This window comes from Drosophila rhopaloa, unplaced genomic scaffold (genome assembly GCF_018152115.1).
Source record: "Drosophila rhopaloa isolate 14029-0021.01 unplaced genomic scaffold, ASM1815211v1 contig_2, whole genome shotgun sequence".
Taxonomy (NCBI): domain Eukaryota; kingdom Metazoa; phylum Arthropoda; class Insecta; order Diptera; family Drosophilidae; genus Drosophila; species Drosophila rhopaloa.
In genome coordinates, this window is record NW_025335083.1 from 19,808,492 (window position 1) to 19,948,583 (window position 140,092).

General features: G+C 38.9%; 17 protein-coding genes across 34 annotated transcripts in view; 4 read left to right on the forward strand and 13 right to left on the reverse strand.

The window, feature by feature from the left end:
* Positions 1-376: 376 nt before the first annotated feature.
* On the reverse strand, positions 377-5,606 carry LOC108048113 (cytosolic 10-formyltetrahydrofolate dehydrogenase). The gene is made up of 3 exons (XM_017128598.2): positions 5,479-5,606; positions 1,615-3,720; positions 377-1,159 (listed from the first exon to the last, which is right to left on the reverse strand). The coding sequence occupies exons 1-3, from the start codon at positions 5,482-5,484 to the stop codon at positions 530-532; spliced, it is 2,742 nt and encodes a 913-aa protein (XP_016984087.2). The 5' UTR covers positions 5,485-5,606; the 3' UTR covers positions 377-529.
* A 690-nt stretch (positions 5,607-6,296) lies between these two features.
* Positions 6,297-7,616, forward strand: LOC108048092 (putative gustatory receptor 39b). Its single transcript, XM_017128568.2, has 3 exons — positions 6,297-7,181; positions 7,332-7,499; positions 7,560-7,616. Exons 1-3 carry the CDS (start codon positions 6,297-6,299, stop codon positions 7,614-7,616), a joined length of 1,110 nt encoding a protein of 369 aa, XP_016984057.2.
* A 903-nt stretch (positions 7,617-8,519) lies between these two features.
* On the reverse strand, positions 8,520-13,809 carry LOC108048107 (dynein axonemal assembly factor 1 homolog). Its single transcript, XM_017128589.2, has 5 exons — positions 13,520-13,809; positions 12,994-13,463; positions 12,870-12,934; positions 12,552-12,637; positions 8,520-12,496 (listed from the first exon to the last, which is right to left on the reverse strand). The coding sequence occupies exons 1-5, from the start codon at positions 13,653-13,655 to the stop codon at positions 8,604-8,606; spliced, it is 4,650 nt and encodes a 1,549-aa protein (XP_016984078.2). The 5' UTR covers positions 13,656-13,809; the 3' UTR covers positions 8,520-8,603.
* Positions 13,810-13,909: 100 nt separating this feature from the next.
* Positions 13,910-18,737, reverse strand: LOC108048108 (CD63 antigen). 2 transcript variants are annotated; one of them, XM_017128590.2, is made up of 4 exons: positions 18,640-18,737; positions 16,224-16,335; positions 15,189-15,767; positions 13,910-15,130 (listed from the first exon to the last, which is right to left on the reverse strand). In XM_017128590.2, the coding sequence occupies exons 2-4, from the start codon at positions 16,284-16,286 to the stop codon at positions 15,065-15,067; spliced, it is 708 nt and encodes a 235-aa protein (XP_016984079.1). In that variant the 5' UTR covers positions 16,287-16,335; positions 18,640-18,737; the 3' UTR covers positions 13,910-15,064. The 2 variants fall into 2 exon arrangements, with proteins under 2 accessions (XP_016984079.1, XP_016984080.1); XM_017128591.2 differs by having other exon boundaries at positions 18,595-18,705.
* Positions 18,738-20,343: 1,606 nt separating this feature from the next.
* LOC108048098 (protein dimmed) lies at positions 20,344-25,983 on the reverse strand. The gene is given in 4 exon segments (XM_017128573.2): positions 20,344-22,896; positions 22,899-23,030; positions 23,106-23,324; positions 25,721-25,983. Coding segments are annotated over 3 exon segments (1,212 nt in total). The 5' UTR covers positions 23,280-23,324; positions 25,721-25,983; the 3' UTR covers positions 20,344-21,990.
* Positions 25,984-36,479: 10,496 nt separating this feature from the next.
* On the reverse strand, positions 36,480-45,250 carry LOC108037049 (activating transcription factor of chaperone). 3 transcript variants are annotated; one of them, XM_017113485.2, is made up of 5 exons: positions 45,074-45,250; positions 43,696-43,986; positions 43,529-43,639; positions 37,653-37,939; positions 36,480-37,585 (listed from the first exon to the last, which is right to left on the reverse strand). In XM_017113485.2, exons 2-5 carry the CDS (start codon positions 43,862-43,864, stop codon positions 37,004-37,006), a joined length of 1,149 nt encoding a protein of 382 aa, XP_016968974.2. In that variant the 5' UTR covers positions 43,865-43,986; positions 45,074-45,250; the 3' UTR covers positions 36,480-37,003. The 3 variants fall into 3 exon arrangements, with proteins under 3 accessions (XP_016968974.2, XP_016968973.2, XP_016968975.1); XM_017113484.2 differs by having other exon boundaries at positions 37,650-37,939; XM_017113486.2 differs by lacking the exons at positions 43,529-43,639; positions 43,696-43,986; positions 45,074-45,250 and adding an exon at positions 39,838-41,000 and having other exon boundaries at positions 37,650-37,939.
* A 278-nt stretch (positions 45,251-45,528) lies between these two features.
* LOC108041251 (protein WBSCR14 homolog) lies at positions 45,529-63,671 on the forward strand. Of its 6 annotated transcripts, none has more exons than XM_044459451.1 (12): positions 45,529-45,586; positions 46,491-47,168; positions 49,119-49,225; positions 51,544-51,617; positions 53,205-53,321; positions 60,265-60,394; positions 60,453-60,539; positions 60,599-62,023; positions 62,087-62,690; positions 62,750-62,873; positions 63,116-63,245; positions 63,310-63,671. In XM_044459451.1, exons 2-12 carry the CDS (start codon positions 46,663-46,665, stop codon positions 63,441-63,443), a joined length of 3,438 nt encoding a protein of 1,145 aa, XP_044315386.1. In that variant the 5' UTR covers positions 45,529-45,586; positions 46,491-46,662; the 3' UTR covers positions 63,444-63,671. The 6 variants fall into 6 exon arrangements, with proteins under 6 accessions (XP_044315386.1, XP_044315383.1, XP_044315384.1 ...); XM_044459448.1 differs by having other exon boundaries at positions 45,537-45,929; XM_044459449.1 differs by having other exon boundaries at positions 45,537-45,757.
* Positions 53,330-54,706, reverse strand: LOC108041252 (gustatory and pheromone receptor 39a). Its single transcript, XM_017119128.2, has 4 exons — positions 53,774-54,706; positions 53,627-53,689; positions 53,481-53,570; positions 53,330-53,416 (listed from the first exon to the last, which is right to left on the reverse strand). The coding sequence occupies exons 1-4, from the start codon at positions 54,647-54,649 to the stop codon at positions 53,330-53,332; spliced, it is 1,116 nt and encodes a 371-aa protein (XP_016974617.2). The 5' UTR covers positions 54,650-54,706.
* LOC108037050 (gustatory and pheromone receptor 39a-like) lies at positions 55,010-55,942 on the reverse strand. Its single transcript, XM_017113487.2, has one exon. The coding sequence runs from the start codon at positions 55,940-55,942 to the stop codon at positions 55,010-55,012; it is 933 nt and encodes a 310-aa protein (XP_016968976.2).
* A 611-nt stretch (positions 63,672-64,282) lies between the features above and the next one.
* LOC108041253 (probable cytochrome P450 6t1) lies at positions 64,283-65,956 on the forward strand. Its single transcript, XM_017119131.2, has 2 exons — positions 64,283-65,594; positions 65,652-65,956. Exons 1-2 carry the CDS (start codon positions 64,299-64,301, stop codon positions 65,931-65,933), a joined length of 1,578 nt encoding a protein of 525 aa, XP_016974620.2. The 5' UTR covers positions 64,283-64,298; the 3' UTR covers positions 65,934-65,956.
* A 1,116-nt stretch (positions 65,957-67,072) lies between these two features.
* LOC108041249 (probable cytochrome P450 6t1) lies at positions 67,073-68,890 on the reverse strand. Its single transcript, XM_017119120.2, has 2 exons — positions 67,412-68,890; positions 67,073-67,354 (listed from the first exon to the last, which is right to left on the reverse strand). The coding sequence occupies exons 1-2, from the start codon at positions 68,783-68,785 to the stop codon at positions 67,073-67,075; spliced, it is 1,656 nt and encodes a 551-aa protein (XP_016974609.2). The 5' UTR covers positions 68,786-68,890.
* Positions 68,891-70,182: 1,292 nt separating this feature from the next.
* Positions 70,183-98,828, reverse strand: LOC108041250 (protein FAM102A). 7 transcript variants are annotated; one of them, XM_044459547.1, is made up of 12 exons: positions 98,650-98,828; positions 97,993-98,063; positions 79,357-79,535; positions 79,031-79,299; positions 78,658-78,969; positions 78,370-78,599; positions 77,651-77,937; positions 77,500-77,582; positions 74,581-75,789; positions 72,870-73,436; positions 71,918-72,123; positions 70,183-71,842 (listed from the first exon to the last, which is right to left on the reverse strand). In XM_044459547.1, exons 4-12 carry the CDS (start codon positions 79,204-79,206, stop codon positions 71,724-71,726), a joined length of 3,189 nt encoding a protein of 1,062 aa, XP_044315482.1. In that variant the 5' UTR covers positions 79,207-79,299; positions 79,357-79,535; positions 97,993-98,063; positions 98,650-98,828; the 3' UTR covers positions 70,183-71,723. The 7 variants fall into 7 exon arrangements, with proteins under 7 accessions (XP_044315482.1, XP_044315480.1, XP_044315479.1 ...); XM_044459545.1 differs by lacking the exon at positions 74,581-75,789; XM_044459544.1 differs by lacking the exon at positions 72,870-73,436 and having other exon boundaries at positions 74,581-75,756.
* A 1,029-nt stretch (positions 98,829-99,857) lies between these two features.
* On the forward strand, positions 99,858-103,430 carry LOC108053126 (calcium uptake protein 1 homolog, mitochondrial). 2 transcript variants are annotated; one of them, XM_017135711.2, is made up of 8 exons: positions 99,858-100,243; positions 100,318-100,510; positions 101,320-101,482; positions 101,587-101,624; positions 101,741-101,855; positions 101,913-102,073; positions 102,485-102,944; positions 103,027-103,430. In XM_017135711.2, exons 1-8 carry the CDS (start codon positions 99,951-99,953, stop codon positions 103,179-103,181), a joined length of 1,578 nt encoding a protein of 525 aa, XP_016991200.2. In that variant the 5' UTR covers positions 99,858-99,950; the 3' UTR covers positions 103,182-103,430. The 2 variants fall into 2 exon arrangements, with proteins under 2 accessions (XP_016991200.2, XP_016991201.2); XM_017135712.2 differs by lacking the exon at positions 101,320-101,482 and adding an exon at positions 100,991-101,150 and having other exon boundaries at positions 103,027-103,426.
* Positions 103,431-103,654: 224 nt separating this feature from the next.
* Positions 103,655-105,703, reverse strand: LOC108053125 (zinc finger protein 271). Its single transcript, XM_017135710.2, has 2 exons — positions 104,902-105,703; positions 103,655-104,834 (listed from the first exon to the last, which is right to left on the reverse strand). Exons 1-2 carry the CDS (start codon positions 105,701-105,703, stop codon positions 103,897-103,899), a joined length of 1,740 nt encoding a protein of 579 aa, XP_016991199.2. The 3' UTR covers positions 103,655-103,896.
* A 3,388-nt stretch (positions 105,704-109,091) lies between these two features.
* LOC108053124 lies at positions 109,092-113,452 on the reverse strand. Of its 2 annotated transcripts, none has more exons than XM_017135708.2 (3): positions 113,363-113,452; positions 111,353-112,234; positions 109,092-110,822 (listed from the first exon to the last, which is right to left on the reverse strand). In XM_017135708.2, exons 2-3 carry the CDS (start codon positions 112,222-112,224, stop codon positions 110,171-110,173), a joined length of 1,524 nt encoding a protein of 507 aa, XP_016991197.1. In that variant the 5' UTR covers positions 112,225-112,234; positions 113,363-113,452; the 3' UTR covers positions 109,092-110,170. The 2 variants fall into 2 exon arrangements, with proteins under 2 accessions (XP_016991197.1, XP_016991198.1); XM_017135709.2 differs by having other exon boundaries at positions 111,353-112,230; positions 113,363-113,411.
* Positions 113,453-114,039: 587 nt separating this feature from the next.
* LOC108053127 (ubiquitin-conjugating enzyme E2Q-like protein CG4502) lies at positions 114,040-124,964 on the reverse strand. Of its 2 annotated transcripts, XR_006417605.1 has the most exons (6): positions 124,687-124,964; positions 115,580-116,080; positions 115,366-115,489; positions 114,907-115,256; positions 114,332-114,846; positions 114,040-114,055 (listed from the first exon to the last, which is right to left on the reverse strand). XR_006417605.1 is itself a non-coding variant. In XM_044459540.1 (5 exons), exons 2-5 carry the CDS (start codon positions 115,906-115,908, stop codon positions 114,762-114,764), a joined length of 888 nt encoding a protein of 295 aa, XP_044315475.1. In that variant the 5' UTR covers positions 115,909-116,080; positions 124,687-124,964; the 3' UTR covers positions 114,139-114,761. The 2 variants fall into 2 exon arrangements, 1 of the variants encoding a protein (XP_044315475.1); XM_044459540.1 differs by lacking the exon at positions 114,040-114,055 and having other exon boundaries at positions 114,139-114,846.
* Positions 124,965-126,203: 1,239 nt separating this feature from the next.
* The window catches only part of LOC108050326, an 18,482-nt gene continuing 4,593 nt past the window's right edge, over positions 126,204-140,092 (reverse strand). The window contains 5 exon segments of the mRNA XM_017131956.2: positions 126,204-129,027; positions 129,104-129,258; positions 129,318-129,482; positions 130,433-130,546; positions 130,621-130,751. Coding sequence (XP_016987445.1) covers positions 126,898-129,027; positions 129,104-129,258; positions 129,318-129,482; positions 130,433-130,546; positions 130,621-130,751 — 2,695 coding nt within the window. The 3' untranslated portion in view covers positions 126,204-126,897.

The following is a 140,092-nucleotide window of genomic DNA, read 5'->3' on the forward strand; positions in this document are numbered from 1 at the left end:
GGTTGTTGTCCCAAGTTGGGGGTGCAAGTAGTTGTTGTTGTTTCAGTGCTGTTCACTTGTCTGTCTGCTTGCGAATTTTCGAACAAATGCCAAAGTTTAAGTGCTTGACAAGTATAAGTTTATCAGGGGTTCAAAATTGTTAGGCAAATGCGAAAGCAGGAAACTCTACTAATAATATTTAAGTTGAAAAGTCGCTATACCAATATGACTATCTCAGAAGTGTCAAATTTTCAAAGTTTTCTTAAAGGCAATGCAATTAAAAATATAGTAAAACATATATGATTATGTTAAATTCGAATGAAGCTGCTGATGTTGTTCCAAACTTCCTAAAGTGTCCTTGCCCCATCGATTGCCCGCCCAAATAAAAAGCATAAAGTTTACGGACAATTCAGGTTTATTTATTAGATATATTAAAGCTTATCACAAACATATAACTATGAGCTAGGCAAAACATAAAGTCTTTTCATTCTTGGGCTTGGCCCTTCTCCGATTCAGTTTCAGTATCTCCTCCCACTTCGCTTCTCCCATTTCAGTACTCCACAGTGACGCACTTGGTCTTCAAGTACTCATTGAGCGCCTCCTGACCCAGGTCCTTGCCATAGCCGCTCTGCTTGAATCCCCCGAAGGGAGCGGCCACATCCGTCTTGTTGTACACGTTGATGAACACAGTGCCGGCCTCAATGCGATCCGCAAAGCTGAGGGCCTTGCCAATGTCCTTGGTGAAGACGCCACTGGCCAGGCCGTACTCCGTTCGATTGGCCCGCTGCATCAGGGAGTCCACGTCGCTGCCATTGAACTTGGAGATGATCATGATGGGCCCGAAGGACTCCTCCTGCGCAATGTACATGTCATCCGTAACGTTCGTGAATACCGTGGGTGTGAAGAAGTAGCCCTTGAGATTCGGCACCCGGCCTCCTCCGTAGACCAGTGTGGCGCCCTCGGCCACGCCCCTTTGGCAGAAGTCCAGCAGCTTGTCGAAGTGCGCCTTGTGGTTCTGGGGTCCATGGGCAGTCGATCGGTTGAGCGGATCGCCAATGGTCATCGTGCGCAGATCCTTGAGCACTCGTCGCACGAACTCGTCATGGATCCGATCCTCAACGAACAGACGGCCTGCAGCGATGCAGTTCTCTCCCTTGTTGAAGAACACCGAAGACATGCCCTGTATCGAAAAGGAAAATAATTAGTATACGAATAATAAGTAGTTGTAAAGGATTAAAAGATATATTAACAACAATGTATTATACTTGATACAATAAAAGACATTTTAAAATACAAATTTCAACTATCGGTTATTGTTAATCCCTGGGAAATTGGGTTTCTACATTTTTTAGGGAAATCACAAAAATATACTAGAAATTCGGTAAGAAAAGAAAAGTACAACGAAAAGTGTACAAAATTAAAGAAATCGCGAATAAAAATTTATGAGTGAAATATTTATGAATTTATTAAAGGGCTTGTATTAGACAAAATGCTCTTTCATTCCGAAATTAAATTTATGAAAATAAATAAAAGGTTAATACAATTCGCTTATGGTTATTACCACTTTGAAGAATTTTCATTTTGCGATTTTTGGTTTACACATACTATACCTATTCAAAATAAATGATCACTTACATGTTTTACTGCCTTATCCATATCGCAATCGGCGAAGACGATCAGCGGACTCTTGCCGCCCAACTCCAAGGAACACTTCTTGAGATTGGAGTCGGCGCAGGACTTCATGATGTGCTTGCCAATGGGTGTGGAGCCGGTGAAGCCCAGCTTCCGCACCAGGGGATGGTCGGCCACCGCCTGACCCGCATCCGATCCCTTGCCGGGCAGGACATTGATCACGCCCGGGGGAAATCCAGCCAGGACAGTGAGCTCGGCGAACTTAAGGGCGGTCAGGGGGCAGGTCTGGGCGGGCTTGATCAGGCAGGTATTTCCGGCAGCGATGCAGGCGGCCATTTTCCAGGACAGCATCATCAGGGGGTAGTTCCAGGGCGTGATCAGACCGCAGACGCCGATGGGCTCCTTGCGGGTGAAGGTCAGCACGTTGTTGGGCCTCGCCGGATTGACGGGAATGGTGCTGCCCTGGATCTTGTCGCACCAGCCGGCGAAGTACCTCCACGCATCGATGGACATGCCGACGTGGGTTTTAAGTGCCAGCGTGTAGACTGCTCCCGAGTCCACCGACTCAATGGTGGCCAGCTCCTCCTTGTGCTGCTCCATCAGATCGGCCAGGTTGAGCATCAGCTGGCCACGCTGTCTGGCCGAGATCTGCTTCCAAGATCCATAGAAAGCTGAATGCGCAGCCTGGACAGCCCTATCCACATCGCCGGAGGAGGCGCAGGCCACCTGGCAGAGCACCTCCTCGTCGGTGGGATTGACAATGTCCAGAGTGCGTTGTCCTTCGGCGTCCACAAACTCGCCGTTGATGAACAGCTGGGTGGGCACTCGGATCTCCCGTTTGTTGGCCTTCAGGGTGAAGCCCTCGAAGTCCAATTGCTGGCCAGCAGCACCACCGCTTCCCTGGCGGAGAATCCTCACCAGCTGCCCAAAGAACTCCTCGAATACGGGCGCCATGAAGACTTGCTCGTTTTCCAGCGGGACATCGAAGGCTTCCTTGACCTCCTCCACCAGACGCACTACGTCCATGGAACCTGCGCCTGCTGCAAAGAAATCCGTCGAGGCTTCGATCTGATCCTTCAGAATGGCTTGCCAGATCCCGGCCAGCAGCGTTCGCTTGGCCAACTCATCTTCGCTGAAATCGGTAATGGGCTGCTGATCCGCCTGCTTGAACCAGTCGCTGGCACTGATCACCTTGGATCCCCGCTTGATGCGACGAATGTTGACGAAGGCGCCATCGGTGCCCTCGATGAGCAGGCCACCGGCGTGGATCCAGGCCGGCTTGGTCAGACCCTTCAGACGCAGTGGCTGGCCATTAGAGACGGGTCCAGCCGAGTACAAGTGAGCTCCGAACAGACGCACTTGCTCCTCCGTGCCATCCGCCTCAATAACGGTGGCCACGGCTCCAGGCACTGAGTCCAGACCGCGGACAAAGTTCCAGATTCTCTCCGCCGACTGCTGCAGATTGATCACCTGGTTCTCCACCTTGAACATGGCCGGGTCGTAGGTGGCTCCCACCTCCGTTTGGGTTATTTTGGGTGCCGTGCCACTGGCCACCATGTCCACGGCCACGCCCATGGCCTTAACGCCCTCGGGATAGAGGAAGCGCTTGTAGATGGTGTCCAGCGTGTCCGTGGGCTCCAGGTTCGTCTGGCGGGTGAGGAGCAGGGGACCGGTGTCCAGGCCGTCGTCCGCCCAGAAGATACTGAAGCCAGCCACCTCGTCGCCCTCGATGAGGGTCCAGGATATGGCACTGGCTCCGCGGTGACGTGGCAGGATCGAGGGGTGGTAGCAGATGCTGCCCAGTGGCGCCCCGTCAATCACCTCCATGGGAATGAATTGGGAGCAGAATGGCAGCACGTTCAGGGTGGCGCCCACCGACTTGTACTGTTCCAGGACCTCGGGCAGAGCCACGCCCTTACGTCGCCAACTGGAGAATTTGAAGACAGGTATCTTGTATGTGGCGGCAGTGGTGGCCAGGATGTCCTCGCGACTGCCCTTGTCCGGAATGGTGAAGACGCCAACAATCTGGATGTTCGAGCGCTCCAACAACAGCTCCAAAACATCTGCAGCAAAGTTGCTCTGTCCGATAATTGCTATTTTTAGTTTTAGCTGAAGAATAAATAAAAAAGATCTTGTCAGTGAAATTTTTAAAAGCAAAAAAAAAAGTTTAAGAAAAGCGCTTTATAAACTTTTGAACATTTTCGATCCATTGTTTTGGTTAAACAAACCGAAAATTGGGTTATATTTGTTTGGGTTTTTAGCCCAAACTTTGCCAAAATAAGACTCACAGCCAAAAGAATGACTGTTTTGTGAAGCTGAGGACATATACAATCAATTCCATGTGGATTTGGAAAAATTTATTTTTTCATCGATTTTTGCATTTTTTATAAGGGGTAACACTTGATTTTTTTTGAAAATTGGACAAAAATTAAATTTTTTAGCTGAGAATACAAAAAGATTGGAAATTTTAAAACGAATCCAACGAGGTATGATATTCAAAAAGCTGATTATTATTTCCAATGGTTTTGATCATCAAAAACATATACTTAAGCACACATTTTTATAGTTTTTTTGTTGTAACTTTACCAAAATAAGACGTTCAGCCAAAAGAATGACTGTTTTGTGAAGCTGAGAACATATACAATCAAGTCCAGGTGGATTTGGTAAAATTTATTTTTTCATCGATTTTCGCATTTTTTATAAGGGGTAACACTTGATTTTTTTTGAAAATTGGACAAAAATTAAATTTTTTTAGCTGAGAATACAAAAAGATTGGAAATTTTATAACGAATCCAACGAGGTATGACATTCCAAGATCCGATAATTATATTCAATAGTTTTGATCTAAAAACCGAAAAATTAAGCTGTTTTTTTCGGATTTTAGTCATTAAAAACATTTATTTAAGCACACATTATTAAAGTTTTTTTGTTGTAACTTTGCCAAAATAAGACTCACAGCCAAAAGAATGACTGTTTTGTGAAGCTGAGGACCTATACAATCAATTCCATGTGGACTTGGAAAAAATTAGTTTTTCATCGATTTTCGCATTTTTTATAAGGGGTAACACTTGATTTTTTTTTGAAAATTGGACCAAAATAATTTTTTTTAGCTGAGAATACAAAAAGATTGGAAATTTTATAACGAATCCAACGAGGTATGACATTCCGATATCTGATTATTATTTCCAATAGTTTTGATCTAAAAACCGAAAAATTAAGCTGTTTTTTTCCGGATTTTGGCCATTAAAAACATATATTTAAGCACACATTTTTAAAGTTTTTTTGTTGTAACTTTGCCAAAATAAGACGCACAGCTAAAAGAATGGCTGTTTTGTGAAGCTGAGAACGCATACAATCAAGTCCAGGTGGATTTGGTAAATTTTATTTTTTCATCGATTTTTGCATTTTCTATAAGGGGTAACACTTGATATTTTTTGAAAATTTGACCAAAATAAAATTTTTTAGCTGAGAATGCAAAAAGATTGGAAATTTTATAACGATCTGACCATTATTTCCAAGGGTTTTTATCAAAAAAACAGTTTATAAATTTTTGATTTTATTTTTACCATTTATAATTATTCATTAAAATTGCATGCTACTACACAGCTTTGTGTCCAGGCCAACACGTATTTTTCCATTGATTTATTTTGAATATTGATAAGAGCAGGGTGTAAAAATCGAATTGGTGCTTGTAACTCTCAGAAAAAGTCTTTATATTATATTTTATAAAATTATTCAAAAACGAAATATTGCATTTATATTTAAAAGTGTTAGTAAGAAGGTGTTAATAAAAAAGAAGATACCGAATTTAACATCCGGTTCGCCTTAATTTGCAATGAAATACACTTCATTGAAACGCATACTAACAGCCATGGTTGTTGACACTTATTCAGCACTTTTAAAATCAACACTGCTCGTTGCTTGAAGCTTTTAAAAGATTCACTGACAAAGTTAATGTGTTTTCACAGTTTTTTTTCTTGATTTCCTTTCGCTGGGCCGGCAAACTATCAACTGAAATCGTGTGAACAAACCGGGTCGTATTTATACCTTGGCAGCACACGAGCAGTCCATTATCGTTATCAACTGATTATAAACAAAAACACAAATAGAACAAATCCGTAGCATAGTCGTGCGTTGATGGTGCCTCTGTTGTTGGATCACTTTACATATATATCATAATTAAATTATGGAAACATCAGATTTCTTATCAAGCTAAGTTTAGAAAAAATCGGAGAATAAACCTGGTGTGCATGTCGATTTTTCATGATCAGAGGGCCGGACCATATTTTTTCTACAAATTAAACGTTTCCAGGTGTGGAACAACACATTTCGAAATGTTAAGCTTAGAATTTAAGCCGATAGCCACAGCATGATTGTAATTCACATGAAAATATTGTAGAGGGGGGTTTTCAGGGGGGATTTCCATTACTAGACACGTTTTCCGGTGATCTACTGAAATAATCTAACACCTAGATGACCCACTGATTGCTAGGAGGGGCGACTAAACACTTTGCTCGAAAAACACTTAAATAACTTGTATTTTCAACAGCACGAACGTTACTGCGCAAAGATATAAATTGATATGTAAAATAATCTGATTAATTAGCAAATTGTCTGCTCTAATTCCGAACTATTTGTAGGAAGACTGCAATTCTTTTTAACCAGTTTATTTTGAACCCACTAGCATGCTGTATTCCCTACAATCGTACCTCAAGTACTTTGCTTTGTTGGGCATTGTGCCTTGGTCGGAGAATTGTGCTTACTCGCGGTTTATTCAAAGAGTTTACTCGCTTTTCTTGATTGTTTTTAATGTTACCACCTTCGCGTTTTCAATGTACTTGCCTCCGGGAAAAGAACTGTTCCTCTCTCTAATGGTCAACGTGATTGTTTTTGTGGCTAAAATTGTGTGCTTCACTGTCATCTTGTTGCAAGTTATGATTCAGTATGATGACTACTACAGATTCTGCATGGAAATCAAATGCTTGGGATTGCGATTTCAGTGCGAGCTGAATATGGATATTGGGGGATTAGGCTGGAAGTCGTATGCCAAAATTCTGGGACTTGGTATTGGGCTTTTGGTAACAATTTTGCCGTCCATCTATGTTGCTGTGAGCGGAAGTCTCCTCTATTTCTGGTCCTCATTCTTGTCAGTCCTTACCATTCGGATGCAAAGCGTTTTGATGATGCTCTATGTGGACCTGTTGGGTCACCACGTATGTCTTCTGGGCAAACGACTTCAGGACGTACTCAACTGTCATGTGAAAGGTGGCAACTGCATTCTGGATGGCAATTGCAAACAGCTTTGCTCCCTGGAATTTTTATTGGCCCTCAAGCAGAGCCATATGGAGCTCTATCATCTGTTCACCCACTTCAACGACCTTTTTGGCTGGACCATAGTCAGTATTTATGTGGTTCTGATTGTGGACAGTACGGTCAACATTTACTGGACCCAGCAAGTTCTGGCGGAGGTCTATGAGTACAAGTACCTCTATGCTACATTTTCGGTTTTTATACCCGCACTCATCATGATTTTCGTTTTTTGCCGTTGCGGGGAGTTTTGTAAGAGGCAGGTAACTACAAAAATATAGGTACAAATATTGACTTGGTAGTTAATACTTATATGGAATTTATACTTCAATTATTTATTTAAATACCTACAAAAATAAATTAACTATACTATATAAAAATCATGTATTTAATCTATTTATATTTATATGTAGAACGTGCTTATTGGCAGCTATTTGAGGAACATGGCTTGCCATCCTGACCACGCAAAGGAACCGGCATATAATGAAGTACTCTCAGAGTTCATTATGCAAGTGGAACAAAATTCGTTTGTTATCAATGCCGAGGGCTTCATGGACATCAATAATTCGCTGCTAATGTCGGTCGGTAATGCTAATGAAATTCCTATAAAAATAATATTTTTATTATGTTTACGATTTCAGATATTGGCTGCAAAAGTTACCTATCTGATCGTGCTCATGCAATTTAGTAGTTATTAGTTGTTTTCGTTTTATTTGTATGTCCAAATATCTAGTTAAATGTATGTATGTTTAGTATATTAAGTGCATTTAAGCTTTTATCCATGGGAGCTTCGGCTATATAAAATGGTTTATAACAGCTAAGCATTAGATAAGATTGTGTACAAATAGACCAAATTTGGGAAATCGCTAGAACAACGAATGTTTAAAGCTTCACCCCGCAATCCAATTAAAGTCGGTTTTCGACATGATTAGCCAAAAATTCAACAGTTCATCGGTGCAATGGAAATTTTATGGTTGAACTGATATGATAAGGAAGAAAGTACCTGCCTTCCAACAATATAACATCTGACCAGCGACAGAAAGCTAATTCAATTTTGAGTTCTTATCAGTTTCTTGCAGGGGGTCCGAAATAAGCCAACTGATAAGAATAGATTTCGAAACCTTATGCAATCCAGTTCATGTTAATGTTGCACACATAAATAAACAATACAGTAAATCACATTGAGCACGCATTTAGAAGCTGTTCGGTGTTGAATTTTCGGGGCCTGTCAATAAAAAATATTTCGCTTGGTAATACTGATAGCCACAGGAAAGTGAGCCACAATCAGTGGTAGCCAAGTGATAACCCGAACGATTGCCCTCCGCTAGGAATCGGCAAACAAACAACAAAGCAAACCGGTTTCCATGATGCACCACTTAGCTGCGATCCGGTTCCAAGTGGTTCAAGATGTGCCAATTTTGATAGGCACTCGGGGCAAACGTTATAGCCGAAGTCTAATCGCTTTGCAAGTGTTTTTTACTTTTTATTAATTTCCTTAGATGAACGCCACTTATGCGGCTCGAACTGGATTTCAAATTGAACTTTCAACGCCTTATCATTGTGGGGCAATAAATAAAATAACGTGATTTCTGCTTTTGGAATGCTCATCAATTTACTTACACAAAGTGGGAAACAAATTAAATTAAAAAAAATAATAAATACTCTACATAAATTTCATAGTTGGCCTACTTGAAGGTCACCTGAGCACTGACTTTGACCTCTTTAACCACAACGTCTCCATCATCGTTTAGTATCTCAAGGTTACACTGAATTTGTTCTGTTTTATAAGTTTCCGAGTCCCCAAAAGTTTCAGATTCATTTGGTTCTGTTGCCTCAAAGTAGTCAATCGTAAAGGGCTTAGTTGTGGGAACTTCTTGAGGTTGCTTTTCATTTTCATTGGGCTTTTCAGTTCCCTCAATTGAATTATCTTCAAATTCGGTTGATTTCTCCATAATTGTATCTTGTGCTGAAGTAGTTCCAATGTGATCGCCTTCGCCTTGATTACTTCCTAAATTTTGATCTTGGTTTTCCATGTAAATGTTTTCTTTAACTTTAGAAGGACATGGATTTCCATCGCCAATATTTTGATCAATATTATCATCATCTTTCTTTCCAATCAATGCTGAGTCCCCTGAGGCGCATTTTAACTCTGAAAGAAAGTTTTCATCCTCTTCGTCTTCACATTCATCGCTCTCAGCAAACTCTTGTTTATCTAACATTGCGATCGTTTCAGGATCAAGAAACTCGTGTAATCTATCAGCTATTTTGGCCCATTTGGCCTTAGCGGCTGCAGATTGTTCAGAATTAGGTTTTTTGTCCTTTTGGTTTTCTTGTACATTTTTCTCAGGCAAGGAACCATCATTCGTTGTTGATCTAAGCAATTGTTTTGCCTGAAGGCTGTAAAGGTTTCGACGAGTGGCTTCCTCAAGTTCATTAACCATTTTTAATTCTGCCTCAAAACCTTCAGAGAAGAAGGATTTAAGCACTGCCTCGGGGAGTTTTGGCGGCTCTACCACAACTATCTCTTCGCCAGACTCATAATCGGTTGAAGGATCCGACTGAATATCGTCGTCAATACTGACATTTTTCGGACTTTCTTGATCCTTGACCAATGGATGAACGCTTTCCTTAATCCGAGATGAGTTTTCTTGATCTACTTTAGTTTTACCTTCTTCAACTCCAGTTTCCATGTTCCGATCAGCAATAATTTCCGAGCTTACTATCTCCGCCTCTGAAATTTCGAATAGCTTAGACCCACCCTGGGACAAGTTGATGGGATCCAGCTCCTTGGGAAGTTCCTCCGGTACAAGTTGAAGCTGACGCTCCCGTTCCTCGAACTCTTTCATGCGTTGAACCATTTTCTTCAGCAGGTCATTCTCCTCATCCAATTGAGGATTGCTCTGCTTGGACTTGCTTACTTCGGATTCCTCCTTGGAGAGCATTTCCTGCAACATCTCGTTCTCCTCTCTGGTCAACTGGTGCTCCGTCGAACCGGTCTTCATGCATGCCTTAAGTTCGTTGTAGCTTCGCATGCACTCGATGGCCGATTCTGCATCATCGCTTCCAGTGACTTTCTCAAGATTCAGCTTTTGAAAGAACTCGGAGTCAAGGTTCCCGAAGGTTGTCATAGCTTCCAGTGAATAGAATTCGTCCTCGACCGGATCGTTCTCCTTACCCTCGTCTGGGAAACCTTGAGATGCGGACTCCACGCGACATTGCTGCATGGCCTCGGTGACTAGATGTTCCTCAGATCTCCGAGGTTTCGGCTTGTAGGGAGTTGTCCACGGACGTCGAATATCCCCCTTGCCAGGTGTATAGTCCTCCTCGGCTGTGTCGTAGTCCTCGGACTCTGTGTCACTGATCAGGGCTGGTGGAGGTGGCAGTTCTTCCAGCTCCCCAGAGTCCTTCTTGACCACCATCAACCTGTTCTCCACCACCTCTAAAGTGTCCTCATATTTCTCTCGTTGATCAAAACACCGGGTAGCGGAGGCTGCCACGCGCCTCTTGACCCTCTCAGCTTCCTTGGCTATTTGGGCGTCCAGGCTTTCAGCCGTATCCTTATTAAGCTCCGCCAGATTCTTTGACTTCAGCAACTCCTGGGCGGCCCGAATTTTCTCCACACCCGAGGTCGGATTGCGACCCAGCATACATGGCAACTTGGGATCAGCCATGGAAGTGACAAAGTCTGAAAAGACGTCCAGGCATTCGCGAAGGCTTTTACCACGGGCCGGGTCCTCCAATTCGGGGGGCACCAACTTCTCCAGCTTCGGTTCAGTAGAGTAACTGAACTCCTCGTCAGATTCGATTGGTCCAAACTCAAAACTCTTCGGTTTCTGGGCCCGCAATATCTCGTTGAAGGTCAGCTCAAAAATAATATCATCTAGCAGGGAAGTGCATATACCAACAACATCGGTTTCTGGAGTCGTGATGATTTCCTCCTCGTACTCCACCTTTGTCTCAATATCATAAGCTACGTCGGCCTCATCCTCCAAGTCCTGCAGCAACTTACGTAGTGCCTGCTCGTCGGCAGCCAGTTTTTGGTCCATTCGAATGCAAATTTCCTCAGCCTCCTCGGCACTTGTGTTCTTCGTTATGGGTTTGGTAAAGACATCCTCTTCCTTAAGGATTTCGGTCACCTCGGAGAGAGTCAACTGACGCATGCACTCTTCCTGTGACCACCCCTGACTGGGTGCATCACAGCCAGAGCCAAAGATGCGCTTGGGAACATTATCCGTAGCGTCGTCTAATATCTTGGCAAACAATTGGTCCTGCTCGTCGTCTTCGACCGTCTCTTGTAGGATTGTATCTGTATTACTTGTATCTTTCCGTAAAGATTCTCTTTCCTTGGCTTTGGCCTCTTGTCTTAACAGCATTTGCTTACGACGCTCTTCGAATTGCTGCGTAATAATCGGAGACTTGGGATCCTGCTGCGTTGTCAGGACCTCCTCATCCGCTTCAGAGTCGGTTTGTTCAGTCTCGTTATTCAGAGGCCCGACTAAATGCTCAGTGGACTGTCTGAGTTCCGCCAGATCCTCCTCCAATTGGCTACCCATTTCCTCCAAATCATGAGCACACTTATCATTGGCAATGGCACAGTCCTGCTCAAATTCTAGTTGTTCTTTAGTTTTCGGTGTAAAGCATGGATCCTCATCATTTTGATAAAAGTCCCTCGGTGTCTTGTTCTCCTCACAGCAAAGTATGTCTTCTGGGCGGTAATTGGTTGTGCCTGCAGACAAAATCATTTCGAGAGGTTCGTTTAGTTCGTCATAGATTTCGTCACCAAAACTTTTGTACATTTCATCAATCAGTTTTTCTTTAATCTCTTTGCTGGTTGGATCAACGCCTAGTTCGTTATTTTGAGATACAATTGTCAGGGTCTTACAAGTGTGCTCCAGATCTTCAGTGTTATCCAGCTCCGAACTACTGTCGCATTGGACAGTATGTACCTCATTTGGTTTTATTGAAATGTCTTCTTCTGTGTTTTGAGTATCAGTGACCTTAAATAACTTTACTTCTATCTCGGCCGTTTCCTCAGGATTATCTATTTTGGAATCTTCTATTGAATCAGTTTTATCATCGTCTTCTCGATTTTCTTTTCTAATATTTAGTTCTTCTAGTTTGGCCTCTTCAATTGGAACACGAACGAAATTTCCTTTTTCTTTACTATCAACAAGTTCATTTTTATTAGCGTCCTCAGAGCCGTTGGATTTTGTGCTTTCGGGGTTTCCTTCCTTCACCTTTTCCTCGATTTCCTCTACATTGTCCAAGTCAGGTTCATACAGACACTTTGGACGACCCTCAGGCGGCCTTCGGTTGCGATTACTTATATTCTCAGCTATGTCATCGTCCTGAGAGCCTGCACCCCCATTGTCATCCGCCGAACTGGAACTGGTGGTGCTGTGCTCCGAGCTTGGCTGTTCACCCGACACCTCATCCCACAAATCATCGACTCCACCGTTCTCCAGCTCGACCTTCTTGCGGGTCTTTTCGGCAGTTGTGTCGTCCTCGGAATCACTGGATTTCAACAGGGGATCCTGCTGATCAGGTGGACGGTGACGATTGCGCATGCGTATGGTACCTGTGGGGAATAAAGGCTTAGAGAACCGGTTTTGTTTCCTTTGCCAATGGCTTACAATTAACGCTCTCGCGGGTTTTTCTGCGTTCAGCACGGTTCCAACGATTGTTTTCCTTGCGCTCTCCTTCGTAGCCATCTTGCTTCCTATAAAACATAATAAGAATATAATTAACAATTATTCCATTATCAACTCCTTAATGCTCTGTGTTTGAGAAAATATTTTGGTATCGTAATAACCACTAAATAAATTAATAAACCGCTTCAAAAATTTGACTCCTTAAAATTATTGAAATGTAAGATCTAAGATCCACACACCAAATATATGGTGCCAATATTTCATAAATTGTGGCCAAGAATGTAATTCTTGGATTCTTACCAAGCCTCAGCACACGCTCGATCACGGGGAAACACCGGGCGACTATCCAGATAAGTTAATTCTTTCTGATCGGAAAAGAAAATGTTATATCAACAGTTTTTAAAGTCAGATCATAAAAACTTACACAGGCCAGTATCAATGTCTTACGATACTGTGGCAATCGGGACACTACTGGGTTTCCTTGCAACACCAAAACTTTCAAGCTGGGCATCTGCTCAAATACTTTCACAATCAAAATATCGTCTATTCTGTTATTTGATAAATCCAAAACAGACAGTGTTTTGCATTGAACCAAGTCTGATAGGCTCTCACAGTCCTTTAGATAGTTCGATGATATATTTAGGGTATTCAGAACTGGCAAAATATCAGTGCCAATGTTTTGAATTTTGCGAATATGATTTGAGCTTAGATTTAAGGTATCTAGTTCGCGACAGGGTTCCAAATTCTCAATCGTTGTGATCAGATTGTTCTGCAGGAAGAGACACTTTAATTTGGTTAGTTTTTCCAATCCCTGAATTTCAGAAATTGCATTGCACTCCAGCCACAAACACTTCAGCTCCGTATACTCTTCCAAGCACTCGATGGACTGATAGCCTGAAATGAATACTTAATTGTTATTACTTCTATTAAAGGCACTTTGTGGCACTCACCCTGATAGTGCAAATAGAGTACATCATTTAAACGCGGCGTCTGATATAATTTGTCCCTTTTGCACAGGTCCTTTAATCCCTTTTGCGTCATGCGATTGAGTCCGGTTATCTCTTTGCGTGCAGTTCCTTGCGACATTTTCTTTTCTTTCAGATAATCTTTAATCAATATACTAAACAAAAAATATTTTATTTCTTTTTTAATAGAAGTAAAGATTTATTGACACTGCTCCAGAATAGCACACTTCTACTCTATTTTGTTTCCTTTTTGTTATTGAACAAACAAACAGGGAATGGTCTCCCACGTTGTTAATAGCAACGAATATCATTCGAAAAATCCTTATATGTTCCCAATACGCCTATCTTTATTAAATTCATCCCTTATTTTACATATTGAATTAAAATTGTTCATTTATTTAAGGATTCTCAGTGCTGCACAGTTCTTTAAACACAGTTTCAAATACGAATACAAATACATATTACAAATATTACGTAATTATTAATATTCAGCTGTAGACCTGTAGACAAATATGTATAGTATGTATTGCTAATATGTTGCTGTGTGATACGTTTAACATCGATTCAATTAACTTATCTGTGATCGTCTATTTTTAAAGCCTCAAGATTCTGATGCAAGTTTCGCTTTAGAATTATACCATGTAATGTAATTCGATATCAAAATTGTAAATTCGATTTTATAATTTTTCATTTTGAGTATGCTTTGTGTTGACATCTTTTTTAAGGTATAAGTGTATACTAGAGTTTTTTCCATTTTTAGGGACGCAAAAAAACTGTTACATCTCAGGGGAAAAGGTTATAAATTGTGTTTTAGGCGAAAATATCATGTTAGCAAGCACAAAAATACTGCAACATTTAATTTCCGCTTCTTATATTCCAATATGCAAAATTATGGGATGAGGAAAAAAGTTCAAATTTTAAATACCCTTTCCTTAAAGGATTATACATCGCTACAAGGGCACTTTGTTAAAAGATGAATGAAAAAAATTGATAATGTTCCAAATATTTAACTGCAAACGAATTTTTTTTGATAATGTTCCAAATATTTAACTGCAAACGAATTATTTTTTGATATGTTGGCATTTTGGGGACGACTATTTTCTTTTAGAAAAATTCATAATTATAAATTCAGGAGTACAAGAAAGTCTTGGTCTTTACAACATGTTTTGGAAAAAATTTCCCAAAGTAAACAAAAAAAAAAGGACAATATATGGAAAAACCAAAACTCTAACAAGATTTAATATATTCTGGCAAGAAATTTCGTTTGCTTAGACACGCGTACTTTTCAGATAATGTAATTAGAAAACTGAGTATGCCCAGTATATGCCCTAGTTATAGATAAACTAATCAGCCTTCAATGGGCAAGTGAAACAGATGATTTCTTTGTGATTTGTTTTCTGTTTGAGTGCTGGTGATTGTGTTTAATATAGACACGCCAACGTGAAAACTTCGCATGTGTATGACAACTACAAACTACGAAAATCGGTGTTCCCGTTTTAAAGGCGACATACGGGATCCTCGCTGCGCAATCTAAACATGGTCGTAGCTCCTGCGAAACGAACGATAGAGGCAGCAGGCAAACAGTATAGTGAGCATCTGTAAAAACATTTTGGTTTTCAATAAAAATAAGATTAAGAATACTGTATGGACTTACCTGAATACCAGCCACTGCCAAAACCACGGAGGCCAAGATCAAAGTCTTCGAGTCTAGGATTTCCAAGAGTTTCTGCAAGCATCCTTGCTTGTTTGCATGGGTATCAGTGCACACCACGGCCTCGTTCAAATTAATCACAGAGCAGCACGCCGGTGGCAATGTCTTGTTGGGGAAGATGCCGTCCCAGTCGTTGGTCCCATAGGTGCCACAGCAGTCCAGCTCGGTCTGCAGCAGGGTCCAAGCATCCCGGTAGTCGTCCCGCTCCTTGTAGTGCTTCATTGTCGTGTTGAACTGACCCTCCATTAGCTGCTGCAGCCCGGTATGCTTTATATAACCGGCGGCTCCCAGTCCGATCTCGAACAGAAATATCACCACGGCCAGAATGGCGAAGCTCAGTATCATGCAACTGCTCTCCTTTAGAGCCCCGCAACATCCTAAAAAGCAGATGACAGCAACGGCGGCTCCGACAATCATCAGTATAATGGGGGCGGTCCAGATGTGATCGCTAACGAAGTTCGAGTAGTGAGCATAGTTCAGTTGTACCATGCCACCCACCAGGAAGATGAGCAGACCGGTAAGCTGAGTTGTAGAAAAGGGAGGTCAATTAATATATTGTCTAATATTCTTAATGGATTTATAAAAGTTTTTTACTTCTATTACATTATAACCTTACTTAAGGGTCAGTTATCAAGCTACCAAAATCTCTCACAAAAAATATGTATAAAAAGAGTTTGTGGCTCAACATTTTTTTTTAAAGCCATTTGGTTAGCTTGAATACAAAATTAGTACTTATTGTACTTAACATTTTTACTAAAATTTTCCTAGCCCAAAACAGCATAGATTCTTGAAAACTAAATCGTCTTTACAAATTTACGACAAGCTGTAGAAAGTTAAAACTGAATTGAAATTGAAATCATCGCATCCAGATTGATAACTTTCACTCATTTAATTAAGTGTTTAATATATTTTAATTGCTACCTACATCTTTATTTTAATTGATAGGTATAGATTACGAAAATTACGCTGGCAACTTACCGCAAAAAGAAGATTGCAAAAGAATGTCAAGTATTTGACACATGTCAAGCCGCCGGATGCCATTATGCTTCAAAAAGTGTTACCTCTTCTCAAGCTGGGTGCTTTGTTCGAACTGCAAAGGCAAAAGGGGTTGAAGTAAAATAATAATCAGTTGAACAGGACAACGGCGACCGTAAATCAATAAAATGGTTAGCCTCAGACACACACATTTTTGAAAAGTACCAGTACGAGGTGGTTTCCGACGAGTGCTCTGGCCAAGCCAACCACCAAATCAGAGCACACTTAACCGACGCGGACTGTCTCTCAATGCCTCCAGTACGTATACGCCCCGTCAGCCCGTCTGTCTGCGGATTAACTCTACCTTCCTTCCTGCCACCCACTTCGCTGCGTCAAAGAGAATTGGATGCAACGCTCGGAGGCAAGGCCCATTTTCATTCGTTGGGAGAATTTTGCCATTTTCATTTCGTTTGGCTGCATTGTGTTCGTGTGGCCTAGTTCTAGGCGCATTATTATTTGTTATTACATTTTCTTCTAATGGGGTAACTGCAAAGGGAATGCGGGGGTGCCCAACACATTCGTTACAAGGACGGCCTGCATTGTAAGCCACAAATCGATATTGACATGAACGTGAAGTTAAGAATTGGAATAGATCTAGTCTCGATAACATTGACCACTATCTAAACTGCAAGTTCTTCATTTTTTTCTTCAGTAAATCTTTTAAATTTGGACCGTTACATTAAGACCGTTTGGTCTCATGAATTACCCTTTGATAAAGCTTATCTGATTAATCCTTTTCCTCTTATAACCATTTAGTTGCTTGAATTTATATTTTAAGCCAACAATTTAACATATAATAGTTTTGTACAGGCTTCAAAAATTCAACATACTCACTAATAAATCAAAGGCGTAAACCTGCTGCTCAGAAAATTATGTGCTAACCGATCAGATTGAACTCTTCAATTGGAAAAGGTCGCTTTCAATTGGTGGAGTAACACTAGCATTCCCCCTCTGTAGGCATACTAATAATATGTACCCTAGGCAAGGCACCAAGAATAAAGTGCCACGACAAAATCGATCGTTTTGAAATTGTGCCAACGCTGGAAAAGGTGGAAAAAGCCACTGGTCAGTAGGGCGATGTGATTAAGCAAGCTCTATAAAAGAAGTCCAGTGAAAAGTTTCCCATGTGCACCTGTCGCACGGACGCGAATGAGGACTAATCAAATATATTTTCACCCACCCTAATAAAGGACGATAAAAGCGCCTTGTCAATAAACCTTTTGTCAAAGCTGATGGGCAGCAGGGGTATAAAACCCTTGATGGATAATTTTAGATAATAGGTACTTGTAGAAGGGACGGTGTGTGAAAACGTTACCAAATGAAATAAAATAACCTGTATTTTAATTGACTTTTACTTTTACCTTCTGGTAGTTATCAGACAAACACCATCGATTCAAATACCTGGGCTGTGGAAAAAACCACCTTTAAATCCGGGTTTTCCATACAACAAAAGAATATTTTTAATAACTCCACTTTGTAGCTTCGTATTTCTTCTCCAGAAATTTATATTTTTCCCCTTCCTACTTCTTATATTTTTGATCATCCTCAGCTTGTTAAAATAACCAAAAAAGATTAAAAAATAAAAATTTCATACATTTTTGATTCTACGTTGATAATTCCATACATTTTGTATGTTTTTTTTATTAACTTTTCATAACAATTTAAACCAAAAGTAAACCAACTTCTTGGTGCATTTTGCCCACTGTGCCGAACCCGGCTGTTCTCGCTCCCACCTCCATATATAGACTTTTTTTTAAACCTAGCGGTTTGAAAAGGGGGAATACCGCACTTTTCGGAAGGAGTAACAGGATGGGGTCAGTGGGGCTGCACGTCAATTTGTCGCTGGTGTCCGGATGCATGTGTGCATTATGATACACCTGGTTGCGTGCCAGTGGCTAACTCCGGACTCCCACCCATAAACCTTTTACCTACCATTTGTGCTATTTCCGAAATCGAAACGTAAAAGAAGAAAATTTAAATGCGAATTGGAGCACCGTGGGGTTAACAAACTGCAGCGAACTCAAGCGTCAAAGCCCACACCACCACTACAGGCACAAAACAAAACTAAAGCCGCCCAGCACTCACTCCACTTAATATATCTATGTATACAGTCAGGCTCCGAGTTCTAGATCTCAGGTAAGACTCGAATCGAAAAAAGCAAAACAAAGGCCAGCAAAGTGGAGCGGAAGCCGTGAACCTGAAAAGATGAAATAACTGCACATCGCCCCCCTCCCCGAACGCTTTCAGTTTTTATCTCTCCACCTGGAATACACATCCTAAGAAATTGGCACCATTCTAATCATTTTTAATTCACCTTTAAGTTTTCACTTCTTTTTTATGCTTTTGTGTTTATGTATACCTGCTTAAAATCCCGGTACTAATGTTTTGTTTGATTCCGCACTCGCGCTCTTATTGGAATGTGTTGTTGTTCGATGGTAGAGGTGGAGAAGCCTGGATGCTGACATCGATGTCGTCGATGTTTTCAAAACATAGGTATTATCGATGTATGGCTCCCCTTCATCGATGTTTTTCTATCCCATAGTGCTGGACAAATGGTCACACTACACTGTAAAAAATGGGGAAATATACAAATTTAAAATTCATTTGTTTTTTGATTATCTGGGATTATATTTATTTATTTAACTTAACTCTACAAGAATTGCATATTTGCCCTTATTTCAGTTACGCCTTATTCAATCGGAGGTTTACCTCACCAATAACTCACTTTTGTTATTTTAAAAGTTTATGTTTTCCGCACATGTTGTTTATCTTATTCTTTAAAATTTGTGCATGTTGTTTTTATTTTTTAATTATAATTACAATTATATTGTAGACAACAACAAATAATATTTAAATTAAATGTAATTATTCCTATAGGCAATTTGTAGAAAACTTTAATAAAAAGTTAGCTCTGTCTCAAACCAAAAATAGGAACAGTAATGGAAGTTTAGCGGTGACTCAAACCATTTAGCATGGCTATAGGTTTCCGGACGTGAAACGGCGGCATGTGGAACAAAGGTGCTTTTATTATACCCTTGCAGAAGGTATTATAATTTTCATCAAAAGTTTCACACGCAGTGAAGGGCAGATTTTTGACCCCAAGGAATATATATTCTTGATCAGCATCAGCAGCCGACTCGATCTAGCAATGTCCGTCTTTCCGTTTCTACACAAACTAGTCCCTCTGTCTTAAAGCTTTTTCAAAAAACGTTTTTTTAATCAGGCAAAATAAAATGCAGAAATAAGGATCGATGATAATGTGCTTATAACGTTAATCATTAATCACATATCAATAGCAAATACAGTTCTGTAAGAATTTACAATATTTTTGTATATTCCCAATATAAAAGGGAAACACGTATTTAACGTTTGTATGTACTCTTTACTTTATTCAATAATCTTTGCTTTGCACCTAAGAATGTATACAGTTAGTCAATAGATAGCATAATTTTTACATTGAATTCATAAATATGTATTAATATACCTTCCTTTAATTGTACCCAACAAATGCTCATCAAAATAGTCCCTTCTTAATTTTATTTACAGTACGAGTAATATGTTTTAATTAGTATTTTGTTACATTAATATTTGCTCATTTGGGGTTTATTTTTATAACATTAAATATATTGTAATAGACTGTTTCTTTTGGAAAACATTTACATTACACACCTAAGGAGTTGCTAAACATCTATATTGCAATTTCCATTAATTACGATTATCTTTGGGTTTAATTTGCGCAACAGATTTTGACTAGAGTAACTCGTGACTTTACCGATTTTATTCCGTTCGATGTAAAAAACCATCGGAATACGAATATTGCTCTATGGACCCCACCCAGCACTACTTTCGATGTCTTTTCCTAATTGCAGATTCCCCACCATTTCCCTCTAGAGTTTTCACCTAGCGTTGTAAACACCTACATATGTACATATTTAAGACGAAATCTTCTAAAAGGTGGCTGCAATTTTTAAACAAAATCAAGTTAAATACACCATGAATTTATGGATATAATATTTTAATTCACTCGATTTTAATTTTTATGATAAAAAACACAGTGGCAAATTATAAATTTAAAACAGATAAAATACTGATAAAATCATTAAAATAACTAGTCTGGATTATAATATTTGTATAAAAATCTATGTGAAACTATATCAAAAATGCGTTGTGGTTTTGTTCTGAACCAAAAAAAATATCCCTTTAAAATTAGTTGGCCTGTGTTTATGTTCGTGTTCAAGCTAAATAATCAAACATAATCAACAAGCTTAACTCGACACCCGAGAGGAAAGAGCCACCCCAACTACTATTTTTCACTTAATTATTGCTAAGACCCCAGAATTCCCATTCACCCCTGACTAACACACTCACACACACAACTACGCACTCTGACTCTATCCCCCGAGTTCGACACCCACTGAGCACCGTTATTTTATTACTGTTTACCGTCCGAGCGTTAGTATCCTTGATATCGGTGTCCTTTTTCCGCCCACCGTGTTTTCGGTATGGCGCGCCATAACGGAAGTGTGCCAATTTCAGTGAGCCATTCAACGTTTCGGTGTGTTAATTGTTTTGTGTGTTAATTCTTCACCATCACCCTTACCCTCCCCCTTGTATCCCCTCCCATTTCCCTATACAAACATACATATATCCTTGGTAAGTTTCAAGTGCATTAAAAAGATCATGGGTGGTAAATTAACTTATCGGGGGCGACACTTTGTAGACCGTCATTCCTTAGAGTCAGACGCCAGGACTGCTAGTTAACGGTAATTGATTCCTTGTTGTTGTTGCTATTGCTGACAATTATACATATATATATATAGGGTGTATGTGAGTGGGCACAATGAATGTGGAACCTCTCTGAAAAACAAAATTAAGTTGTGGGCAACCATTTTTCTTATAATCGACTTACTAACGTATTTAACCTAAAATATTTTAAATTTAATTTTTATGTCCTCAAAAGGTTATTATTTTTAAAAAATTTAAAATATAAATAATAACTGAAAAATTGGCTTCGGAATTAAACTCCTTAAACTCTTTAAAATGTGTAATAAAAAAATTTCAAATGAGAAACAAAATGGTAAAGATATAAAGCAAGACATTAAAGATCTTGTATACCTTTAGCTTACATAAAACGTTTCTTCTCTCTGTTATAATATAATTATGTTTATATAAATGAAATGTATATATTACAATGCATTTGACTTGGATGTTAGAACGGAGAATAGTAGTGTATATATATGTGTTTTGACTAATTTACTTACTTAATTAAATCTTATTTGTGTTCGGTAACCCTAAGTTTGCCAACATCTTTTTTTCCATATTTGTTGTAGTGTTTTATCTCCTAATTAAAGTATACGTATATTTGCTGATATTTCAAGATTAGTTACAGATTTGTTAAAACGTTATTTTGTCAACCAAACTATTTCAAAATTTTCGATTAACGACACACAAAAATTAAAAAGTATTCTTTCGATTTAAATTATTTTCAAGTAGTTATTAAGGGCATTATTATTTAAAATGAAAATGTTAAGTGGGAGTAGTCCCTGGTTCTATTATTTACAAAGCTTTATTGCAAAAATGTTTATCATTTAAAAAATGTTAATAACTCATAAATATCGTTCTCGCGAAAATCATCTAAAGGTAATATAAATTTGAGCTTTCTATTGTTTTTATACAAGTGTGACTATCGTTGGGATCACGCAAAACCCATTTAAAGAAACTCCCGAAACGGCTCGTCGAAGTTATCGTTGATATCGGCAAAACTGGTGGCATTGTTGACCACTCCCACCCCCACTCCCACGCCCACTCCCACCCCAATTCCAACGCCCACGCCCACTGAGGTACTGCCATTGAGTATGAGCGTGGGCGGCTGTTGCTGTTGCTGCTGCTGCTGTTGTGACTGCATCATGGTGGCTCCCATGTGGCCCCCATGGCCATGGATCGCCTGCTGCTGGTGGTGGGGCAGGTGACTGGACTGCTGCTGCTGCTGTTGCTGCTGCTGCTGCTCCAGCGGCGTCTGCATGTGCATCGCCTGGGGCTGCTGGAGGCTCTGCATCGCGGGACTGGCGGTCACGGCGGCGGCGTTCAGGAGACTGCCATCGGTGGCCGCCAGGAGGGCACAGTCGAAGGCACTTCCGTTGGCCAGGGCATCCTCGAAGCAGAGCGTCGTGGCACTAGTAGTTCCCGTTCCTCCGCCTTCAGCCGTGAGATTCGAGAGCAGCACTCCGCCCACGGCTCCCGAGTTGAGCTCCAGGGCAGCCGCCTCCTCGTTCCGCTTGGAGAGTATTATGTGCGTCAGATTGATGATGTAGTTCTTGGCCAGCGTCAGTGTTTCGATCTTCGACAGCCGCCGCTCCATCTCCACGTGCGGGATGACCTCGCGCAGCGACTGAAAGGCATCGTTGAGGCTGTGCATCCGCATTCGCTCCCTTTCGTTGGACTCCAGTCGCCGCATATTCCGCTCCTTGGCATTCAGAGCGCCCTTCCTCCGTCGATTTGCATTGGCGTTGGCATTGGAGGAGCTGGAGTTGGCACTGTTGGGGGTGAGGGTCGAGGGGCAGGCACCGGAGCTTGTCTGCTGGCCCCGCCCGCGACCCAGGCTGCCCCCTGACCCAGCACCCCCGATCCCCCTGATCCCTGGCCAGTGTTGGTGGCACTGCCTCCTCCATTGCTGCTGCCGCCCCCACCGCTCGTGTCGTCGCTCTGCGAACTGGAGTCCGTCATCTCCAGGTCGTAGGTGTTATTGCTTAACTGGAGGCGCAGGAGAAAAGAGTGCAGGATTTATAGGACATCTGTGCCTAACAGTTGGTTACGATTGCGACCTACCTGTGAGGTGCGTCTGGTGGCACGTCGCACTGGCCGCGAACTACCCTCCGCCGATTCCGAAGATAGTCCATTGTGTCCGTCTGTGTTGTAGTTGTTGTTGTTGTGATGCAACTGATGTTGCAACTGCATGAAATCATGACTGCTCATCAGTTCCGTTAGCTGCGAGGCATCCATGTTGACTCAAACTTCCCAAATAGACCGGAACACGAGAAGTCTTTACTATAAAAATAGTTTATTGGTTAGGTTTAGTAATAAAAGTCCTCAAAAAAACGGGCTTGACCGAGTATATATATATTGCATCATAGTTTTATAGAAGTAAGTAAATTTTGTCACAGGTGTTTGTCCTATGTTTGTAAAATCTCTTAGATTATCTAATAGAATAAAATATTAATATTAAGAAAATGAGACATCTCAAATTATAACTTCACTAGTTTTCTTCCTTGTTAAAGCTATGTAAACATGCGACAATTTTTATCTAATGATCTGCAACTGAATTTTCCCAGCGAGTATTTCATTGTGGCACTGAAATATTGCATTCTTTATTGTTATGGTGTTATCGCAAAGCTAGATAATTTTTGAATGAATAATATTAGATATTTGTCACCAAATCTAATTAATGTGTTAAATAGACACCTACTACAGTTCAACGCATATAACAAATTTTGATCAAAGATAAAGGCCATGGAAGAATCAAAGATAAAGCCATTCAAGAATAACAAAAACTAATTAATTCGTTTGCATACCAATTGGATATGAAAGTGTGAAATCTAGTGCGTATACTTATTTGACCAGTTCCCTTTTCGGCTATACGATATGTTTTCCTATAGTAGCCATATGATTTTTGGTCGTCCGATTTTATAAAACTATAAACGTTTTACTTAAATCATATTTGAAGGCATTATGTCTATTTATTTTAATATATATGGCGATTTGTCCTAATCCTTTTTTTGATTCTTAGCTGTTAGAAATATTCAACTAATCCTGTCCTTTTCAACTTAAAGTCTTCATCGCTCCGTTCATATATGACCATGTTTGAGATTTATGGGATCTAAATATTTAAACTAGTGAATTGAGATTGGTTTTGTAGACTATTGTGGGTCTGGTTGTGAGTGTCACGTTTTTAAAGCACATATGGATTCCGGCCTTTTTAAAATGTATTAATTCGTCCTTCTCCTTTCTGCACACTATTCAAGAATTTAATACACCCTTCTACTCAACGAGTGATGGGTATTAAGAAAGAACTGAGAGCAAAACATTTACCGATGAAACGCTTTTGCGGCGTTGTCGTTGTTATGGTTATGCCCTTCGGCTCACCAGCATTTGACCCGGAACCGTGTTGCAGCATTTAAAGTGTGGCACCGACCAAAGGAAAGGACACGCGGAATACATCGACTTTGTTGTAATAGAAAACGCGCACTTTGCAGTGCATTTCTTTCGCGGTCGGCGCTGAGTGAAACAAAAGTGTCGCTATTATTTAACGACAACAGCTCCTTGGACCCTAGACTCTTTGGAGCCTTTTAAAGAAATGTTAAGAGAAATGACAGAGCTCAACACAGCGGGGGTCTGCATCCAGAGGCCGGCATTTAAGATTAAATTTCATGGTTTGTTTAAACTTTGATTTTAACAAAACTAGTCAATAGATTTTCACTCAATAGTTCATTCTGAAAGATTTCATAACACAGAACAGCGATTTGTTGCAGGACTGTGGTCTACAAATTGTGATGATTATTTAAACTTTAAGTAAGACTTCAAATAAGTTAAATTAATGTAGCAATATCCTTCTTAAAATAAATATGTTTAAAATTCCTGTTTAAAACCCGAAATAAGGATAGAACATTTTTTTATTAAAATGCTTATCAAATGGATTTCCGAAACTCACCAAACTCTATTTACTTTTTTTAAAGGGTTATAAAGGACTATTAAAACTGAACTTAACTTAATGGTACTCAAAGATTTTTCAAGAAAAGAATATAGGTGTCCAAATAAGTCGCTTATTTTTCCCCCGAAGCCTTTTAATGCTGATCCTAGCAACAAGTTGGATTCCTTAGTCCTTTCTCCAGGTGGGTAAACTGAAATTTCAACTCCTTTGTCTGGCGATGGACGGGGGTTTGAGGATCTTAGCTATGTACCCAGCATTCAGCACCTGGTCTTGTGTAATATTTATTACGCTTTCTACTAAATAAAGCATACTATTGTGAGCTTTTGTTTGCCTTTTCTGTGTCGACGCAAGGTTGAAATAACGCTGCACTGCATTTGACAAGTGTATTGGGGATTTTGTTCAGGCATTAAATGAACTTAAGTAATGTCAATTGAGAAGTTCGGATTTGTAATTGTATATTTCGTTCGATATAAATTTCTATGATTCAATAAGACTTGAGTCACATTGTATTTGTAATTCTCAGAAAATCAATTTCAATTTAAGCTCCTGCAAATACTTTTAATATATAATATAATGTCTGATTCTCAGTTCTTAATTTAGATGTAATGGGCATATCTTAGATATAAATATTTAATTACGTCCTCACATTATTATATATTTCTTTTTTTAATATATTTAAAATTTCGCTCAATTTCGGAATGTTCTGAAATAACACACTACTTTTGCAACAACTTACGTAATTTCAGGATTTTTTACAACACTCAAAAACACTTTTCTCACACTTTTTGGGTTATATTGGGTATTATTTAAATTTATTCCCACTTGGTTTATAACCCTTAATCTTTGTCTCAATAAACACAATAACTTTTGGTCATTCTTGGCTTTTCTAAACAATTTTGGAACATTTCCGCACCGCTGGAAATTATTATTTTATATTCGCGAAGTGAACCAAGTAACGAAACGGAGCGCACTACGAGTACCGGAAACGCGGAAGCGCTGAGGATGACGGCCACTTGTGGAATGGCTGCAGGAACGAAGCGGCGCCATCGGGCTGCCCGAGTCCGGGCCAAAGACGAATCACAGGCCTGCCCGATGGGCCACGAGTCGTGCAACAAGTCCACCCAGCGGAGGGGGCTGGAGCTTCCACCCGCACGAACGCCCGAGTCGAAATAGACTGGCGAATGGAGAGCATCTGAAAGGGCTCAGAAAACGAGTCGTTTTCCGAGTGAGTTTATCCCATTTTATTTTTGTCTTTTCTAAGCAATCGAGCGTGGGCTTGTTGGGGTGGCACCCCTCAAATTAAATGCCCAGGTTAAAATGGGTCGACCAATTCAATACTTCAATAGTTAAAATTTTGTACAGCTCAAGTTCTATGGTTCCGATACTCATAAAAAAGTCTCACAAGAGAATTTTTTTGTAATAATTTCATATCTTAATTCTTTTTTATGATTACTTTGGTTTCCTTTAAGCTTATTCTATTATGAGGAGCTCATTTTTTCCAAACACATATTTTTCTATGTGTTGCCAAAAGTATAAGCGTTATAAAAAAATGTCATCAAAATATTAAATCGTAATTTTTAAAAATTGAAACACACAAGTTCAATAGCGCATCTATAAAACATCATAATCAGCAAATGATAATTGGTCAATATCGTTTGGAAGACAAAGATAGAATTAGATGGCCATATGCATATTTATAAGTTTCTAGTATTTTTTTTTTGTAAAGAAATTAGATAGTCTAGAATATAGATACAAAAAACTGTCTTTGAGGATATTCAAACACTCTGTCTCAATTTAATTAATCATCAAACCAATATACTCCATGTTGGAAGGGAAGCCAGAAGGGCTCCAAATCGTAGTCCTTATCACATTACATGTTATCCCAGTCTAGCACACACATAGTTGCAGTTCCAACCCCACGATCCGCATTCGCCCAACGGGGTGGCTTGTGCTCCGGAGTTCCTAGACATGCACACCACGTGCTGCGGGCCAACTCCAGACGGGGGGTAGTGAACCAGGGGCGGAGTGGGTGAATTGGGTGAAATGTGTGTGATGGGGGAAGGGGGAGAAGTGGGCGAATGGGGGGGTGGGTCCCTGATTAGTCCCTGTGACGCATGTTGCCCTCAACGGCCTGCATTCGACTGCGGCCTGTCCTGTCGCCAGCTCCTTTGTCACCAACTCCGATTCACCGAGTGAGTTGTATACTGTTATTATTATTATCGTCTGTTTGTCCACGCTCTTGTTGCTGTCGGTTATCACAGTGCTTATGGCCTTATCGGGTGGGCTTTATCTCATGATAAACTATTGTCGACAGATAATAAAATGTTGCTAGGAAAGCTATTTTGCCTATCCGAATGTTGCCAGTTTCCCCCTTTCTTCCAAATGTTTGTGTATGTGGCTTTTTATATGAGTAACTATATCTTTTGTTTGATTTGGATCAAAGGGTTTTTAATAATTGCTGCAGTGTTCACGAGAAGTCAAGCAAAAACTATAATGTGAAATGCACTGAAAGCAAAAGGAACATCGAATGTTTTATATTTGGTATATAAGAATGAAAATACAACTTTTTTATTGCGTTTCAATTTATCATACAAATTATTACTTCATTGGGGAAACCCCTTATTTTACAGAATTAAATAATATCGTGATACTTTATGAAATAAAATTACATGCAACGATCAAACTAAGTTATTTTATTTTGGACAGAAAAGTTGATTGATTTATAATTGCAGTTCAAAAAAAAACTGTGTTGGTAAAAGTTTTTTTTACTAAAAAATCCTACACGAAAAGAAACTAAGTTAACTTCTTCCAATTTTAGCTCGGCCCACAAATTCCTCTTCAGCCAAGTGATGCCAAATACAAATTGACAGTTAATATTTTTAAACTGGCAACTCGATGAGGATGGGTAAAAAAAGAATATAGCAAGCGCAGGCAGCTTGTTGTCGACAAGGACATTATGTAAATCATCGATGGTAGCGAAAGCACTTGGCCTCCCACCTCTTTTTAGTCAAGACAGGAAAATAATAAACAGGAAGAAAAAAAACAGAAGCTAGAACTGGGAAAAGGAGGGCAAGTGCCGGTCGACTGCTCTGGGTGCAAAATTGTTTAGCCGAAAGCAGCTTACAATCCTTCGGAAAGGGTCCTTTTGATTATTTTCATCCAGCAAAGTTTTTACCGTCTGTGGCTGGATTGAAGGTTGTGTGTTGCCCACCAACAGTTGGTTGTCCATTTCCCCTTGACTTATTAAACCGATCATTGCTCTCGACATTTCGTCTGGTACAAAACCCAAGTAAACAAATGTTAGAGCTCATTACTATTTAACTTTTAAAGTTAGGACATATCACAGGGGTCAAGCGAGGTGAATAAAAGTTTTATACTTGCATACAAATTGTTAATTATTTTGCTATTTATAAAAAATACTCCCTTTTGAAAATAGATAAAATACTTTGGTTTTAAAAATCAGTGTTTGGTTTTTAAAAGCAGGTTGCTAAATTTGAGTTATGCTTAGACTTTAAGCATAAACACTTAAAACGATAACAGTTTGACTTGTTTTTCTGAATTCGTTTTTATTGCCTGGAAAATGGCGATACTTTGTTTGAGCTTTGCTTAAACTCAATAACAAATTCTGTAACATTCATAAACCACTAGAAATTTATCATTTTGTGTTTTACAGTATCCTACTCCTCGCTAATAAAATTACATTTACATAAATTTTTAAAATAGCAGATGTGTTTACAAATGTAATACTCGAATTTCTGTTCCTCCCTCGCCCTCCATCTAACCATTTATCCATCAATCCTGGCAACCGCAAACCTGATTCAATCCAGTCCGCGGGCCCAGCAGTCACTGCCTTTAATGCAATCAAATGGGAAGTTTCCAGCTCACGACTACGAGTGGCACATTAAGGCACCATGATCGAATTTAACACGTTTGAGACACAAATTTAATCATGAGAGGCCTTTCCCCATTCTACAGCCATCAGGCATCTAAGTCGGTTCTTAGCCGGGGCAGGGAAATCGCACCCGCGGTTATTTAAAAATTCTAAAGACAAGAGAAAATATTATAAGGCAATAATAAATAGAAAGGGAGCAAAGCTGTGAACGAGGGAAAAAAGTTAAGTAGGCGTACCTCGGTCCGCATCCGTCGTCTGCCCTCTGGGGCCAAAGCCAAGCCATCATCCCGTGCGACTTGTCAAATGTCAATAGCAAAAAAGTCCTGCTCCTCCGCCTCCGCCTCCTTCTCATTCTCCTCCTCCTGCTCCTCCTCCTCGTCATCGTCCTCGACAGCTGCTCAACATTCCGGACCGCTTTCTCCGCTGATCACCGCAAGAAGCCTTGTTGACAGCCCCCAACCAATTCGCGCCAGGACCAGGACCTCCTCCTTTTTTTCAGATGGGTTGGTTGGTCAGTCAGTTGGCGTATTTACATTTATTATGGCAAACGCTTCTAGTGCCGAGATTGGCGTGTGTACATATATTTCTCACATAATCGGCCCTTGTAATATTTACTTTGTCGAAGGTGGGGTGGTGGGCTCAAGGGAAAGGAAATATTAGGGCTAAATAATAGAGTCAAAATATTTGAGGGGAGGAAAGGAGAATATTTTTTTCGATTCTTTTTAAGTGCTTTTCAATTGAGTGCGTTTCTGTATGACAATAAATATCGGGCGTAGTTTTTAAAAAAAAAAAGGTTACCATTATAATAGTTAGTATTTACATATCCTATCAATAACCAGGTTTATTATTTTTTTCTTAATGTATAACAGCAAAATTTAGTAATGCCTACCATTGAATTTTGCCAATCACCGAATACGATAATTTTTAATATTAAATTTATTTTTTTTTCGTTTTCGTCTCTATAACAGAAGGGCTCCATTAAGAATGACTTATTTATTTGCACATCAAAATATGTTTTTTGCCATCAGACATCTTTAAGCCAAAGGACCGACTTTCAGAAAAACTGATATTTATTTAACCACTTCATGGTTAATAACTCTCGGCACCCACTTGAAAAGGGAAAACATAGTAAGTATAAATAATTATTATTTACACAGTGGCCGACGGGAAACGAGAGAATTTATAGCACACATTTTGATTTAACGAGCCAGAGCGATATGCAACTTGTATGAAAGGCAGCTTTTAGTACTCGGTGCTCCTTTGCCATATTTACTAAACCCCCTCTTCCCAGGAATTGCGGCTCGCTTCAGTGGCTCAAGAGCTGCTAATTGGTGTCATTAAAAAGTTGGAGGCGAGTCTTTAAAATATGTCGCACAAGTAAATATTACGCATACGTCATGCGGATGATGGCGAGGAAGGCAGCAGGCTGGATGCCACGCCCAGATCTGCTTTACAATGTTAATGTAATCAAAGTTTAACTTATGCCTGATTTGTGATTATAAAAATAACAAACTTTACTAACAAAAAAGAATAAACTCATCGCAGGTGAGCCTTGGGAAAAAAAGTTACATCTAAAAGGTTGCTATGAAAAATTAGCATTTAAATTACGCGAAAAAGTTCAATGAAGCGCTATTAATTGGAATGTCCTGGTCGGAATGGCAAGTGGGGCGAAAAGTTGGAGAGAGGTATGGATACAAACGCCATGCAATGACGTCTAAAACCTGCTTTTGATGGCTCGCCATTTACACCTAGGAAAGTGACACTACGAATAATTGTTATTGATGGCGCATTACGAGTCTCGAGGATTTGCTGGCGATAAAAATGGTCTGTTTAATGAATGTTATGGAACCATGGAATGTCATTTGCATTGATGACCGGCCTCTAGCGCAGATTATGAGTTTCCAAGTATAATTAATTTGTGTACCAATTTAATGGTAAGTCTTTAAGACATCTAATCACTACAAATTATATTCCATATTTAAAATTAAAATTTGTTAATACGAACGTCCAACACTTTAACAAGTCTTATATCTCTTAAAACTATAATTTAAAAAATATTAATAACAGTCACCACATTCATTTTTTTAGAAATAGTAAATCCTTTAAAAGAAATCTGTAAGTCTTGGATTCCATCCACATATTTACATACACAATCTCAAAGTTGTTTGGTAAAACTTTCACACTCTATCAGAACGTCAAGGCCATCGGAATCAGTTCTTCATAATCATTAAAATATCAACCTCCTGCTCTTCTTCATGTGTCTATCAAAGGGACTGAAGAGACGGGTAACGGAAATGTATATTTTAATTTTTACACACAACCAAGGATTACGATGCAAAGGCTTGGAAGGATTCAGTTTACTTGGGCGTCTGCCTGGCGCCGCTTTGACCAGGCCGCAAATGAGCGACGCCCTTTGGCCCTCACCATCTCCACCTCGTCACCACCCCCGGATTTGCCCCCACTCACCAGACATCGCCACCCTTTAATCACTCACACACACATAAGATCAGTGGCGTATGGAGGTTAAACGCAGGAGGGGGGTTTCCTAAAGCAACATTTGTTGCATAACATAACTTATCACGTATGTTAACTAAATATTATTAAATAAAAATATTATTTTAAAAAGAAAAATTAAATTTTCTTTTAAGAAGCCCCCTTTTCCACTTTCAAATTCCTGAGTACGCCACTTCGTACGCTTATAGTGGTGTAAGGGGAGAACAATCTATTTACATTTACACCAAATGTTCAAATTTATTTATCGGTGGATTGGCGAAGGAGAACACAGTGAGGGGGGGTTGGGAAGAGTATGGGAAGGGTATGGGAAAGTTCGGAGAAGCAAACGTCGAACGACGTCACGCAGAAAGTTGTTTGCGTTGGCGAATAGCGCGCAAAAGTAGGCAACGTTATCTGTTCATAGCGGTGACTATGTGTGTGTGTGTGTGGTAAGTGGGTCGGTGGGTGGAAAATATATCATGTTTACACACATGACCGTGCAATGGGAGTGTACATGTGTGTGTGTGTGTGTCAGGCATGCTGATGAGTTTTGTTTGTTGTTTTTCTTGAACAAACTTTAATTGTTTTTGATTTTCCTAAGGATTCAAGTGCCGCGAGTTTTATTCATTGTTTGTTTACTCATCTGCAGGATGATGGTGCAGGGAGGACTGGGGACAGTTTGCCTTTTTTTTGTTTTTGAAGCCTTTTCAAATGCTCAGTTGGCAAAACAAATCGTGCATCGGAGAAAGGGGATAACTGAAATGGTTCGCTGTTGGCTAATTAAATGTACATTTGTGGAGCTTCCTCGGAAAAAGGAGGGGAATTTCAAGTGCCGTCCCGAACTCTTTCAATTGCCTGACAAGATTCTTGCTAACTGTACACAGAGGGAAAAGGGAAATTCTGGCATCATTAAAAAGCAATTTGTATTAAATCCAGGGTGTTCCAAAAATCTGTAAAAAAATAAAATACTAACTGTAATTTAAAGTTAGCAATCAGTCTGACTAGAGCATTAAATTGTAATTACAACCTTGTATATGTAATTATGTATTATTTTATTAAAAAAAATATTTTCAAATGCTCAGTCTTGGCTTTATTTAATTTTTATTATATTTGTAAGGGTGATAAAAATACCCCGAGTTTTGAGTGTACAAACTCATGTGTATATCCCGTTTGTCTCCTTTTCAACTTTTACCTCTTGAAAATTAGCAACGGCCATTGCCAAAATGTCACGTACTCTGGGGCACTGGGAGCTACGTGTAAATGTGAAAGATATGACGAGGGGTGAAGACTCGAAATACCGCTAATTGTTGCGCATGCTGCCTACTTCATGGCGTACTTTCACAACCCCATCGCACTCCACAATTTCGAACTGTATGCACTTGGTTTAAAGCCCAGCCACGTTGCAATTTGTTCATGCAACGCAGCCTCTTTCTGTTGCAAATGCCCATGGCTCCCGCTCAACTTTGTTTTGTGGCTCATCTGCGTGGCAAATTGAAAATTGTGCTCATTTATTTCATTATTGGAAAAGTGGAGAATGTTTTTTGTTTTGTCCCATTCAAATAGCCGTGAAATTGCATTTGATTTTGTCTGTGACAAACAGTGCTGCCGTTTTGTCCTTTACTTAATGACAGATCTATCCTTTGCCGGAAATAATGTCAAACCTCAAAAAATACATCATCTTGTTTTTAAAAATATGTTAAGGAGTTTAAGTTAACATTGATAAAAAGACCGTATTAAAGATGTTTGTTTTATATAATAATTTTATAATAATTTGTATTTGGATATCAATCCAAAGGACAACTGGACAAATGTAATACATCTTTAATAATAATTTGACTTAGGGACTATAATTAAATTTTTTTAAATTTTTAGATAGTTATTTGTCTCCAAAAAATATGTATTTACATATTTATTGATGTCTTTGTTGTCATCTGCTGGCAGCACTAGTGACAAGTTGTGAAGAGACAGAAGAGCAGTTAAGTAAAGTGATGGAAAATCGTTGCATTATTGCTTTTGAAATTCTGTTTAAAGCTTATTGGCAGATTTAAAACCAACCAACTATGTATTCCTATCTGCAAATTGAAAACAACCATTTAAAATGTGTACGACGTTAACACTTAGCTGAATATTGCCCACTTGCATTGCAACCCTCTTTGTTTCGTAGAGTTTAGTTTACAATACATAAGTAATACAATTGAATTGAAATGGCCCGCATTTTGACCGCATCACAACCCGCTTGACTTGGGCCTCACAAATTATTTAACTTTATTTTTATGGCCGTAAGCTAAAAGGTGAAAATGAAAATAGAAAATGTGTGAAAATTGGGTAAGCATGAATGTGTGTGCGGGTTGCGATAAGGAGGTACAGTAACTTTTTCGCACTCAATGCGATTAGATAAGGCCACACAAAAATTGGGAAAACGAAAATCAAACAAATGGATTGGCTCATAAAATTAGCTTGTAATGTAGGTTGTTACCAAAAGAAGAAAACATACTATGTATAAAGAGCCAAATGAAATTTCTCTAATAAAATTGAATCCAGAATCAGAAAAAAATGCTTTCTTTCGACTGCCTCCATTTCACCGCTCTGTAATTATGAACATCTAAAGAAAGCTTTTGTCCCACGCCGAGATAAACCACTTTGGTATTTATGTGTTGTGTGGTAATTATATAATCAACTATATTCTGACATTTTTCTTATATGTATGTAGTTTTTCCTCTGTTTTACTTATGTGTAGCTGTAATTGAATTTATTCTAATGGACACCTAATGCGGTTATCTTGTGAGGATGACTCACTTATGACTCGCACCGATAGCAATTAGATAAACCACATGAGATCCTGTGGTGCCTTTAAAACAAATAAAATGTATTTCTCACATAATCTCATTAGCATTCGCCAAAGGATAAACTCAATCCCCCCAGCCGATAAGCATTCATTCTATGCCTCATTATAATTTTGTTAAATGTTATGTAAAGCGAGTGTCATGTTGTCCACCCCCCCTCCGCATCAGGGCTTTTTCCATGGCGCCTCATTGGCGACACTTCGGTCCTTAGAGGGTTGCCCACTGGCTTCCATTTACGATGACGTTTTGACTTTTAATTGTGTTTTAAAGTGTTGCGACCGCCCTTTGAGCCAGGCGCTTGAATTTCGCCTGCACTTGGGTCACTTTCAGGCCATTTGGTTTTGATTTAGCTCGGCTGTTCAGTCATTTGATGCCTAATTAAATTTAACGATGACGTTGATTTCTTTCTCCACTAGTTTCTCGACTTCTCTGGGAATTGGTGGCGGCGAGCAGTATTATTTTACATTCCCAAAATGGGTTTGTGCAAATGCAGATGTGTGCTCTAAAATGAAATGGATACGAATAAATAAAGTCGCAGCGGATTTCATACTCTCAGAACTATATTAATAATACAAAATGAACCGATTTGTAGCCTTGAAAATACTATACTTAAGCTATTCCTATTCCATACATTTATTTTTGTCCTTAATGCACATGTTGCTTTTTAAGAACCAGGAGATTCAAGTCATCAATAGAAATAAAAATTGGCCCGCTAAACCAATAATTAAATTGAAACCAATCCTCTTTAAATAGAAAACCAAATAACAACGGGGTTAGTTCATCATTTTTCGAGCATAGCAAAAGCTGAAGGATCAGCATTCATAAAAAAAAACCGGATTGTCCCACCCACCAGACTCAAATTTTTCACCATCTCAACTGCGGCGCTTCATCTGAGCTGTGTTGGCATTTCAAGGGGAGCGCATGAAAAGGATTCTGTAGCAGGACGGCAGCTAATAACAGGATTAACACAAAGGAGGAAAATTGAATTTTATGCCAATATACTTAACCAAGCGCTTAAAGAGTCACTCGGCTCGGGGACTCCGGCTGAAGAATCGAAGCCCGCCGACGAGGATGGACGGGGATATGGGGATGGCTTTGGCGACGAGCAAACACAAAGTCCCAAACGTAATTTTCACGAATTCATTGAACTGCGTGAGTGTGAAAAATAACAATTTAGATAAATATTGCGCCGGCGACCTCCATGGGCGTCGTGGCTGCCTTGTCATACACGGCGGGAGTCAACATAGGCGACATCGGAGCTGGAAGCTCTAGACGGCAAGCGCATCGACCGTTGACACAGAAATCATATTAATATAAATTAACGATGTGGAAAATTTAGTTTAGTAGTGAAACCCAAAGAATAAGCGGCCAGCCACTGAAGCCAAGTCAGTTGTATGGCTCACGTCGCCGGCTCATCACTCAAAATGTCCTGGCGAGAAAATCCCAGAGCAACCCATGCCGATTCCCATATCCCAACCCCAATCTCAATCTAAATCTCAGCAGTGAGGGATTGTTTTGGTGTCGCACTTCGCTGCTCCTGGCCCCCGGTGAAACATTTTGGACTATATCAATCTCCATCTGTGACTATTTTCTTTGTTTTTGCGATTTCCCCACTAATTGGCATTCTCTGATTCAATTTAAATGCAGTTTGTCAAGTACGTGGGACGCGCAACTTGGCGATAATAACCGCCTCATATTCATAGTCATAATCATAATCCGATTATCCAGGACGTCCGCATGGTGGAGTGCAGTAGCTTTTCCTGACATCCCACATGTTGGAGTACCTTTCTGCAATCCAGAAGGACGGAGAAGTGGATTGGCTTTTACAAACTTGTTGATTGCAAATTAATTAAGGAAAGTTTTCAATTAGGAATACAAGGGAAGAAGACTTTACTGTAAGCTTAAGACTCAAAAATGTAAAAGCAAAAAATAATGCCGTAATTAAGTCCTGTTTCTACCGTTTCTATGATAGTATAGACAGGAAAAAAATGTGGGCAAAATCTCAAGGAAGGTAGGACAGATAAAACCATAAAAGTTAAAGAATACAGTAATGAAACTCTGAAAACGAAACTTAAAAAATTTGAATTTATATGCTTAACTTTTACTGAAATAGTATTTGTGTTTGTTCCACCATTAATCCTATTATAGCGAACTGTTCCAAAGATATATTCCAGCAAATTAAGTTAGCTTTTAGCTAGCCTCTTCCTTTCCCACAAAATCATGTTCATGAGCAACACCAAATAAAATATCATTTCATTGTTAATCAATTTTCTTTTGAAAACCCTTTTGATTTATTGCTGATAAATGTTGAATAATATTCTGTATATTTAATTATATGTTTGTTAAAAAATCATTAAAAGAGAACTTTTACATTTGTCAAGATGCTTACCAATGTCCAAAAATAAAATCGTAGTACAGCAGCCGCATCACAGGGTAATTCGCAAAAATACAACTCAAAAAGGTTTTCAATTAAGTTTTTTTTATACAATGCAAATTCTGTTGCCACTTTAAAATTGGCATACTGGCCTGTTTTGCCTAAGATATTAACTTGCCATTGGCCATCACTGGCATGGGGTAATTCGGAGTGCGAAGACTCGTCATTAGTGCCAAAAAATGAGGGCCAAGACAGGCTGCTGTACTCGGTTGTTTCTTGGAGCTTTGGGTAGGCTGGTGATTGTTGTTGTTGTGGGTTACATAGAAGTATTGTGTGGGAATATGGGAGAGCTTTGGGGTTTAACTATAACAATAACTTTGCAAACGACATTGAAACTTAGATGGAACAAGATAACGACTAGCGCTTGCGTTCCTGGTAGAACTCGCGTATCAACTGTCGAAGATAGCGCATCTCGCTGCGACGTTCCTTCAGGGTGCGGCGAAGCTCATCGTTCTCCTGGGACAGCACGTGCTCCTCGCCCAGAACATTCTCCATTTCGATCTTCTTCTTCTGGCGATAGCGTGTGGCCGCGTTTTTGTTCTGCTCCTTTTTCCGGATTTTACGATCCTCCACACCGCGTCCGTAGGTGCGAGTACGCTTTTTCGTCTTTGCCACCGACTGATCATCCGCGGGCAAGTGAGCTGGCGAGGAAGCGCAGCTGCTGATGGCCTCTGGAAGCCACTCCTCGTCCGCATCGGCAATGCTGCCGCACACTCCGCTACCGGTGCTTCTGCTGTCCAGCGAGGAAGAGGCCTGAGATTCGCAGTCGTCGTTGAATTGCTGCCAGTTTGTGGTCAGCTCAAGCTCCTTGGCACGCATGTTGACGATATCATCGACCAGTTGGTTCTCCCGGGCAATTTCGCTTCCACCCACCCAGTTATTAAAGTTGAAGGGCGTGGAGGCGGCCGCCGCATTTGTAGCATCAGGAGTATAGCATTGCTGTAATATTAAAGTTTGATTTATTAAGATATTTCTCCGAAGTCACATGTGTTTTATGACTTACCACCTTCTGCTCGGCCTTGATGGCCTCGGGCTGGGGCGATTCAACAGGCTGTTTGTAAGCATCGAATTGAGGCGGAGACTGCGGCGGCGTCAACTGCTGCAGAATAAGGGATGGGGGATCGCCGAGATGGTAATTGGCGGCAGAAACGAGTGAGGCAGCGACTGAAGATGCATCGAATTGTACTTTGTTTGTGGGTATTATCGGCTGGCTAACAGCATCAATGATGGGTTGATAGCTGTTCCTTTCGTAATCAATGCAGTTCAGGGATGCCTTTTGGTCCAGGAGACATTCTAAAAAAAGTAAGAAAAAAAGTTTCTTAATGTAAAATCTGGAATTTTAGTTTTAAAATTAGAGTGTCTCGAATCCTGAATAAATCAATTTCTATTATGTTAATACATATTTTTACCGCCCTTTTATGATATTTTAATATGGATTAAATTTATGGATATCAGTTGAATAAGTTAATTTAAAATACATTTTTAATCATACTTTTAAATCTTATTTTATCACTTCCCGTCTATTTTTTTCCGACTTCAATACCTACATCTACGCCTTACACCGTTCTGTCAAAGCGAATTGTTGTTTTCTATATTTTTCCACTTTCAATTGAAACTTATTTCCATTGAAGTGAAGGACGCAACAAATGGTCGCATCTCGTTCAGAACTCTAGTAAACATTTACATATTGATTGTGGCATATTTTCCTCAATATACGTTCGATTTGCTGTTGTTTTCAATTCGCTTTTATTGGAGAGCGACAGAGACGACTTATATTGAACAAAGTTCGACGACATCGCATTGATTATTTGATAAAAATGGACTGACAAATAAGAGTGAGACCAAAGTTTTCCTTCGCGGAGAGATCCGATGAGAGTGCAACCTTACAAAGGCATTGTTGCAACACCTGTTTGATTTGTAAAAGCTGCCCCAGCGACACCTTGGGCTGGGCCAGTCTAACATTCACCTCTCCCAAGATCGCTTCTACATTATCATAACACGTTTCGCCTCGATCGATCTGATCAGTCTGTCCATTTATATAGCAATCTCCTCGCGAACAGCTGCGCTTGAATACGTTGAAAGCAGAGCAACTGTAACTGCGTTAATTGATTTACATAAAAATGCGACTCTAAAGTGTTGCTGTTACCATGCCTAGCCCTCGTTTATTAGAATATTAATGTGTAATTTGCCGTTTTGCGTAACAATAGCCCAAGGAAAGGGTGGGCAAAAGCACGGATTTTCAATGCATTTATAAAACAACAACATATTAATTGATTATGCCTAACAAATTTATAATTTTGAAGTAGTGTCGAAAAGGCCTTGAAATAATATTTATACTTTTTCAATAGTGAATTTAAAACGGAATCATTTATATTGCAAAGTAAAATAATTGCTTGGGCTTGTTTTTGCGACCTTTCCACTTATTATATATATTTATAAATGCAATTTTTTTCTAGATTGAACAGAAACTAAGCTAAGTCCTAACCCTAATTCAATTTCATAGAGCTTAGAAACAGACCGATTAAGTCTAGCAAACAATGTTGTCATTACAATTATCAAATAAAAGGACGGAGGCAACTACATAGACAAATCACCAGTCCGCGCAATCGTAAAGAAAAAATAAATATATATATATTTAAATTTAATGAGAACATGATTAGCAAAAACCTTGACGCACAAACGCCGTTATAGACAAATAAATGTGCAGTTTAAGTAAGATTGAATTGTCTTGAAAAACAATACTATATAAATTGCTGGGAATAACAAGGAAACTAATGTAAAATTCCCATTGAATATTGATGTTAAATTAAAAGGGCTTTTCTCACTGCATTTAATTAGGTTAAAATTCTATATAAAAAATACAAATGTTAGACTATATTGGCAAAGTTTATTTTATTTAACAATGTTAAATATTTTTTGGTTAAAATAAGTTTTCAGATGAGTGCCAATCGCTCTCCAAAAATGAATAAACGCCAGTAACACCAGCCCCAGTCCAGTCATTATATGCAAATGAATTTTATAAATATTGAACTGAATACGATCAGTAAAAAATGAAAGAAGTACGAAGCAATTAATGATAAACCGGCTTGACCTGAAAATCATCTAAAGTGAGACAGAGACAGAAGAACAACCCAATTTTAATGATATGTTTTTGAATGATATTAATAATATCATAACAGCTGAATACTAACCATAGGCTTGCATAAATATATATGTGCTCATGTTTGCGGCAGCAGTGAATCGTTATAATTGTCAAATGTAAGGGAAATTGTCGTTTAAGTTTCAATCGAATAAAAATAAAGGCAGTAAAAGGTCGAAAAAATGTCGAAAACTTTGACTTAACCTAATCTAAATAAAAAATGTCACGAAACACAAAACTAAAATATCAAATAATGAAAAGTAATCTAATTCTTGACAAAAAGGTACAATTGCTATGTTAACGAGATGCGCTTTTTTAAATAATGATATGAACAATTTTCGTATATAAAGTAAGTATAATAAAATATTTGCAAAAGAAAAGTAAAAAATCACAGAGTCAATTTTGAATGTACAATCGAATAGCTGGAGAACGTGCTGTCTAAGCCGTTAAGTCCAGCACTTAGGCCGAGTAAATAGAATAACAAAGGTAAGTGTCGGTTTAAATTTAGAGTTGAATCTAAAACACGACCAATGCCAAAACGCAAAAAAAACAACTCAAGTGATCAAGCAATTCGCCCTCGTGGCAAAAAGTATCTGAAGACTTTTTTTCTTAGTTAATGAAGAAGGAATTTGAGTTATGGCTTTCGTTTGTGTGTCTGTCCTTCGGTTCTTGTTTTTCTGTCCGTGGGATCCAACTGCTGCCGCAAAATTGTCGGCGTGGTCGGACAACTTGGACTCCTGTTTAGCGTCGTTTCACCAACTTTTGCGAATTTATCACAATTTCACGGTTCCACATGTAACGGTATCCACAGTGTGGTATCATGCTAACAAAGTCCTTGGTGCTCGCACTCGAATTTTCAGGTGCTCGCGACGTTCTCGTGGATTTGTCTATTTTTCCGGAGTTGGCTACATATAGTAGTTTGCACTCGATGGTCGCCTTATGCGAACTCTAGCCGTTTTGTTTGCCGCCGTTTTCAAAAGTTAAGTGGCAACACAAAAGGCCTTCACTTCACGTCTGTCAGCCAATTAACTTTTTACACAGTTTTATCTGGGGCGTTGGCTTAAATCTTTGATTTATTCTTGACGACACGCCAGATTTCCTTCATCAAAACCATTAAACAAATGTCCTATAGGCTATACGCACTGATTTAAAAAAATATTGCTTTGATTTTCGCGACTGTCTCTTTTTGTCTTTTGAGCGTTTCAAAAACGTCAAGACGTGTGATTGTGTGGTTGCTACTTCTCAGCTTATTTGTTATTGTCTCGGTTCGCTTTGGGCAGTTTTCTTTGTGTTGTTTTGTGGTCGCTGTTGTTGAAGAAAGACGGTTGGGTGGTAGGCGGGGGGCGGCAATCGAAGTCAAAGCCGAGTTTCGATCCGAACGCTCGCGTCTGAGTAACGATTTGTACTGAGTTCCGATCGCGGAGCGCGAAAGGTTTTTGCTTGGCTAACTAGCTGCCAGCCCAGAACGAGCGAACGATAATGCTGGGAGAGCTGAGAGATACGACGTAGCCCCCTGAGAGGCCCTGCAATAAGATCAATCTGTTGGTTTATTTCCAGCCCGAGATGCTATCAGCAGAGACAGGCGAGCGGTCACAGCACGATCCAGTACGATCCCAAGCCAACGGACTCTGCACAGTGGTCCAGAGTTGGCCGATAAGTTTCCACTGATCCATAGTCGAGTGAAAGTTAAACAAAATTACGTTTTCACTTAAACGATATCTGTTCGGAGCAGGGTCTACGATGCTTATTATTCTTTACATTTCTATATATTTTTGATAAACCGAAAGGTTTAGCGATGGTTTTGGTCAGTTTACTCCATCATATTTTCAAGAACTGGTTTAAAATTGGGTATTAGATAATAGGACAAAAAATCGAATAAAATGTGACATCATAAATGTTGGACTCTTTCGTAGATTACAAAAAATATTTTTGTAAATGAAAACTTAACCACTGTTTTTTTTGCCCCTCTGTTTTCCAAACAAATGCATTTTAAAAGTATGTGTGTTTTAAACAGAATTATCAACTGTTTATAATGAGTACATGATCAGTCAGTAACCCCTCACCGACGACCGCAATCGAGTTGATCGTTCTTATTATTAGGTAAAATAATGTTTTAATGATCTACCCTCTGCTCAGTGATTCAATATTTTTCCTCGGAAATGTGCATTGAACTAAAGGTAACCTATATAATATTTAAGACTGTTGCTAACGACACCTGATGTATATTAAATATGTTTAAGATTTAAATCAGAGTACCAATATTGAACACTGCTCAATAAGGTTTGTTTAATCAGGAATCGCTCTCATCTCCGGTAGAGATTTATTTATAGCATCTACCTGGCCAAGCCTCAAAAAAATGTCAGTGCCAAAATGGGGGGCACGTCCTCAGGATAAAATTTAATTTTAAAACAAAGAAGCTTCCTGTCCTGCTTAAAAATATCAAAATATGATTAACACAAGAACGTGAAATGGTTCATTGATCGCAGCATTTGATACATTCGTGAACCTCTCTTTGAAGGACGAGTTTCTGGTTTACTATCAAACAAACCAGATCCCACATCGTTTAACCTTCAATCCAATATTACGAGGAATTTGAAGTTATTTAAGCTGTCGAGAGAAGAGAGAACCATAACCATGCGGAGATTTGTTTGAATTCCGCTGTGAAATAGCAAACAACCAGCTGTTATCTATGGAATTCTCTGAAGTACCAGCTGAGCGCCAGAAAAGAGTCGAAAGAGATTGCTAAAGAGCGAATTTTGAAAGAGTCCAACCAATCACTCGGTTAACGCGTGATCAAAAACTGATTCCGATTTCATTGCTCTCCCTAGCTCTCGTCTTTGTTGTTGCCTCGAAATTGGCCATTACATCGCTGGCTTGTGGGCCACGTTGATAAACAATAACAAAAAAAAATGGTGAAAACAACAAAAAACCTCCATACGTAAGTATAAGCTGACCAAAATATCAGCAAATACGCTAACGAAAACAAAACAATCCGCAATCCGGTTTCTCAACTTCACTTGTCTGAACTTTTCGCTCAAAACCATTTGATGTTCGTGCCCCTTTATGAATCAGCCCACAAAATCGTCTGGACTGATCGAAAATATTCAAATATTTTCCTATAGGTTTTTTTTTCCTTTTGTATACTTTACTAGTTACTAATTTAAAAAACTAAAATATTATATAATGGTTGAATTGTTGTATTTCCTTTAGAGATCATATTACATAATGGAATACAATAAACTCTACAATTGATATACATGTCAAACAAAACTATAACAAACGATTTGTATTATTTTTTAAGAAACCGAAACCTGTCTGGCATAAATTATTTATATGAGGTATTTGCAGACGTTCAAAGTTCAAATGCATTTAAAATTTTTTCGATTTCGTCTATTAGCTTCATTCGTATAGTATTGGTTTACTTTGATATTCAAGATTTCAATTTGGTTGACAAGGGTTTTATAGGAATCTTTTTTGTATTGATTTATATATTTAATAGACATTTTATTACCAATATAAAACAACAAGGTATGTTGGACCATATTTGTCATAAAAATTTGTCAAAATGGTTGACTTAGTTTTTTCTTGGTTTTATAAGACCATGCTACAGTTCATCCAGAACTAAGCATTATCTTATGGACTGCCTAAACATACTGTATCTTTTTTTTAGTTTATATTTACTTTTATCTGTGTAACTTAGAAGAGCTTCGATAAACAAAATAAACAGACTAAATTAAAGTTACCTTCATCCTTCAGGTCAAAGATCTCCACAACCAACTCCTCGTCGCTGAGCAGCTCGAGAGAAGCCGCCTCATTCAGGCTCAGAGCATCTTCATTGCCAATCAGAGTAATGCCTGAAATTAGGGAACGTTAGTACTATCACTAGAATGGGGCAACAAGTGTCACAGACCATTTGCAAAGTTATCGTCATACAGCCACTCGGCATCTGTCGAGTCAGTGAGCGAGAACAGCTCGGAGCTCAACGCCGATGTTGGGGATTGTGGCTCCAGCTTGAGGTCCCAGTACAGCTCCTTGGGCAACTGCAGGCTCTCCATTGTTTGATGAAATGATGTGTCCATATTCAGAATCAAAATCAGTAGTCAAAGATATGTGTTTTGTTGAAAAAGTGAAATCCGGTCCGAAGAATATGAATGGTTGTTTTTGTAGTGAAGCTTGTTGTTGTGAGGGTGCCATGGTGGCGCTAAAAATTGCAGAAAAACATTGTTATTAGTTCATTGGGTGCAATGGTTTATAAAAGTTCCCTCATGGATCGCACTGTATGAACCCCCAAGTCAAAACCAAATCGATCGCAAGTCATGCTGATAAGCAATCATCGCTACCCCTTTAATCAACAAGTCTGCGCAATTTCCATGGAATAAGGTGAAAATCTAATTTAAACTTAAGCTGTACATGCTTTAAGAAAATTGTGACTGGTTTCATGTGTTATTTCAATTTCTTTACCTCCTTTAAATAGGTACAAGTAAATATCACATGATTTGTATTTTTGAATTGTGCTTTGGAAACCTTTGCATTTTAATTTGCGTTTTACCCATTTATTAGTAATGCAAAAACGAGGGAAAATAAGCAAAAATATATTGTTTATAAATGGCCAAATTGGAATTTAAGTCAAGAAAAATGCTATTTTCGAGTTTCCTAACTAAGGGATACACGTTAATAGTAAAAATTAAAAAATAAATATGACTTCATGTAATTTTTCAAAATTTACAGCAGATAAAGGCGCATTTAAATCGTTAATAAAAACAGACATGACTATAGCGACTCGCATGATGATCATTATCAAGAATATCTATACTAATGTTTATACTGCTATACATTTTTCAACAAATATAATATACCTTTTCACTCTTAGATTATTGGGTACAATAACACCGAAAGCTATCAACAGGGGCTTTCCGTTGGAAGTAAACAAAGAGAATTACTGTACAAGGTTTAGACCTCCGTCTATGGGGTGGGTCCGCTTGGCGTAGTCCCCACTGTGGTGAATCATTCCACATTTACACGTGCTGCTACCCCTAGCAACTTGCAACGAGAATTACTCAACTCCAGCGGCGATTGCGTCAGCCAATTTCTCTACCTGGTTGCATGCCCCATTGACTTCGATTTTCTGCATTTTGCACTTGCCACGTTAACAGTGCTAAACGAGAATCCATATAAGCCGTTCCCACACACACACACGTGCAGCAACAATGAATTTGCAACGCCAAAGTGCGGCAGTGTGCGTGGGACATTGCGAAATTAGCAAGCGTTTGATTTTAAGGAATACTCACGATGGTTTTTTATACGTTTCCATTTTGTTGTGTTTGGGGCACCAAGGTGCTGTTGGTTTTTGCTTGCGCGCAAACTATAGAGCCATCTTTACGTTAATATAAATGCCGAAAACGTTGGAGAAAATAACAGTTGGACCTTTTTGCGTTTCATTTGGAACGATAATGATTGTTATTGGGGATGGACAGTTGGAGCGATACTTTCGAGGGCGCTGATAGGTTTCTTATCGATAGTAAGGAATCCCAATTCCATTTGAGGGACAGTTGGGGCCTTTACTTTTTAATTTATACCTAATTTAAATGCCAATTAAAATGTATCTGTACTATTTAAAACATATGTAGGTACATTTATTTGCCAATTTTGTTTGATTTGAACCTGCTCATCATTCCGTACTTTAACTCACAATTGCGTTGCATGACGGCCATTTTTAGGCAGTACCTGCTGTTTATCTGAGCCACCGATCGCTTGACAACCCTGGTGGGAGGGCGAGGGCTCGCTCCTCGCATTAAGTTAATGTGTGCTAAATTGTAATTTAACTACGTAGCAGCTTTACTAGTGCGCGTGTGTGCGTCGTCGTTTGCGAATTCGTCGTGTGAACAGCTCGGTTTTTAGCTTTTCGCTTTTGGGGGCAGCTGCAGATGTGCCCCCAACGAAAAGCGCGCGTGTGTGCGTGTCTGTGCGTACGTGTGAGTGGGCAGGGAAAATAGGAAAAAAGGAGCACAGAGGTCAAAAGTGCAAACTCAGAGCTGCTCGTTGGAGTGCAAGTGCATCACCTGGGTGGCAAGGTCAAATGCAATCGATTGGGAGAGAGAGGGAAGAGGGAGAATAACGCTGGCATCTCTTCATACATATGTATAGGTACTTATAATTCTCAGGCTGATAAGCAGCGAGAGCGAGAAAGAGAAAGAGAGAGGGAAGCGCGTCAGCTGTTCAATGTTTTGGCGCACAGGTTTTGCCGTACTCGCAGCTTCGTTCTTCGATCAGTTCCGTTTGTGGACTGGAAACCGCTCGTTCTGCGCTGCCTTCTGCAAGTTCCATTATTCGCCCTCCGATCCGCGTGCGTTTTTCGATCTAGTAGTTACGTTTCCACTACTGACGTCTCGCTCTGACGTACATACCCCCCGCCGCCACCCACTTTTGCGCGCGTGTGTGTACGCGATTATTGTTATTATTGTGCTTTGTGACGCATATAACGGCAAAAGCGGGGCGTGTTTGCCATTAGAGAAGCTCCAATCCGCTCCGGAAAAAAGCGCCAATCGGACAGGTGTCGATGAAGTAAACAAATCAAAGATTTTCTGTACAAGTAGAGCTTTAGTTAGCAATTTAATTAAGATACCAGATCTCTGAAGTTATTATTAAACGTGCTAAACACACGAAATACCAATCTCAATCTCATTTGAACCGCGATACCGTTTACAGAGCGATGGAAAATCCCCAACTATTCGAAAAAAGGGCCAGCATTTAATTACCACAGTTTCGCCAGAGACATTCAAAATCCATTAAATGTGCCCCGTGTCGGCTTCGAAATAAATGTGTCCAGCTCAAAAGTGAAATATTAGCATAGACATCTACACGGCGGCACCTGGTGAAAATGATGCTGAATAAATACGAGGGATACCAACGCACAAGCCAAATGTTTCCCCACCACCAGCAGCATCAGCTGAACCAACTGCCCCAATTGCAGCAGCAGCAGCAGCAATTGCAGCCGCAGCATCAGCTGCCCCAGAGCTTCCCGCATATGCAATATGGATCGGTAGGCGGATCAGCCGAATCCACGGCCGATCTCCTCAAGGCGGAGCGGGAATCCATACACTCCGGCCAGTTCATGGTCTCGCACTTCGAGGCCGAGGAGGCGCAGGACGACCTCGAGGACGATGGCGAGGTGAAGATGCTCGATCCCGAGGACCCCGGTCTGGGAAAGCCGGGCGAGCCGGCCAACACATGTCGCGATGTGCAGCTGTATGTGCCCCAGACGGTGGCCAACTTCAGTCCCATGGACCAGGAGGGAGACGAGAACAGCATGAGCATGGTGACCTCCCATTTGGAGATAGAGACATCCCTCACCAAACTCTTCAAGTGCATGAATCTGGCCTACAGGTGAGTCGCAGACCCGTATAAAATAAAAACCCCAAACACCGTAGCAATATGAAATATAGTTTCCCGCTTGATCACGCGTTTAGAGCGTGATAACGCCGAAAACTGGCCAACGAAAACCCAGCAAACCAAACGCTTGGACCGCTTCGGTCGCATAATCGCGGCACATGTTGCGACGCGACGTCGCTGCTCGGGTTACTTTGGACCCAACTTTGCCTCAATCGCGCTTGTCCGTCCACCTCCTCCTCCACACTTCACAGCCCCTCTCTTCGGTTGGTGGTACTTCTCCCATTTCTGCAAACGCCAGCGCAATCAACACGAAAAAATATCAAAATATTGCCACAGCGATATCAGAATCATTCCGAAGCGCACATTTCTGAAGTCGCTAGCAACATTTACCTGTACGAAAAGGGAAACCGACTGACTTGTTATGTGGCGGGAAAATAAATACCCTGCATATTGAAACAAATTTAATTTCTTTACACTTTATAATAAACTAATTAGTAAATGATTTTGAAAAGGGAGTACTAATACAAGACAGGACAAAAGCCGAAAGCACAAAAATAAATAAAATTATGTTTGATTTTGAAACTAGGGTTCATATCATATTAAAGTAGATGTATTAAAATGTAATGATTAATCTTCAATTTTTCGAATTAAAAATTAAATATATACAAAATATTCATTAAAGAGCAGTTTCATTTAATAGTTAATTCATTTTACTTCTTATTTAGAAACAGTAGTCTTATTGGAGTCTAATATAAGGTAAGACCTTATTTAGTTTATTGGGACCTTTAGTCATCAGTAAACATCGTACCGACGTTCGTCTGTTAGATCTATTTTTAACCCTATATTGCCCCGCCAATCTTCTACTCGGTTTAACGTATTGTTGTGTTTTAGAGTCTTATCAGCTACAGTAATTCATATGTGACTTTTATACAGGTCTGTTTTCTTTTATTTTTGCTAATTGTGGTATAGCTAAACAAACTGCGCTGTGGGGTATTATTCGTCTTTAAAATATTGCGCAAATAGACCCAGAGATTTTAACATTAAAAAACTTGAAACTTACAAGCTTTTAATGACTTGTAAGCAATATAGGGTTGACTATGTGCTTTCCAAGCTATGTTTTGATCAGTACATACATCTTTAATTAAAACAAATCGCCCTCGTAGAAGGTAAACAAATTCCTGAGTGTGAAAAACTGGATCTGTGTCAATAAGTGGCCAATACAGGAAGTTAATCATGGGTAAACAGCTACGTCACTAGATAAAGCTATATCTATGTTCTTCAATGAGGGGGCCACCCCCACATGGCATTACTGCTTTCGAGTGCTCGATTGTGCATTTCAGTGCTATATGAAGGGTTCTGTTCGAGAATGGCGACAAATGTTAGCTATTTACCTAATGATTGCCTAATAATTCTTACTGAATCATCAGGTGACATAGTAAAAACAACAACAATAAATTAACACTGACAACATATCGAGTATCTAGTAAAGTTGAGTTGTTTATTATAGACATTCTCACTGATATGTATTCATTAATTGTTTTTGAGTCAGGTGCAATATGCTACTTAATCCAGTTCGATATAATAAATCCTATTAGGAAAGCGGGATTAAGACTGTACATGTATATGATATATAGATGTGCATATAAAGGCAGATTTTACAGAGATAACAGCTGGTTGGGGTTGTAGGTCTTTCTATTTTTAGACCACAATCTGCTTTAATATTTATAAACAAATCGATTTGTTTATTATAGATTGATAATATTGACACAACGACAGATATCAACATAGAGATAGTGGGGAGAATTTAATTGATGTAGAGAAAGCCCAATGCAATTTCCCCAATTTCCCTTGTTAATTAACGGGTTTCCATATTGCATATTGACAACTGATTTTTACCTGAGGATTGTCCAATGCGTTTTTAAAATACAACTTTTGTATTTGCAGTCAAAAACTCACCTCGCCCAAATGGAATCATTTCAAAGGAGTTCGTCTACGTTGGAAGGACAAAATTCGACTCAACAATGTCATCTGGCGTTGTTGGCACATGCAATGTGAGTAATCTTCTTAGCAATTAAAAAATGTTAGCTTGTGTGGGTTATAATTAAGCACATCTTCGAAATATAAACATATTGTTTGCAGTTGACTTCGGAAGTAAAGGTTCGCTGGCCTTGAAGTTTACTGCTTTTCAAACATTTCATCAAATTTGTAATATGTGTCATTTCGTTCCTACTTAATTAAATGGTAAAATTAATTAATAGTTCAATTGTTGAGATTTTCCATAATAACTAGTCAACATGTTCTTCTTTATACTGATAAGACGCCGTATTGATTGTTTAGTTAGAGCTCTTGAGATTTGAATAGGTAAAAGTTTTCCACATGTTTATGGCATTGGAGCGAACAGCGATCGACCGCGATCGGCATTGGTAAAATATTCCAAACAAATTATAAACCAATTTGATGTTTATTTCCTTGAAAAGCGCGACACGTGCGAAAGCCTCGCCAACGAAAAACAATTGAGAATGAATCAGAGGCAGCAGAAGCTTTTTAAAGCACATTCGCTTTTCTGCTGGAGCAGATGAACTACTTTTCGGTTGTTGTTGGCGTTGGCTGAAAGATGTCAACTGGTTTGGGGCAGATTCCAGACGAGATCCCCGGCTGGCTGGCTGGCTGGATGGATGGATAGATGGCTGGCTGGCTGGACGGTCATACGACTGGGTGACTTCGCGTTGCCAGGCGGGCATCGTCGACTTTTCTGCCGCCTTCGCCATTCCGAAAATCTTATCATGGTTTGGTCGGCTGTGCCGATGTTCCTTATCACAGTCTGGACCCTCGGCCATTGTCATTTCATTTCATTTGTGTGACATTATATTTTGTTTTTGGGCCTACAACTGGCGGCTAATTAAAAGCTAGGAACAAACGGTGACTGGCCTCTTTAGTTGCTACTAAAACATTTTACTGACCGCTCGTCTAGACGTGCTCGGAGTTTTCCCGCGCACTTCAGGAGTGTGGCGTAGTCTCAAGTGTCCCATCGATTAGCGCCTAGTCAAAGGCAGAAGCCAATGACGAATGTTTAATAAAAGCGAATCGTTCTGATTTGGTTGGTTTCTGTTGCTGATATTATTTTTAAAATTTTCCGTTACATCATTTGTGCGAGTGGGAGGACGGCAGCGCTGCGTTACAAGCAGCGATTATCTCTTTGCTCTTCTAGATGTCGACGACAACAGAACGGCGACAAAGGCAAATGGAAAATTTCATGTTTATTTATAAGAAACAACAAATATCTTTTTGTCTCACAATTAGTACTTTAATCTTTGCAATTATCTACATACATGCTGTACCTTTTATAGCACTAAAATAATCCTATTAAGAGGGGCTCGTTGAAAGCTTTGGATATCACAGACACGTGGGAGTCAGGAGCGATCAAATTTTGAATCTTTTATATATTAAATTTAAAATTTTTATATTTATATCTCCGCATATTACGTTTATAATTTTATCGTGACCATGCAAAACTGTATTTTAAATGACTTAACACGACTTTTGACTGAAATTCGATTAATTTGCAAGATTCATCTTCCGTTTTGTTTTGTTTGTTTTCATATCTCCTTAATCGTCGTATTATTGTTGATAGTATCAAGCTAAGCCATTTTTGGAAATTCCCAGGCAGCCGACATTTTTATCAAGTTATAACTGTCTGTGGAAAAATTCTTACGTTTATAGAGGTGGCTTTCTAAAAATAAATGAACGTTTTTATCAAATAATGGAGAAAAAATGGTTAAACCAAAAAATTACCTGTATCTGCTTAAGAAGCTAAACAATGCTGAATAACAAAAAGGGAATAACAAAGCTTTGCCAACTTTTGTCATATAGATTTTTTTAATAACCAAAGAGCTCTTAAATTAATTATTAAAAATTCATCAAAAATTTTGAATATAAGATGTTTAAAAAGATTCTTCTCGTTTCGAGATTGTCATTGGTTGCCATTTAATTTTGTATATTATTTTACGATGTTGCTACTAAGGTACTAATTAGAAACTAAAATCTCAAAACTTTTGAAACAAAAATATATGAACCCTATATTTTGTATATGTACCCTATATTTTTGTTCCCTGGCAGTGGGTACATCCGTCCTCTTAAGCTTGGGAGTTAAGAGCTATTTGCTTTGTTGTACAATTGAGTGCTACGTCACAGCTCTCCCAGATAAATAGTTGTTAGGAGAAGCCATTGGGACTGTCACACGTGTTTCTAGTAACTTTTGTCATCTCTGGGGAACTCACTATCTCTATCTATGTATCTCTCGCTAGAATCTTATCAATTTGCTTGCTTTTTTTTCATACTAAACAGTATTTGTGTGTTTTCCTTTTTGCAGTCATTCAAAAGCGCAGAACCCCGGTGTGTCAATTCGCATCGCCGCTGGACGTTGACATACATAGTAATCCTCAAGTAAGTACCGAAATACGAAATGTCAACTGATATGTGAATGTCCTGTTAAATAAGTGAGACGAGTGTTTTCTAATAGGTAACAGATTCGAGTAAAGTAAAAGTTTTAAATGAGTAAATTTATATAATAATTAAATAATAGTTTTGAAAATATTTAAAACGAATATTGTGGGCTGTACATAGACTTTTAACTCATTATGTAAAACTCTTTGTGCCACATATTATGTATTAAAATACACTTAAATCCACTGACCAAGATTTTTAAATAAAATAAAATATTTAAAATAAACTAAAAAAGGTATATACAACTCTGTAACAATTTCAATACTCCTCTTATAAGATACTGTGAAATCCAAAGACATTACCCTTTTGATTCAATATATAGATACCTCTGATGTTCAACCCGTGGGTTTAATTAAAGTAACATTAAACGCGACATATTTGCTGAAAAATTTATATCAATTCTTTTTAATTATAGCCCATATTTTAAAAGCTTATCGAAGACATACGCTTTAAATAAATAATCGTAAAAATGGTGAAATTAAAAACAAATCAGTTTTTCAAGAATTCTGTGAATACAATCTAGCATTTATTTGTCCATTAGCCTTAGTCATTGATTAAATATTTTGTCCACTCGATTCGACATCGTACCATCCAAGCATGAGGGCATCATAAATGTGGAATTACCTGCGAAATGTGGCGCACGCCGTCATTGGTGGGTTGAGCTATCCTCATTTAGCTATCGCCAAAACACTTCACTGTCCGCGACTAAAGTAGCACCCCCACATCGAATGGTGGTTTCACGTAGCTGGAACTGAAGACATCACTCGATTGCAACGTGATCGTCGCGCGATTGTCGTGCGCCATTGAACATCAGGGTGAGATACGCCTTGGACCCCTGGGATTGCCGTGGTCCGGTCCTACCATCTCCTTTCCGCCGGACCCTCTCCAGCTGCACGTGATAAGAGCGGTGCGACTTTTTTGGGTGTTATTTTTAGCTGTCATTAACCTATTGCCGGGGCACTCTTATTTATAGACTGAGATTCAATTTAAGTACCATAATGTATAATCGGTGTACTTATCGTTTGCCAACTTTCGCTGGAATTTATACAATCTTAATTCTTGGTACTTGTAGATTACTTCAGTGTTCTGCATTTCTTGTAATGCTTGTAATAGCCGACCGAATAAAATGTATAAAAAAGGGACTTTTAAAACCTTTTAGTGAACAAAATAAAATTAACCTTCCCCTTTTTTGCATAATAGTTATAGCCCTAAGTACGTAATCCCTCCATTTATTTCTCTTTACTATTTTTATGAGATTATTTAGTTTTAATTATAAGTAAAAATTACATATATTGACTTTGGACTTCCAAAGGAAAGTGAGAATTAGAATAGGTTATGAAGTGCGCAAAGTATAGATCACTTCCCGAGAGCTCTCCCGTTATCTGTGCGGGAATGTACATAGATTACGATTAATCATAATTAAGTTAGGACGTGTAGTATATATTTGCTTTTGATTAGGAAATTAACAAGGTTTCGGTGTGTATACACGCTCTCATCTCGCTTTATCTTCTTTTGTACCCCACACAGACTGTTGTTCTTGAAGGCAAGTACTGGAAACGTCATTCAGCAGTAATCAAAGCTGAGTACAGAAAATGGCGCAGAAACTATAGATCAAAGGCTACGGGCTGCTTAACATACGATTCGGTAAGTCATTAAAATTTGCTAATTGACTTTGTAGAATTCTCCATCTCCTTAAACTGCACCAAAATAACCATGTACGTGAATATTGCTGTAAATAACTGTATCAAGATGAATAATTAATTATCATTGGACAGTGGGTATTTTAAATACAAAGCATTTTACCTTAAACAAAGTGCTTTTATCCAGGGCGAAAAATCCATAAGCTGTTAGAATGGGTTGCTGTCGCAAGTTTTTGAGTAAGAATTTCTCAATCTAAAGGGGCAAATGTTATTCTTGATATTTTAGAATTGATTTTATAGACTGCTTACCATTCTATCTAAACCAGTACCGGTCCTAGGTACTTTGGCTAATATCTTTGCCGTTTTATTTGCCTGCAAAATAGAGATTTAGAGTTGATGTCAGTTTAATTTCACAAGTACACATATTTTTTGAACCCATTCCCTTAACGAACTCACTTCCGCCGTTATGCCATTGGCGTGCAGCATGAGAAACAACATGATCATCCAGGGCGTGTCCCAGGTGGAGGAAGTTAAGAGGATAGCTAGGCTTTCCGTGGGGCCGAATTTACCCTCTAGCACGGTGCTGATTAAAAAGAAGGGTCCCGATGGCGCTATCAGTAGCACCAGGGCCACAATGGGCAGCATGAGCAAGCCAAAGCACTCGTTTAGCTCACCCCCACAAACACTGAGGATCTGCTGCCTGCCTCGGAGACCGGGAATCAGATGGCCTAGGTCCATCTGCCGGTTGTAGTGGATCAGGCCTGCAGCCATGATCTGTTTGAGGCACACAAAGAACACTAGGAGCAGACAGAGGACCAGAAAGGCATAGACGTAGACCACCAAACACAAAGCCAGCGGAAGTCCGGTCATTCCAGCGCGACTATATCCATGCAGGTAGTTGCCAAAAGAGACCACGGACAATATGCCGTAGAGTATTAAATTGTGCAGAAATTGGCGGTCTGTGGAACAGCCCACGCACCGCCTGTTGAGTTGCAATAGGTGTTGAATGAGACGCCTGTGCCGGTGCCGCCGGAAATATAGAATCACATATAGCAGGATCAAAACCAGGCACGTGATGCGAAAGATAATGGTCTCGTAGAAATTTCCCGTTCGGTTGTAAATGGGAATGTGAAAGCGATCCGGTTGGAGGTGAGCAAAGGTGAAGCAGACAGTAATAGCGGTCAAAATCAAGACCGCATAACCCAAGGCGTATCGCTCGTTTTGGGGCGTGGCCACCAGCTGACAGCCCTCCGAATCGAAGTGCCAGCACATCAGGCCCATGAGGTGTAGCAGGCGTAGGTACAGTCGAAGGTCCCGAGACACTCTGGACATTCTGCGGCCGAGGGGTCGCTGCGAACTGACCAGTTCACCGGATGGGTATCCAATTTCATTGTTTATTCATCCGATTAAGATATGTCATTACTGTCACGGTAATTGATTGGGTCTGGTGCGTACCACATAAACCTATTAAATTAGGTTAGCCCCCTTTTTCTGATACACTCACAAAACATCTAGATAATATAGATATTTATTACTTAAAATCTGAGATTTTTCTATGAGCTATGAACGACAGACATATTAAAGGCCAAATCAATGAGCTACAGTCAATACCTAAAATACAAGTTTTTAGTGTGTTTAGAAAGATTGTCTATGTGCATTCCCTTTTTATTGTTCTATTATTTTATAAGTCAGTTAAAGAGAGTGGAAAAAGCTACTCACCTCCTTCTGCACATCGCAGATCCCCATGGCAAAGACGAGCAAAACCACCCAGGGCAGGCTCCAAATTACGGCAGTAAGCGACATAAAGGCAAACTTCCAATTTTGTCGAAAACGGCCTTCGAAAATGGTGGATACCAGGTAGAATGGTCCCGATGGGGTTATCAGCAGAATAAACCCGGTTATTGGCAGTAGTAGCAAGCCGAAACAATAATTGACTTCCACATGGCTAAGCCACATCACCTGGTTGTATTTGCGTAAATTTTCATATAATCCGGCGCATTCCTTGCCTAACTTTACATTTTCGAGAAGTACTTGATTGTAGTGCCTTAAAATCGAGAGAAGAATTTGTTGAAAACAGGCGAATAGTACAACCACTTGGCCAAGAATGAGGTATGAAAATCCGTACTGCAGGAGGTAAATGGGAATTGTGGTGACGCGAACGCCTGCCGCAAAATATCCGTAGGTGTAGTTCAGCATGCAAATCGCAAAAAGAGACAAATGCAGAAAGTAGGGAGAAGCAAACTTCAAGGCTCCACTGCGACATCCCGTGATTTGGTTAAACCGCAACATCGACTGCAAAAGATTTGCGAACCTACAGCGTCGTACATAGAGCTGAATGTAGACCAGCAGTGTGAATATGGAACAGCACCTGATGTTGATCAGGGCATAGCAGTTGCCCGTGCTGTTGTGTCTGCCCATGACAAAGTGATTGGGGTAGTACCAGCTGTAGCTGAGAAAACTACAGGTGATTCCGAAAATCCCGATTAAATACAACCAGGCAATGCGCTCGTCGAAAGCATTTTCCCGCACTAAACACTTCTCAAAATCGATGCTGAAGCGCAGAACCCCCAGATATCGCAGTGTTCGCAGCTGAACCCGTAATTCCTCAAAAGCGTTGCGTGACATTTCGTATGCGTCAATCCACTAATAACTTATATTTAAAAACAGATGTACATTTCGTATTTTCACTGAAAATATGGTATATATCTAATGTTACCTCTCCAGGGACTTGGTTATTCAACCATATAAACAACAGCATTAAGTCAATATTTGACCATCTTGGTTAGGGTAAAAACACTTAATGGATTAAATTGTGACATTGCTATATACTTTTTGGGGTATTATTAAATGGTAGGGTAAATAAAACATTCGATATATGCCTAAATTACTGACCTTTTACAAAGTATCTTTCTAACTTAAATCTACATAAATGTACGATATAGTCCGATTATTAAATTATACGTTATTAGTTAATACTTTGTATACCTTGAAGACTTCGAGTTATAGAATACAGTACCTTCTTGCTTTGAAGCCTAAGTGTATTTTTTGCAAAACTGCTGGAACCCATATCATATTGTAGATTGGGACAAGAGTTAACATCTCAGCTCACCTCTTTTCGCACCAAATCAGTGCGTAATGTCATCAGTACGGCCACCGTTACTGGTAGATTCCACAGGAGCGTGGTGACCAGCGCATGCCATAAAAATTTGAGTCCCGTTCCGCCAGCGTCGATTTCAAAGACGATCGTAAGCAAAAAGAAGGGAGCAGCTGGCGCCGAGAAGAGTAGGAACGCCATAATTAGCACTAATACCAGACCAAAGTCAGAGCTAATTCGCTGAGTGCAAACGCATAGCAAACGACTGCGTTGTCGCAGACGCAATACGCACAAGGTCCCCGATAATATCAGGTTGGAGTCCACTAGCTTCGACAGGTCTTGGTTGTAGAATAGTATCAAGCTGGCCGAAATCCGTACCAAACAATAGTGAAAGGCGACGATCAGACCGAGCAGTACATAACTGTAGGTTGAAAATGCGGCTAGTATCACTGTTGTCGACTGTTCAAAACCAGAGTGGGTAAACGACTTGATCTGAAGAATTCCAGTGAGAAGCACTTGGCTGACGTACACGGCGTAAATTCGGCGGAACTCTGTGGCATGTCGATTCTCCAGATCCATCCGATTATGATGCAGCAGCAGGGAGATCAATAATGCTAATCTACCACGGCGCACATAGAAGTACAGGTGGATGAGGCTAATCATCAAGCAGGCTATTCCATAATTGGCCAAAAAATACGTGTTTCCCACATCTCCGTACACGGGAAGCTTGTATTGTCCAGGTTTAGTCATAACATGACCCAGGGCCACTAGCGCAAGGCACTGCGAGATAAGCAGTCCCATCAATGAAATTATGTCATCTCTTCTTGATGCGTACGATCTATACTCGCTGTCATACTCCTGTGTAATACAGAACAGTCCGAGGCACTTAAATGTTTGCAAATACAACCGCAGGTCGTAACCGAGGGTCATGACGGAATACCACGAACTGACAACAGGAAACTCTGAGGGTTCCTCAGCTTTTTCGCCCCACTGAATAATCAATAAGTAACCTGATATAGATTTCGTTTATAAAAAGGAGATAAGAAGTAACTTGCATATAGGTAGAATGGGAACACAAAAGCGTTAGTCCTTTCAAGTTATTAAAAGTTTGTTTCAGAGACTAGAACGCCATGTATATGTTATTTAAAAGATATAGATTTTTGATAACTGTGATGGAGTTTAAAATTCTGTTGTTCTTTTTACATACCTGAATGCCTACGCGATTGCTTAGGAAACTAGCGGCACAGGTCATCAAAGTTGGCGAAAGCCACACAATGTCTGTCACCAGTTTTAGGCAAAGCGGCTTCTTGGTTTGAATCACCATAGTCAGATAAATAACACCAGTTACATCCAGCGAGGCGAACATCCACGACAGCCAGGCGATGAACCCATAGACAAGACTAATCTCATTATTGCAGAGGAGCACCACGCGATCGTGGAGATCCAAGCATCCGCGCAAACGAATGAGATTGGCGCTGCTCTTCTTGAGGTCTCCCGATTGTTTGATAATATCAGTGATTTGTGACTGGTTCCAGCTGATCACCAAGCGCAAAATGTGCACCATGCAGAAGAATGTGCCCATTGTAAAACTGGTAACCATATATCGAAGGGGGAATCCCAGCGTAGTAATAACAAAGAGCTGTGAGGCATCCGACAGCCAATCGAAGACGCATGTCTTGATGAAGTTGGCCGTGTAGAGTAGATTGGAGGCAATGATGAGCCAGAGCAGGCGTTTGGGTAACAAGAGCTGCACATCAGCCAAGTACCTCCGACGATAAAACTCTATTTGCCGGACGATCCGAAGATGCGGTGCCTGCAACTTGATTAGCCAGGCATTCTGGAGCAGCAAAATTCCCAGGGAAACCACCATCACCAGCCGGTCGAAGTGGTTTCCGGTCGTCGTCAGTTCCCTCTTGAAGGAGTTTCGCCAGAATGTGACCATGATGGCCATGCAGCCGACCAAATAGGCCTGCAGGACGAAGTGTACCACGTAACAGATGAGACTGCGCCGCAACAGGAACCTCTTCTTGTTGGGATTGTAGTCGATGCAGAATATGCCCAAGTATCGACACAGGCGGTAGTACGCACATAATTCCCCCGGCTGGAAGTCGTCCATAGCGATTCAATGTCTAGCTCTCTAATGAACTTGAATAAACGGCAATTTTCGGTGGGCTACCCACCATTAGCCAGATTTGTATTTCACAGCTAAATATAGTATTGTGACTAGAGCATTAAATTAAGCAAATAACTTGAAGCAATGGGGAGATAAATAAATAACCATATTAATACCTCGTACATTTATACCGCTGAGTAATTGTAGTTCTTCCAAGCAAACTATTTTGGATACTCAATTTAGTCCTGACCCGATTAGATATTGTACCATTAGATTTAAGTTGTAGTTGATTAAAGAGTGTCACTTCTTCGGGACACTAGACCATAACCCATTTGTTTTCTTAAGAACGACGGTCAAGCGTTAAAAGAAACTTACCTGATTGAGTACGTCATTAACGACCAAAGGTAGGATGAGATAAAAGAGCATCGGTATCAGCCATAATAGAATGAGCACAAGGTCACTGTATGAATTCAACCCCGCCAAGTGGCTGACGTAGAATATTAGCACACACTGCATGACTTGGTATATGAAGAGAAAGAGTAGGACTCCGCCATAAACTTCAACCAATTCCCTTTGACAAAGCAGCAAGATCTCATCGTGGGCCCTCAAACAGCAGGCTAGATCTGCCGGTGAGATGGAGGTGGTGGACACCAGATCCTCTAATTGATCGCCCTGCGCACGAAGTAGCCTTTGTAGAACTAATACCATGCCGCTATAGCAGGTGAACTGGAAATTGGCCAAAACGCAGCGTGCTCCAAATCCCAGCAGAGTGAGAATGTGACTTAGTTGCATGTCCTTGAACCAATAGAAGCCAAAATTGGTCATCAATATCGCATAGAGAAGGCACACAGCCAGCCAGATGCGGTAGATCCAATGGGGCATTATCATCGGATCCAATTTAAAACGCAGCACCAACTTAGATAAGCGGTGTAGCAGGACCACCTGCGATTCCTGCTGCGATCGGAACCATAAATTGGCCAGCAGCTGACTGATCGAGGTTGTCAGGATCACTGCGTTGTCATACGTGTTGCCTGTCTGGGATTTGGTTTCCATGTAGTAAAGGGATTCGGCCAGTGCCGCAACCAGAGCGGAAACGAAAACGCCAACGACCATAAATTGAGCCGCAAATGAAAACCATGTTTTGTGGATCCAGTACTTTTGCAACGAATCGGAAAAGTCCAGGTCCGAAAGACCCAAGTAGCGTTGATAGTGCAGGAAAGACATTCTGGCCATACGTGCTGTTGGTAATATTTCACTAAGCTAACTGACAAATCATCAAAATATTGGTCGTCTATATTTTAATTAAACTAATTGCCAGTTGATGGGTGCCAGTATCTTTCAGTAACTTTCATTGCTAATTGCTTTTATGTATGAGAGTGGTCCTTTTTGTTCTTCTAATTCTTTAAGTGAATATGCCAATCAAATGATAACTTATCTTTGAAATGCATTTGAAATAAAAGAGCAGGTATATTCACCTAATAGTTTATTTAAAATCAACATGAAATTACTAAAAAAATCACACTTCACCCAAAATGTTATTGTTTGTTGGCCTCTAGGCTTACCCCTCTATAGTTTATTTTGGGATAATACATAAGTAACACATTTAAAACTGAACATAGTGTCACGCAGACCACATGACCATACTGACTGACAGCCAATAACTAGCCACTTAACTAGCATAATATTAGCGACTATCTTTGTTCATACATTAAATGATAACCCAACATTTTGTACTTACAGAAAAGCGAGTTGGACTTCTTGGAATGGTCGCCGCTTAACGATAGGGACTTGATGCCAGCTGATTGGACAACGGACACCTTGTTCTCGGCCATAAATGTTCCATTTCCTTTTCCTGATTCCCGGGAAATTGGTGCGTGTTCCCAAATAAATAGTCTTAGCTTATGAATAACAATTCCTTCAATGATTAGCACGCGGCGCTGGTATCGCGGACTTCATACAGCCCAGTCTGGGACCTCTGCAACCGAATTTAGATGACATCGACCTGAGCTTCTCAGGTAAGTGCGTTTTCGTTATAAAGAAGATTAAGTAATAACATTTTGTATCTATTTTACAGACCTAATTCAAACCTCACGCTTGCCACCCGTCCCAGAAGAGGGAACAGATGCAGATATGCTCAAGAACGACGAATACTGCCTGACGGCGATTGTGGGCGCTCCCCACACACTCTACTGCAACGACAGCATAATGGATGTGGTCAACAGCAGTAACAGTGGGGCCGGAAATGTGGATGCCAGTATGCTGGAGCTCAACACGCCCATCAACAACATGTCGTACGGCGAGGTGGAGCAGCGTTTCTCCGTGGCGCGACAGGTGCAGCAGTCCGCAAACGATTCTCAGCTTCTCGGTGACCCGAACTCAATGTCCGGCCGGATACATGGAGGCAAGCACTTTGGGTCTGTCGGCGGCGCCAGCGACAACAGCAGCAATAGGTGCGTGATAAACGGCCGCGTGGCCAAGAGCACCCAGCGTCCATTCCGCCGGGAGCCGCATAACTACGACAAGGCTCAGCCCACGCTGCATCAGACGAACCTCTACCAGCAGATGTTGGCCGAACAGCAAAAGAACCAGCAGCAACATGTCGTCGGCGGCGTTGTCTTGCCGGGCGCTTTTCAGTCAGCGCAGCAGCAACAGCAGCAGCAGCAACAGCTTACGCAACAGCAACACTTTCCAACACAACAGACAAATGCCTTCAATAACCAGAGTTTCATGAGCAGCTACACGGACAACTATCAGCAGCAACAGCATCAGCAACAACTCAACGTCAAAGTGGAGCCTTCGCATGCCGATGTCTTGTCATTACTAAACGATAGTGCATACAACTCTATTGCCTACAAGCCCTATCCGCAGTTTAAGAAGTCTGCCTCGACGGGAACCTTTCTCAATGTGCCCCGGCTGCCGCAGCAGCAGCAGCAACAGCAACAGAGTTACCTGCAGCCGGAGCCATTGCAAATGCAGCAGTCGCTGCCCTTGGGGCTGAGTACTCAGCAACTTTTGCAGCTTTCCCGCCAGCAGCAGGCTACCAACACACAACAACAGCAGCAGCAGCAGCAGCACCAATCAACGGTGGTCAGTTTGCTGCAACAGCAACACCAGCAGCAAAGCCATCAGCAGCAGCAGCAATTGCCGACTGCTGTTAGCACAGCCACTTGGGTGTCGCCGAATACCGTTTTGCCAAAAGAAATCCATCGCTCCAACAGCTTGCCCCTGAACGTATCGCTGAATAAGCTGCCCGATGGTCGGCAACACGTCCATGAACAACCCTTCGCAGTGCCCAAGTACCATGTGAAGGGCAAGTCGCGGGTTCGCAGCAATTCGATGCACCAGCAGCACACGTCGGTGGTGGCCGCAGCAGGAGCGGGAGCGGGAAACTCTCCGTTAAGCGCACACAGTTGCAGCAACCTGCTGGTCACTCAGCAAATGCAGCAGGCCACCAGCGATCCCATGCTGAATAGCACACTGGCACAGTTGCTCACTTCGAGTAAGTTTTTGAATCATTACGAAGATCTCCGAAATAGTTATGACAAAATATTTCCATTTTCAGATTCACGTCTGCAATCAGCCGTGGCGAACAGTATGCCAGGAAATTCATCTTCCGCCAGTGCCATAGTCACCACCAGCAACAGCAGCAACGTTTCTCCGGCTCTATATGCTAACGTCACAACGCCGCTGTCGGTGCCGGTGCCAACGCAGCAACACTCACCAAAGAAGTCCGCCTCATTGCCCATGGCCATCAATCCGGCACTGCACAGCCCCCCCGGCGGGAGTAAAATGCACAGCTTTGGACCCAATACGGCTAACCTGGGCAGCAGCAGCCTGAGTTTGTCACCGGACTCGCCTTTCCACGAGTCGCAGGACTCCCCACTGTCGCCCACGGCCAGCCTCAAATACCAGCCGAGGGACACACAGCGGCGGGCTGGTCACATACATGCCGAGCAGAAGCGGCGATACAACATTAAGAACGGGTTCGACACCCTGCACGCGCTTATCCCACAGCTTCAGCAGAACCCCAATGCCAAGTTGAGCAAGGCAGCTATGCTGCAGAAGGGAGCGGACCACATAAAGCAACTGCGACAGGAGCGCAACGTGTTAAAGGATAAGATAGAGGCGCTGCGAATGGAGCGGGACGAGCTAAACAACTCGCTAACGTAAGTCAAACTATAAAATATATCTATTGACAAATAATTCAATTATATTTCTTCAAAAGGCACCTTCACTCCATTCTGCCTGCAAATGGGGCGCCAGTAACGAGGCAGGGAACAGAGCACGTTCGGCAGCTGTACGAGATTTTTGTGCGGTACAACACGATGAACGACTGGAAGTTTTGGATTGTAAGTAGAGAAAAGAATTTATTGAATCACATAGTGTAGAGGTCAGAAGTCTGCTTCTTAAGTAAAATTTTTTAGGTGGAAACTTGCTCAAAAATAACGAACTTAATAATTTTGTGTTCATTAATAAATCCTCCACTCAAAAGATTGTGAAAACGAGGACGAACTGAATTCTGAATACAAAAAGAATATTTCTATCAAGAAAATATAGTACAACATTTAATTAATTTGAATTGCTTTTTCAGTTGGGTCTCATTCTCGAGCCTCTGCTTGCCTCTTACACGTCAACAGTCTCGAGCGCCAGTCTTGACGAGCTGCGTCGAACCGCCTTCCTTTGGGTGGATCAGCACTGTTCTCTTATTGATCTGCGTCCTGGTAAGTTAATCCTATTTCATACAAAATGAGCCGTTTTAAAAATTTGTTATTTATTTATTTTTAGCTGTTACGAATAAATTAAAGTACCTATCTATGCACACGGATATCGTGTCAGAGCCACCCAGCACATTGCAAGAGGAGGTGGCCAAGGCCCTTCAGAACTCAAGTGGCCAGCATCCCAACCTACATGGCCCCTAACCGTTGATGCTGTTGCCCGTGATATGAATTTATTTAATTCAATCTTTATTTTAACAATTAACTTCAACAAATTGTGCAGCACTAATTGTACAAAATGCAAATAAGGCAGATTTTTATACTATAGATTGGCAGCCCGCAAATGGATAGATACGCAGAGCAGCAATTAGTGCCTACAATCTTTGACTTAAGCGTAAAATAAACTAACGATTTTACAAGTTTTTGACATGAGCTGCGAATATTTTTTGAGCGTTTCATTCTAATTTTCAGGAATGGGAACGGTTTAATATACCGACCTATTTTAATAAAATGTTTATTTTTATATTATTCTTTAAAAGATTAAAAAAATGAAATATTTATTTTACTAAATTGGAGACTGCTTATATTTTTGTCTGGTAATCGACCGAATAGACAGTTTATACTTTTTCTGATGGTCAAGCTACCCGAAAACTGGGTTAAGAATGGAGGCAATTGAAGTAGGGTAAGGGAAGTCCAACTCCTGCTTACGACATGATACAAACAATGTTATAGCAGTACATGCATTAATATAGCTTAATTGGCTTGATCGGTCTTATCAGCAGCGAATATTGACAAAAGAAGAAAGTGTAAATTTATTTATGTAATATTCTGTGAGCTCCAAAAGATAATCTGAGGGTCCTAAAAACACAGTATGATAAGCTGCGTGCATTTACAAAAACAAACTGATCGGGAAATTAACGTCGGGTGTTTTATAAGAGAGCGAAAATGAACACATTCGCTCTATTGAAAATATACTATACGATCGTGTGTGCCGGGCAGATAGCGATAATTGAGCTCAGTGCAGTAAGTCAGTTGTGGTCAGACAGTCTTCACGTAATCATGATCGCTGTCATTCTTATTTTTACTGTGGCTCTTGGATTCCTCGTCTTTCTCCCCGTGATCGTCAGCGGATTGCTGCTTGGATTGGTAATTGTTTGGCTGTGGCAACGACATCATTTTTGCCACTGGCGCCGTTTGGGCGTCCCATTTATCCCGGCCACGCCCTTTGTGGGAAATGTGTGGAAACTTTTGCGCGGTGCATGCTGCTTTGGCGATCAATTCCGAGAGCTTTACGAGAGTGGTGAAGCTGCCAACCGCCCGTACGTGGGAATCCACGTCCTGCACAACCACGCGCTGCTCATCCGAGATCCGGCTCTGATCAAGCGCATTTTGGTGGAAGACTTTTCCCAGTTCTCAAGTCGCTTTGAGACCACAGATCCCGTCTGCGACACAATGGGCTCCCAGAACCTATTCTTTTCCAAATATGAAACCTGGCGGGAGACACACAGGATCTTTGCACCATTCTTTGCTGTCGGAAAGGTGCGTCAGATGTACGGACTTCTGGAGAGCATTGGACAGAAGCTCGAGGAACATATGGAGGAGAAGCTGATGGGGAAGGATAGTGTGGAGCTGGAGGTCAAGCAATTGTGTGCTCTCTTCACCACGGACATCATTGCATCACTGGCTTTTGGCATTGAGGCGCATAGTCTGCAAAATCCAGAAGCGGAGTTCCGTCGCATGTGCGTTGAGGTGAACGATCCTCGGCCGAAGCGCCTTTTACACCTCTTCACAATGTTCTTTTTTCCGCGATTATCGCGCCAGGTTCGCACTCATCTTTATTCGGATGAGTATGAACGGTTTATGCGCAAGTCGATGGACTTTATACTGGCCCAACGGGAGAAAAGTGGAGAAAAGCGCCACGATTTAATAGACATATTTCTGCAATTAAAGCGTACCGAGCCTGCAGAAAGCATAGTAAATCGCCCGGACTTTTTTGTGGCCCAGGCTTCTTTCTTGCTTTTAGCTGGCTTTGATACCTCGTCATCCACCATAACCTTTGCCCTATACGAGCTGGCCAAAATGCCAGCGATTCAGCGGCGATTGCGTGAGGAGATTCGCGAGTCACTTCGGTCTAATGATCAGCAGCTGAGCTGCGACACAGTCACTGGAATGGTATACCTGCGACAAGTGGTGGACGAAGTTCTGAGACTATATCCGCCCACGGCATTCCTCGACCGTTGCTGCAACTCCCGCGAAGGTTACGATCTGTCATCCTGGAACTGCGGGTCGCCGTTCAAGTTGCGTGCGGGCACGCCGGTCTACATATCAGTGTTGGGACTCCATCGCAATGCACAGGTCAGATAAGCAGTAGTGTCTGTTTCGCTCAATATTCTATAACTTCATTGATTTTAGTTTTGGCCAAATCCCGATGTCTTTGATCCGGAACGCTTCTCATCTGAGCAACGCCAACAGCACCATCCCATGACGTATTTGCCTTTTGGCGCAGGTCCAAGGGGCTGCATTGGAACACTGTTGGGCCAGTTGGAGATTAAAGTTGGACTGTTGCACATTCTGAAAAACTTTCGGGTGGAGCTTTGCGAGAGGTCTTTGTCGGAAATGAAATTCGATCCCAAGGCCTTTGTCCTTGCTGCTCATAATGGAACCTACCTCCGTTTTGTTAAAAATCCTCTTTGAATTAAAGGCTCTTCATATTTTAATTTTTTTTTAGTTTTACTTTTTAGCGCCGGAAATGTATCCTTCCCTTTCCGTTAATTTATAATGCCCTCTGCAAGGGAATAGAAATTACAAAAAAATCAATCTAAATATACATACCAAGATTTAAACACAGATTTTTAGATAATCGAAACACAATCATTTAGAAGTATTCCACTTTCAATTCCGATGTCTCTAAGAAAAGTTATAAGCCTAGAAGTGCGGTTTTTTGGAACTTTTCTGCAAATTTGGAAATTGAAAATGACGAAAAATCGACCCAAAAATAAAAAATAAAGTGAAAACACAAATTTTTAGAGAGTTAAGCCACAATCATTTAGAGGTATGCCACTTTGGAATCGGATGTCTGTAAGAAAAGTTATGGGCTTAGAAGTGCAGGTTTTAGGTCACTTTTCTGCAAAGCCATTTTTCGCAAATTTGGAAAGGGGTAACACTGTATATATGACAAAAAATCGACCCCAATATATAAACCAAGATTTGAACACAGATTTTTAGAGCATTTATCTACAATCATTTAGAAGTATTCCTTTTGGAAATCGGATGACTGTAAGAAAAGTTATGGGCTTGGCAGTGCCGTTTTTTGGCACTTTTCTGCAAAGCCATTTTATATATATAAAAATTTCTACGACTTTATCATATAGCTGCCATGGATGATTGAAAAAGGTATTGGAGTCGTTAAATTTTTGATGGATTATGGTATTGGTATATAAATTCGGCATGTCAGAGTATATCTTAATTTATCTTATTTTTGTATATCTTCAATTTTTCAGACAAATTTAGTCAAATTACTCATTTGGGAATTTTGTCCGGTCAAGGAAACTAAGTTTTTAATAATTTTGATTATGAGATTTTTTAATTTTGAGTCATACTCGTTTATCAGCATATTTATTACATAAAATAAAAAGCACAGTGTTTGCTTGGAATTAATTAAACACAAACTTAAAAAAAAAAAATTAATATCAAGGCAGATATTAAGAGAATTAAACTACAATTATTAAGAACAGTGCCACTTTGCAAGCGGAAAGTTACGGATAGTGCAGTTATTTCTTTATTTATTTAAATTTTTTAATTTTACAAATTCTATTCATTTAAGGTCATTTACTTCAAACTGGATTTTTAACGAAACGGAGGTGGGTTTCGTTATGAGCAGCAAGGACAAAGGCCTTGGGATCGAATTTCATTTCCGGCAAAGTCCTCTCGCAGAGCTCCACCCTAAAGTTTTTCAGAATATGTAACAGTCCAACTTTAATCTCCAACTGGCCCAACAGTGTTCCAATGAAGCCTCTTGGGCCGGCGCCAAAAGGCAAATACGCCATGGGATGGTGATGCTGGCGTTGCTCGGATGAGAAGCGTTCCGGATCGAAGACATCGGGATTTGGCCAGAACTAAAATCAATGAAGTTATAGAATATTGAGCGAAACAGACACTACTGCTTATCTGACCTGTGCATTGCGATGGAGTCCCAACACTGATATGTAGACCGGCGTGCCCGCACGCAACTTGAACGGCGACCCGCAGTTCCAGGAAGATAGATCGTAACCTTCGCGGGAGCTGCAGCAACGGTCGAGGAATGCCGTGGGCGGATATAGCCTCAGAACTTCGTCCACCACTTGTCGCAGGTATACCATTCCAGTGACGGTTTCACAGCTCAGCTGATTACCTTTAGACTGAAGTGCCTCGCGAATCTCCTCACGCAATCGCCTCTGAATCGCTGGATTTTTGGCCAGCTCGTATAGGGCAAATGTTATGGTGGAAGACGAGGTGTTAAAGCCACCCAAAAGCAGAAAAGCAGCCTGTGCCACAAAAAAGTCTGGACGATGTACTATGCTTTCCGCAGGCTCGGTACGCTTTAACTGCAGAAATATGTCGATCAAATCGTGCCGTTTTTCTCCACTTTCCTCCCGTTGGGCCAGTATATTGTCCATGGACTGACGCATAAAACGTTCATACTCATCGGAGTAAAGATGACTGCGAACCCAGCGCGATAATCGCGGAAAGAAGAACATTGTGAAGAGGTGAAACAGGCGCTTCGGCCGAGGATCATTGACCTTAACGCACATGCGATGGAACTCTGCTTCTGGATTTTGCAGGCTATGCGCCTCAATGCCAAAAGCCAGTGATGCAATGATGTCCGTGGTGAAGAGAGCACCCAATTGTTTGACCTCCAGCTCCACACTATTTTTTCCCATTAGGTTCTCCTCTATATGTACTTCGAGTCTCCGGCCAATGCTCTCCAGAAGTCCGTACATCTGACGCACCTTTCCGTCAGCAAAGAATGGTGCAAGGATCCTGTGCGTCTCCCGCCAGGTTTCATATTTGGAAAAGAATAGGTTCTGGGAGCCCATAGTGTCGCAGACGTGGTCCGTGGTCTCCAAGCGGCTAGAGAACTGGTCACAGTCTTCCACCAAAATGCGCTTGATCAGAGCCGGATCTCGGATGAGCAGAGCAGGCTTTTGCAGGACGTGGATTCCCACGAAGGCGCGGCCGGCAGCTTTAGCACTCTCGTAAAGCTTCCGGAATTGATCGCCAAAACAGCAGGCACCGCGCAAAAGTTTCCACACATTTCCCACAAAGGGCGTGGCCGGAATGAAGGGGACGCCCAATCGTAGCCAGTGCCCCAAACGATATCGCTGCCACAGCCAAACGATCAGCCATCCAAGTAGCAATGCACCTCCTATTACGAGGGGCATGACGAGAAATCCAAAAACTGACACTGAGACTAGGACGAAAAATCCCATGGCCACCATTATTAACAATATCACAGGGATCAGGACGAGACATCCTAGACACACTGCAACGAAAACACACTCGCACATGGTTACGTGAAGACTGTCTGGCCACAACTTAGTTACTGGACTAAGCACAGTCTTCGTTTTATACCCACTTTATCCACGACTGCAGAGTATATTTTGAGCCGAGCTCGCTATCTTAAAAAAAGCACGAACGAAAAAGCTCGATCCATCTGGACTTTCTTTCCCTATTTTACCTCCATTTTAAACACAGATTACGGAAAATTCTAACCAAAATAAGTATAATAAGTATAAAATGGAAGTTTTTTGAACATCTCTCTAAGAATAATGTATTATCTATAATATAAAAATATATATTATAAAATTAATAGGGATATTCTGGTCGGGTGTTTTAAGAGAGAACGAAAATTTGCTCATTTTGCTCGTTTGAAAATGTTCTATTTAGTCGTGTAAACTTAGTGCAGTAACTCAGTTGTCGTTAGACAGTCATTCAGAAATCATGATTGTCATCATACTTTTGTTTATTGTGGCTCTCGGATTCCTTGTCTTTTTTCCCGTCATCGTCATCGGTGGATCGCTACTCGGAACGGTGATCCTTTGGCTGTGGAAACTTCATCGTTACGGAGACTGGCGTTTAATTACGGACACGTCCTTTGTGGGAAAGTTGTGGAAACTTTTGCGGAGCCCCTGCTCCTTTGGCGATCAGTTTCGAAAGCCCAACGACAGTGAAGCTACCGGCCGCGCTTCTGTGGGAAAGCCCTTCTTGCAGAACACCGCACTACTCCTTCAAGATCCAACTCTAATCAAGCGCTCACTCGGAGAAATGTTCAACCGCTATCGCCCTAAAAATGGCAGATTCTCTTTAAATAATAAACCAAAGGCAACTGGCCCATGTTTTTAAGGCAAGTATTTCTTAAATATTGTTAAATTTTCGAAAATTAATGTCGATTTTATTTAGCTTTATTTTATGCAACATAAAATCGTTTGGACTTCCCCGGCCGGCTTTGCACAATCAGTTTTAGATACCACGGGCATTTTTCTTGGAATTATTATGGACTATTATTCAATTTATTTATATTTTAACTTAAATAAAGAATAGAAGAAGCTGTGAATGGTAATTAAACTGGACTAAGGATATCAATAAAAGAATATAACAACTTTACTATATGAAAAAAGCGGTTTCCCTGTTAAACATTGCTTTCCCCAATACAACGGTCTATTATAGTCCATAGACTAGCCGAAAAGAGAAAAGTACCACGATTTAAAAGCGTACGTAGTCTGCGATAAAGATTATAGTACTGGCCATATCCCGATATCTTCGATCCGGAATGCTTCTCATCCCAGCAATGAAAACAGCGTTTGCCAGAAATAAAATTCGATACCAAAGCCTTTTTCTTTGCTACTCATAATGGAACCCACCCAGATTTTGTTAAAAATCCGCTTTAAATTAAATGTTTTTCATATTTTCATTTTTATCTATATTTATGTTGTTTATTGGTAATTGAATTTGTCACATATTTTTTTTTTACTTTTGTATTTCAAACTTTTTTTAAGTTCAGTTCAAAAATTTTCACACAAATTTGTCAGTTGAGTTGGCCAATTGTTGTTGATAATGTGTATTATTAAATCTTATAAATTCCAAAGATTTTATGAATTTCTATCTATCAGACGAACCTAAGAGTTTATCTTTTCAAAATAGGATCCAAGGATTACGAATAATGCAATGAAGATTTCAATTCAGTGAATAGATAAAGTTGGATTTTGATAATTTTAAGTAATTTAGAATATATTTTAGTTTGCCTTGATAAACAACAACATTTGACCAACACGATATATTCGACATTTTTATTTTTCTTTTGTTTCATGTACAATTTAAAAAACTACCATGGAGCTTTTCGAGTTCTCCTCTTTTTTACAAATAATCGAAAAATAACTAAAGCAATTTTACACAGACATTATTAACATAAACTATAGCTAATAACTAATTGCATGTTTTGTTTTCACATCTAACGCGTTGGTTGCTTTTGAAGTTTTGGTGATACAAAATAATAAACTCAAAAATATATTTTTACATCAAAATATTGAAACTTGTATTGATTATTGCAATATTTTCACAATTTGCGTTAACGATTTACGAAAGTTTAAAATACTAACTACGAGCTAAGAATACCAGTTAGCAATGTACAACGATATATGAGGCTAATAAAGTAAAATTTTTTGTAAATGGTAATAAAAATTGTCAAAATCAAAATGCAAATTGCGGGCTGAATTGGTAAATGTAAAACTATTTTAGCTGATTATTAACTTATTTAGATTTTGATTGATGCGCTATATTTCGATGATTTCTACAGCTCGGGATTATAATTTAGAAGCATTGTATTAATTATGGCATGTAACATTATGTATAGCAGATCGACCCCGAAGTAGTTTCGATTAAATGGAAAATTTGCATTTTGTTTCGATTATTTTGTTTGAATATATTTTAATGCCTGAGGCTGGACATATTAATGGAAGCAAAAATCGAAATCATAATTTTGAAAATTAGAACTTACAATTTGTATCTCATCTATATTTTTTCTTTGTGTTATTTCCATACATATGTAAACTGCAGCTTTACGAAGTTCATTTTTGGTTTTCCTAATTCTTAGCGGTTCTCTACCTGATCCACAACACTTGCCAAACACCTAGCCATGTTAATAAAGACAGAGTTGAACGCAATATTGCCCGACCATTGCCTGTTGACATATCTTTAACATACATATGTTTATGCATATTTGTTTAGCAGCATATATATAGCTCGTTAATTACATTCATTGTAGTGTAGTTTCGACATGACATACATTTATATACTCATATATAGCGTATTTGTATTCTCACTTTAGTTTGCAAGTAAACATTTTTGCATTTCCTAAACTATAGATTAGTTGTTACACTTTCTGTTTTTTTACTCGATCGGTAAGTCTTCTAATTCACTTTAAAAAACAGTTAGGAGTCCCGGACACTACTATCTTCTATCCTGCATGACAACCTGTTTGAGGGCCCCCGCTCGGACGCTTGACTTGACCTCGTGTCCGCCCAAGGAGGCGGTTCCATCACGGGCGATGTACAACTGAAGGCCTGAGGCTAAACAAATGGGAGAAAAAATGGGAGAAGTGATTAGTGCATACACATTAGCACAATTCTCATTAAACTACTTACTTTCAGCGGATTCTTCCAGCTGATCCAGCTTGGTGTCCTTCAAAATCTCATCAATTAAGAAGTCTGGATTAACCCGCGTCTCCTCCACTCTGTCCGAAACGCGTGGCCCGTCATCCAGCGCTCCTTTTTTGCGCTTCTCACCGCTGCTTTTCGTCCGATCTAGAGATCCTGTTTCACTTATAACTAACGAACCGGAACTGGGATTCCTGTAGGAGTAAAATGATCTTGGTTGTTAACAACTTTAAGTATATGTTATTATATAATATTTTAACAGACTATACAAATAAGTGCATTAAGAAATAAAACTTTCTGGCGTGTATAGCAATTGCGATAAAAAACAGGACAACGGAAACGCAAGCAAAAACGAGGCAGAACAATACAAAGTTTGGGTACATTTAAGTCGGAGCATGCCAACCAAACACTGTGCTTTTTGATTCATGGAATGAATATGCTGATAAACGAGTATGACGCAAAATCAACAAATTTCATTGGAAAAACTTAGTTTTCTTGATTTAAATAAAAACCCAACAATGAGTATAACAAATTTTGTTTAAAAAATTTGAAATGAAAAACAAACTTAAATAACAAAATGAATCACATTTAGATGAATAGGTCAATTTGTATATTATATAAGTTAAATAAATAATTATATAAATTAAATTAAGCAAAAGATATTTTTGAAAAATTATATTTTTATTTCAATAATTATGAATAAATGATATTTCAAAATTTAAAAGACTATGTAAAACTTATTACTAGGGTTGTGCAGATAAGCTAAATCTCCCTCCTGCGGAAATAATAATTTGAATACAATAAAATTTTAGCAGGAGTTTGAAATATGCTGATTTCTGGACGTTCCTTAAACATTTGGCATTACAACTAAAAAGCTAACAGTACGAAAGTGAATAAGTGAAAAGTTGGAAACCAATGAGCGAACTGCAAGTCAACCCACATCATTGTGATGCTAGGGCGGCGAATGATTTGGGTGGTGGCCAGCGGCGAAAGTGTGGCACCAGTCACGGACATGGTGGTTGCGGAGGCCATTGCGGATGCCTCTGCGGCAGCTGCCGAAGTGGAGAGCAGTAACGAGGCGGCCGATGGATTGGAGCGGATGCTACAAGCGTCCGTGGGACTGGCGGCCATCGAACTGAGTGCGTCACCGGAACGAGGGCTGTTGCCATGGCCATTGGGCGATCCAACTGTCGTCTGCTGCTGCTGCTGCTGCATTGGCAGGGTGGCTACGTCTACTGTGTCCTGACCACCACTTCCTCCTGGATTACATTGAAAGGTAATGAGTGCTCCACTGCTACTGCTGTTCGTGCCATTCGAGGATGAGGCCGAGTGGTTCGAGTGTATACTGGCCAGAGTTCCGCATGGCGAAGAACTGGATCCGACCACATAGCAATTGGATCCTCCGGCAACCGCCTGCTGTTGCCTGTTGGTGGTGCTGGTGGCAGCACCGCTGTTTTGGCTGCTGCCATTGCCGTCAAAAAGTCGACGAGGAACTCCACTGAAGCTTCTGAATGAACGCGACGTTAAATGCGAATATTCGTTTTAGACACAGAACAACACAATATTATATAGACACTGGTATAATAAACAATAACTTTCAAACCATGTATTTGGAAACAAAATATTTTGTAAAACCAAAAATAAATAAAAAGCCACCAAATATTGGTGTTTTTGTCTAACTTTTTCTATACTCTTTAAAAGAAGCGAATGATTTCAGCTTTTTATATATGATCAGAGCGTTTTATATTAGAAATCGATGTAAATGTGTGTAGTGAGTGGTAGTGTGAGATTATTATTTCGCGGGTGAAATTAACGTTAGAAAACCGATCTCGTAATACCCTTGCAGTTGTAACCAAAATGTACAAATCAAATTAAAGTTGCAATTAAGTTCAAAAGATCAAGAAAATCATAATGAAAAAACGTTTCTCAGCTTTTTTTGTGAGGTACGTATTTTTGGTTTATGATAAACTATAACCAAGTTTACACAAACAGTCAAGACAGACTTTAACCTAGCCTATATTTTAGTTGTGCTACAGTTTAACTAGCAACTAGGGAAAATTAAATCCTTTTCTTACTACTTAAATATATATTTTGGAATTAAATAACTATTTTTAAAAATAGATGCCATTATTATTATTTTTTCGATTAGAATTTTATGGTTGGTTTGATTAGATCATTAATATTGTGTAAGTTAAATAAAAAAAAGCTGTCGCAAAACCTTTTTAAGATAATTACTGTACAGTTTGTTTGTTTTTCTTTTTCCGTGATACAACCTTAATAACCACCTTACGTGTATCTCTACGAAGTACTTGAGTCTGAAGTACTCAATAAAAACCATTAATGATTAGTAGGAACTTGAACAAAAACAAAACAAAACAAACGATTAACGAAAAACAGGTGAAAATGTTAAATGGAAACGATAACGTCTGTGTGGGGTAGTGGACCAATACCAAGGACCAGGACTAATTCTAAGACTATGTATGTCGCGAAAGCGGCGACTTAGGCTAAACATTTAGGAACACAGTTTAACAGTAACGAGAAACTTTCAACGAGTAACGAGTAACCCTCCGCTTTCAAGAAACTAGTTATAGGAATCATTTTATGGGATTTCTATTGCTTGTAGGCTTGTTGATAATCAATTCGCGACGCACCTCATTAGCTCGTAGGCAGCATTCGTGGAATGTGGCCGGATGACGAAGGATTCCTGGTTGGCCAGGGGCGTCGAGGAGCTGCCCTGTTGAATATTACGTATATAGGCCCGCTGGAAGGGCGTCCGCGACATTAAGGACATCGCCGGTGAGTCCACAACGTCGTAGGTGAGCAGACGATTCACATAGCTGCTGCCCAGCACCGGCTTTTCCGCCGACTGAATGAGACGCGGGAAATTCGGTTTTCGCTCGGAAGTCGGGGTCAGGAACGGGTCCGCCTCGATCCGCTCGCTCACTATGTCTGGTATGGTGCCCATGGATCGCATCTTCTGAATGGGATAGTGAAGCGATTGCGGACTTTCACCGTCCTGGCCGATAAATTTGGCATTGCCGACCTTGATGTGATGGTGGTTCTGGTGACTCTGATGCTTTACGAACAGCTTTACCGCCGATCCATTCGAGGTGGTCGAGTTCTTCCGGAGTTGGTGGTGCTGCTGCTGAAAGCGCAGCCGCTCCTCCAGCGACTGTTCATGCATCCGCTGAAACTCTTCGCGAACCGATTCCTCCGCATACTCATCAAAACAGAGATTGTTCAGCGACTTCATCTTGGGTATCTGAGCGTGCTCGGCCAGCTGCTTGAGGCGGCGCGGCGAGTTGCGGTCCAGCTCCATGGAGGCCTTGTGGAACTCCATCTCCAGAATGGAGAGATTCTCCATCGACTTGATCTTGGCCACGCGGGGCGTATGGAAGTTCTCCTCCAGGCCGGAGTCACCCGACTCCTCGTTGAGATACTCATCCGTGTCGCTCGCCTCTCCGCTGTCGTAATACTGTGTGGCGTGGGACGGAGATCCGGCACTGCGGTATGTGGAGCAGGGCGTGGCACCACCGCCCGCTCCCAGCGGTTGAAACGATGGCGCGGCAGCAAGTTCCGCCATCGGAGTGCGGAAATCCTCGAAGCCCAAGGTATCAGAGGTGCTCATGGTGGCGTTTGGGGTCTGGTAAAGCTGCTCCTCGCTCACATACTCAATGGTGGTGCTGAGACTAAGGTGGGTCTGGACATGATGACTTTTGTGCACCACCGGCACATTGGGGGGTATCTGCTGCTCTGGACCCTTTTGCCCGCGATGTCGACCGTGCGGTATATTCAATTTCATGGCATTAATTGCTCTCTGATTGAGTCTATTAAGTAGAGAAACGGATTTTCTAAAACGACTATAGTTTGTTGGTTTTGATTTGGAAGGCCGGCAGTTGTTTATTGAATTTCAATTTAAATGGTGTTATTGGAGAAATATTTGGGCAGTTGGTTAGTTGGCCATATACCCCATTTTGTTATATACAAAACATAAATATAGTTTAAAAAAGAAAGAAAAACAAAATTAATTTTATAAGTTTTAGCGATAAATTGGATTAACGTAAACAGTAAATGTGTATAGTAAATAAACTAACAAAGTATAAAAGCTACCGTAAGACCAGATTACAAACCAATTTAAACACATATATGTTAATTTTTTAGTACTTAAGTAACCTTAACCATAATTAAATAATACTTATAACCAACTAAAACCACTTTTTATATCAATATTCAACGTTTTTACACAGGATAATAAAAGATTTAAAGCCCCAACCAATATAGTAAAAACATATATGATATTTTAAATCTTATTTAGGAAATTTTAGTGACCTCCAAATACTTTCCCGAGTTCCATTCACGCAAAGCTTTTGCACAAAAAAACAAAAGGCCAAATGTCAAAGCAAGAATTGACTTAAAAAACGAAACCGCCCAGACGAGGCGGCAAGGGCAAAAGACCTTTGCGCACGCCTTATGACGCCAGTCGGTTGATGAAGTCATCAGATTCACTTATAAGCGACCAAGTCACAACAATTTCTCATATCGAGTCCCACTGTCTCCCCTCGAAATAAACCCCCTCTAATCACTGGCAGCATTCATTTTTGAATTGCAGCCAACATGCAATTTCGCTGAGTTACCAACTGGCAGACAGTCAGTCTGGTCATGGGAAGAGCAAGGATATTTAAACAAGTCAACGTGTGACCTCGATCTTGTGCATGCCATGCTTTGACCTTAAACTATGCAATGTTTTTGCAGCATCCGCCAAGCGAATCCATGCAGTTCTAACAACCAATTAGCATAAGATAATTGAAAAGAGCGGAGCTTAGCTGCATTGTGGACCTAAAATGCTTGACTATATATCCCTTCAGTTTAAATTTCACGAAGCAACGTTTCTTTGACTAAATCAGTTAGCTAGTTTTATACCTTATAGATTTTTGGTTAATTTAAACACAATTTTTAATTTTAATTTTAAATTTTACTTAAGGACTATAAAAATAAACAAAGGGGATTTTAATAGGTTATACATTTAAAATTAGCAGTTTTACATGGATTTAAAATAAAATTTAAAAGTCTGTCAACAAAAAAAAAACCAAAATTAATTAGTTTACGACGATGTACAAAAATGCTTTCAATAAAATATAATCATAAAAATAAAATAAGGATAATAACTAGAGTTTTATAAATTCTAACCTAAACAGTTTTCTTTGTGATAAAGTTTTTTGTTTGTTTAAGGTGTCGATAAAATATTTAATATGTTTTAGTATACTTGAAGACGAGCAATGGTTACATTATTCAAGTCAGGACGGACTTGACGCGTAAAGTATTAATTACGTTCAGTGTGTTTATAGTGTGTAGATAGAAGTTTTAGACACATTTAAATTTGGTTGTTAAGTACGGCTTTAGCATATATAACGCATGTAAAGAATTCAGCATTATAGTATAGCAAATGTTATTTAAACTAGTTAATTCTTACACGAATCTTGGGCAAAATATGTAAAAATTATTTTAAAGGAAAATAAGAGAAGGCTTTTTACAGAATAGAAAAGTAATTTAAATCGGTTTTGATGACTCACCTAGCATGTCCCGAATCACCCTCGGAACTTTGCCTTGAATGTTGACTGTGCGAAAAACTGCTATAACCCGAACCTTTTGACATCTAATTTGGAAGAAGCAAAAAAAAACATTAGGTATTTGCCCTGTAAGATGCCGAGCTATTGTACTCACTTGACTAGTATTACTGGAATTTCTTGAATGACCCATTTCCATGAGGTTGGCGTTGCCGCCTCCAGAAAACCCGATTACCACTCCAGTGGTTCCGTAGTTGTTGCTGCCAATGATTCCCAGTCCCGGAAGCGTCTGGGTCACCGGATTGGTGGCATTGGAAGCGGCGGCGGCATGTTGCTGAAGATTATCCGTGGTCAACGTTACAGCCGACTCCGAGGACTCCGACAAGCCGGAGTCCGTCACAATGGCCGCTATCAAAGCCTGGTTATCGATATCTGCAAGTATTGCTGAAATGGGAATTCGAATTTCTTAATATGTTATTGATATTGCAATTTACGACAATATGTATGTGCATACATATTATTAATGTATTATAAGTATAACGATAAGAAATAAAAGCAATACACGCGTCCAAACAAAAATGTTTGTCAAGTAATACATCATCGAACCGTAATTTTCTTATTTATGTAAGTAGCACAGTTTCAGCAAGGACTTGCACAAAAAAAGACGTAATCTATTGAACTTTGCCAAACAGATTGGTAGGACAATACGGGGTATGTCATTAATTTGAACAAACTTTTTGCCCCCATAGTTCCTGTGATTCTGTTGAAGCTGATATGAAACATATGTGTTTTTATCTGCTTTTTGGGGGTCAATGAATCCATTTTACTCTTGTGCTCTACAAACTACCAGCAATAATCCCCAAACCCACTACTCACCCTCCTCCTTTGTGGTGGAGACGGGCCGCGTTCCCGGCAGCGACTGAGTGCTGGGAACTCCGCCCAAGGTGGCCCCACTGCCGCCCAGGGGAATGGAGGAGCCGCCGCTGCCACTGCCTATGCTGGGCAGAGCATTGGCCGTCGGAGTTTGTAGGCCCACTCCAGTGGCCGCATTAGTCAAATCATCCATCGACGGCTTGCTCTGTTTGCTCTTCAGGTTCGGAGTGGGTCTGCAAAGTCAATTATATTATATTTTCGTTCCAAAAGGAAGTTCATTCAACTACTTACGCCTTGAAGAGAATATCACCGCTCAGCATATGCATTTTGATGCTCACTCGCAGCATGGAGTTGTCCAACCGATGTCTCGAGTCATAGCCCTCGAGGAGAAATCGACGCGAGGTGAGGCCGGCACCGGCGAATTCGGCAAGATTGAGGTCGATAAAACCTAACTTATAGTAACTGCGACCGCCCTTCATTTCTTTGCGTATGGAGATGCGCAGGTGGCAGGGATCCAAAACTCCGGTCGAAGCATTCGCGCTCATCTTGCAGGGAAACTCAAAGCTTCGGTTCCACTCGACACGATGGTTGCGCACTTCCTCGCTACATTAAAATAATGTCGTTATTATGGTTCAATTATATCAAATGTATAATGCAATCTTACCGACTACTGTACTCCTGAAATGATCCTCCATCGAGCAGTCGTATCTTGGCGAACAACACCTCATTAACCAGGGCCACCTCGACTAAATCCTGCAGCTGCACTTCAACGTTGAACTTGTACTTCTTTTTTTTCATCATAAAGGTCATGCCAGGGGCGCTAGGCCCAAGAAGTGTCATCAATTCCTGTCCAACAATCTGTGTATTTCGCCTTCCTGCCGCGGAATGGATGAGAAAGTCACCAGCGGTTGCGCAGCACCGCCTTCACTTAGCCTGTGAATTGATCGATAAGTTATAAATGGTTCAAAAAACATCCACCTAATACTTTACCTTTGATAGTTCTAGCTTGTTTTGTGTTTGATTTGTTAATCTGTGTTTATTTCTATTTGTATCAGCTTTATTTCTTGGACTTCTTACTTAACTGCCATTTTCAGGGTTGACGATGTGTCGTGGTGCAGGAGGAAATTGTGGTGCAGAAGCTGCGTCCGGTGGAATGGAAATACTCCTTACTGAAAATAAAATAAGCAGAAGCAAACCAAAGGTCACAAAATTGTTTGATATGAAAACTAATTGGGAGAATGTGTGAGGTAGAAATGAATAAATTTAAATTTCAAGCATTGTAGTTTTGAATAGAAACTCACTACAAATGAAATCAACTCCTAACGGGTTATTGATTTGTTCCCTAAAGCACCCCCACAAATCAGATAATATAAAGAATGTATAACCTTGAAGCCATAATTCCTTTTTATGCATATTGAATAATTAAACACTTGTTAATAACACTCAACTAATTAAAAGGGCAACACGCAATGGGGAATCGCATGACAGAAGCGCCGCTCCGCAGCAGAAAACTTGGCACTTGGTGCAAACATTTGCTCAACAATTCCGTAAGATTTTAGACGCCTTTTCTTGATTTATACCAAATCAGTGACGCATTACTCACCGATTACAATTTTAGTGCTTCTTTTTTGATTTTCGCGAAACCAAAAAGCAATTAATTTGTGTTCTGTTTTATCTTGTCTCTAACGTCGTGCGATTTTTTCATTTTTAGATTGATGACTAACTGACTAATCGGTCACTTAGAGTCTGGGAGAAAATATGATTTTCTTCTATAGCCTGATATCTAGTGAACCTTATTAATTATCTTAACATAAGCGAACAGTGAATAATGCGTATTTTCGGTATTCCTTGTAAGAATAATTGTCAGTTAATTAAAACATGGCTGAATAGCCTAGTAATTAACCTGTTTTACTCAGTGTTAATCATAATAACGTTTTTATTGTTGGGGCATTACACACATTAGCCTTTCCCATTGTGAGGAAAACCTTCCAAAAAAACAGCCAGAACACAAAGAGCTTTAACCCACTTACTCCACCGAGGGAATTGATTTCTAGGAAAAACTGTTTAGGCGATGTTCGGACTTGGCTTGGTTTCCTTCCTTACTTTTACAGTTTTCAAGCCGCACCCCAAAACAATCCTTAGCCAAACGAAAGTTTAAAATAAACTCTGCACCTTGATTAGATGGTTGGTTGAAGTTAAGGAATAAGCGAATGGCTTACTGACATGAGAAATCACTGACCCACTAACTAACGAAAAGAATTTTCTATTTCTACTAGTCAAATGATAATTTGATGCAGTTGGTCAGAGCGTCATTTCCACATTGTGGAAATTGGTTTTCCATTAAATAAGCTCAATCATGGCCCTGATTTCTATTTAATGATATTTTGCTTTAGATTTGGCTAGAGGTAAAGGAAGTACGAATTTTTACATGCTCGTTGATTGAGTTTGATTTGATTAGAAAAGCAATTTGCTGACAATTGGCCGAAGAGAAAACATTCGCCAGTTTATCACTGAATTGTTCTTCAATCAGACTTTGTTAAACCTGAAGTCAAATGTCAGATACACTAGCTTGCTCGAAAATTGAAACTCAGCAAAAATTCGTTTTTAAGACTCATTTCTGTTCTTTTACAAATAGTTTGTCTCCGTAGCAAACGAAAACGCAACTTTCGGACAAATAAAATTTAAAAAACTAGTTTCGTCATGATTACAGCCGAAATGGGGAAAAACAAAAAAATTATCAGACTAATGAAACCATTATGACTTCACATTGACCTTTACCTTGCATCATCCACAAACACAAATAGGAAAAAAATATTTAGCGGACAAGGTGCCTATTTATTAAGAATGACGCAGCAGCAGCAAAACAATATAGCACGGATAGTCAGACAGAGAAAGCAAGAAAATTAGCAAATATCTCTTGCAAAATATGCAGCCCATGCAAATAAGCGAATACAAGTTCTTGATTCAACTTGGGTGCGACTGCTCCTCAATTTTCCGTCGCACAAAAGTTGGCAAATTCAAAATGCATATACATAATGTGTATGTAACAACAGCAATATCAACACAAACAGCTGGCGCCATTCGATAAAAGGCACGTTGTAAACAAAGTATTTAGAGGTGAGTGGGAGAAATGGGGCACGACACGGCGGAAGCGATGAAAACTGTGATTTTTGAATTACCGCGTAGTATATTGGTTTTGTGTTAGAGATTTGTCAATCCTCTTAAATACTTATTAATCGCTTGTGGGGGATGTATACATTTTTATACCCGTTACTCGTAGAGTAAAAGGGTATATTGTATTCGTGCAAAAGTATGTAACAGCTAGAAGGAAGCGTTTCCGACCCTATAAAGTATATATATTCTTGATCAGGGTCACTAGCCGAGTCGATATAGCCATGTCCGTCTGTCCGTCTGTCTGTCCGTCCGTATGAACGCTGAGATCTCGGAAACTATAAAAGCTAGAAGATTGGCATTTTGCATGCAGATTCTTGGAGTTCCTACGCAGCGCAAGTTTGTTTCAAAAAGGTGCCACGCCCCCTTTAACGCCCACAATCGCTTATATACGATTTTAAAAATTTAAATATTTCGGAAAAGTAAAAATGCAGTTTTATTGTGTTTATCAATACCTATCGAAATGTAGAAGAAATTTTTCAAATCGGACCATTCGTTAAAAAGTTATGCGTGATCAAAGTTTCTATCTCCATCTCCCTCGCACTCCCTTTACCTGAGTAACGGGTATCTGATAGTCGGAGCACCCGACTATAGCGTTCTCTCTTGTTAAAATTAACAAGGAACAAAACTTTTAATTTTCTTTTCCTGGAGTTCTCAAAGCTTCAAATTTCTTCCAGTAAGCACAGTGGATCTGCACTTAGCAATTCTTTTTTTCATCTGCATTCGCCTGGTAATTACATTGCATTGCACTTTTTGCTGTTTTCTTTTACCCTTACATTTTTCACTTAAAGCTACTTAGGTCTTTTCTCGTTGGGGCTTTGGATGGAGACCAAGTTCATGAGAACATTCGAGTATTAATACCCACAATTAATTCCACCCCAAGCGGGCATTTCATTTTGCCCACGAACTTGGTTGAAATCACGCATCAAACAATGATAGTATCTGTTTTACTTATCAGCCCCGAACAGATGTGACATTGCGATAACAATCATTTCGAATAGCGACAAAGACGCAAACAGCTTGCCACGAGCGAACAATGCTAATGGATTTATGGAATTCTTGAATATCAATTTTATATAACTTATTGAATTGAGCTATAAAATATTATAAACAAACACGAGGACAGCTGAAATAATATTTAAATATCAAGGTTTGTCTGGAAGTTGATATAGCTTAGACTTGGGAACTTTAATCTTGTCATCAAAACAAACGATTTGTTTTATTAAAAAAAGAGTATTTTTATTACCGACTCGATGAAAGAGTCATACTCTCCTCGTACAAGTTATATTTCCGTTACCCATCCGTTTGATCGCACTTTTGCAGCTGTTGCACACATGTCGCTGTGACTTTGCATGTTGTCTATAGCTTTTCTCTTTATGCCTGGCATAATCTCTTAAAGACTCAGAGCCAGCAAAAAGTACATTTGCCTCTCCCATTCCTTCGAAATATTTTGAACTCTTATGATGAGTTTGGGAAAACACAATGATTTTCAGTCTATACTGACTCAGCTCAGTTGGGGGCAACATATGCAAACAATGTAGTAAACTGTATAATAAATTATACCAATTGAAAAATCTTGGTATTTCTAGTTATAATTAAAATGAACTCTATTTTACTTTTCAGCTTGCATTAAATGAAATCTAAGAGGGAGCTGCGCAAAAGTTTCTTCAATTAAAAGCCAGCTTAATATGTGGCACTCTTTAAATTTGCACTCCCTGAATGCTATCATTTTTCAGAACCTTTTTAATTATTTTTTGTAGATTAATTAAGATACTAGGTGGACACAATTACCGGCCCTGTTTTACACAGTTACAATGAATTCCCGGAGGTAAGTACTCAACGAGCGTAAACAATATAATCAGGGTTGGTAGGTGGGAAGCACAGGATAGAAAATTAAGTTTTGCCAGCTTAATGACAAAAAACTGCCGGAGAAAGTGACAGAGTGGGTAAGTGCGGAAGGGAATTGTGCGAATTGTAGGTACGTAGGTGGTTTTTCCATGTGCAGAACAGCCCTAATGAGCCAGAGGTCTCTTAATGGTCGCCGACTTATGTAAAATATGGGAAACATGGAGGCGGGATAGACTTTCACTACATCTTCGCAATAAAAGCAAATGGACTCTTTGTAAAACTCTTAATTGGAATATGTGGGTGGCTAAAAGTAAAGTTGACCTGAAGTGCAATAGGCTAAAACACCTTGAGGGCCACAACTTGTTAGGGAAACATTGTTAGGAGGCTGCCCTTCGTGACAGGAAAATATATGGTTTGAAAAACTTCTCAAGGTTCAAAGGTTTTTACTATTAAAGTATCTTTAAATGCAGAAAACATTGTGCTTTTCAAATGTTAGTAACGTATACTTCTTTACACTTGTATATCTTCACTAAAATATTTGAATATTTATTTCATAAAATTTTTTTACCTTAGGTAAATAGAAACTTGTACAAATGACCGAGGTAACTTTTATGTTGGCGAGAGACAGTAACAATTTAAAACGAAAGTGTTTTACTATCAAGTACCAGCTCCAATAAAAAGGCAAACGGAATTATACAACGCAACTGACAATTTTTCTGGAAATTGAATAAGGTGATGACATCATGCAAGCAATGTTAAAATCCGCAACAATTTTTTGAGTTCAAAACATGAGAGCAAAGTGTGACTTGAATTTGATATTATGCACTTCTGTTATATAATGATGGTATTATGAGCTGTGCATAAGTGAATTCTGAATTCAGTGCATATTTGTTCTCGCCTGAGTCTTATGGCGCAACGAGTTTTTTTCACCCACAAAAAACAATAATTGGTATAACTTTTTAGTACAGGAAATCACGAATAATTTTTAAAACCGAAAAGTACCTATCCGAGCAAGATATGCGCCCATTTGTAATATTTGAGACATATACATCTGAAATCAATAAAGAGTTCACACAGAAAAATGCAACAATGCTTATAGCTACGGAAACCAAAATAAAACTTGATTGCACATTTTTAGTGTAATATATGGCGAGAGTTTCGACAGTTGTTTGCGGGAATATGGCAGAAAATCGAACGAATGTTTATTATTCCGCGCCAGAATTATCTGATAGATACATTAAAGTGACGGTATGCCAATATATGTAGATATATGCAGAGAGTGCGAGTCAACGTCATCGTGATGGAGTGATAAACAAATGCTGTCGATAAACAAATTTATGACGTCGTTCGCATTTATTTTTGCTAAATAACTATGTACTGAGCACTGGAATTAATTTTTATGTTTTTGCCAGATAAGCACAAGACAAATTGCGGAAAATACCCCAACAGAAGCATCAAATGAATATACGGCAGGTATTTCCCATGACTTGGCACGACCACTCAAAACATTTTTTTTCTCAATTTCCATGAAAACCAGAAAAATCAATGATATCATGGCCGGCGATTTTCATGTTTATATGTACGTAATTTGTGATTTTTTTCTGAATCACATGATGGGTTCATTACTTTTAGATTATCTGTTATTGGAAAATTATTTTCATAGCCAAATTCCTCTCGAAAATGCTTCTTATTAAAAGTTTATAATGACTTAACACTTCCACCTTAAGGGGAAATTTGCGTTTAGTATTTCAGTCAACATCTGAATAAATTTACCAAATATTGATGAAATTGCGATTGTAAATTTACAAACCAAAATACATGCAAATCTCAATACATAAAATATCTCGGCCGCATTTTCAATGCAAATACGCAAAAATGACGCAACCGATCCCCGAAATACTTTAGAACAAACAAAAATCGAGTGCCAGCTGGCATCCGTTGACCCTTGTCAATAAAGAATCATTAGTCGAGTAAGTAAAATATAAAAAAAAAGTAAAGTATATAGCAGATATGTGTGTTACTTAAAACGGCCTTTAAAATTACCAAAGTTTTTCTTATTTTCTTCAAACAGAAAACAAACGGACACATCTAGAGATGCTAATCAACTTTCGACTTAAACCCACCTAGACTTTATATTCTAGTTCCGTTTATGATAACCTCAAAAACCATTAATAGCCGAATCTGTTGTATGTTTAGTCTATAATTAAACCAACAAAATCTGAGGACACTTATTGACATTATCAGCCCTTTACCAAGTTCGGGGGCAACGCTAGCTCAGCGAACTTTATCAAGTCAGTTCAGTGTAAAAAGCAAACTAGCCGGGAGATACTCACTTAAACACACATAATCTAAAGTCCAAACGGACACACTCTCAATTAATGTAAATAATGTTATTTGTTTTCTGATATCAATTATTTATTGTTGTTAAGGCGAAGCTCATGGCAGCAGACATTAAAAGTGGAATAAATAAATTTAAAAAAATGACAACTTTTGTCTTTTTTAGTTATTTTTTAATTATTGTGCCATAAGAATGTACTGATAAGTGTAAATGTTGTTTAATATTTATAAATTTATTTTGTCCGACTTTATATAAGCTATCATTTTATTCGCGCAGAAAAAAAGACTTATCGGAGGTCTTTCCAAATTAGTAATTCACATTGCGTGACCAAGCGACGATGGCGCCGGCTAGTTGCTGTTTAATAGTGCTCTGAAATTGATGGCCAGAGCTAATGGTGTTGCATTTTACCCGCCCAAAAGAAATCCCTAGGAAACCACTATTAAAAATCGATGAAACTTTAAATAGTTTATTTTAGCTGCACTTCCATTAAATTTAGTTTTTTTCCGTTTCGAGTCGGCCTCCGCACAAGTGAGGTCAAAAGTGTACATATATAAAGAAAGGTTGAAAGTTAGCTTTTGCAAAACTTTCCATTACCAACAAATTTGTTTATAAATTATTTCAAGTGTAGTAAATTCTTCCTGTTCGCGGGATTAAGAGAACATGATCTATCATAGACGACAAGATTTACTTTTATTTTTCAATCCACCTTTTCCCTTTTCTTATATACATACGTGACAAAAAATGGAATTTGAATTTCTGCCTTTTATTTTTTCAGGTTTTAATTTTCTTTTCAATTTCTGTCAAAAACCCCGGAGCACGTCTGTAATTTAATGAGATGCTTCCTCTGGAATGCGTTTCGTTGAATGGTCCTCCTTGTGAACTGAGTCCAGACCGACTGACAGTTATGCATATAATGAATTCTAAGCGCACACAGGGACACGCGTGAGGGGAGTTGATGTGAAAGGATAGCCACATACTTATGAGTCTCTGTCTTTGTTCCCGGATGGGAACTTTGGTTTGGATTTGTGAAAAGCGATAAACCATAGGTTCATGGAAATCTGGGCCATGCGGAAGTGACTCAGGAAATGGAAATAAGTTTAAAGTCAAAACCGTCAACACAAAGATCACCAAACCCTAGCAAAGGAATATTATATTATATTATTTTAAACATGTCCCAACTTTTGCCAATTCAAATTAGAAACAATTGTTAAAAGAATGACATTATTCAAATTATTTACAAAAATAAATCTCTTAAAGCAGCAATAACCAAAACTGTTAAAGGTTAATGTCAACACGCAACTTACAATACCATTTAGGTGCGGCACTGTAATCTACCTAGATAAAAAATAATCGATCATTTTAGGCAAGACAGTTGCGATTGAGTGTTTACGTTGACTAAGTATGACTCAGTGACCAAGTTTTATTGTGGAACCAAATGGAAAATAAATTTTCTTTTATGGCCAGCACATGTTCCGTGGCACTCAGAAAAAATTAGGTAAATGCAATAAGTTCTGGTGAAATTGATAAAAACAAAACAAAAACAGAAGAATGGAAACTAACTTAGGTAAGTCGAAATTTGAATGCCCTGAATCTTATCTGGCCAGTTCCTATTACAGCATTAGTAATTGCATATATCTTTAAAAACCACTTGTGTACCTTAATGACCTTGAACAACCTTGCAATAGCATCTATAAATGTGTTTATTATCATGCTCACCCTTAACCCTTCACTTAATAAAGTAAAGTTTAAAGTTGTTACACTAAATTTCTTACTTAGCTTACCTGCAATTAAAAAGGAAAAGCATTTTTGACCATAATGTAAAGATGAGGTAAATTATCATTAAAAGAAACGTTAAAAATCATATTATTTCAATCCCAATTTAAGCATGAGTAATGAAACAGAACCTCTTATATAGTTTCCAATATTTCAATGTTAATACAGACAGACTGATATTGCTATATCGACTCGGATGTTGGTGATGATCAAGAATATATATATCTTATAGTTTGAGCAATTCTTTTTTTAACTAGTGGCATATTTTTCTACGACTACAAATTACAGGTAAAAAAAACCGATTAAATAAAAGGTTTTTCGCGACGTTTCTAATTGTCTCAAGGGTATTCCGCTGTCATCAACACATTTATACAAAACAAGAAAGGAAAGCTAACTTCGGGCGGAGCCGAAGTTGATATACCCTTGCAGAATTCTCTGTAAATTATATTCTCCAAAATTATTCATATGATGCATTCTTAATACTCATAAAAAATCCCAACTTCCTAACTTTAAAAACACCAAAGTTATGACATTTCCAATCGTTCAGTTATATGGCAGCTATAGGATATAGTCGGCCGATCCTTATGAAATTTGGTAGGTCGGATTGGCTGGCCAAATATAACACCCATAGAAAATGCCAACTTCCTAACTTTACAAACACCAAAGTTATGGCATTTCCGATCAATCAGTTATATGGCAGCTATAGGATATAGTCGGCCGATCCTTATGAAATTCGGCATGTCGGATTGATTAGCCAAATACAAAACCCATAGAAAATCCCAACTTCCTAACTTTACAAACACCAAAGTTATGGCATTTCCGATCGTTCAGTTATATGGCAGCTATAGGATATAGTCGGCCGATCCCGGCCGTTCCGACTTATATACCGCGTGCAAAGGAAAGAAGGGTGTGTGCAAAGTTTCAATTCGATATCTTTAAAACTGAGAGACTAGTTCGCGTAGAAACAGACAGACGGACAGACAGACGGACAGACAGACGGACAGACAGACGGACAGACAGACGGACAGACGGACAGACGGACATGGCTATATCAACTCAGGAGGTGATCCTGATCAAGAATATATATACTTTATAGGGTCGGAGATGTCTCCTTCACTGCGTTGCACACTTTTGACCAAAATTATAATACCCTCTGCAAGGGTATAAAAAGGAACAACAAAAAATATTAACAAAAGCTGTTGATGTAATGCATTTTTAAATCATGTCAATGTAAAAAAATCGTCTTTGTTTTTGCCCCTCTCGCGAATGTGTTGAAAATATATGTATTTAAAAAAGATATAGATGCATGTACGTGTGTATATTGTAATGAAAAAAGGTAAGCATGTGGCTCTTTGTGTTTTAACCAATACCAGCTTGTATAAATGTGAACTTTAAAGCTTGTATGCGTGTAATGATTTCAGGCAGAGGCATCCAAATGAAGTATCCCAAGATGTCATTACTCAAAACACATTACTCAAACACAAATATTTTCAGTAGCACTCTATTTACTTTAAATGGTATTATTAATTGTTATTCCCTTTTTTATTTTCTTTTAACTAAAATGAAAACATAAATAGGACTATTGCTTTATGGAATACACATCTCACACATCTGATTCACAATTTAAATTCAAGCGTCAGGTTCCAAAAGAACGACTCTATTTACCTCGATACACATTTGTACACACAACAACCATTTGGTTTAAACTTTTTTGTTTAGCAGCTGTATATACAGAAGCACTGATAGATATGTTCGTATCAGTATCTGTCACTAACTTCGTCCACATCGATGGTGATGATGATGAAGTCATTTGCACCGACATTCAATGACTCGCACTGGAATACACTCGTCCGATGATATATGTATATATATTTCAACTTATTTTTCATCTTCGTGTTCTCCCTCTCAATTTATACAAGTTTTATTGAACTGAATACTTTACAATTGGCAAAGCCTGTCGTATTTGGCAAACTCATCAGAATTCCAACGATTAGATTTGGCTGTGGTTACGAAATGGGGGGTAAACTAATAATAAAAGCAAAATACATTACTTTAGATTTTTCCTTTGTTTTGCTTGGAACATTTAATTACTTGCTTTGCACGCATATTTATTACTGTTTATTGTTCCGGATCCAGAATTATTTCATTTGTTTTTGCCAAATAATTTTTAAATGCCCTTGATACTTCAAAATCAGTTATAAAAAAAAGCACTCGTGGTTTGTCAGGCATTAAGAGCAATCAAACTATAACAAAACAATTGCACAATTTTGAAAAAAGCTTTGACAACTTCACATACAGTCAGTGATTAAATAACCTCTCATATTTATTGCATGCTAGATTTGTTTGCCTTTATTTTAGTATAGAAAAAAAATAGAATTGTGTAACTAAAGATACTAAACCAGAGATTATTAATGACCTGTTCTTAAACAAGTCACTTACATAACTGAAAGATGTTTGCTTTCTAAACAAGCAGAGAGTAGTGCCAAATACCGGAACTAGATCGATTTGCATTTAGTTGGAAAAGATACATTGCTCCGCTACAAAAACAATGTACCCCTTTGTATATCAACGTATGTGTGTGCACATAGGCCGTTTGTATATTATTACCACAGCGGATTGAATCCGCAACTTGACAACAGCAGCGACACCAAATGCGATAAATTCTAATTGCGCCACGAGGCAGCCTCCAAGCGACTGAGAGCCAAGGGGGATTGGGATGGGGATTGGGATTCGGATTGCTGGTCGGTGAGCGTTTCATTGAAAGCCAGTCAGTTGAATAAGCGACCGCACACATGCCTAATCTCAGCTCATGTCTAGATGACTTTGCTAGACTAGCCGGCACTTAAAGCGACTTACAGTCGCCTTTCTTGACACACATATGTATATGCATTATTTGCCCCGCACTTCCCCCTTCTCGTCTTCAGTTTGCCAATGACATAACAAGTTTATGTCAATCATTTACTACATTCTGCATAGTTTTTGATTAGTAATTGAGGATAATATGGGCTGGCAAAAGGTTTTACTTAATTAATATTACTAAAGTAAGTTCAAAGTGTGTCAACAGGAATTAAGAAGAGTTTAGTTTCGCGTTGATGTAAATCTGAGCTCCCAAAACTTTACTAAATCAAGACAAATAGCCATTTCTTCAAGAGCTGAAAGTTTTCGTCAGCTCAAAGAAGTTAAGTGGCGTAAATGTAATAATTCGAATTACCAAATTTTAAATTGTTTGACATTTTCGTAAAGTTACTTTTATTTTCTATACATAAGTACTTGCTGTCTGGCTTAAAGGTTTTTAATTTCTCTTTATTTGCTTTGCGTTTTGAAAGTTTTTGTTTTTGGAATACCAGCTGCCAACTCATCATGTTTATTCTTATTATATTTATACCAGTTGCTCTAGAGTCTAGACTATTGTAATCGTGCAAAAGTAAGCTTTCTTACCTTTTAACTATTCTTATTATCTAAATATAAAAATATTATTCTTATCAAGGGAACACTGATAAAGTCTTTTACGTCTGTTACATTGAACATTATCAAACATTTTCCATTTATTAAACCACCTTAAACTTGCCATTGAAAATGGATGACCAAAACAAAGATAAAGAAACACACAAAAAACCACAGATACACCTGATCACATAAGACATAGACGGAAAATAAATATAAATATGGCGACACAATGTAAGCCCCTTAAACGATAACACCAGGTTACAAAATATTTTTAGGAAACCGACTTTAATATACACTTGCAGTTGAAAAACAAATTCATTTTAATTACTGGATTAAATTCTCACATTTCAAAAGGTAATTCGTTGGAAAATTAGGCAACCCGTTTTAAATTTCAAACCCAAACAAATAAAAGTGTGGTTCGTTGCTCCTACGCTTTTTATTTTGAAACCTTAATTTAAATCAGGTTACCCCAATTTCATCAACATTAACAAAATATGCGGTTTTATTGGAGAAAAATTAATATTCGCTAAAAGTTGGGTCAGCAAATATTTGCAATTGCAATTAATGAGGCCAATCAATATTAACAAAAGTGATGTTGAAAGAATTGACACAGAAAAAGACCGATGAAGAAGGTGGGATAAAAAAACATATACGAAACACAAAAGAAGTTTCAAAATGTTTGTGTTATTGGAGAAAAACATATAATAAAAGAAATTAATATGATTGTGGACAATTGACAGCGACGAAAAGGGACCGATGTTAATTATTAGTGCAAATCAAATTGTAAATCTTTGAAGCGAAACCAAAGCCAAAAGAGCAGAAAATAAAGTGAGAGAGAAAGAAGAGTCAGCTTATTGGGTAAAATTGTATCTTTAAATAGTGTCGAGCATGGCACGTTTGGAAGATGCGAGTATTTTTAAAATCGCAAGCATGTTAACAGCCTTTCAAACCTTTAAACAAATGAAAGTGTAACAATTTACTTTATTGCTCACTTTCATTCATTTCGTTAAACTCTTGTTGCCTCAGTTTTTAAATCTTCCACCAAATAAAATATAATTTTTGGCTCAGGCTAAATAACAATTGTTTTTACTCCTTGGTTTTCTTTATTTATCTGTCGTTGCTGTTGTACTTGAAACTTTCTACAAATTTCCTTTTTTAACGATACGATGCAAACTTGTTCTGTCGCTTAAGATTTCGCTTTTGAAAATTTCAACCCACAAAGCTTATGTGAAAAAGAGATAGTATTGTATAGGAAATAAATGTAGTTAAACTCGACTTTTAAAATTATTTCAAGGAAATATTACATTAATATAGATTGTTAAATCGAAAAGAACTTTATATATATTTATTTCTTTTTAAAGTTAGTAAGTACTTCCTTTTTAACCACTAACAAATCAGTTTCTTAGCTACAAACGGGATAAAATGATACGTTTTTTGACAGAAAATATACTGTCAAGTCTACTGAGCGTTGCAAAAACAAATAAATGGAAGCAAAGCAAAAAGTTTTGTCTGTCTGCTTTTCTATTAGTTCTCGCCTGCCCCACAGCGTCACCCATCCATCCTCCAATCGAAAAAGTGGACGTGCCCGAAATGAGGAAGCGCTTTATTTTATAAAACTTTTTGTTAGCTTTTAGTTTTATTTTTGTTGATTTAACCAAATAGAAACTGCGACGTTCCCACGAAAGACAATTGAAATTGTCAACTGACAATGCCCGTTTTAAAAATGTGGAAAAAAAAAGTATCACAACTTGCAGCCGACCAGCAATTGCAACAGCATCCGAAACACAGTCGTCGGTGTTGTGGAAGGTGAACCGGTGTGAAGGGTGACCGTGCCCCATACCCATCCACATCCCACCTCCTCCAGCGCGTCACCCTTCCAGTTATTTACTGAATTTGGGGGCCAACAGCCATGATATAGGGATTTTCCCCAATTCAGTTCGGTTTCGGTTTGGTGTGTGGGGGAAACCAGAAAATAAATACGAATAAATTTAAGAATGTCGTCGATTTCGTTCATGCTGTGCTCGCCAAAGTAAAAACGTGGTTTCAGACTCTAACCCGAACACTAAAACAAGCTGGGATTTCAATAGTTTTATTTGATAAAGTTATTTATTTAGTGAACTAAATAAAACACTCGTATATAATTCAAAGTTTCTAAACAGTTTAATGATTTATAGATATTCATGAGATTTTTGAGATTTTCTTTAGTTTGTAAAACTCATTTACAAATTTCATGCTTAACTATTTGTTCAACAAACAGGAAATATTTGCACAAACTAAAATTATCATCAGCTTATACGACTGTATATGTAAATGTAAGCTTTTGTTACTGCCTTTTAAAGGTTACGCTTGAAAAATTTAATATTGGGCAATTGAAATGAAATAACCTCCAAAACCGAGGGACAAGGAAACAGAATGGGTACCGCTAAATAGTTGCCACAACAAAACAGAAGCAAGGCAAAACATAATAATGAGAAGCGGACGAAACTTGTTTTAGGGCAAAAAGCCAAACAGATTTTCTCACACTTAAAACGGCAAAGTCTCGTATGTGGAAATTAACATGAAGAAAAGGTACAGAGAAATAGTGAGAGAGTTCTTGCCACAGTTTTCTTCAATATTTAGGGGCCCATCATACTTATTTGCAATGAACATAATTTCAACAAAGGTTTTGATACAGAATACACCGTCAGTGGAAAATAATAGTTTAAATAATATGAGAGAATTTAAGCATATCAACATTTTTCGCCAAATTGTTTATTCATTCATAAAATCCAATCTCCCCTTTCAAAATATTCCATACTAACTTTCTTATAAATCAATAATTTTAATACGAAAAATAAGTAAATATAATTTACAATCCTTATCTAAACTTATCAGAAGGCGATCTTATCGATATCTGTTTGCACTTAAAACATTTAGTCAGCCAAGAAAGTAACTTTATGTTCCTGTGTAGCCCGTTAAGTTAAGATAAGATAAGTGTGGCCAACGAAAGGAACAATTAAAATAGCGCAAACAGCTTAAAATCAAACAATGACAATAAAATAATAATAATAACCAGGCTAACCGCGCCCAGGGCTTTCAAGAATGCCAGGTTCTAGAGAATGTATGACAGTATTCCTGCTCTGATAAAGACGAAAAAGATAACGAGAAACGCCGTCCCCGTATCGATAACAAAACACGAAAATTGTTTAATTGCACTCATTCTAAGTAATCTAGACCCCAGCAGATTAGAGACCATAAAAATTAATTAATCCAAAAATACAAACTTAAGTGACCTTGGCTTATAAATCTGCACAATCGAATTTTAAATATTAAAGCATGACAAAGGAGAAAATGAAAAAGCACCTGGACATGCAAATTAACTTTGATTTACTCATTAAAAAATTGGTTTTAAAAAAACAACCCTATGAATATTTTATGTTCCAACGAAGCGCATTCCTAAAACTTTAACATAATTGGAGCAAGACCGAAATAAAAACCCGTTTTCAGCGAGTGCAAAAGCACTAAAAGACCAAAAATAACAATGAATCGTATTTCGAATTTTAAATCACATGCAAATTAGCTGGTGAGGAAGAGAGGAAGGGAGACCATGGAACTGGAAAAGCAAATACCGATAAAAACTGCTGAAAAGAGTCGCAATCAAAGGAAACATTTGTTCGTTTTATCGAGTTTAAAGTATTTATAGTTCTTTAATTTTGAAACCAAAAATTCGATTAAATTTATTCGACCTTGACTAATACATTTTTTTAAAGTTACTGTCGGTCTTGTAAGGGTATTAAATTAAAAATTATCTACCGCGCTCATGTCTGCAATTTTGTTAAATGGTTCCAGTTTCTCATTATAATCTGCGAATGTTGTTTAAAGAAATCTCTGGCGGAAATCACTTTTTTTTTTTTGCTATTGTTAGGAAATGACTCATTGTATAAATGCAATATATGGTTACTTTTGAGATTATGGTTTCGTTTGTTCAACTACTGGTTAAAAACATTACGTACAAATAATTCCAATTCATATCTTAGTCGCGACTCAAGCTGTTATAGTTTGATTGATGCTGATCGTGAAAGTATATACTTTAGAAGGTTGGAAAGTCTTTTTTTACCTCTGAAATGGACCCGATTACCAAACACCCTTTTACTTTTAGTTGTATACGAAGGCGTAAAGGAAGTGTAGCGTTTGCCAAATATGCAAATTAGTGTAGGACTCAAGTGCAGTGAAACAGTAAGCAGACAGATGTCTGACTCAAAGAGCAGCGTAAGCGGTCTCTTTTTAAAGTTCAGCGAACCCTTATAAGGAGAAGGAAAAAGCCACACATGATGTAAACTTTGTGGTGGATTACCCAACGTAACGTAACCAAAAAAGAAAAATAGGGGAGGGGAGGGGAGAAAGAATGTTGACCTACAAACCAAATAATTGATTTTAACAAACCCCCAAAACAAATCCATTCCACTCTACGAACATCCATCCACCACCACCACCACCTCAAACACCTTTCAAGTTTTCATTTTTGTAATTTGCATGTCAACCTCCGAAAGTTGATACACCTGTCCACTAGGCACGAGCGATTCCTGGAAGTGAACGAGGCGTGTCGCCCACAGGTGAATGAATGTTATGAATGTAACTCGCTTCTGTCCTCCTGCCCCGATAATCCCCCATCCATCAGGTTAGACCCACTTCGGAGTGGAAAGGCGCGTGGACGGCACACGACGCCCATTGCACGATAGCCAAACAAACTGAACTAAAATGCTGTTTAAACATCACAAAGTTGTAGAAAATCAATAAGCTGTTGTTGTTTGGCAGTGGTGTGTTTGGGGTGGTTTGTCGTCCTCTTTAATGGCAAGGAAACGCCAGCCAAGTGACTTGTTTTGCCTTTGAGCGCAGTGCAAAGCGAAAAGCAGAAAATGTAGCATTCATACGGAAGTCGGAAGCACTTTTTCCACATGCCAGCCAAAGATGATGCAAGTTGCGTTGAGGCGTTCATAATGGGGATGATGATGGGCAACGATTACTGAGAGTCTGTTGATAAGGAAGGACAGCAAACGAGGAGACGGAAGGATTGCGTGCCGCAGGGCAACAAATCCAAGTATCTCCAATAGATTAGGATACCAAAAGTGAGCACATTAACTAACAAATCTAAAGATAGTAGTTTTCTATTCATAAAGAATCATATATTAACCTCAAATTCCTTTCTGCGGTATCCTAACGCCCCCACATTTCCCACTTTATTTCGGTTTATATAAACATTTCACGAGAAAAAGCCATATACATACTTGTTTTCTTTAAATGTATACAAAGTGCAAAAAAAAAAGAGGAAAACAAAGAAAAGAAAGCAAATCTCATGCAAGTTAAAACCTCAAAAAATGTATAATGTATATTATAGGTATATAATTCTCTTTTTCTCTCTGTACCTCGTTCATGTTTGTTCAAGTTTCTTTCAGCGACTGTCGAAAAAGAGCTTTGAACTTGAAGTGCACAGACACTAATAGGCAAAACTATACGAATACTGTGTTTATGCTATAAATTTCATGAATTCTTGGATAGATGACTTTCATGGGTTAGTGAATACATAAAATGATTATTATGTACACAACCTATCAACGTTTGAATGAGATGATTGCATGAAATAGACTCGTATAAACCCAGTAGTAGTTTGAAAGATACTAAGATACACTGCGGAACAAGGAGAATTATTCGGTTTGCTTTCCATCTTCTTAGCGACATTCAAATCGCCAAATGTTGTCGGACTGGTTCAGCAAGCTCTGGCGAGTATCTCTCTCTATCGGTTCGTCTCATTCCTTCTCCCTAACTAGCCCTGGGAATTGGGTTGCCCCCAGTGCTTCGAATCCCCCTTTATTAGATGAAAAATACAGAATTAATACGGAAACCTTTGTACAAATACGTTTCTGTATCTGTTGTTATTGCAGCTCTCGTTTGCGATTCCAGCGATTGAGTGAAAAATAATTAAGCGCTAAAATTGCTGGAAGCGAACGTACTCAGTTTAGTCCATAAATTGATCTTTTCCGGCAAAATACAAGTACAGCATAGGCTTGTATCGGATAGAGAACTGCAAATAGTTATTTATTTCAACTCTCTCAGAAGAACATAGAGCATAGACCATATTTTGTAGGGGTTCGAAATTTTAAAATCTAAGGTAATATATAGACAAGCCTTTGGCGCTTGTATTGTGATCTCCGCAAAGAAATATTTACATAAATAGTCTATTAAGATTCTTTTCATAAGCATAAAATATATAACCTAATCCGCAGAACTCCTCATTTTTGTGTTTATGCGCCCACATGCAAGTGAAAAATTTGAATTTAATTGAATGCATCCTCATTAGAGAAGCAGACGAAGTCATTTCTGAACGAGCAATTCAGGGTTGCCCTCCCCTGTTTAACCTCATTGGCGCTGATTTGATTTGATTATCGCAAACATTTTTCGCACTCGACAAACCGTTTTGACTGCGAAATTGAAATTCCACCAACGGGCAAATTGAATTGCCCATTTCAAGCTCAGATGCCCAAGGCGAGTCGTCCCGACTTCGGAAGACTTAAACCGAAGCCGAAGCCAAAGCCTTTCCTTCTCGATGGTCTGCTATTTTTAGACAACTCGTTCAATGAACATATTTTACAGGGTGAAGCGCGAGGATTAAGTGTCCTCATCGCAAATTCCACGCAGGATTTATTTTTGGAATGCAGAAGCACATTAAATTAGCCTGGAATTGCCGCGGACGAATGGCAGCTTATGTTAACTTTGATACAAAATAAGTAAGAGGTTATATTATCGCGTTATATTTAGCACAGTGGAACCTCCATTTGCCAACATAAAAATTCAAGAAAGAATTCGAGGTTTGGAAATACTCTGCAGTAAATAAAAAATTAGAAAATCGTTTCGAGCTCTCGACATAACTTTAAATAATATTTGGCATGAACTCCTCGAATTATACAACGTTAAGAACATTTGTATCACAATTAAGGGATATTTTTTTTGGAAATTCTTTACTGCATTTTATTTAGTTTTAGATGTTGTACTATAACTATTTTAATAGAACTTACCTTTTGAATCAAAACGACAAGTTCCGCAGGTTTTTCCTTTTAGTGGGCGGAAACGTTGAGGTTGCAAACAGCTGATTATGTGGAGACACAAATTAAATAAAATTTTAAGTACACGTTTTACACATTTGCCACTTAAATAAAATTAAAAAACTTCAGTGATAAAACAAAAACAATCCATAAAAATCGAACAAGGTGGCAGCACCAATACAACAGCAGCTGCACACCAACACAACTGTTTTTCCAAAGGGCGTCGTACGTAGTTTGTGTTTTGGAAAATATCAATGTACATTTGTTTTACAATAATTGAAAACACAACTTGGCAACTAAAGAGTGTAACGAGTTGCGATTGTAATATTTGAGACACACGCTTTTGTTGATGTAGTCGCTGGTTTTTCCACTTCCACTTTGTCAAGAACGGAAGAACGAGATAGATAGATGAAAACCCCCTCCCCCACACAACGATTTTAGTTTCGTTTTTTTAGCAGCGCTTTTTGCATGTAGCCAATTTTGTTTAAAACAATGCATCTGTATAAATTGTATGCTTGATTGCCTAAGCAATACTTTTTATTTTTTTGTTTTACATTTTTCTGGTGAAAAGGCTCACATTTACACGCACACACAGAAACACTAAACACGCACTTGAAAGACGCTGCTTACCCAAAGGCAGCCACACTGACAACGACTGGCTGCGTTTGCTTTTTCGTTTTTGCAAACTCCAGACGATGGTTACTATATATTTGCACGGATCAACTGGCGAAATTACTCTAATTTTGCACTTGTTAAATTCGCTGCAGAAACGCGATGATGCGCCACCCACGACCGAACAGCTAACAGTGTGGCTGCCGCAGCATATTTATAAATACCAAATAACTATGTCTTAAAATATACCACGTAATACTATTGTGAAAGTACATTTAATATACCAAACAGATCATTTATAGCCTCATTCCACTGGCACATATTTAATTTTACACAGGTTCATTAAAACAATTTAGCTACGAATGTGGAATGTGATACATATAAATTCTTGTGAAATGTCCGATAGCCCCACAACCATATCGTATCGGATTGGTTGCGATTGTTAAAACATTAAACGTCTTATTTTTAACCATCCATATTAACTGCTTATAAAATATTAATATTATGTTTAATATTAATTCAATATTGCTTAGTTTTTAAAAAATGTACAATGGTCTGGGCTTTCTCTGTGTAGGAACGGGTAATTTTTTAAGCAAATCAGCTCAGACTTTTATTTGCCTCACCACAACTAAAAATGATTTAAAAAAAAAGAAAAATATAAATTTTGTTTGCGTTAAAGATATAAACATTTAATTTGCAGAAATAATAGTTCTACGGCAAAACCATGGGTCGAATATCACTTAGAGCGTATAGAAATACCAAGTAAAATAATGGATTTGATATTGATTGATTTTCCATTGACACATTTTTCCACATTTAACATCTAATTTTAATTTTGAAAAAATATAAAGCAATTTGGTTTTGTCAAAAAAGTTAAACTAATAGCAAAGTATCTTAACTCCAAAATGTTTGGCATAGAAATTTATCTGGAATATTGGATGTAAATGTGACTCTCTAAAAGTACAGTACTTTCAAAGTCGTGCAAAAAACTTAATTTTTCTATGAGTTAAAGTAAATATAGGGTTGCATACACAGTATTTTTATCTGAATCTGGTAAAAATTATTAATTTATTTAGGTGTACGAATTTTAATTTATTAATACAATTATCGTATAAACAATTCTTGATTATCCAGATCGATATTAAAATCTTTTTTCAAAAATATACCAACGTCTTGCAAAGTGTGCGGCGAACACCTGCTAAAGTTGGTATTATTCAGTTTTGAGAATTCGGTAGCACTAAAATATTTGCCCATAAAATGCGCATAAAATCGACTAGATATATTTAAAAGATAAAAACAATATAAACAGAATAACAATCATGTCTGTGATGCGATTTCTGATGACGCGCCAGGCGTTGGCTGCTTTATCGAAACCAAGGAGCTTCAACATACTCCAAAATCAAGCCCAAATCGCATTGGCCTCCACTTTGTGCAACCAAAATAGCAATCAATTTGTTCAGGATCTTACCAAATCGAGTGCCAATTTAAGTCTAATTCAAATCAGAGGTCATAAACGTTTTGGCCATCAGCAGGAAAAGACGCCTAATGTGACAAAGTACTTCCACATGTTTATCCTAAGCTTGTTCTTAATTTCTGTATTGGATTGGGGCAAGTGAGTATAAACTAACCAAGAAAGTATTTTTGCAAAGTCCGCAATATATTTACGATTATGGAATCTATTTTTAGAGTAAAGCGTCTACTGATGCCAAAAGTGGACGCAGATGCTGGACAACGTCCCTCTTCAGCGGCCGGCGTTAAAGGCGAGGATAAGTCATCCGATTCCGAATCAGAAGATGGCGAGGATGAGGAAGGAGGCTCGGATTTGCACCTGCACGAGGGAAAGAAGATCCGCGAGAAAGTCGGTTTCCGCGAGAGAAAGGTATTAGCTTGACGACGCTATATAAATCTGCTTCCTATAATTTTGTAAAACGTCCTGTATATTTTGATTCAAATCCGATTTTCACGGCCTTTATAATTTTGTTCGCTATCCTATTATTTTTAATATATCTATATTTTGGACTTCTGAAAAGAAAATTCAATATTGTTGCATCATGAAAAAATGTGTAGCAAATATTTATAATCTTGACGAACATTATTCATATTGTTAAACATTTTTAAATTATAAAAATTGTACATTTAACTTAATCAGATTAGTAACATAGTGCCGATGAACTTAAATCAATTGAAAAATTGTCTAAAGTTGTGAAATCCGGATCAATCCCCTAAAAATTATTATTATAATATATTTCTAAATTTCTTATATTACGTTCGCAAAAATCTTTGTTTCTTTTACTTTTATGTTTGTGCCGTCTTGTTTTTTACCCTCCATCAAACACAAAAACACAACACACACGCGAAGATCATTGAGTATGAGAACCGTATACGGCAATTCTCCACTCCGGACAAGATTTTTCGGTACTTTGCCACCGTGCGATTACAGGATGCTACTCAAACGATTGTGTGTATGACTCCCGAGGATTTCCTTCGCTCCATATATCCTGGAATCAAACAGCCAGATGGTAATTCACTCATCCAGAAGCTTATGATGATTTATATTAAGTTTTTGAAGTCATTTGATTTAGCTTTAGATTTCGTTAAAATTTTTCTGAGCCTCAGTTTAGTGGAATTTATTTTGGTTTTCATATTCCCTGCCTTTTTCGTGAGCTAAAGTCATGTCGTTTGCCTTAGATAATTGAGTACGAGAACCGTATCCGACAGTTCTCCACGCCGGATAAAGTGTTTCGCTACTTTGCCACCATCCAGGTGCCCGTGGCCGACGATCGGCATGAAGTCTACATGACTCCGACCGATTTTTTAACCAGCATGACGCCAGGCATGAAGCAACCAGATGGTATGTGTCAGAAAACAGCATAGGGAAAAGCTATAGAAAGTCCTTATTTATACTTAAACTTTAAAGGAAAATTCTTGTCTTGCAATAATGGTTATCTATTTTAGGCTTGGGTCTGGACCAATATCGTCGCTATGATCCCAAAGTAAGTTTAAGATATGGATTCTTTTTATATATAAAGCTATAGCTGAAATATAAAAAGCTAATGAAAATATTAAACTATAATAATTATAATATATATATTACCGTTCTCTTTTTCAGTCTGTTGGCGACCAGTTAAATCTGCACCTTGAGAAGAACAGCATTTTTTATAAACTGGGCTCCTATGGACTGATCACCTTCTCCGATTATATTTTCCTGCTCACAGTGCTCTCAAGTAAGAAATAAGATAATGCCTATAAATATGGCCAAATTATCATGTTTCTCTTTATAGTTTCCCGTCGTCACTTTGAGATTGCCTTCCGCATGTTTGATTTAAACGGAGACGGCGATGTGGACTGCGAGGAATTCGAAATGGTGGCCACTTTGGTGAGACAGCAAACCAGCATGGGAACCCGACATCGGGATCACGCCAATACAGGAAACACCTTTAAGGTAATAAACCTTAGATTTCCTAGAAAAACATCAAAAAGAGAGTACCTCGAGCCGTACTAAAATCGTTTCCTTTTTGTATATTTGTATATTCTCTGTCTTTTGGCTTTGACCCTATATATTGAACGCTGTCTAAACTGTGTACATATCAAATCTTAACTTCCCTCTGTTTTTGACGTACTTACAGTCCTTGAAGGTACTTTGTGTGATAATGCTTATTAACTTATTTTGCCCTTTCGAAATTATTTTGAAACATTAAAACACAATCGTACTCAACAAAAACTAAGTCACATTTTGTCTACCGTAGAAAATCCACCAATGCACCTGCTCCCATGCACCCAAGTTAAACCTTTTTATGTATAAATTAAAATCAATATAAAATGTTAATTATCTAATTTTGCCTCCTTTCTCCAGGGTGTAAATTCGGCTTTAATCACATATTTCTTTGGCCCCAATATGGATGAAAAGCTGACTATTGAAAAGTTTCTGGATTTCCAGGAGCAACTGCAAAAGGAGATCCTTTCCCTTGAATTTGAGAGGAAAGAACCCAATGAAGAAGGCAATATAACAGAAGCAGATTTCGCTGAACTTCTTCTGGCCTACGCTGGATATCCTTTGAAAAAGAAGCAAAAGAAATTAAAGAGAGTGAAGAGGAGGTTTAGGGACCATGGCAAGGGCATCTCCAAACAGGATTATCTGGATTTCTTTCACTTTCTAAACAACATCAACGACGTGGATACTGCCCTGACTTTCTATCACATTGCCGGTGCTTCGATTGATCAGCAAACACTGCAGCATGTGGCCAAAACGGTGGCCATGGTCAATCTTTCCGATCATGTGGTAGATGTCGTTTTTACCATCTTTGATGAGAACAGTAAGTTGGGTTGTTTATGGGAGTTTACAATGATTTTAAAATTTAAATTGTAATATGACACATTTTCCAAAACCCCCTATAGATGATAACCAACTCAGCAACAAGGAGTTTATCTCGGTGATGAAGAATCGTGTGCAGCGTGGATTGGAAAAACCAAAAGATACTGGGTTCCTGAAAATGATGCGATCAGTGTTCAAATGCGCCAAGGAAACTAAACCTGTACTGCTGGACATCTAAGGATCGTTACTGTGGATTCTCCCGCTCCAAGCGCCCCAATCTTAGTCATTTTTCTTACGCTTACTCCTTCTTAATTATTTTTTTAGATAACGTTTAAAAAAATCGATTTTAGCTCAATCTCTAATTGTTGGACACCCAAGCAGTTTTTTCGATTACGATGAGTTGCTTTTGTATATTTCACCGACTCTTGTGCACTTAATACTTTTATTTTTGTAATAAAGTATATATCATAATATTTATAAATAAATACAATTGATAAGGCCCTTTAATTGAGAGCTTATCGCTCGCTTAGTTCAGTAAGTTTTTATAACATTTACATGTTGGACTATGGCTCTTCATTCAATATCCATTTTTAAAGGGAATTGAAACTATTAAATCTTTGCTTTCAGTTGATCAGGGTTGATTTTTCAATAAGGCTTATCTTAAATGCAGCAAAAATGCTGAATTATTTTTTAAATAGAACTAATTGTTGCTGGAAACATCTTATATAGTGAGATAAATTCCTCCATGTGATTACTGTTTAAGAAGGGGAATGTTTTTAGGATGCTTAATGGCTTAAAGCCTTATTTAGATTTTGACTCTGATCTAAGATGTATAATCCTATTATTATTATTGATGTTGATTGAGATTTTATGATTCTCAATAGATGAGTTTTAAAAACATTTAAAAAATATTTATAGATTATTAAGTATATTAAAATAAAAGTTCCCTTTAACTATGCAACATCCACTTCGTCTTGCTCCTCGTCCACTACATCATCCACACTCATCCCGTACAACTCCAAGTCGTGCTGCTTGAGATGTGCGGTATAAGCATCCAATTCCGTAAATCTCTGATGACATTCGCAGCATTCTAGGCAGTCTTCTATAGAACTATCACCATCATCTTCACTTTCGTATGTGGAAGAAGGAGTCCTCAATTGATCCAGATGACTGGTTTTGTGATCAGCATACTCCAGATAGTCTCTGAATTTCGAGGGACATCTAAGACACTTATACCAGCGATCTCTGACATGAGTGACCATGTGTTTTTTGAGAGTGGAACACTCCCTAAATGGTTTTCTGCACTTGGAGCAGCTGAAAGGCTTTTCTCCAGTGTGGATCATATAGTGGCGTTTAAGATTGTGCCGAGTTCCGAATGGACGATGACATAAAGGGCAGGGATAAGATCTCCGACTGCGATTTACTGGCTTTCCCGATATATTTCCATCATTGCTCAAAGAAGATGAGGAGTTGGCGCTACTGCAACTCCGAGGAAGTGGGGGACGACTTGGCTGCGTGGCATGAGGAACCTTTTCTGGTGGAGATTGAATAGGTGGTATTAAAGTAACCAGCAAAGTTGGTGGTACTTTTGGCTGTGGCTGCATCTCTTCTTCTGGCTCGTCCTCTTCTTCAACTTCCTCCTCGTCTTCTTCCATTTCCTCTGGATGGTCCTCCACCGTTCTGTCGCCCAACTCCTCTGGCTGGGGCTTAACCATAAGATTCTTGCTCTCACAGTCCACACACCTAGTGGAGTCCTGCTCCAAAGGTTGCCCCAAGTGACAGATCATGCAGATGAATCGGGGATCATGTGAGTGCCTTCGGCGGTGCTTTTTCAGATCACTAAACTCCCGAAAACGACGCTCGCATAGGTCGCATGGGAAAGGTCGCTCCCCTGAAAAAAATATTAAAATAGATCAGTTAATATATTTAATTAGGCGTGCATACTGCATATTGATTACCTGTATGTATCATCATATGTCGTCTTAGATTGTAGTTAGATTGCACTTTTTTCCCACAATCAGGACACTCGAACAGATGACGTCCTCTTCTGTTAACATATGGACGTTTCTTCGCTGATCTCCTCGAGGTTGAAGGTTTCTTCCTGATCACTGCTTCTGGCTCTTGCTCCTCTTCTTGGTCGGAGTGCACGATGATGACCTGCTCCTGGGGACTCGGAACCTGGCTTTCCTTCTGCTTCTGCTCGTTCAAGACACAACGAACAGTATTTGATGGGAGATTAACCTCTTCCTCTGCTTCGCTAATTGGATCCTGATCACTATCGCTTAGTTCGATTTCTGCTACAATCCTGTGCCCTTGCCTGGGAATAAGTTCAAAATCTGGGGATATCCTTTTTATGGATGAATTCCAATGTGCTAGACTCCTGGCTGCGCTGATAATCAAACCCTTAGCTGGTTGGACCTCCTCGTCATCCAATTCGATTACTTTTTGGTATTTTCGCACCTCTGCTTCCCTCCTTTCCTTCTCCTTTTTCTCTTGATCCTTTATTCTCTTTATTTCCAACTCCTTTTCTTGCTGTTGCTGACCGATTCTCCAAAGAAATCCCTTAATTTTAACATCATCTATGGAGACGAAATTCTCTTCAGGTTCTTCGTATTCATATCTGACAGGATCGGGTTGAATTAATGCGCAGCTGGCTTCGCAGCTGGCGTCGCAGCAGGCAGCGGCAGAGCAGCAGGACATAAGAGTACAATCATTGCAACAGTCCACGCAGGACGATGTCTTATTAAGAGCCAGCTCCATTAGGTCTATAAGAAAGTTTAATAATTTGTTTTTCCGGTCCAACAAATTCTCTTAAAATCTGCCAAGTCCCAAGTTACCAAATATAAAAAGAAATTGAAATATCGTAATACAACTTTGAACTATCTTTTCAAATGGTATAACTTCTTAAATGAAATAATTGATTCAGTAGTTCAGTAGTTAACAAGGAATTATCCTTAAATCTAGAATATTCTCCTTATACAAGGATTAAAAGATTATTAAGATTTGGAATTATTGTAGGACTTTAAATATGTTATATATATATCTGTAATGATTTATTAGTTCTTAGATTTATTGTAGAATTAATCTTTTTCAATAGAACAACTCATATGTAACTCTAATAATAATCTTTTAATATACTGAGCAACTTACTACATTTCGAATGGTAATATCTGGCTTATTGTTTTTATTTAAATCTGTACTACATCTTAACAATGTGTTAGTAGTTTATATAGCTGTTGTCAGTCAGATAACTGATAATCTCTTTATAATCCTGGTAAGTTTAAAGCTCCCATTGTATACGAACCATATGATCAGTCAGGAGATTCCGGATCCAATGAATTCTTCTGCAATCTGCAATCTCCTCTCCTCTCTCTGCAAAAGCGCACTCCTTTTCTTCGTTTTTATCCGCAATTTCTGTGCTCGGCGATGGCGATTCAAGCTGCGTCTGCCGTGCGAAGAAGTGAAGAAGAAACTGGATTCGCGATTCGCGATTTGCGGCTTGCCGAGCAGCAACCTCTCGACAAAAACAACAAACCGCCGCAAAAGTCGAGCTTCGGTCGACGTCGACGCTGACTGCGCTGCGGCATCGCTGCCCGCTCTGTGAATCAGCGAAGCGAGCAGAGCAACAACAACATGAGCGGCGCTTAAGGCTTTTTTTCGGTACACGAACGTGAGCCTTAACTCCCCTCCCCCTTTTGCGTGTTAACTTGATTTTTCTTCGGGCCACGCGAAATACGAAAAACAAAGAAAATGCCCCAACAACAAAGGCTGAAACAAAAACAATTACAGGCAGAGCAACAGGCGAAGCAGCAACAACGACAACAGCTCACGATTTTCAAGATTGCTCAGACAGGCAAAGGCGTAGCCAGGAAATGACTGGGGAAAAAGGAAGACAGGACTAGAATTGAAGTGAACATTCGATCCACAAAAAAATATTTTGATAATTTTAATTAATTTAAATAGAGGAGTCTGAGATGGTTTCTTATTTGGGCAATCAATTTATTCCCAACATTTCCATATAATATCTTTTTGTTAAATGTAGGTTTTCCCTTTTTTGGGAATTTAAATTTTGAAAAACAAGTTACAACTTAGGCTCGAGTCAGATAGTCTACTATAATTTTTCACCACTAAAGATTAATTTGACTTTTTTCAAAACGACTTATTATACACATGCTATTGATTCTTTTACAATATCCAACGGCTTGTAATTCTGTAAGTCACATTGGTGAAAGAAATATGAAATTTTTGGTTTCTATAACTTAGCTAAAATATCAAAAATAAAAAACCCAAAGACCCTCCCCTAACATTAAGCGTTTTTAATTTTCTGAAAACTTATTCATTCATTAGTTTCTATTGATACAAGGGGGAAGGTGCTCCCCTTTTTCATAAGCCCGACTACGCCCTCCAAGAGAGGCGACCAGAGAGCTGGAGAGAGGTGGATGGAGGAGAGTGGGCGAGTGGGAGTATGGAAGCGTGGAGAGAGCGGGGTGGGGTGTGCGGGGAAAAGAGGAGCATCGAAAAAGGGAGCAGCGTGACCAAAGCGTAAAAGCAACAACAACAACAACTGAGGGCAGCGACGGTAACGTCAGCGTTAACGCCAAAAAAAAAAATTTTATTGACGTCCGAGCAGCAGCGTTAAAGTAAAACCGTGCGCCTTCATTTTTTTATTCGCAGTTGCTTTTCTTCTTATGTACATGTGTACATACATAGGGTATATCTAGCTTCGTTGTTGGTTTCCTTCTTTTATATACATATCTTCACATTTTTCAGTAATTGGTTTAATTGTTGGCTTGTGAACTATTTCAGGATGAGCTTTTTTTAAGTGATTTGATCGCTGGATTTGTATCTTTATTTTTATGAAGTAGTAAAAAAATTGATGATAGATAAAAAGTTTTCCAGTTTGATTCTTCGTTTTACTTTTGTCTGCACTGTAAAATGTATATTACTTACTCTAATTTTTGAAGGATTCGCTCCGACTAGAAGTTTTAAACAACTATTACTCCGGTAGACTTAATTTCAATTTGAAAATGGACAAGTTTATTTTTTTAGCGATTATACATATGCGTAACCTCATAAACTGTGATAACAGATCCTTCTTCGTGATCTGTAAAATATTTTGTATTATTTTATAATTAGAAAAAACTCCATTTCAACAAAAAATTTTATTCAACAAAAACTAGATAAAAAGCTAATTTGGCCACTATATATTGTTCTTCCTCATGTATAACTCGCAATAGATTTAAATTTTCAGAGCTAATTAGCATCCAAATAATAAACCCTGGACTTTAAGTGTCACTTGGGGAGTCTAGGATAGCGTGTTTTCTTCTAATTTGTATGCCACTGGCGTGGGCAGCTGAGTTCTGCCCGTGTGCCAACAAGTCAGATCCCCAGATCCGCTTTGAATGCTTGGCTAGGCTCCCCTTTGGTGCCTCGGTCTCGGAATATTGGCGATCGTGACTGCACCGCTTACTTATTTTCTTCGCTATAAACTCGTTTATATCGGATCCACACACACGTCCAGCCGCATGAAGTGAACAGAACGAACGCCCACTCGACTTGGTCCGTGTGGAATCGGTTTATCGGTCTCGGTCTCTGGCTTTTGGACCCCAATGTTGGCCTGTGGGACTGGCGTCCGTGGACAAGGTTCGAGTATCTACCCATGCACATTATATCCTCTATATGTGGGGAACCAGTATCTCGGTGTTCGCAAATGGGGAGCAATGCTCGGCATCTCAGTCCCCAGGTGTTCGAACTTTTCAGTGCCTGTGTATGCATATATGGATACACACTCGTATATGCAGGTGTTTTACATATAAGGCTTATATGTGGTTGCACGAATATCGTGCTCGGTGATATTATTATTCACCATGGGGTTTTTCATAATGGTAATTGTCTTTTTTTCTGTATCTACACGTTAAATTTAAACAACCTTTATAAATAAAATATTAATTTTAAAATAAATAAATAAAGGATCCGTAAAGCGAAAGTATGATCATAAAATCACATGGCTCTACCAAATTCCTTTTTAACCCACTTTCTCCTGTTTTGAAGTTGTGGTTATTTCATAAAGTCGTCAATTTCACTCCCAAACCATACATAGAAAATAAATTAGAAACCCCCCTGGTCATCGAAAAGTAAAAGCAAACAATTGTGATCTATTGAAAAAATGTTTAATAGGCAATTCTTTCGTTTTGGATCGTTTCTAAGTATAACTTTCCTGAAACTACGTAAATTCGCTTACGATAATTATAATCGAATCGTAAATCTATATAATATATGCGTGTATGTATCAATCAGTTGGTTTTCAGGGATACGTGCAGATATCACCTCGATTAAATTGGATCACATTATAGGCAATATAATGCGGGATTACATACATAGAGGAAACATATTTGGCAAAATTGGGTTTTTGGTAGCTAAAATCTAGGGTGAGGCGGCAACTACTAACGAAACTAAAGTAACCATTATTATATGGGCGTATTAACTTTTACTTAGATTAAAAAAGGATTAATAAATCGAAACATTGGAAATGAAGAACATATCATAACACAAGGATCGGATAAAAAACTCTGGCTATATATGACAAACCTTAGGCTAACACATTAAAAACAAATGTTTGCTAGGGATGAAAGGGAGTGTGAGTGTGTTTTTTGATAGATGATATGCAAGATGGTTTGGAACTTTAGACAAACAACTTAACTATGTACAACAAAGCTACGGACTAATATTTAGCAAGTCAGGGGATCAATGAGAACCCCCAACTAAAGCTTGCATGTGATTGGGTATTTTGGGTCGATTTTTTGTTACAAAAATCATAGTACCGCTTCTTGATCTTTGGAATATTTAAAGAAACTAAGCTTTGAATACTATAGGACACATTACATTTTAATTTTATACTATATTTTTGATTTTAAATGTTTCTTTAAAGTTATTTTTCGATTATTGCTTTTATCTCAACCCAACATTTATAGTTTATCTTTTTAATGTTGCTTTTAAATCTAGTACCATTTTTGACACTTTACAACTTAAGTTTCTTGGAAGACAACAGGCATGGCTATTTTCTTTCGTTTTTTTATGTAAACGTTTAATAAGTTAATGTAATTCCTATAGTTTTCAAAGCAAATTACATAAAAGTAACCAAAGATTAATTCTTGGCGCCTGAGATTATTCCATTGTTTAAGCATTCCTAAAATCGACCCCTAAGCTAAGCTAAACTGCGTATGCTACTTAAAGCTTTTGCGGCACATCCTTGCTGGAGGCTCCCGTCCTTTCGTGATTGACAACGAACTTCTTGGCGCCTGACAATCCCTGCTTGTTGATATAGAAGCTCTTTTGGGCCAGCGGGGAACCCCCGCCATCCGAATCCACCACCAAACGATTGAGGAAAGTGGCAGCGGTTTTGGCACCACTATCGCAGGAGGACGACTCTATGCTGATGGTGGAGCAACCACCGATAGAGGAAGTCTCGCTTTTGGCATCGTCCATTAGAGTGGCATCGTCAACCAGATCGTTGACCAGCACCTGAGTGCTGGAGGATGCGGTGGACAGTATGGAGGAGGTGCGACTGCGGCAGGAGGAGAGCGTCTCCGATTCGGGTATCGAGATGCCCTCGTCGATGCTTTGGCTCTGGCTTCCGCCGGAAACGAGGCACATGGCAGCCTCCAGATTAGGGCCACTGCCCACTCCTCCAGGCGAAGCGGAAACGGGCGACGGACAGCCTGAGCTGCTGCTGTTGTTATTCAGACCACCTCCGCTCACCGTATTATTTGTGCACAGCTTCGAGATGAACAACTTGGGTGTTATCCGGCCATCAAAGGTTCCGGAATCAGGACTGGGACACACCGACGAGGGCGATTGGCACACCGGGGAAGAGCCGCGGCTTCAAAGACAGAAGGAGGAATATTAACTTAAGTACAGAAATCAAACTTTTTTTTAGAATTTGGGACGAAATTTTTGAGAAAAGGTGCAGTTATTCAAATGTCAGAGAAAATGTGTTAAGTAAAGTATTTTTAGAAATTCTTAGATGTGAGATTTTATAGCCCCATACATTATTCATTTTATTATTGTTCAAATATTCAACAAGTAGCACATTTGCTTGTACATGCACTTTTGCTTTTCTAATACAATTTTAATTAGAGCTCTTCGTACAACAAAACTTTATAGCATTTATTTTTAGCCTAATGAAAATTTTTTAGGCTCCTACACAATTAGAAAATAATGTCAAACCAAAGTAATATACGTCTAGCTTTTAAGAAAGATTCTAGACTTTAAGCAAAAAAATCTTTACTAAGTAAATATTTAAGCATTACTACTTTACTTTATTTTGATTTTTAAATAGTATGTGATTTAAAGGAGGAAAATTTTGTAGATCTTTCAATCAATGACTTTAAGGACTTTATTGTGTCTTACCTTTCTGTGAATATCTTTTTCATTGGCGGAGGAGAGTATACACTCCAGTTGCTGCCCTGCATGGGATTATCGTCCAGCTCAAACTTCCTCTTCACGGGTCCCAGTTGAGATGGTCTCATGGCAATGGGAGACATCGATCTCCTGGTGGCAAAAGTGCGCCTCGTGGGCGACGGGGAGTAGGGTAATCTCATGCCCGCCCGATTGTTCGTGGGACTGGGACTGGAGCAACCGGTACTGCCCGTGGGTGGCAGGCTGACCTGCAGGGGATTGGAGAACTCGTCCGATTTGCAGGACCAGTTCTCGGTCACCAGCGTGAGGTCCTCCCAGCTCTGGGAGATTTGTATTTCCCGATGAACTTCGCGCTCGTGATTCACCTCCCGACTGTTTAGGTCCGCGCATTCCTCTTGCCTGAGCTGGGAAACCCGGGGAGTGAGGCAAAGGGTTGCTCCATTGGCTGCCGTGGTCAGTGGGCTGTAGCTAGCCGAATACCTCCTGGCTCGAGGAGTGAATATATTGAAGACGGGAGCCGGGGAAACCTCCCTCGAATTGGGCTGGGACCGTATGTGTATGTTCTTGCCGAAGCAATCGATGGATGAGACATTCGACATCTGGATGTCCAGCACCTGTTGGCTTTTCTTGGGCGTCTGCTCGTGCTCCTTGGCCGCCAGAGCAGCCGCTGCGGCTGCGCGTGTGGTCATCGGGGTCTTTCCCGATTTTCCGGAAGGCGGAGTCCGGATGATAGGTACACTTAGACAGCGTTTTAGGGTCTTGGAGCTACCACTCGGTGGTGGCGGGTCCAGAGTGTCCATGGGCACCGCCGAGGGGTTTTCCTGCTGCTTCTCCTCGCCGCTGGCTTTCGTCTCCGATTCCATTGCCGTCTATCTAAAAATAGCAAGTGTTTACTTTTAGAGTCTAGGGTTATTTTTATACCCTTGCAGAGGGTATGGCTAAATTAGGAGGCAGCTGTAATGCAATTACAAGTGTTTTCGTTGTGCATCTGCACTTTGGTGTCTTTGCTCTTTTCTATTCTATCAGTATCAGAACTTAGATGACAGTTTATAAATAATTTTAAGTATATTGGTTGAAATATTAGTTCTCGAACTATGAATCTCAGTTTCAAACTTGTTGTAAATGACGAAATAAGTATATTATAATTAATATTTTAAAAAGAAACCACGAGGTAAATCAAACATAGCTTTAATAGGTAATTTTATTACAATTGGGTCCTCTTTGTTATTTTCAGCTGTTTGTAATCTAGGCAGATTACCATTTATTAACCTTGAAATAAATTATTTAAACATAGTTTTAATTTGTGATTACTTTACATTTAACTTTATACAATAAAAATTACATTTTTGGGACTTCTTATTTGTAATAATGAATTTACATTTCAGTTAATTTTGTTTTGTATGAGTGTCAAACAAATTTAAGTGTTCCATGACGGTTTTATTAGTATTATGTTAAAAGATCTTTTGGGTTTGATTAAAACTTGCAGCCCTAAGATAAGCTGCCATTGGAACGATAATGCCAAAATGCCACAACTTTGTTGATTTAAAAGATAAATAAATCAAACGATTTGGGTTGCCTTTTAAAAGGGGTTTTAAGGATACTGCAAAGATAGAATCTAAAAATGAACTACTATATCCTTTAGTTCCTAGGAGAACGATCGGTGTGCAAGGGCTCCGGTGACCCAAGATAACCATCCAGTACGAATTTATATACCATTTTCCGACGGCCCAAGGTGGCAGAGAACTTCCCGATTTTCCGCAGGACTTCGGGGCGCAGCGGCAGCGCTGCTGGCGTCTCTGCTGCCGCGGGCAGAGAGACTGTCTATTTTTTTCACCTACAAACTGCGTGCCCAGCGAATCAACTTTTTGCAGCCATTTTTCACGCCTTAAACCCCATTAGCCCTTTCAAATAACTGCTGATTTAGCATCCCCAAATCGTGAATAACACTTGGCACTACCTTAAATGTCCACAAAACACGTGCAATTGCCTTAAAATACTTACAAAATTGAGTCCTGTGATTGTAATTTTCAGCTACCCGTTTAGTTTTTTTATAGTGTTGGCAGGCGACCAAATACGAGTGACCACATACACGAACAATCGGCATGACATACCGAGCATGGCTTAAAGTATATATGAAAATTGTGTTTTTGCAGGCTTAGTAGTTAGTTAAATAAATTTATTATTAATACTATTTTAATATAGTGCCACTTGATGTTTTTCTATTAAGTATGCAACCAAGTTTGTATGCAATCAGCTGATAAATGGCCCGCGGCATTTATTTGCCTCATGGGGCATATGTCATGCATCTCTGTGTGTAATCCCTGTCCAACACTGGGCGCGCGTAATTTAAATTTACTCGCTGCTACAGCGAAATGGAAGTTGCTTTTACGCATTCAAACTTTTTATCAAATTAACTTTATAATTGCTTTGGAAAAAACAATTAAATTAATATAATTTACGTAACTCAGACTTCCACTGATGAATATTTTTCGAAATGTTTTGTGTATTTTTATAAAATAAAACTTATTTATTCTGATAATAAAAAAAGGAAAAAAATTGTATCGCTATTTTAAAACAAATTCAATTAAACCAATTTTAAATGTTAAAAATAAGAAAGGAGGCCAGATTAAGAATGAAAATGTATATATATATATATAGTTTTTAGATGTGTTCTTCTCAGCATTCGAAACATCTCTGCAAATGAATAAAAGAAAATAATGTAATTAAATAAATTTTAGGCTAATTTGTCGGATACCTTCATTAATAATGCGATTATAGACACATGTTGTATTTATTTATTATGCGTAACTTAAAGAGAAAGTCGAATTTATGTGGAACACATTAGTGTTCACAAGCTGCTGTTGTAATTTGGTTTCTTCATTGTTTAACTTTAACAAAAATCACAACAAATTATAATAACACAGTCGAACAAAGATATCAGACTAATTGATTCTGTAAACGATACGTAACTTATTGTATAGCGCTATGCGATTGAAAATGTTTTGGAAAATGGCTGCTCATCCGTTCTTCGCTTTTCTTCTTTGCTCAACTAATAATACTTAAATATCCATTTTGTATTCGGCGAATATTCCTTTTTACTGATGACTACGAGCTAGAGTTACATTTTAAGCTATTTTGTTGCTTGATGCGCGTTTCCTTTTTTTTTTTTTTGTGTGTTCCAAGAGTTCCTCCGGTTGCTTTATGGATGGTTTGCAATTGAAATCGTTTGTTACTTGACAAAGTAGATGAAACGCATCGAGAGAAGAAAGATGTATCGATGGCTTGATGGAATATTATGAGCGAGACTTTTTTTGGGGGGCTGAATATTGATTTGCATTGGTTGGGTGTTGGCAAACGCAGAGCATCTGAGCTGAGTTTTCTTGCGGTTCGGAAACCGCACTTAACCATCGGACAAGGCGGGCGTTACCCATCCGTACTTTTCGTGTGTCTTAACCAGCGAACGGAACGATTCCTCGGCTTGGCGACTATAGAAGAATATAAATAGTTAATTTCAATTAAAAACAAGTAGAAATCCAATCTCTTACCGAGTGAACTCTTTTGTACTCTTTGGCTTTCGCGTGATCCTGCCCTGACCCTTAACTACGCTGGCGGCGAACTGCATGATGACCGCCTCTACCGTATAGGCACTGGCCCATCCGCGTGGCGTTAGAAGTTCCATACAGATGGCTCCGCCCTCCATCACGTAGCCCTTCTCGATACGCGGCTCCACCACGCGCATGAACGGCGGGGCGAAGGGAAAGTTGTCGGGGAAACTCAGGTGCAGCAGGATGGCCGGCACACCCATTTCGACCATGTCCTTGGCCAGAGGTGAGTCGGGATCGATCACGTGCAGGCGTACGTGCCACTCGAACAGACTGTCGTTGACAAGTTCCACCTGTGAAATGAGATGTAAGTTATAAGCTCATTGTAAACAGTGCAGCGGTTGCATTCAGATCTGAACATCTGTAGCCATCTTTGCAATCTGCTTCACACCCAGGACTTACAGTGAAGACAGCACCGTGCTTGGACTGCAGTCGCTCCATTTCGCGGTATTCCTTCATGAGGCGGCGGGATCGAATCGTCTGATCCGGCGCCGCCACCAGTTGGCGTCCCGTCGTCGGCGCCACTCTGTAAGTAGGATTGCGAATTCTGGGGTTAGCTCCCCACACAGATTATGGGGTGTTTTTGTACGGAGATTTAACAATTTTTTATAGCTACTTGTGATCTTGTCGTCGCCGCTTGCCTGGAGAGTCCCAAACAGCCTGCTCGGCTGCCATACGGACTACGGCGTTTTTGGTGGCACCAGATGATCCCGATGATCCGCCGCCTACTGCTCCACCGCCCATTGCCCCGCCTCCTGCTGATGAGGGAGCAGCCCCATCGTGATTGTTATTATTGTTTATGTTCGGACTGCTGCCAGTGGCGCCATCACTCTTGTCATTGTTGTTATTATTTATGTTATTATTATGGTTGTTGTTATTATTGCTGGACTTGTGGAAGATTTTGCGGAATGCAGTGACAACTCTCTCCTTGGAACGCGACGACATCTTGTCTTGGATTGGCTTGGTCTCTCTTCAACAAGTGAATTTTGATTTGGTATCTTCGAGTTCTTTTGAGCGGTGGCTTTTGATTTACTAGTTTACAAATATTGTGTGGGCGTGGTTGTTCAGTCTTGTTCTTTAAATTGTTTCTGGTGCAATGTGGGTGTTTAAATTGGTGCTGTAAATACATAAAAAAGGAATATTTTAAGATAGAAAGACTTTGAAAGCTTTTATTAGGTTTTAATTAAATAAGAAAAATTACAAAAATATGACTAATTGAATGAAAACCATTTGTTTTAAAAGGCCAACTAATAATGTAAGTTTAGGTGCCGTAATAAACTCAATGATTGATTTACGTATCGATATGCGAAAGTACACTCTCTATTGTGCCTAACAGACATTGTTGTGCGAATAATAGCCCATAAAAGTAAAAGCGCAGCGTTAAGCTGAAAAAGTAAATTTAAGTGAGACCCGCTCGTAATAATAAAAATTTAAGGTTTTTAAGATTTACCCACTAGCAGATGGCATGTGTATTGTTAAAGAAAAAATGCCGACATTAACATTTGCTTGAGGCAAGCTTATAAAATTAACATACTTGTGCATGTTAAGGATGCCATTACTTGGAATTTGATTCCCTCCAAGCAATTTTCATATTTTAGTAGACCCTGCCCAACACAATTATGTGACCTTGAACTAGCGCCCGCATTTGTAAACCTCACCACAACAATAACCGGAGATACTTTACCATGTCTAGCAGTCATAAGCACAAACACACATCCTTGGCAAACTTTTTCAAGTGAATAACAAGACCACCAACGAAATATGTTAAATACTAGCCGCCTCAACGAAAACAAAACGGCCCATTAAGGCGGCTTCTGAATAAGGAACGACAGGAAACTTATTTCGTCGCAGCTAGAACGCAGTTAGAGAGACGTCTTAACGGACTGTTGAATCAGCCTACAAATGGGGGAAATATTGTTGTAAAAGGACCAACATTTTATCTGTGACATCATCTTTTACAAAAATAAAGTGGTTATTTTCCTACTTTTAATTTGGGGGCGGAAGATCGCCTACAAATATTTTAATTTATTCTGAGGCGTAAAAATGCATAAAAAAATCCAGGCCTAAAATTTTCAAATAATATTTATAACTTTAAATTTGGACTTTGGATTTAATTCCTTTTTTCATTAGTGCTTGTCCCTGATAAAATGTTTATAGAAATCCTAAGACAAGTAGAATAGGGTTCATTTCATATTTTTGTTTGTGTGCAAAAAGGACTCGAAACGGCCAAGTTTTATGGTAAAAGTTTACACAGCCTCTGGAGAAGGACATCCTCGACTTATTTCTTTCCTTAAAGCTTTGGATGCCAAGGAAACACCCACTACCCCACTTTTACCATTCCATCGAGATGTCCGAGGTGTTGACCATGGTGTCGCCAAATTGTTTGCCTTGCGCATAATTAGCTTTGACCCCAGTGCACGAGCCCTCAAAGGGGATTTCTGGGGTCACCAACGGGCCTCTGGACTGAAGCCAAAACCTGAACTCGGTGTCCAAGGGCAACAGATGTGGGCGTTACTTTTTTATGAGCGTGGGTGGGGTTTAGGGACTATTATTATTACAAAAGCAGAGATAAATGTGAGGTAAGCTGAAAGCCAGGAGATCAGATAAAACTGGTTAAAGAGAACACGCGGGAAGTTGCCAAATATCAAAGGACAGAGAATAACTTAGTACATTCAGGACGATTTGAAAAAAATATGTATTGGTTTTTTATAAATTTTACATTTCTTTACATTTTATTTTTCATCCGATATCATCGTTTAATTGTGAAGACCATATTTCCTGCTTTCTTCCATATTCCTTTTCAAATGGATTTATTATACTTTTAGGCATAACACTTGAATAAGGTTAAGCCAAAATCAATAGCCATCAATACCATAAAAAATTGGAAATTAGTTATAGTTTGTTGGCCTCCTTCATTGGCTATATTAATTTATATAATTATGCGAGTACATTTATCAGAATGTATATTAAACAATGCCCACTCACACCCATTACACATTAGCTCCATTTTTATGTTCTTTCCCTATTCAAAAAGCATTTTTTACCTTTTTTGATAAGCTAAACGTCTTATCAGATAATAAAGAATAAGTTTTAATGCTAGTTGGGTTCCTTAAAATCTCATATTTTATTCATGTCCCAGCCAAAGGAAGTTTCTCTTCTTTTACCAAAACGAATTACAACATTGTCTAGCCTTACAAACTTATTTAATAGTCTTGGTAAGCTTTCAAATTATGAATGATTGATTGATTAATGACCCTGGCTGCAGTAAGGGTATCTACTCCCTGAAACTGACCCAATGACTCATTAAGAGTTCATTAATGCTCGAACTATTTCAAGCCCTCGCCATATTTTCCTTTTTCCGGCCAGCTATGAGCTATTTCCTTCCTGCAGCTCTTGTTTACCCAACTAAAAGTATTTTCAGACAACATTTTTTGCACTTTTGCTTTCAGCCAGGGCCACTAAAAGAACGGACCGAGGCCGAAACAAAGGCGCCACTGGAATCCTTTCCAAAAAAAAAAAGACCAAAGCAAACAAGTTTCACTAATAATGTAGGAGGGAAAGAAGCTCAAAGATGTCACGTTGATGGCAATAGGAAATGTTATCGGGCTCGCAGCACAAATTTCCTCAGCTCTTTCGCCATTTATTTAACCAAATAAATGTCAACAATGTTGACATATTTTTCCATCCTTAAACGCAGACAGACCCTTGAAATACATTTAAAAACTTGTCTGCAATGTGGTGCAGTTACATGCCGGTTACATTGAGTAAAATAAATAAATAAAGTTGTTCTCTCCTCCTATACAAAAAGAAAACTTGCATGCTCGAATAGAGACAGTGTCAAAATCGACTAATGGGTTTAAAAATTATAATAAGCTTTAATTTGCCTTTTCAAAGGTTAAAAAAGAATATAATTTTAGTAAGAGTTTAAAAACTAATATTTTTTTTATAACAATTTTCCATTGATAGAGAACTAACCACCCTAATGCATCAATGTGTATAGATTGGGCGACAAATTGACTACGGCGGTTGAAGTTTTAGTAGTACTCACAAAAATAAATCTTATCTGGCGCCAGGAAAATCGATATCTGCAAAGCAAAAGCAACACCCTCAACAAATGACCAAAGACTTACTTTCCCCCGCTTTTTTATTTTACCCCATTCTATAACTGACCTACCCCACCCAGATATTTAATAATAGCCTTCGGTCTGGCTCTCAATCTCAATCAATGTTATTTGCAAATCCAAATATAGATAGCAGCAAAATGTCGTTAAATCAGGTGGCATACACTTTTCAAGTTTCTTTTTGGAATATAGATTGAAAGGTTTTTAATTGAATTTACCAAAGAAAGAGACTTGTTTTCCAAGATCATTCAATTAAAGTGGATAGTGGTTTTCTTGTCTAAGATTTTAGATTTTCAACTAGGATATTGAGCTTTTATTAAAATGGTAACAAGAAATTTTACACATTAAGTCATGTTAGGGTAGAACAAATATCAAACAATAACAAAGCGTGGGAAAATGTACAGAAGCCAAAAAGTTAACCAAACAATTAATATAATCTGATTTTCAGACATATTAATACAAGTATGTATACGTGAACAAACAACCGGGCTCATGTTTATTGTCGTTTCATTGCATGCAAATTTTCTCGCCTGTCGCATGCAAAATTTCTGAATGCAAACACGAAAGCAAAAGGAAAAAAACTGGGGAAATGCAAAAATGCTGAAATTAAGAAAAAAAGAAGAACTGTGTCAGTTTACAGAAAATTCCGGGGATGTAAGCGCGCTTATTTATTGATTTTTGTTCCTGACGACATTTTGCCGTGCAATTCCAAATACAATAAAAAGAAATATATCAGGGATAAATAACAAGGTAAATACACATAAAAAATAAAAACTGGTTATACGCTTGAATATCCCCACTGATATTAAAGCAACTATTTATTTGTTAATTCACACGATTTTCAAATAAAAACTGTCAAATCCTAAAATCAAAAATCCGTTGTGAAAAGTTGTTATTATAACTATACAAATTTAACAGCTATATATCATGATTTTTTTAAGTGCAGAAAGCTTGAGAGAAAGAGATCGTTAATCAACTGTTTGGTGCAGCAGCTGAACAATGCGGAAATATTTGTACAGGGGAAATGTGGGAGGTGAGGAGGTGAGGAAAGACGGCGAGAGAGATGCTGACTAATGGCCCCAGCAACAGTTCTTTGTTCTCAGCCATTAGCGAACACCTCCTAAAGAACACACCCACAGAGAATTAATCCCTCCCCTCCTCTTGACCATCGCACCCATCGAGTGTGGTTGCCATGGCATTCAGCTTTTCCTCCTCTCTCTCAGTTTTTGCACTTGCACTTATCCTATCATCAGTGATGTCAATTATTAATGAAAAGTAAGTAATTTCCATTGTGGTTTTTTAATAAACTAATAATATAAAATCATTAATTTTTAGTATTTTAAGTTATTTGATAAGCTAAACTCTCAAAAATGAGACACTTTTTCCAAATTGTTAGGTGAATAATTTTTTGAAGCAACTCATTTTGTTGTTATACATAACGAAACAAAAATCTGTTTTTTCTCAACTAGTTTGACAGCTAAGAAAAATTAGATAAAGCTATATTTGAAATTTAAGTGGTTTAATGTTGGGGTTTAGTTTTGGAGATAAAATCATAGTTGTGTCTATAGCTGAAATACCAACACAGACATTTTTACCCCTCTTATACAGCTTCTCTGGCGCTGTTGGCATTGTTCTAGATGGAAGTCCGAGGGTCACCGCTTGTTACGGCTTTGTTAATTTATTTATAAACAATTCCTCGCTCGGACTCTCGTGCACATGCAAATTGAATTAAGCATGGATTGCTTTTCTTTTTTTTTCTCTCGGTATAGAAAGCTTTTAAATGTGCATTCAGCATTAATCAAGGCCAGGCGTCAGCATCACAATCGGTCTCCTTTATTTCCTGGTTGTATGCTAACCAATTCGAAATGCTTTGTCACTCGATAAGGTTCGTTGACTTTGGCCAGACCCAATAATTCCCGTTAACTGACTAACGGGCAGTGACTGATGATGATGGTTTGACCCCGTTATGGTCCTACAAAAAATATTTATAACGAAGCCAAGCTGTAGCTCCCTCGTCTGACCTTGGAAATGTCTCTGTTAGTCTGTTTATCACTTTTTTGATGTGGCGGCATAACACATGGCACTTGCACACAAAAACAAAACATACAAACAGGAATCTAGAACATTTAAAAGCGCACCGGAATTCGAAATACACTTTAAAAGTGACAATTTCTTTTGCCTTGCAAAATATTTTTAAAGCTACTAAAAGTTTTTTTTTATTGAGGGTTGACATTCAGCGATAATAGTCACCTTTTCAATTATTATCGCTATTTCACTTTCAAAACCATATCCTAAAAATTATACTACCCTTCCAGGAGAGGATATAAAAACTCCTTCCATGCTATTGCCCCACATGTTTTTATGTATTTATTAAGACTCCTTCAGGCATATCTAGCACGAACATATATTAACAGAGGACTCCTAGACAACCATCACCAGAAGGAAGGGCAGACAGCCACGGGATGAAAAGCCTGGCCAAACCTTAAGCCCCTCTTTTTTCCCGCTCCGCCATACATATTTTTCCACAGTTCACTGGTGGCGCGTGTTTCATTCAAACGGAAGCCATTTATGAAATTGCTTTCGACAAGAGAGCAACAAAAGCAAATACATGAGAAGCCGCAACAACAATAGCCACATCTCACGGGTTAAAAGTGGACTTTGACATGGACATCGGGCAAGGGATATGATTCACATACGTATACGAGTCATTTCATGACGTTAGCGGGGGAATTGCAGCTCAGTCTAGTCGCTGTCCAAGGAGTTACACAGAGAAAAATAACTACGAAAAATAATCAGTTTGGAATTTGATCATAAAGAAAAATACCATTTGAATACAGGTTTATGGAAAGAAATACCAAATACTTATACATACATCATTAGGACGTCGTTTATTTAAATAAACACCAAGATCCCATGTTTCAATGGTTTGAAATAGTGGGTATTGTAAACAAAATATTTTGTATCAATAGAACGTCCTTTCGTAAAGTTTGAGGAAAAAATTGTATTTCTTGGTCCTTTGGCTTAAAAATTCACTCTTTTTATGATGTCGCTTTGAAATAAATTTGAATTAATTAAAAAGTTATTTGAGTTTTATTTTCTGTGCAACTGTGTCTATGTCGATTGCGCGTGTATGAAGCGACCTGTCAATTTGGCTTTTGTCGAGTGTCAAAGTTAAGCACTTTGGATAGCGGTTATTGCACACGAGATAAGCTTCAAGGTCTTAATACAAAGGGGAAGTTGGGTGCGTCTCGTTTTACGGTATGGGTTATTTTTTGGGTTATTTAAGTTTGGATCCATGTGTTATTACCTATATACAAGTGTGCTGTACACAATTGGAAGAGAACTAATTAATATAAGGTTGCAACTTTATTCTTTTTACAATAAAAGAAATTTAGTCTTTAAGTCAATGTTTAATTAAGAAACCAATAAGTATAATAATGCTGAAATTTAGTCTCAATCGCATTATGATAGGAGAATAACACTGCTGACGTCAATGGCCAACTTGAAGGAACAAAATAAATAAACGGACAGACTGAGACACACGCACTAAGTACCACCAACCTGCCATATTGTTTATGCTTTGTGAAATGGATTATCACCTGCCACAAAACACTCCTCCTCATGTGAAATGCATAAATTCATACGATAACAGGAAAGTTCATCTAATTGCCGGCGACCCTTTGCTCTTTCACTCTATTTATAGAGTCCCATGGGAGATCCTAGGCTCCCTCCTTTTACTGAATTCGACACCTAGTTCCCTGGCTATGCATAATCAATTTATGCGTGTGCGGGGTTAAATCTATAAATTAATTCAGCCGTAAAAATAAAATGCCTACTCGGCAGGTCCATAAAAAGTTGATGTGCCAAAGTGCATACCCTGCCACACACCCACGCCATAAGCCTCGCTGATCAAGTGCGATTTAAATGCACAACATGTCGGAAGGTCGAACCAGGATAGCAATTACAGTGGGCCCTCATTAAAGGATACCTTTAAAACTAAATAATTCAATGGGTAAGAATTTATTGTACATTTCAACTAAATAATCAAATTTTGCACTTTTAAAAAGCATATGCTTAGTTCATATTTGGGAGTATTAGATGAAATATGAATGACAATATAATTATTATATTTTGTGAAGAAATTTTGCACCAAAATTAGTAGTGAGAAAAAGATTTTTTTATACAAACAGCATCTATATTGATCTTTTGATTGTGATTCGATTTTTTTCTTTTCCATATACTAATTTTCAAGAAAACGTGTTTAAAGAATTTTAATCGCTCAAGTCTGTGTATAACTTCGTAGTTTTTACTGTATAGGGAAGAGGATGCAAAACGCCTTGGCGCCTGTCTCACTGTGCCATCCAAGAAAGGGGCTATAAAGCAAAGGGGAGATAAACGGAAGGGGGAAGTGAGAACGGAAGATAAAGAAGGCTGGGAGTATTATCTATCGCCGAAGCTTAGCCTTTCTCCCTTCCTCTCGTGAGAAAGTGGGCTCTGATTTCATTCATGAATACCAAATATGTGGAGGAAGCCTTCTTAGCTATAGATGTATGTACATACATACATATGTATGTAGGTATATATATATATGGTGGGCGTGAAAATGTCAGAAGTAAATACAATAAAGCTTTTTCCGTTGTTTAGCTTCCATTCATTTGTTTAAATTTTTTTCAAAATATCTCTTTACTCTGCTTCTTTTTGGCAGTTCCTTTCATCTTATACTTGGCTGTCACAGGCAATAAAGCCAAATAATAGCCAACAAAATCCGAAAAGTTTTTGGTACTTTTCCGAGGTCCTTTTTTACTTCCCCTTTTGAGCATATTTTTAGCTGGGAGTTTTATTTATTTTTCATTCCGTTTTATGGCTTGTTAGAGATTTAAGGGAATGCCCAACTATTTTAAAAGATATATATGTACATACTCTTTAAAAATTTAAAAATCAAACTTTTAAACCAAAGTTTTCGGCCATTGTCTTAAAAGTTTGATGTTGAAAAATAAATTCATGATTAAACTTCAAAGTTTGGAGCATAATTGATATCGGGTGTTTAGAAATTTAAAACTTTTTGCTTATTCAAATAGTAATTATTTTTGGGATTTAAGATCCTTAAAAGTAAATTCTTGAAGCTTAGTTTAAAGGCATCTTTAAAAATAGAAACTTGACCATGACTGCAGCCTTGGAATAGCGGCTTGTACTGGAAAAAATAAAGTCGACAAAAAGAGCACTTGAAAATGTTCAGTATTCAAGTTCAATGAAAAGCAGAGCGAGACAGAGACAGCATCCCTTCCTTTTCCCCTTTGGGGAAAGAAATGTCGAAAGCTAAAGTGCAATGAATAGAACAAGCAAAAACATGAGCACAAACCTATGAAAACACACACGTTTATTTGACAGGCTTGTTTGCTACTGTCATGCTTCAATTGAAAATCGAAGGGAAGAATGAGAGAAGGGTAGCTCGAGCAACACACAAAGTTATATCTGTGGGAGTAAGAGGTCAAAAGCTATTAATTGGCCAAAAACAAAACGGGATAAAGAGTGGAGGAGGGAACAGCGTAGGAGAGATAACACAAGACAGCAGACACAACTCACACAGAACACACACACTTACCAAGCTCCAAATGCAACTGTTTTTTGTTGTTCTTCGTGCTTATCAGCGTTTTCTTTTATTCTTGAGTATTCTTTGCAATTGCAAGGAAAAACAAATAATAACTGTACGAAGTTCAATCAAACACAATTGTTCCGACGAATTATATATATTTTTTTTACTGCGCGCTAAGCCAAAAGTAATAAGCACTCGCAGTTTCAATAATTTAACTTATTCTTTTAGTTCCTGGGAGCACTTTTCACTGCACTTTTCGCCCGCGAGAGCGGAGAGAATCTGTTAGAGAGGAGAGTAACTGGTGTAATATAGCGATGACACTGTTGATGCAGATGATAAACATCGAACGCTTTTAACAGGACTCTGTTACTTAACAGCAGTACAAACATATTTTTCTTAGCGAAAACACCCACCACACAACGGTTTTTTAAAAATTAAAAAAAAGCTATTGACAATACTTATATATATGATATCTTGTATATAAATATAAAATATATTAAATATGAAACTAAGTATTGTTTTTAGTAGTCCTGGATTTAAGAGATATTTACCAAAATTGGGTAAAGTAGCAGGGATAATATTATATAAATTAGAAAATAACTAAGCCATATTTTCAAAATGAGTTAAGCGTTAGTGCAGGAGATGCCGATCAGGAATATATATATACTATATAGAGGCGGCAATGTGTCGTTTACTGCGCTGTAAACTTTTGACAATAATAATAATAAACGGTTATAAAAACCGTAAAGATTTATTAGCCCCATTAACATATACCTTTGATTTTATAAACTATACACAAAGGTGATCTGGTAAGAACTAAAAAAACTCACAGTTGTTTGTATTGCATATGTTATGTTTATTTTGTTTGAGAAATGTCTAGAACACCAATAAAGTAAATTCAGTAGCAAACAAGTACGATTAGTATTATTAAATTTCCACTTGTCGTTTGCATTTTATTGCTTTTTATGGCTTTTCTTGACTTAATAATATGTCTATATAAATACCATTAATATGAGTATATTAACCATTTAGGTTATGAAAAAAGATTCTACATTCCAAATGCCGTTCTTATAACAGTTGTAATTGATTATTAGTATTTCTTTTTGTAGTAAGTAATTCGTTACAGTTGGATAATGGTTTCACAAAGAATATAATACTGCGCCTCTGCAACAGATTTGTTATTTTTAGGATACTATATAACCCACATGACATAGGAAAACAATCAAAAATAGCCGCTACGTACTAATCAACAAATGTTATTTTTCTCCCCTTCGGTTATTTATAATTTTTAAATATTTCTTAAATATTCTCAAGCACTTTGAATACATATTTACGTGGCTTATAAATAATTAAATTTTCATATTTAAATTGTGTGTACGTTTTCAACGGAATCTCGAAATTGCAAGGAAGATGTTTGTCAGCTTAGTAGTTGTTATACGTAATCTAGAAAAATATATAGGTAATCCGAAGTTGTGCTATAAAAAAGAAATCAAATAAAAAATTAAGAAAATGAAAGGAGGAAATTATAATTTTGCTTTCGTTTCGTTTATTTTCGTATCAATTTTTATAGATCTTAGCTAATAAATTCTGCTAGGAAATTATAAAATAAAAAATTCTTTAAAGAATAATATCGAGATTAAAGTTTGATTTTGTTGTGTTTTTTATACAAATTGAACTTACAGGACTACAAAATGAATTTGACTTATTCAAGAAAAACAATGACGATTTATAAAGTTAAATCTAAACAAGGTTTGAGGCCCGAGCTGAGGGAAGTTTTCTTAGCTAGAAAATTGCACAAAGTGGATATGTCTTTGCGTGGATTTTGGAAAACTTCAAGGCTTTGTCAACTCTGGCTTGGTCCCTTCCCCAGCTGAAACCCATTTCTTTAAATTCACATGGTCCGAAACTAAAGATTAGAAACTAGTTATAAATTTAAGCTACTTTTTTGATGCATCTCACATAAAAAATAATGTACATTGGATTTATATTCTAAATGTATAAACTAGGGCTGCCTTTTCTACATCCTTATCTTGGTTTTTGTTACCCCCGAATAACAACAAATTGAACAGCTTTATGAATTTTGGTTTTTCGTTATCCCACTCCAGGAGTTTTGGTGTTATGATTTTGTATAATCCCTTCCTACTAATGAAGTTTACCCTTGACTCTTATACGGCATTGCACTGTATATAAGCTAAAGGTGCAGAGGTATGTTTGTACGAGTTATAAGATGATTTCCGTCGAGCTCTGCTGCAGTGGATCGCGTTGGTAGGCCTCGGAATTTGGTAGGGGCGAGTACTTGGTGTTTCTCTTGCTGGGTGCTGCAGGACTTAGAGATGCAGCCATGGTGGTGGTGTAGCTATAGGTGGTTCCACATCCATTTAAACTGGTGACAGTGGTGACTAGTCCGGGTCCCGGATGTTTGGCCACAGTCACTACACTGGCCGTTAGTGTGGCCGTGGAGGAATCATTACTTCCCGTGGTCCCTTGACCATGTTTGGCAGTGGTTTTCCTACGCACCGGCGTTTCCTGCAGCACGGCTGACTTTTTTATGGTCTGCTGCAGCAAGGCATTCACATCGATTGCTGGCCAGGCGACCAGCGAGACACTTCGTCATAAGGAGCTATCCACAGGAGAGGAGCCTCGTTTGTGTTTGCCATGAGGATTGCGATTCCAGTGTTTGCAGGACGGTGGCTCCACTTCCTTCTCTTTTAAATCCCTCGCCTGTTTCTTCTCCAGCACATCCTTTTTATCCTGTTCTTTGATGGGAAAAGAAGTAGCTCCTCCAGCGGTCGACGAAAGCGAAAAGTACTCTGCTGATTGGCTTAGTGAAGAGGCATCTGCATCGGTTAGGTTGCCTCCACCATTATCACTTCTCATGGTGTGATCTCCATGATCCTGATCCATAAAGGAAGACCTCCGGGTACTGAGGGGTGTCAATGTACTGCTGTGCATATCATCGCCCTCTTGCGATGGAGTTATAGTATGATCGACAGCGGTACAAAAACTCTCCCTTTGTCCAGTGGTTTCGTCATCCTCATCATCTGCTTCCTCCTCTTCTTCTTCCTGGGAACAGGAGCCACAACAGCAGCTGGAATTATGACAAGAGCAGAAACTTGCTCTCCGGGAACCTGGAATACATTGATGACACTCTGCGGACACGGTCATTTCATGGTGAGCCTCCAGATCTTTATCCAAACTGCTGCAGGAACAGGAACTCGAGCAACTGCTACAGTAATCCTGTCCAGCTTCGGCTATAAACCTTTTTCTCTTGATCCTTACACACTCATTTCGCGCTGGAGCGGAGGCAGGCTTACCCCCTTTTGTAGAGCTACTGGAACTATTCGTGATTGCCGGCTGAGTTAGTTGGGTCTCATCTTCTGGCAAGTGGTGGGAACCCATCCGCACATCGTCATCATCTTCATCATGGGAGAGCTCATCGGTTTCAATTGTGGTATTGGAATTCAAGGAACCTCTTCGATGACGATGTTGCTCACGAAGGGGAGCCATTATAATGGGTTTCACACCTTCGCTGGCCACTTTATAGGGAAAATTGGATGTGGCTGTGCTGCTGTTGTTCTCCTCGCCATCCTCGCTCATTGTGGCTGCATCGATTTCAATGGCAATGGCCTGATGATGCATCCCCTCTTCGCTGGAGTCCAAGGAAGACTTGTTGTTGTTAGATGGAAGCATTTGTTTGTGATTCGTCTGCTTGATTTGCAGATGCTGCTGATTATGATGATGGTGACTCCTCTTCTGGTGCAGCAGAGCTCGTCTCTTTGTGCTCCTGTAGTGACAATGATGATGGTGATGATGTCTGTGGTGATTGCAGTGGCAGTGATGATGGTGGGTGGTGATCACACAGCAGCAACTACCGCCCTCCACTCTAGTTTGGGTGGCATTGTTTCGCTTCCTGCGACAGCACCCGCTCGCCTCCTGATCGCCAATCAGTCTCTGCTCCTTGGAAGCCGGGGAATGGACAATGACGACCTCCAAAGCAGCTGCCATGCTGCTATCATCCTTACTCTTGCCACTGCCTCCTGGTCTGGGCAACATCTTGTTATTATTGTGATATTGAAACGCACGATTATCGTGGCACTGACCAAAGTCCAGCACCTTGAAGTGCTCGTCATCCGCTCGAGCCGTAAGCAGATGATCGTCTCCACTGCTGCTCACTGTGACGGGCAACGAAAGCTGATGCTCCTCGGAATGGGATGTATGTAGATCGTGGTGATTGATGTGCTGTGGCTGTTCTTCGGGGGCAAACTGCTAATCGCCGCGGCGCAGGTCGCGCGGCTTGGAATTCTTACGGTAGAACCACACCTGTGACAGGATCGCTATGTCCAAGCTGACCTGGAATTCGAAATAATAATAATAAGTATTCTGTTTGAAAGAGATGAAGGGAAGTGTTCCCTTAAATATTACTTGCCTGCAGCGTGCCACAGATCCAGAATTGCGATGGGGCTTTCCTAACAATAAAGTAACCAGTCTTAAACATATCACCGAGCGTCCACATGATCACCATGTGTATGCTCATTCCATATGTTGATTTATTCTTAAAGTTGCGCAAAAATTGTGGCGCCCCTATGAAAAAAAAATGTGTTAAAAATTGCTGTGAAGCATTAGCATATATTAAGACACACCCAACATGGCTTCAGTGAAGACCGCCACAAAGCCCATGGATTCCATGAACCAAGTTACGGACAGCATCAGATATGTTATAGCGGCGCCAACGGCCCACACGACGAGCATAAAGTCCAGATACGATTGAAAGTCTGTCCAGCTCCAAAAGTATTTGAAATCCAGATCTGTTACGTTAAAGAAAAAGTTGAAAGAAATTTAAGGAAAATTATATACTCATACTGATTGTAAAAGAATTTACATTCTTATTGTGATAATGTGATAAAGGACTAAAATATTGATTAATAATGTTTTAAAAATCATGTTGAACGTAATGTAATTTTCCTATAGTAACTTTATACAATAGCCAAGCCCATCGTTGAATAAACTTTAATTCAACTACAGTTAGAAAGCCGGAGGTCATGACCCCACAATTTGCAACTCAATAAATCGTTCAAAGCGAAAACCCCATATAAGGGCCGACGCCAGATGGCAAGTCAGTTGGAAATCAATTTTCATTATCTCTGACTGCTTTTAGGCGCTGCACAATTTACGACAAGCAATGTGCAAAGAAGCCCAAGGCGTGCCAATATAATTAGCTCGTGACGGTGTGGGTGTATATTGGTTCTGCCCGTTGGTTCATTGATCAATTCACCGCCCAGAAACAACCTACCTCCTAACCCAGTTTCTTGTTTTTTCATTTACTGATAAGAAGTAATGGACGAGAAGAAATAAATGCGGACGGCGAACGAGCGCTTCGCTTCATAAAGATACAGTATGATAAGAACAGCAGGAGGTGGAACTATCTGTTCTTCGCTAATGGTAATGGAATTGCAATGCTCTATCTTCTCCACCCCACACATTATTTTATTTCAATCTATTCCGAAGTCTGACACAGGAAATTGCTTTAAATTGAGTGAAAAGCTGATTCTACTACGTATTTGTAAAGCATTTGGTTTTATTGTTGTCGTAAGAAGATTGTATAGTTCTCTCGATTGGAAAGTAATTTCTTCTTACTTTTATTTTATTAGCACTACGTTCTTATTTTAAGCCCATACATATATCTAATATGTAACTTTTCTATGCCATATTCTATCTTCATTGCAGCCAACAAACCATCTGGAATCAATTGACTCACCATTGAGATAATGCCGGGAGCGAACTCGCTTCAAGACGCTTCCGCCCGCTTCTGTGGAAACGGAGGCACCCGTATCCGTGTCCGTCATGACTTTGGGCAAATGCAGTTCGTCGCCTGGAAAAAAGGGAACGACATGTTGACATGTTTATCCTCAGGGTGACAGTTTCAAAGCCACTGATGGGACTCACCTCGAAGGGCGTGCTCGCGGTTATTGGCATTAACCCGCTTCACCTTCACGCACAGATGGATCATCAGGAACATGGTCACGTTCATCACGACACTCTGCACCAGCAGTGGAAGCTCATAGCGGCTGGAGAACCTGAAACGCAGAGCAAAATGGTTGAAGGTTAATCATAAAGGTCAACGCTATATGACATTTTAATTGGCTTGCACTATCGAGATGTGGTTGTGGTTCTGGGCGGGATTTCATTTAGGGGGAGTTATAATTAGCATACATACAATTACGGAATTCCCCTCTTTGTACTATTCTATACATTTTTACCTAATATGATGAATGTATGTACGAATAAAGATATTATTTGCATCATTTGCATAAGTAATAGTAATCTTACTTAGAATACATATAATATCAATAATCCCTGTGGATTAGGATAATCTTTATCTCTTCACCTTATCCATTTATTATACTTAGTGGACATACCCTGTCCGAAAGAAATTCCCTAGGGCTTAAAAGCACTAAAAGGAATTGTAATTTATCTCCCCGTCTTGGTGAAAATTTTGTGCACATTGTAGCGTTAAGTACTGCTAATTGACAGGTGCTTATATGGCGCCCGAGCAGACCCAACAAGTGATTGATGTGCGGCCAACAGAATAATTCACTACCGAACCAAATCGATTATGAGCGCTGCAGCAGAGCCTAATGTACATACATATATTTTTAACACGAAGGAGGGGGGTTGAAGAAATCCCAGCTCTGTGTCAAGCGACACTGTCATAAATCTGACAGATGCCAAGTGGGTGAAAAAGGGTCTCCGAACACAAACAACCAACAATGAGTGAAACGTGTTGAGCATTTGGCCGGGTCCCAAACAAAAGCCGAACAAACCAAAGGGAAGTCCACATATTTGCTGGGGATTTGTTTGGATGAAAGTCCTTCTGTTCGACAGAAAGTCATTCCCAAGTGTTATTAAAAAAATGCGACAATTTGTTGGCATTTCGCTGGTGCCGAAAGCCACAGCTGTCGTTCGCAATCACTACACCAGATAGCATACATTTCCGCGTTGCTTCCGATTACTAGATAGTAAAATGCGGGAAAGGGAAAAATGGGGCCTCGGGGGTTATTTACGCCCCCCCACATTGGCATTTCGATCTGGCATAGCATGGAAATTGAATTACAAGTAGTGCCAAGTCAATGCCATTCCATGGCTACAACCGAATCACCTTTAAATGTCATGCAAAATACATTTACATTTGCTTATTTGTATTTAGATGGAATTTGTTTTGCTTCTAATTAAGAAACGATAAAGCAATTAACAAGCCCGCATAGCAATTTTAACTTCTGTTGAGCTAAGCAGTTTTAAACTTCAATTATAAAGTTATATTGCTTCAACTCATCTCTCTGGGATTCACAAAATCATGTTAAATGCATTTTGAGTTTGTATAGCCAACTGTAATTGTGTGCAATGTTAGCATTTTCAAAGCAAACATTTCAATTTGTAGTCAGGAGCAAACTAACCTCCTTTGTCACTAGTCCGGAATGGTTGGCTTTACCTTTTAAATTGGCAAAACACAGAGGCACCTCCTTCCACCCACTGGCATAACATTTTGCACGCTTCAACGTGTAAAATGTGTCGTAAAAAATCGATAAAATTGTATACGTGCATTACGAACGTGAATACACTCGGCTACATTTGGCGGTGTGCTCTGAGCCTGCAATGTAAACAATTTTCCAACTACCGGATGGCAATTGCCCCAAACCCACTTCCCATTTTTCACCTGCATATTCAGGCTCTCACTTTCAATGGCAATTTGTGCAAATAGCCGCAACAGTTTCACTTAATAGGTGAACCCGAGCCCGAGCCCCGAAAATGTCACTTAGGCTTGATGAAAGTTTTATTGATAGAATTTGTCGGCGGGGCTGGCAAATTAAGTCACCAAAATGGAGCCAAGTAATTTGCAAGCTGTTTTACACGTGTGAGTGGGTGCTTTGTTCGGCTCTAACCTTTCCTGTCTGTTCTAGACATAATTAAAATTCTGTGTTGCCTTCAGCACCAATGTTTACTCAAGTGTGGGTGGGTTTTGTCTGCCTAATGTACAGTTGCTGTCACAATAATAGGTTTTCTTTTTTAACTGTTTGAAAGTTTTATTGATTTCTAGTGGAATAGTTAAAGAGCACATTAACATAACAAATCGTTTTAAAGTAAGGATAAAGTTAGAATAATAATTAAACCACTAATGAAGTAGACAAATTTATGTTTTGAAAAAATTTAACTTTGTCCATTTGAACTGGATAGGCTTTTTTCGGTTTTTTTTTGGGTTAATTTTATCCACTACAAGTGATATGGATATTATATTAAAAAAATGTCCTAAAATTCCGTAGCAATCAAAAAACGAAGAATGTCTTAATGGTTTAAGGCCACTTAAAAAATGTCTAATATTATGTTGTGACCAATGAAACTTTGTTTATCCGACTTTATTTATTGTACTTTCAGATTGTAATATAAGAAAACAACCTCTAATCATTGCCATTAAAAGCACCCGCGATGTTGTTCTACAATTTCGACCATAGCTGTATATAATTGTGTTTAAGCCAAGGCTAGCACATTGCGCTTAACACAAATTTCATTTGGTTTAACTGGCATGGAGGTCTGTAAGTAGGCTACACTCGTGGTGGACGAAAGTCCTCATCGTTGTCTCACCGCTGAAGGGCTCCTAACTAACGGAACCGAAAGCACTTAAGTCCGTATATTCCGGTTATTTTGGAACCGCATTGTGTCAGTGTGTTGTAGATTGCCTGCTTCGAGACTTGTGTAAACACACAAGTTGGCGCCTGATGAGCAGAGGGAAAAAAGGAACCAACAACCAAAGCATAATTTTACCCACTACCCATTGAGCAAATGAATGAATGGATTGCGCGCGCCTCTGATGATGATGAATGCCCATAACTGGGTCGATCTAAAACCTAGATGGATTTGGTTGGCCGCCAAGCTAAGCTGCTCGGAGTGACCTTGCCGAGGATAAAGGATAAAGTGTCGATGAATGGGAGCACGGATGACTAGCGATTGCCAATGAACTGAAAAATGTGTGTTAGGTTAGATTGGGGGTATACAAGCCATTTATTTTACTGCAGAAAGAGACATTTATTCTCTTTAATAAACTGTCAGTTTATAAAAATAGTTTTCCCTAAAATATTTCAAAAATACAAAGACCTGTGGCAAATAAAAACATAAATAAAATCAAAGAGCATGAAGACTCTTCTTTGAATACAAAAAATGTCATCTAAAACAGTTTTATTGCAGAAAACCCCCCAAAAAATGGAATAATAAATATTTTATTATACCATTTGATTTGCTCAATGAAAATTAATGCGAGCTGAGCGCTCCCACATGGCGCTAAGTCTATAAAACCCCAAGCCGAAAGGCAAACAAAAGATGTGTGTGGCTTTAGCCGCGGGGAAAACACTCCAATCTATGCCCCTAGAAAAGTCGCAACCAGAAACGAAAGCGGAAATAAAGTCAAGAGCGCAGATGGCGGACAAAGTCATGGTAGAAAAGATGGCAAAAAAGGGCACAGGCAATGTCACAATTGAAAATGGAAAAAATAAAAGATAACCAGGCGGAACAAAACAATTCCCTTATTTGCATATGAGCCTGAAATTTGTAGGCAATTCGATGGCGGAGATATATTATATCGGAATATTTATGCCCCTGCAGATAGAAAGTACAACTTTTGAGCTGTTTAAGTTGTATTTTTTCCCAGACCTACCACAATTTCCAAACTTATTTAAAGTCATGAGCCTTAAAGGCTGGCCAAAATGTGTCAATGCCATTTGGCCTTAGGCATTCGATCTGCTTTGCGAAGGCAAACTAAGCGTGATAATACTTTAAAAAACTTTTTTATTCGCGTTTTTTAACTGAGCATGGGATTAAATGGGATCGAGCGCATTGCAAAACCAACTTATGCGTGAAAAATAATCGATTTATGGTTGAAAACTTTTAAATGAAGGTTGACCGGCAGATTTTTGGGATTTATTTTCCTTTGTGCCATTTATGAGATGTGATAAGGGTTATATTTAATTTCTAAGTTACTTAAAACGGCGTAAATTACTTATTGAACTAAACAAATTTACTTAATAGTAAAAAGAAAAACTAAAAGAATTTGTATGATTTAATATAAAAACACAAAATATAATAGTTAAGCTTACAATTAATTGTTATACACATTGTTTTGCATACTTAGATACACACTTAGTTATTTATGCCAATTCCCCCCAAAAAAAGGTAATAATTGGCTAATATATAATCTTTTAAATAAAATATATATATATATATATATATATCTATGTTTCTAATCTGTTGGGCTTAGGCCCAAAGTGACATTTCAATAAGCCCAATGAAGCTTAAAAGCATTTGAACCACCACACAAACGGCCCAAAGTAAGTTATAAAAGCCTCTTATTTATCCGTCGACCTACAAAATCAATGAACTTACCTACCTTGCCCATAAAACATTGAAGCAAAGCCTCTACGACGAATTTAATATTCTTTAAGTTTTCCCCAAGCAGATTATCTCTGCTTCTGCCCAACTCTGTGCGGCAAAAATCTATTCTAATTGAGAAATTGAAATCTCTGTCTGTTTGCTTCGTGCAAACATTTGCGTCAGTCGACGTCGCACATTTTTCGCATGCAAAGAAGCCTCATGGACTCAATGCGAGTGATTGCTCATTCAGAGGGCCAGAGCTGCCGTAAACATTGAACGGATGGACACCGATTGACGGCACTGTTTAGACTTTTCGATTAGCTTGTGCTTCCTTTTCTAAATTTTCCGCCATCGCCAGCGAATTTCGAATCTTTTAAGAACCCCGATTTGTTGCAAAAAAAAAAAGAAAATACAACCCAACAGCGAAACCTGACTCTGGCTTGGCATTAAAATTCAATTAGGGCAACGTCTCCGGCCATAAAGCACAGTAAAGGCGAAAGATTAACGTGGTGGAGTGTGTTTTAATTGTCTGTCCTTTCCGCACCTGTGACGCAAACTTTTAGGGATTGTCCCACAGCACGAGACATGGCGTGGAATGGCTTTCGGCGCAGCTCGCTTTTTAATTACGTAAAAATCTTCAACCACAAATACATTTAATTTTGATGCGAAGGGGTGGCAGATAAGACTGCTTTGGCTTTGGCTGACCTTTGGTTCATACCGCGCCCAGGTTATCAGCCTGACTCGCATTAAACGCAAAACTTTGGCCTGAAATGGAAAAAATGCGATTGAGATAATGCCAATCGGCTTAAGATGTAGGCATAGTGAAGAGCAAACGAGCTTCTATAAATTGCCTGCTCGAAAACTGTGTAATGCCGACGATAACCTCTAGGTTCACTCATCCAAAAGGGAATGGCCAAAGCAAACTGATAATTGAGACAATTAAATAGAGAGTTTCGGTTTGATGAGCTCACAATTAGAACGATTAATACAAAACTAGCATGGTGAGAATTTTTAACAAAACAAAACACCTAACACGGAAATTATCTACGCTTAGTTACTGTTAAACTTAAGTGCTTATGCAAGCCAATAAACGGATTTGCAACACGCTAATTCCAAAGCACACTGTATTTTTTATATACGAGTAACAAAAGAACGCTTAGAAACAGATAAACTTAACAAAAAACTGTCAGAAAGATTAACGTTTGCTCTTTTTGAATGTGTTAATGATGTTGTATTTTATAATTTTAATTTTGTGTGAACATTTTTAAGCATTTTTCGTTTGGCATTAAACTAAAGAGTTCATATACCTAACACACATTTTCCAAACTTGCAGCATTGCAATAAATATACATTTTATGAAATCAGAAACTGAAAACCCGTTAGCAAATGAATACACAAACTTTGTGGCTTCTCAACAACTTAACAACAAATACTACTTGAATTTCAAGTGCTCTTAAAAGTTGAAAAACCAACTCGTGCCGAGACAACTTCCCCATCGAAATTATAAATCTTTCCCAGCCGCTCCAACCACAATTAAGTTGCCAACCAACCAGGCCACATTTCAAAAACCCACGAGTCAAGTGCATTGTCGTTTATAAACAGGGCCAAAAAGGGAAACACAAAAAAAAAATATTAACTATAACGAGGACGGAAGCTAACTTCGGCAAGCCGAAGTTTTAATACCCTTGCAGACTTTGCCGAAATTGCTAAAACTGAAAAAGTAGCCAAAGGAATAAGGTATACATAAATAAACTAGATTTTCATCGTTTAATGTCAATTGCTTTTATACTGCAAAAATGTCATATAAAAATAGAAAAAAAGGGATACTTTCGCAGCCTTTAACTATTTTTCCTACGGAAGCTATAAGAAATAGACGTCCGATCGGCAAGCGCTTTTACCCTAATCAAGATATGCGTAAATAAATAAGACTTGGAAAAATTTATGTCAGTAGCTTACACACTACGCGAAAAATTCAGAAAATCATCAAATTTGGACCGATTTCACCCTGTTGTTCCTATGGGAGCTGTAGGATATAGACGTCCGATCGTCACGTGCTTTTATCATAATCAAGGTATGCATAAAAAAATACGATTTGGAAAGATTCATGTCAATTGCTTATATACTGTGCGAAATATCCTAAAAATCATTAAATTTTAACCGATTTCACCCTATTGTTCCTATGGGAGCTATAGGATATAGACGTCCGATCGCCAAGCGCTTTTACCCTGATCAAGGTATGCATAAAAAAATAAGATTTGGAAAGATTTATGTTAATAGCTTTTACACTGTACAAAATATCTTCCATTCTTGAAAGTTATATCCGATTGTTCCTATGGGAGCTATAGGATATAGACGTCCGATCAGCACGCGCTTTCACCTTGATGAAGGAATGTATAAAAAAATACGATTTGAAAAAATTTATAGCAATAGCTTTTACACAGCGCGAAATATTCTGAAAAACATAAAATTTGGACCGATTTTACCCTATTTTTCCTATGGGAGCTATAGGATATAGACGTCCGATTGCCACGCGCTTTTACCCTGATCAAGGTATGCATAAAAAAATACGATTTGGAAAAATTCATGTCAATAGCTTTTACACTGCGCGAAATATCATCAATTTTTGCTAGATATATCCGATTGTTCCTATGGGAGCTATAGGATATAGACGTCCGATCGGGGCGATTTTCAAACTTGATCTGCGTACACATGTTTTAGGACGCGTGTGAAAGTTTCAGATCGCTAGCTTTTAAACTGAGCTCACAAACGGTATTGAAACAGACGGACAGACGGACAGACGGACAGACGGACAGACGGACAGACGGACATGGCTATATCGACTCCCCTATTGATCCTGATCAAGAATATATATACTTTATGGGGTCGGAAACGTCTCCTTCACTGCGTTACAAACTTCTGACCAAAATTATAATACCCTCTGCAAGGGTATAAAAACCAGAACCCCGCGAACAACATCATTATCAACAACATCGACTTTAGCGGTCGTAACCGGTATGGAAACTGGAAAAAATTCTAATTTGCATGCGATGCGAAAATAAGCGACAACGGCGGACCAAAAACCGTAAACATTTATGAGCCAAACGCAAGGTTTGTTGGTCAGCAAATATGGAGGATATACACCCCCAAAAGTTAATTGGAATAGTCCTTCCACCAAAGCACCATTTTTCCGCCCACAAACCTTGACCTTCGGCGAGAAAATGTCCAATAAAGTTGTTTGCCTTTCGAAATAAGTTTTCTCATTTTGTCCGACTTGTGAATGGTAATGATTAATAATAAATAAACAAGGAAAGTGGGCCAGAGCTTGTACAAATAAATTTGAATGAAAGTTGGGAGCGCTTAATAAATTATTAAAAATCTAAGATTAGATTGGAAAGTGCCTTCCTTTCTTTCTTTATTTTTTTTCGACATTTTATTGATTAGATAAAGAAATTATAAATTACGAAATAATTGGGCGAAATCGTGTGACATTGTAGATATATACAATCATATATATTTAATTGCATTATCTTTAAGGCATACCATTCGATTACGTATTAGGGAGTGACTTATTTTGATAAGTGTTTACGTAAATAAATTAATTGGTTGGAGTAGACACAGTCAGTGACTGATGGCGAGACTTAGCTTATCTTCAAACACACACTTCTTTGTACAATGGTGATAAGAAATAGGTCTTTGAGGAGTAGTCCCAAGTAAAAGTCGATTCGCCTTACACAAACATCATAAAAATACATATGTACATATACTGGGGAATGGTGCACTATACCAGCAATTAGATTGCATGGAAAATGTCACTACAGATAGGCAGAGTACCGCCCCTATATAGTAAGTATGGGCTGTTCGTATCGCTTATCAGTACGGAAAGTTGTTGTGTAAAAATTCCAACTCAAAATAATTCCCAATCTCGCCTTTTTCTCTGGAGAATATATTTCAATGGAACAGTGAAATTTTTAAATGTTTCTAAGAAATTTCTTTTAATTTGTAGATTCTCATAAATTTCCAAACACATAAAAAAGTCACGTTAATAAATACTATTCGCCATACTTCCTTAGCAACTTTAAAACTGAAGAATCCAATTAGTCAGCAACTTTCGAGGTTTCTACTTTACCTTCTTTATTGCATAACTTTTAAAGCTTTCCTCCTCCAAAAGTTGATTCTCATAAAATTGCTCAAATAAGTTCAATGAACCCCCACGTTCTCAAGTTTAACCCTTCACTTTCCCCACAAATTGAGTTGTATAATATGAATAGTTGGCAACAATTTTAAATGCCCTCTAATGTTTTGCAACAATTTAAGTAAGTTTGTAGCTAAAATAAAAGAGTAATTACAAATATGAATATTCAGACTTTTGGCTATACTGTAGACTTTTAATTACAGTCGAACGTTGCCTCAGTTTTCTTAATTTGTTAAGTGTGAACACCTCGTGTATTCAGGCGAGCTGACAAATTGTGTAAATATTTGAGCAAATGTTGGCATGAAAATTACAAATATAGAAATGACTAGGCCTGAGCCGAGCTAACTGTTGGCATACTATATTCCCATCTATTGTTATATGCTAGGAATGAAAGTGTAAATTATAATGCAGACTTGTTTAGTCACGCCCCACTGACCTGACCAACTTATTGAGTCATAATTTTAACGTTTTTATGCGAGGAAACCTTTTTGCGAAATCTGACTCCGCTTTGTTGACTCTGGCAATTAAATAAACTTTCGGTGAATATATAAGGCTATGTGTACTCCTTATACGGGGTGTTTTGGTTAGCTGCTAGTAGATATATACTTAAGTAAATCAATAATGTAAATCATAATTTCCATGAAAGATAATTCTTAAGTATTTTGTACACTTATTACAGAGACTTAACAATCACTATAGTTAACTCTAATTTAGATAAGATAGCAACTCCAGGAAAACATTTACTTCCTTGATCAAAAATTCAAAAGCTCTTGAAAAATTCCAACCATCTTATCTCAAGAGTAATCTTTA

Coding starts and splice junctions, on each gene's coding strand:
- LOC108048113 (XM_017128598.2), bottom strand. Junction 1,160..1,614: donor TGGATAAGGCAGTAAAACAT/GTAAGTGATCAT, acceptor TTTTCGATACAG/GGCATGTCTTCGGTGTTCTT.
- LOC108048092 (XM_017128568.2), top strand. CDS start 6,297: ATGCTGTATTCCCTACAATCGTACCTCAAGTACTTTGCTTTGTTGGGC. Junction 7,182..7,331: donor GGGAGTTTTGTAAGAGGCAG/GTAACTACAAAA, acceptor ATTTATATGTAG/AACGTGCTTATTGGCAGCTA. Junction 7,500..7,559: donor ATAATTCGCTGCTAATGTCG/GTCGGTAATGCT, acceptor TTACGATTTCAG/ATATTGGCTGCAAAAGTTAC.
- LOC108048107 (XM_017128589.2), bottom strand. CDS start 13,655: ATGTCGCAAGGAACTGCACGCAAAGAGATAACCGGACTCAATCGCATG. Junction 12,935..12,993: donor AGACATTGATACTGGCCTGT/GTAAGTTTTTAT, acceptor TTTTCCGATCAG/AAAGAATTAACTTATCTGGA. Junction 12,497..12,551: donor AACCCGCGAGAGCGTTAATT/GTAAGCCATTGG, acceptor TATTCCCCACAG/GTACCATACGCATGCGCAAT.
- LOC108048108 (XM_017128590.2), bottom strand. CDS start 16,286: ATGGCATCCGGCGGCTTGACATGTGTCAAATACTTGACATTCTTTTGC. Junction 15,768..16,223: donor TTTGCAATCTTCTTTTTGCG/GTAAGTTGCCAG, acceptor TCTACAACTCAG/CTTACCGGTCTGCTCATCTT. Junction 15,131..15,188: donor TGGCAGTGGCTGGTATTCAG/GTAAGTCCATAC, acceptor ATGTTTTTACAG/ATGCTCACTATACTGTTTGC.
- LOC108037049 (XM_017113484.2), bottom strand. CDS start 43,864: ATGGACACATCATTTCATCAAACAATGGAGAGCCTGCAGTTGCCCAAG. Junction 43,640..43,695: donor TGACGATAACTTTGCAAATG/GTCTGTGACACT, acceptor CCCTAATTTCAG/GCATTACTCTGATTGGCAAT. Junction 37,940..43,528: donor CTTTGACCTGAAGGATGAAG/GTAACTTTAATT, acceptor TACTTTTTTTAG/AATGTCTCCTGGACCAAAAG.
- LOC108041251 (XM_044459451.1), top strand. CDS start 46,663: ATGATGCTGAATAAATACGAGGGATACCAACGCACAAGCCAAATGTTT. Junction 51,618..53,204: donor ACATACATAGTAATCCTCAA/GTAAGTACCGAA, acceptor TACCCCACACAG/ACTGTTGTTCTTGAAGGCAA. Junction 62,874..63,115: donor ACGACTGGAAGTTTTGGATT/GTAAGTAGAGAA, acceptor TTGCTTTTTCAG/TTGGGTCTCATTCTCGAGCC.
- LOC108041252 (XM_017119128.2), bottom strand. CDS start 54,649: ATGTCCAGAGTGTCTCGGGACCTTCGACTGTACCTACGCCTGCTACAC. Junction 53,571..53,626: donor GTACTGGTTTAGATAGAATG/GTAAGCAGTCTA, acceptor TTGCCCCTTTAG/ATTGAGAAATTCTTACTCAA. Junction 53,417..53,480: donor ATAAAAGCACTTTGTTTAAG/GTAAAATGCTTT, acceptor ATCTTGATACAG/TTATTTACAGCAATATTCAC.
- LOC108037050 (XM_017113487.2), bottom strand. CDS start 55,942: ATGTCACGCAACGCTTTTGAGGAATTACGGGTTCAGCTGCGAACACTG.
- LOC108041253 (XM_017119131.2), top strand. CDS start 64,299: ATGATCGCTGTCATTCTTATTTTTACTGTGGCTCTTGGATTCCTCGTC. Junction 65,595..65,651: donor GACTCCATCGCAATGCACAG/GTCAGATAAGCA, acceptor CATTGATTTTAG/TTTTGGCCAAATCCCGATGT.
- LOC108041249 (XM_017119120.2), bottom strand. CDS start 68,785: ATGTGCGAGTGTGTTTTCGTTGCAGTGTGTCTAGGATGTCTCGTCCTG. Junction 67,355..67,411: donor GACTCCATCGCAATGCACAG/GTCAGATAAGCA, acceptor CATTGATTTTAG/TTCTGGCCAAATCCCGATGT.
- LOC108041250 (XM_044459547.1), bottom strand. CDS start 79,206: ATGACACTTCTTGGGCCTAGCGCCCCTGGCATGACCTTTATGATGAAA. Junction 78,970..79,030: donor TTTCAGGAGTACAGTAGTCG/GTAAGATTGCAT, acceptor ATTTTAATGTAG/CGAGGAAGTGCGCAACCATC. Junction 78,600..78,657: donor GGTGATATTCTCTTCAAGGC/GTAAGTAGTTGA, acceptor TTGACTTTGCAG/ACCCACTCCGAACCTGAAGA.
- LOC108053126 (XM_017135711.2), top strand. CDS start 99,951: ATGTCTGTGATGCGATTTCTGATGACGCGCCAGGCGTTGGCTGCTTTA. Junction 100,511..101,319: donor TCGGTTTCCGCGAGAGAAAG/GTATTAGCTTGA, acceptor CGTTTGCCTTAG/ATAATTGAGTACGAGAACCG. Junction 102,074..102,484: donor ATACAGGAAACACCTTTAAG/GTAATAAACCTT, acceptor TCCTTTCTCCAG/GGTGTAAATTCGGCTTTAAT.
- LOC108053125 (XM_017135710.2), bottom strand. CDS start 105,703: ATGGAGCTGGCTCTTAATAAGACATCGTCCTGCGTGGACTGTTGCAAT. Junction 104,835..104,901: donor ACATATGATGATACATACAG/GTAATCAATATG, acceptor TATTTTTTTCAG/GGGAGCGACCTTTCCCATGC.
- LOC108053124 (XM_017135708.2), bottom strand. CDS start 112,224: ATGGAATCGGAGACGAAAGCCAGCGGCGAGGAGAAGCAGCAGGAAAAC. Junction 110,823..111,352: donor AAAAAGATATTCACAGAAAG/GTAAGACACAAT, acceptor CTGTCTTTGAAG/CCGCGGCTCTTCCCCGGTGT.
- LOC108053127 (XM_044459540.1), bottom strand. CDS start 115,908: ATGTCGTCGCGTTCCAAGGAGAGAGTTGTCACTGCATTCCGCAAAATC. Junction 115,257..115,365: donor AGCACGGTGCTGTCTTCACT/GTAAGTCCTGGG, acceptor CTCATTTCACAG/GTGGAACTTGTCAACGACAG. Junction 114,847..114,906: donor AGTACAAAAGAGTTCACTCG/GTAAGAGATTGG, acceptor ATTCTTCTATAG/TCGCCAAGCCGAGGAATCGT.